General features: G+C 44.4%; 6 protein-coding genes across 10 annotated transcripts in view; 4 read left to right on the plus strand and 2 right to left on the minus strand.

The window, feature by feature from the left end:
* The window catches only part of LOC106589906 (phospholipid phosphatase-related protein type 5), a 54361-nt gene extending 48484 nt beyond the window's left edge, over positions 1–5877 (minus strand). The window contains exons 1-2 of the mRNA XM_045691097.2: positions 5275–5877; positions 982–1109 (exon numbers count right to left, since the gene is read on the minus strand). Coding sequence (XP_045547053.1) covers positions 982–1053 — 72 coding nt within the window. The 5' untranslated portion in view covers positions 1054–1109; positions 5275–5877. The remainder of the gene's footprint in view (positions 1–981; positions 1110–5274) is intronic.
* Positions 5878–9243: 3366 nt separating this feature from the next.
* On the plus strand, positions 9244–43591 carry palm3 (paralemmin 3). Its single transcript, XM_045691099.2, has 8 exons — positions 9244–9728; positions 29836–29887; positions 30602–30682; positions 35153–35268; positions 37171–37243; positions 38770–38800; positions 39110–39166; positions 39940–43591. Exons 2-8 carry the CDS (start codon positions 29843–29845, stop codon positions 41043–41045), a joined length of 1509 nt encoding a protein of 502 aa, XP_045547055.1. The 5' UTR covers positions 9244–9728; positions 29836–29842; the 3' UTR covers positions 41046–43591.
* Positions 43592–43762: 171 nt separating this feature from the next.
* Positions 43763–49126, plus strand: LOC106589901 (uncharacterized). Its single transcript, XM_014180326.3, has 3 exons — positions 43763–47119; positions 47648–47886; positions 48545–49126. Exons 1-3 carry the CDS (start codon positions 46931–46933, stop codon positions 48738–48740), a joined length of 624 nt encoding a protein of 207 aa, XP_014035801.2. The 5' UTR covers positions 43763–46930; the 3' UTR covers positions 48741–49126.
* A 150-nt stretch (positions 49127–49276) lies between these two features.
* Positions 49277–60006, plus strand: LOC106589858 (uncharacterized). 2 transcript variants are annotated; one of them, XM_082958759.1, is made up of 5 exons: positions 49277–49465; positions 50184–50282; positions 52758–55724; positions 56852–56925; positions 59069–60006. In XM_082958759.1, exon 3 carries the CDS (start codon positions 53562–53564, stop codon positions 55668–55670), a length of 2109 nt encoding a protein of 702 aa, XP_082814885.1. In that variant the 5' UTR covers positions 49277–49465; positions 50184–50282; positions 52758–53561; the 3' UTR covers positions 55671–55724; positions 56852–56925; positions 59069–60006. The 2 variants fall into 2 exon arrangements, with proteins under 2 accessions (XP_082814885.1, XP_082814886.1); XM_082958760.1 differs by lacking the exon at positions 50184–50282.
* Positions 60007–69651: 9645 nt separating this feature from the next.
* On the minus strand, positions 69652–86091 carry LOC106589852 (uncharacterized). Of its 3 annotated transcripts, XM_045691103.2 has the most exons (10): positions 85934–86091; positions 85219–85533; positions 81144–81536; positions 80696–80986; positions 80547–80579; positions 75800–75901; positions 75532–75562; positions 75302–75351; positions 75143–75177; positions 69652–71087 (listed from the first exon to the last, which is right to left on the minus strand). In XM_045691103.2, the coding sequence occupies exons 1-10, from the start codon at positions 86001–86003 to the stop codon at positions 70992–70994; spliced, it is 1416 nt and encodes a 471-aa protein (XP_045547059.1). In that variant the 5' UTR covers positions 86004–86091; the 3' UTR covers positions 69652–70991. The 3 variants fall into 3 exon arrangements, with proteins under 3 accessions (XP_045547059.1, XP_045547061.1, XP_045547060.1); XM_045691105.2 differs by lacking the exon at positions 85219–85533; XM_045691104.2 differs by lacking the exon at positions 75302–75351.
* A 13753-nt stretch (positions 86092–99844) lies between these two features.
* LOC106564529 (Kruppel-like factor 1) lies at positions 99845–103536 on the plus strand. Of its 2 annotated transcripts, XM_014130652.3 has the most exons (4): positions 99845–100252; positions 100660–101584; positions 102786–102980; positions 103191–103536. In XM_014130652.3, exons 1-3 carry the CDS (start codon positions 100175–100177, stop codon positions 102959–102961), a joined length of 1179 nt encoding a protein of 392 aa, XP_013986127.1. In that variant the 5' UTR covers positions 99845–100174; the 3' UTR covers positions 102962–102980; positions 103191–103536. The 2 variants fall into 2 exon arrangements, with proteins under 2 accessions (XP_013986127.1, XP_013986126.1); XM_014130651.3 differs by having other exon boundaries at positions 99846–100252; positions 102786–103536.
* The last annotated feature ends 40466 nt before the right edge of the window (positions 103537–144002 follow it).

Genomic DNA, 144002 nt, shown 5'->3' on the forward strand with positions numbered 1-144002 from the left:
CTCTTACCGTAAACTGTAGCTACTAATGCTAGCCCTGCTATTAAAAGCCCATGAAATATATAGTCTACTGTATAGCTAACAACTAAAATCAACTTCTAACCCTATGATAATGCTAAAACTCTAAAAACTTGCTACGCTAGCTTGCCCACAGGCTCCGCGTGCACAGTTGGTACACGGTCTCAGTAACGTGTTAGATATACTGTATAGCTAATGGCAGAAATCCCCCTCTTACCTCATGATAATGCTAAAACTGCGAACTCTGCTAACCCACTACGCTTGCCCTTGTTGCAGGCTCTATGGGCAGTGGGCACAGCATTAGCAATAGCGTAGAGTGCTAGCGGCTGAGCGGGCTAATTGTATTTCCTTGTGTTAATTAGGCCGATTAATTAGGAAATGCATGTGAGGGTTTATAGAATATAGAGGGACCTGAGAAGGAGAGGAGGTAGAGGAGGGAGGGGAGGCGAGGAGAAGAAGAAGGGAGAGGAGATGGGGATGAGAGGAGGGAGATGACCGGAGGAGAGGAGGAGAGGCGGGATGAGAGAAGAGGAGGGGGGGGGGGGTGCGAGTAGAGGAGGGAGAGAGGGATCAGAGGAGAGGAGAGGAAAGGAAAGGAGAGGAGAAGAAGGGAGAGGAGAGGGGGATGAGAGGAGCGGAGGAGAGGAGGGAGAGGGGTGGATGAGAGGAGAGGAGGGAGAGGGAGAGGAGCGGAGGAGAGGAAAGGAGAGGAAAAGAGACAAGAAGAGAGGAGAGGAGAGGGGGATGAGAGGAGGGCAGCGGAGGAGAGGAGGGAGAGGGGATGAGAGGAGAGGAGGAAGAGGGGAAGAGTAGAGGAGGAAGTACAGACAGAGCAATGAACAAAGAGGTCTCTGCACTGAGGCCATGTTCCAATATGTAGGATTGGATTTATTGTTTGTTGAAAGAGGACAAGGGAAAGGGTGATTGAAATATTGGAAATGATTGGTCAATATGCTGCCCACTCACCTCCACTAGCAGGAAGCAGGGTACGATGTAGGTGCTGGTCTTCTGTAGGTCTCTGTCTCCTATATTCCTCATTGTGCCTTCTTCCTGGTTTCTCTTCTGTTTCTCTTCTGTTAGCTGGACTGATGCACCTGTAGAATCATAACCTTTAGCAACAGCCACAGAAAAGTATTGCTGTGCCAAATTGCTCCATTTTAGTCAATGACGGAACCATTTTGAGTTATTTATTTAAAAAAAAAATGTTTTTATCGCACACAAGCACACGGACACGCACACGCATGCACACACACGCACGAATATGGTTCCATTTGGGACGCAGGCACAGTTTTCAGACACAGTCAGTCAGATACAGTTTTCAGACACAGTCAGTCAGACACAGTTTTCAGACACAGTCAGTCAGACAGTCAGTCAGTCAGACACAGTCAGTCAGACACAGTTTTCAGACACAGTCAGTCAGATACAGTTTTCAGACACAGTCAGTCAGATACAGTTTTCAGACACAGTCAGTCAGATACAGTTTTCAGACAGTCAGTCAAACACAGTCAGATACAGTTTTCAGACACAGTCAGTCAGATACAGTTTTCAGACAGTCAGTCAAACACAGTCAGATACAGTTTTCAGACAGTCAGTCAAACACAGTCAGATACAGTTTTCAGACACAGTCAGTCAGACACAGTCAGTTAGACACAGTCAGTCAGACACAGTTTTCAGACACGGTCAGTCAGACACAGTTTTCAGACACAGTCAGTCAGATGCAGTTTTCAGACACGGTCAGTCAGATACAGTTTTCAGACACAGTCAGTCAGACACAGTTTTCAGACACAGTCAGTCAGATACAGTTTTCAGACACAGTCAGTCAGATACAGTTTTCAGACACAGTCAGTCAGATACAGTTTTCAGACACGGTCAGTCAGACATGGTCATTCAGACATGGTCAGTCAGACATGGTCAGTCAGACACAGTCAGTCAGATACAGTCAGTCAGACACAGTCAGTCAGACACAGCATGGGAATAGGATAGACATAAGAGGGACAGGGAGAAACGGTTAAAAAACGATGAATGAAAGAGAGAGATTAAACATTGAACAACAATAATCCCAAATTGAAGTCAACCCAGGGATTCCCCCCACAGGATAGCTAAAGAAAAGAGAACATATGTTAAAGAAAGGCATTTGCCAAAGAAAGTGGCATAAGATAAGAAGGCTTCCTTCCACCTACCCACAAGCAGATACCCATGGGGAAAGAACTGTAGGCTCCAAGAACTATGGATACTATTCCATCAAAGTCAAAAGTACATTTCTCACCACGCAGTAGCAAAAAAGCCTGTCTGAGTTGATTTGCAGTTGAAGTGTTTGATTCACACAGTCAATATTATTCTGGGTAGTGCATAAACACCAAATATGAATTCCGATAGAGAGAGAGAATAATGCATTTTTTACTTGAAAAGCAGTTTCAAGGTTTGATTGACAGATGTTAGTCCCTTCTGTATACTCTTCTTAGAAAGCCTCCTTTGGGTCACCCTTTCCTCACCCATGTCCCAAATGGCACCCTATTCCCAACATAGTGCACTACTTAGGGAATAGGGTGCCATTTGGGATGCTGACCTGATCTCATGCCTTTCTGAACAGAATCCTGAATTGAGATACACTACCGTTCAAAAGTTTGGGGTCACTTAGAAATTAAAATAACATAAAATTGATCAGAAATACAGTGTAGACATTGTTAATGTTGTAAATGACTATTGTAGCTGGAAACAGCAGATGTTTTATGGAATATCTACATAGAAGGCTAATTGATCATTAGAAAACCCTCTAAAAAAGGCCAGTTTTATTGTTTCTTTAATGAGACAACAGTTTTCAGCTGTGCTAACATAATTTCAAAAGGGTTTTCTAATGATCAATTAGCCTTTTAAAATGATAAACTTGGATTAGCTAACACAACGTGCCATTGGAACACAGGAGTGATGGTTGCTGATAATGGGCCTCTGTACGCCTATGTAGATATTCCATAAAAAATCATCTGTTTCCAGCAACAATAGTCATTTACAACATTAACAATGTCTACACTGTATTTCTGATCAATTTGATGTTATTTTAATGGACAACAAATGTGCTTTTCTTTCAAAAACAAGGACATTTCTAAGTGACCCCAAACCTTTGAACGGTAGTGTAAGTGAGGTTGACTCCTGTTTAAACTTTGCATAATAAATCATTATTCAATCAATCAATCATTGATAGCAATGGAAAGACTTGCACACAGAAGTCACACTAATATTCTAATGGCTAGATGTCTAAGTGGACATTCATCAGTAGCCTAGTGTCTGAGAGCTTGTTCAGATATACATTATTACACACACATCAGAGTGGTTAAAGTCCTCTGTGTTTAACTACATGTATTATTGAGTTATGGCTCATATACTGAACTGGTCTTCACCCCGCTCAGTCAATTTATTTCTCTCTCTCTTCACCCCGCTCAGTCCATCTATTTCTCTCTCTCTTCACCCCGCTCAGTCCATCTCTCTTTCTCTCTCTCTTCACCCCGCTCAGTCCATCTCTCTTTCTCTCTCTCTTCATCCCGCTCAGTCCATCTCTCTTTCTCTCTCTCTTCACCCCGCTCAGTCCATCTCTCTTTCTCTCTCTCTTCACCCCGCTCAGTCCATCTCTCTTTCTCTCTCTCTTCATCCCGCTCAGTCCATCTCTCTTTCTCTCTCTCTTCACCCCGCTCAGTCCATCTCTCTTTCTCTCTCTCTTCACCCCGCTCAGTCCATCTCTCTTTCTCTCTCTCTTCACCCCGCTCAGTCCATCTCTCTTTCTCTCTCTCTTCACCCCGCTCAGTCCATCTCTCTTTCTCTCTCTCTTCACCCCGCTCAGTCCATCTCTCTTTCTCTCTCTCTTCACCCCGCTCAGTCCATCTCTCTTTCTCTCTCTCTTCACCCCGCTCAGTCCATCTCTCTTTCTCTCTCTCTTCACCCCGCTCAGTCCATCTCTCTTTCTCTCTCTCTTCACCCCGCTCAGTCCATCTCTCTTTCTCTCTCTCTTCACCCCGCTCAGTCCATCTCTCTTTCTCTCTCTCTTCACCCCGCTCAGTCCATCTCTCTTTCTCTCTCTCTTCACCCCGCTCAGTCCATCTCTCTTTCTCTCTCTCTTCACCCCGCTCAGTCCATCTCTCTTTCTCTCTCTCTTCACCCCGCTCAGTCCATCTCTCTTTCTCTCTCTCTTCACCCCGCTCAGTCCATCTCTCTTTCTCTCTCTCTTCACCCTGCTCAGTCCATCTCTCTTTCTCTCTCTCTTCACCCCGCTCAGTCCATCTCTCTTTCTCTCTCTCTTCACCCCGCTCAGTCCATCTCTCCTTCTCTCTCCTCACCCCTCAGTCATCCCTCCTTCTCTCTCTTCACTCTGCTCAGTCCATCCCTCTTTCTCTCTCTTCACCCCACTCACTTCATCCATCCTCTCTCTTCACCCAGCTCAGTCATCCCTCCTTTTTTCTCTTCATCTTTCTCTGTCTCTCTCTGTCTCAATACATCATCTCTCTGTGTCTCTGTCATCATCTGTGTTCCATCTCATACCACTGCAGTATTGTCATGACACCCCAAAACCCTGCCTCACACACCTCCTCTCTCACTACCCACATACAGCTACACACAGTCCCATATACAGCGACACACAGTCCCACACACTTACACACACTCACCCTCCCACACAACTGATACGCTACTCTTTCTCCCTGACAATCCAGCGGATGTGTGTGTGTGTGCGAGAGAGCGTGTGAATGTATTTGCTTTTATAATGTGTGTGTGTGACACTGTGTGTGTGTGTGTGTGTGTGTGTGTGTGTGTGTGTGTGTGTGTGTGTGTGTGTGTGTGTGTGTGTGTGTGTGTGTGTGTGTGTGTGTGTGTGTGTGTGTGTGTGGAGTGATATAGGCTGTGGCGCTAGGGCAGTAGGACATTAAGACAGCTCTGCATGCAGCACTACAGGTTCATCAATGTGGGTCAGGAGAGATGGAGACTGAGATGTCTCTGCTACTGCACTCATCATCCTATCTATGGCTTTCTCTCTCACGCACATGCGCGCACACATGCGCACGCACACACACACGCACATGCACACACACACATGCACACACACACACACACACACACACACACACACACACACACACACACACACACACACACACACACACACACACACACACACATTATAAGAACGTCTACAGTATAATGTGTGTGGCATACACACACTTCTAATACTGTCTTTTATCAAAGAAAAAGAATGCCATGAATAAAATCTGGTCTTACCACAGATTCCGTGCAGAGAAGTAGTGATGATGAAGTGTTGCTAGACCGTAGCCATAGCCTCTGCCTTTGACAGAGAAGAACTGGAGTATTTTACAACCCGCTGAAGGCTCCCATCCTGCTGTCTTCTGTCTGTGTTTGTTTTATCTGCTCCGAGTCTTCAGTCAAAGTAGACCGCCCGCACTTTCACTGCTGCTTTCTCTAGTAAGCCAGCGCTACAGTCACAGAGAGAGAATGAAAGAGAGAGAGAGAGAGAGAGAGGGAGAGGGAGATGGAGAGGGAAAGAGATAGTGTGTTTGTCTGCTAGAGTGTGTGTTAATGTGTGTGTGTGTGGGTATAGATTCGCAGTATAGCACAAGCAACACAGTCTATCTATATGCACTGGGCAACATGCAGTCGCTACGCTACTTTGCTAATCTTCCATGGACGGACGTAGCTAATTAATGAATCCGTACGGCTTGAGGGCTTCAATAGAGAGAGAAAGAACTAGAGAGGCTGGGAGAGAGAGAGAGTGGAGGATGCGAGGAGTGAGAGAGATAACTAGAGTGAACGAAGGCAAAAGAGTGGAGAAGAGAGAGGAGATGAGAGAGAGAGTGAAGGAGAGTGAGAGTGAAGGAGTCGGAAGACGAAGGAATGAGAGCATGAGACCGCGGGAGAAGAGAGAACGCAGGCAGCGGAGTAGAGAGGGAGAGGGAGAGAATGAGTGAGTGAGAGAGAGAGAGAGAGAGAAAGAAGAGAGAGAGAGAGAGCGAGAGAGAGAGAGAGAGAGAGAGAAGAGAGAGAGAGAGAGAGAGAGAGAGAGAGAGGAGAGAGAGAGAGAGAGGAGAGAGAGAGAGAGAGAGAGAGAGAGAGAGAGAGAGAGAGAGAGAGAGAGAGAGAGAGAGAGAGAGAGAGAGAGAGAGAGAGAGAGAGAGAGAGAGAGAGAGAGAGAGAGAGAGAGAGAGAGAGAGAGAGAGAGAGAGAGAGAGAGAGAGAGAGGAGAGAGAGAGAGGGAGAGGGAGAGAATGAGTGAGTGAGAGAGAGAGAGAGAGAGAAAGAAGAGAGAGAGAGAGAGAGAGAGAGAGAGGAGAGAGAGAGAGAGGGAGAGAGAGAGAGAGAGAGAGAGAGAGAGAGAGAGAGAGAGAGAGAGAGAGAGAGAGAGAGAGAGAGAGAGGAATAACTGCTGAATGATAGGCTAGTCTACACTCTTAGAGAAAAGGATTCCAAAAGGGTTCTTCAGATGTCCACATAGGAGAACCCTTTTTGGTTCTAGGTACAACCCTTTTGGGTTCCATGTAGAGCCCAAAGGGGTTCTTCTTGGAACCAAAAGGGTTTTTACCAGTGACCAAAAAGGGTTTTTCAAAGGGCTCACCAATGAGGACAGCCGAAGAACCCTTTCAGGTTGTAGATGGTTTGTAGTTGTTTTCTATGATTGTAGGCGCAGGCAGCATACCTTTAGAAAACTAAGCCCATGGCGTGTGTGTGTGTGTGTGTGTGTGTGTGTGTGTGTGTGTGTGTGTGTGTGTGTGTGTGTGTGTGTGTGTGTGTGTGTGTGCGTGCGTGCGTGCGTGCGTGCGTGCGTGCGTGCGTGTGTGTATAAACGCGTGGGCTCAGGTGATTGCCTCAGAATGACGGGATTAATGATGCATCACCAAGTGGAAAAGTGGGGCGTTTCAGACACACACACACACACACACACACACACACACACACACACACACACACACACACACACACACACACACACACACACACACACACACACACACACACACACACACACACACACACCTGTGCACCAGGCCCTATATGGGTCATGGGCCCTCACCAGCAGCCTCAGGCGGTGTGGTGTGTGTGTGTGTGTGTGTGTGTGTGTGTGTGTGTGTTTCCCACAAGAATAGTAAACTAACAAAAATTTGACCAACTGGGGATATTTTGTTGGTCCCCACAAGGTCAAATGCTATTTCTAGATGGCTTAGGGTTAAGGTTAGAATTAGTGTTAGGGTTAGAACTAGGTTAGGGTTAGGAGCTAGGGTTAGGTTTAGGGTTAAGTTTTTTTGTTAAGGTTAGGGTTAAGGTTAGGGTAAGAGTATGGGTTAGGGTGAATAGGATTTTGAACAGGACTGAATTTTGTGTCCCCACAAGGTTAGATGTACAAGACTGTGTGTGTGTGTGTGTGTGTGTGTGTGTGTGTGTGTGTAGTGTGTGTGTGTGTGTGTGTGTGTGTGTGTGTGTGTGTGTGTGTGTGTGTGTGTGTGTGTGTGTGTGTGTGTGTGTGTGTGTGTGTGTGTGTGTGGGCTGTGTATTCATGCATGTTCATTATCACCAGTGTGAGGACCTATAAGGCATCGTCCTGGGGGCATGCTGCACCAGCCTGGATGTGCCTGTTACTCCACAAACAGTTCTGTACATACTGTACTAGTTGACCATAATGAATAACTATTGAATATTCCACATAGCTACAGACGAGGGGTATGAAAAGCAAGGCCTTCAGGTCTGTGGTGGGGCTGGTTGTCTTTTCTCCCTGGTAGTTAATTGATTGGTAATGTCACTGATTGGTCCAAAGAGTCAATCAGCTGGTGTTCCTCGGGTCTGAATCAGTCCCTGATTGGAGGGGACGGATGACACCTTGAGTCCTGCATTTCAATAAGCCTATTGGAGAGGGTGGATAGGATATATATCATGTAAACATGCCTTCAATACAATATGTCCAGTGCATAGACCTGGCAAAGGGAGAGAGTTAGTTTCCTTCTGACTGATTGTTAAAAGCATCAAGATTTTTTTTTGTGTGTAGTTCCCATGGAAACACAGCATCCCATTCCCATGATAAGGAGTGACATTCATTCAGGCACACACACACATGTACACACGTACACCCACAAGCAGTATGGGGGAGAGGGACATTGGCTGGAACTGTATTGCATCAACCCCAGACATTTTAATGAGGTCTAAAGGAAGAGGTTTCAACAATACACCACCTGGCCAAGAGAGTAACAGTAGTTATTAATATCTTTACTGCAGTCTCTAACGGGGCCACTCAAAGGACAAATGGTATAAAGTACTTTCTCACTACTTTGCAGATATGCGTTTTCAATCATATGATGTCAAATATTATGAGGCATAATGTTTTACCTGTCTGAGCCATTATGATAATATGTGAGCTCAAGCGCAGATTCCAAGTCATGCATATTAACATAGTATTAATAAGAGTCAAAGTCAAAGGAGTAAAAGTGGAATACAAGGATAAATCGGGGACAGTAGCGAGCTCAATAGACAGGTACACTGTGGAGACTAAAGTAGAGCATGAGACAACGGCTAACATACACTCTCTGCCTTGTGCACGCACACGTGGGGGCATGTACGTGCGCACACACACACTGTTGGAAGGGACATGACTAATACAGTGTGCTTACAGTGTTTGGCTCTCAATGTGAAGAACTCCTACGGGTTCCTTTTTTATTCAAGAATCAAAACTAGGGCGATTCAGGGTACGTGTTATTGTGCACGTGTGTTTGTGAGAGTCCATTTTATGGATTACAGTCAAGGATATTATGTTTAAATTGCTTGGGAGTTAGTTTGGACATAATTATTCAGATCGGAATATGGAGCAATGAAATATATATGTAATCTGTAATTTACGGGGACGAGAATATTTCCCACATCTCCAGACGTTAAAATAGTAATGCTACTGTTGCTCTGGGTGCATTTAGCCTATATTCCAATATCACGCTTGTATAATGACAACATATGAGGAGGATACTGGGATGGATCAGGCTACTACTGCCCCCTTCTAGATGCGCTACTATTAAACTATTTACTCTTTGTTTGTCGATAACTTTTGTGTTGTTCACATAGCCCATTCTCCATTTCACCTCAGATAATAACATATTGTCAGTTGTGTTACCTGTTGCTCCCTGGTTTCAATGTCTATGGTTGCTCCTGTGTTATGGGAAGTCCACGTCTCACTACCTACATTTGGTACATACGAACAACACGCAACTATCCCTGTGCTACTTTCTAAAAAGAGGGTTGGCCACCCAGCACAGCACAGACCATGAGTCAGGTAACTGTAACAGAACGTTGCCTCTGAGCTCCCGTGAATTTTGGACACGCATCGACTCGGTTTGGGAGGCAGGGAGTGACAAACATATTTCTCTGAAAGGGATTTTGCTGTACTCCCATGTCTATTTTAAAAACCTTATAGACGTTTTAAGTTTCACGTTTTCGTGTGTCTGCTGCACTGATGTGACGAGTTTTGCGTTTCAAAAGCGGATAAAACGCTCAGGTGTTTGTTTTTCATAGGTGGATTTTCTGCCTTTTTTTATTATTCCTAAGTAGAGCAGCGACAGGGTTTCCCCTGCGGTATAGTTCTTTATTTCAATACTCTTGTTTACCACGTCAGTTTTTTCTTTCTTTCGTTTTTAAATATTTAATTTGCAACCACCGACAACGCCGAGTGGCCACGTTGGAACAAACAGGTACGTGTCTGCAATAATATTATTAGCCAACACCTTTCGATTTCAAAGTTTCTTTGCTTTTGTTTTCTACTGAATTTGAAAGTTAGAAAAGTTAGTAAACGTCCTTGGGTTGACACCTTTTGAACTCGTGCCAACTCGTGCTAAAAATGTGATCCTTGTGCGCAAGCAACGACAGGCCTGGCAAGCTGATGATTTGCAACGTGCTTGACCTCTGTAAACCATTAAGCCACAGATTCACCAAATCATTATATAATCATAGTTACATTTGGTCCCATCGTATTTGTTGATATATTCATTCATCAGCTTAGAAATTAACTTGACAGCGAGTGTGGAAAGTCACAAAGAGGCCTCAGAAGAAAAACAAACATTTGGAAGGCGAGGTTATATAATGTTGCCAAAAGGATGTTGCGCTTTTCATATCAATTCGAGTTATTTCACAGATCTCCCACATTTCTAGAAGGTACATTCAGAAATCATGATACACTTGAATGGAGTATTTAAATACAGAGAACATAATATACCTCAAAGGGACGGGTAAATGTAGCTCATTATAACCTAGTTAATTAATGCGTTCTGGGATGACGGAACAAATTGGGCCAGCTTTCAATCGCGGAGACTAATAGAGCATGGTAATAGTGCCTAGCTGCTGTTGCACCATCTATACACACTACCAATATTGTACACACAACAACATAGTTGACACGATAAACTATTACCCATCTAACAGAATCCCTTGGCTCACACTGATGATGTATACTGTTAAATGTAGGAACTGACTTGCATAATGTGTGAACACATACGGTATGTTCCTACTAATGTGCTGAGACACATGGACTGTGTGTTATTTCCATATCTTCTTGCCTATGTGATGTTCAATGCACAGAGTTGCTCATCTACTCTGCTGCATTGTAAACTGCTGAGGTGACGTCATTATGTAGACCAAGCCTGGTCTCATTCTGAGAGAGAAGCCAGGGGCTTTAACCTGAGTCATCTAAAACCAACGGCACATAGATCTGCTTAGCTAGCACACAGAGACATATGCATGTGGGGGGGGGGGGACCCCAGGTTACAGGGGAGACTCCCAACAGCTCTCCTGGGACATACTCTCTAAAGTCTTCCTTCGCTGAACCCCCTAGGCCCTAACTGTGTGTGTGCTAGCCCAAGGGTGTCAGCAACATAATTGAACCCCTGACTCATTTTGTTTCTAGGAAGTAGTATGGTGTTCAGTTCACTCTTTAAGTCCCTATAACCAGGGGCATATTCATTACTGCACATTGTAGCTTTCTGTTTTGCAACAGAAAATCGAAAAACAAATGTTTCTTATTAATGGACAAATTCAGGTAGTTACTCCCTGTTTCAGACGTTTTTCTTCCGTTTGGTATCTTCTTCCGTTTGGTATCCATCCTGGTCTCAGAGCATTTTGTATTATTCTGGACGTAAATTCGAAGCACTTCATTTAGTCAGATGTTTCGTATGGTGTGTATACGTTTGTGAATGTCATCATCCATATCGTATGGTTCCAGGTCATCTATAAGTCTCTGCTAGGTAAAGCCCCGCCTTATCTCAGCTCACTGGTCACCATAGCAACACCCACCCTTAGCACGCGCTCCAGCAGGTATATTTCCTTTGTCATCCCCAAAGCCAACACTTACTTTGGCCGCCTTTCCTTCCAGTTCTCTGCTGCCAATGACTGGAACGAATTGCAAAAATCACTGAAGCTGGAGTCTTATATCTCCCTCTCTAACTTTAAGCATCAGCTGTCAGAGCAGCTTACAGATCACTGTACCTGTACATAGCCAATCTGTAAATAGCCCACCCACCTACCTCATCCCCATATTGTTACTTATTCTCTTGCTCTTTTGCACCCCAGTATCTCTACTTCCACATCATCATCTGCACATCTACCACTCCAGTGTTAATGCTAAATTGTAATTATTTCGCCTCCATGGCCTATTTATTGCCTTACCTCCCTAATCTTCTACATTTGCACACACTGTACATAGATTTTTCTATTGTGTTATTGACTGTATGTTTGTTTATGTGTAACTCTGTGTTGTTGTTTTGTGGCACTGCTTTGCTTTATCTTGGCCAGGTCGCAGTTTTAAATGAGAACTTGTTCTCAACTGGCCTACCTGGTTAAATAAAGGTGAAATAAAAGAAATAAAATATGATACAAATTTCTATTTGTGCAATATGTTACGAATTTGCTAAACATATATGTTAAGAATTCCAATTTGTTGTGGCTAATGTTAGCTAACTGGCTAACGTTAGATAGGCTACGGGTTAGGGTTTAAAGCTAAAAAAGTAGTAAGTAGGCAGGTTCACGAAATTGTGCTAAGTACAATAAAAGGCCCCTCTGAATTGTGCAGTTGTCACACAACACAATGCCACACATGTCCCAAGTTTTGAGGAAGTGTACAATTGTCATGCTGACTGCAGAAATGTCCACCAGAGCTGTTGCCAAATAATTTCATGTTAATTTCTCTACCATAAACTGCCTCCAACGTTGTTTTAGAGAATTTGACAGTACGTCCAACCACAGTATGGCGTCATGTGGGCGCGCACAGATGCACTTTGTGCTGGGGTGCACCTGTGCCCACACAACGCCATACACGTGGTCTGCGGTTGTGAGGACGTACTGCCAAATTCTCTAAACAACGTTGGAGGCAGTTTATGGTAGAGAAATTAACAAATAATTCTCTGGCAACAGCTCGTGTGGACATTCCTGCAGTCAGCGTGACAATTGTACACTTCCTCAAAACTTGGGACATCTGTGGCATTGTGTTGTGTGACAACTGCACAATTTAGAGTGGCCTTTTATTGTTCCCAGCACAAGGTGCACCTGTGCTGTCCCCATGAGTACCCCATGTTGGCGGTGGGGTTATGGTATGGTCAGGCATAAGCTACGGAAAATGAACACAATTACATTTTATTGATGACAATTTGAATGCACTGCGATACCGTGATGAGATTAGAAAAATAGAGAGGGGGCAAATACTTTTTCACAGCACTTTGTGTGAAATATATTGGTGTATGTGTGAGAGATTGGTGGGGGAAAGGAGGGGCGCAAAATAAATATGAAACTGCAAAGTAAGTTTAACCACATCAGTTGGCTTTTTATCTCTGCTATCCTGCTGAAGAGAGCGAGTGTCACACTGACAAGACCGAGGGAGATAAAAATGGAGAGATAAATCATGGTGAAGGGAGAGATGGAGTGATGAGCTCTCTCTCCCCCCCTTCGGTGATGGATGACTAGTCTGCTGGAGGGAAATTCCTCACTGCCTCTAACACTGCCCTGCAGTGACTACGCTACCCCTCTTTCTCTCTGTTTCTCTCTCTCAAGCACAATGTTCCCCTCTATTTAAATGTCTTTCTCTCTTTCTGTTTCTATATATGTCTCTTTTTCTTTACCTCTTTTGTTTCCATTTTACTGTCTTTCTCTCTTTCAATTCCTCTATCGTTGTCTGTTTCTCTCTTTCATTCCTTCTCGCAGATTCAGTTCTGCTCACGTACAGAACATGACAGTTCATGTACATGACATTGACTAATTATTACCATTAGAAGTACTGTAGTAGAGATCCCATGCTCTCTACGCTATAGTACATATAACTCCAGTGATCTGTCTCATCAGTCTGTGATGTCAGTCTGCTTTGTCTTTCATACCTGATCTTAGAGGCTCCCCAGGCCCCAGGTGTTTGTGGTATGTGTAAGTGGGAATCTTTTTGTGTCTCCGTGTTCTTTTCACCACACAACCGTTGTCTGTCAGTGTCTTGACTTTGTCCGGGAAGGTAGTGTGAACTGGAGAAGGTACAGTTTACATTTCGTGTGTCTCCCACTGTCTGGAATCATCCGACAGTGACCCGACAAATAAAAGTAATCTTTTGAAAGGTTTACTTTCTCCTATACCCACAGTACCAACCCCTCCTCCACACCTGCTGGCAAGGCACCACTACAGACCACATAAAACACCAAGACAATTATTAGTTAATTAGTTAAGGAAGCTATTCCAGGCACCTAATTTATGACAGGAAGGAGAGGCCAATTTTAAGGCTGTCACAATGTTTATCTAACCTTAGCAAAGACCGTTATCTAACAATGATAGTAGCCGTTGAGACTGCTTTTTACTGCAGTGTGTGTGAGCAGTGTGCTTACTCAGTGTAAGGTAGAGGAGTCTGGTTTGTGAATGAGGTTTTTGATCAATGGGCATTTCAGCTGCCCGCAGGTTGTCATGACGCCAAGAGGTTGCCATGGTGTGAAAGGGCTGACTTGTCCTATGGGTGTGGACTAACCTAAGCCTCCTTTTTGGCTTTGAGTCAGTTTCGTTGTTATAGTCTCTTGTCTACAATAGAATCATTCACTACATTGTACATTAGCTGATAGTTTGCTCATCGTGATAAGGACTCTTATTTTGGAGTCTCCTTTGAATACTATTTGCATGATCACCTACTGTTTGTTAGATATGTGCTCCCGTGGCCGGGCACGCTTAATCTGTGCAAGCAGTGTGAAATACCAATGCAACTGCCATGTTTGGATGTCTGCAACCTGATGTCAGACATTGGCCTAATATATGGTATCTGTTTGCTTCAGGTTGCTTAGGCCACGCCCACCACCCTGAGATGTTGGCTTAGGCCACGCCCACCACCCCGAGGAGTTTGCTTAGGTCAGTTGGGTAGCCTACTTGACAGTTAATAACACGGCGACTCAGATTTAAACGGTTCCACTCAGACCAGATCAGATGGGGGATTTGACATAAGCTGAGGTCAAAGGTCACTCTTAGTTCCTCAGCACTGAGCTGGGTCACCAGTACACCAGGGTCAGGAGGTGACAGTGTGGGATACCATGGTATGTCTGCATACCAGAGACATCTCTTAGGCAATGTGTACTCCCCTTAGATTCCCAAGGTTTTGTCAACATGGCTACTCATAAAGACATGCTAGTGAATCACAACCTGCTGGTGAATCGCAGCCCCAGATGGCAAGCAGACGTTGGCCGAGAGTCGAAACCCGACGTTGGCCTTTGAAGGGATACCATGCTCTAAATCCCACTGTTTGTTTGATTTCCTTACATTAATCCAATCACCCATATTTTCTGATTAACAATCCCACACAAGAGGTGTGATGTATTGCCCCTCATTTCCTCCTCCAGTGGGTTGGAATGGGACTGTGTTTGTCCGGTTGGAATGGGACTGTGTTTGTCCGGTTGGAATGGGACTGTGTTTGTCCGGTTGGAATGGGACTGTGTTTGTCCGGTTGGAATGGGACTGTGTTTGTCCGGTTGGAATGGGACTGTGTTTGTCCGGTTGGAATGGGACTGTGTTTGTCCGGTTGGAATGGGACTGTGTTTGTCCGGTTGGAATGGGACTGTGTTTGTCCGGTTGGAATGGGACTGTGTTTGTCCGGTTGGAATGGGACTGTGTTTGTCCGGTTGGAATGGGACTGTGTTTGTCCGGTTGGAATGGGACTGTGTTTGTCCGGTTGGAATGGGACTGTGTTTGTCCGGTTGGAATGGGACTGTGTTTGTCCGGTTGGAATGGGACTGTGTTTGTCCGGTTGGAATGGGACTGTGTTTGTCCGGTTGGAATGGGACTGTGTTTGTCCGGTTGGAATGGGACTGTGTTTGTCCGGTTGGAATGGGACTGTGTTTGTCCGGTTGGAATGGGACTGTGTTTGTCCGGTTGGAATGGGACTGTGTTTGTCCGGTTGGAATGGGACTGTGTTTGTCCGGTTGGAATGGGACTGTGTTTGTCCGGTTGGAATGGGACTGTGTTTGTCCGGTTGGAATGGGACTGTGTTTGTCCGGTTGGAATGGGACTGTGTTTGTCCGGTTGGAATGGGACTGTGTTTGTCCGGTTGGAATGGGACTGTGTTTGTCCGGTTGGAATGGGACTGTGTTTGTCAGGTTGGAATGGGACTGTGTTTGTCAGGTTGGAATGGGACTGTGTTTGTCATGTTGGAATGGGACTGTGTTTGTCATGTTGGAATGGGACTGTGTTTGTCATGTTGGAATGGGACTGTGCTTGTCCGGTTGGAATGGGACTGTGTTTGTCATGTTGGAATGGGACTGTGCTTGTCCGGTTGGAATGGGACTGTGCTTGTCCGGTTGGAATGGGACTGTGCTTGTCCGGTTGGAATGGGACTGTGCTTGTCCGGTTGGAATGGGACTGTGCTTGTCCGGTTGGAATGGGACTGTGTTTGTCCGGTTGGAATGGGACTGTGTTTGTCCGGTTGGAATGGGACTGTGTTTGTCCGGTTGGAATGGGACTGTGTTTGTCCGGTTGGAATGGGACTGTGTTTGTCCGGTTGGAATGGGACTGTGTTTGTCCGGTTGGAATGGGACTGTGTTTGTCCGGTTGGAATGGGACTGTGTTTGTCCGGTTGGAATGGGACTGTGTTTGTCAGGTTGGAATGGGACTGTGTTTGTCAGGTTGGAATGGGACTGTGTTTGTCAGGTTGGAATGGGACTGTGTTTGTCAGGTTGGAATGGGACTGTGTTTGTCAGGTTGGAATGGGACTGTGTTTGTCAGGTTGGAATGGGACTGTGTTTGTCAGGTTGGAATGGGACTGTGTTTGTCCGGTTGGAATGGGACTGTGTTTGTCAGGTTGGAATGGGACTGTGTTTGTCAGGTTGGAATGGGACTGTGTTTGTCAGGTTGGAATGGGACTGTGTTTGTCAGGTTGGAATGGGACTGTGTTTGTCATGTTGGAATGGGACTGTGTTTGTCATGTTGGAATGGGACTGTGTTTGTCCGGTTGGAATGGGACTGTGTTTGTCCGGTTGGAATGGGACTGTGTTTGTCCGGTTGGAATGGGACTGTGTTTGTCCGGTTGGAATGGGACTGTGTTTGTCAGGTTGGAATGGGACTGTGTTTGTCAGGTTGGAATGGGACTGTGTTTGTCAGGTTGGAATGGGACTGTGTTTGTCAGGTTGGAATGGGACTGTGTTTGTCAGGTTGGAATGGGACTGTGTTTGTCAGGTTGGAATGGGACTGTGTTTGTCAGGTTGGAATGGGACTGTGTTTGTCAGGTTGGAATGGGACTGTGTTTGTCAGGTTGGAATGGGACTGTGTTTGTCAGGTTGGAATGGGACTGTGTTTGTCAGGTTGGAATGGGACTGTGTTTGTCAGGTTGGAATGGAACTGTGTTTGTCAGGTTGGAATGGGACTGTGTTTGTCAGGTTGGAATGGGACTGTGTTTGTCATGTTGGAATGGGACTGTGTTTGTCCGGTTGGAATGGGACTGTGTTTGTCCGGTTGGAATGGGACTGTTTGTCATGTTGGAATGGGACTGTGTTTGTCAGGTTGGAATGGGACTGTGCTTGTCCGGTTGGAATGGGACTGTGCTTGTCCGGTTGGAATGGGACTGTGCTTGTCCGGTTGGAATGGGACTGTGTTTGTCCGGTTGGAATGGGACTGTGTTTGTCCGGTTGGAATGGGACTGTGTTTGTCCGGTTGGAATGGGACTGTGTTTGTCCGGTTGGAATGGGACTGTGTTTGTCCGGTTGGAATGGGACTGTGTTTGTCCGGTTGGAATGGGACTGTGTTTGTCCGGTTGGAATGGGACTGTGTTTGTCCGGTTGGAATGGGACTGTGTTTGTCCGGTTGGAATGGGACTGTGTTTGTCCGGTTGGAATGGGACTGTGTTTGTCCGGTTGGAATGGGACTGTGTTTGTCATGTTGGAATGGGACTGTGTTTGTCATGTTGGAATGGGACTGTGTTTGTCATGTTGGAATGGGACTGTGTTTGTCATGTTGGAATGGGACTGTGTTTGTCATGTTGGAATGGGACTGTGTTTGTCATGTTGGAATGGGACTGTGTTTGTCATGTTGGAATGGGACTGTGTTTGTCATGTTGGAATGGGACTGTGTTTGTCATGTTGGAATGGGACTGTGTTTGTCATGTTGGAATGGGACTGTGTTTGTCATGTTGGAATGGGACTGTGTTTGTCTGGTTGGAATGGGACTGTGTTTGTCTGGTTGGAATGTCACTGTGTTTGTCTGGTTGGAATGTCACTGTGTTTGTCTGGTTGGAATGTCACTGTGTTTGTCTGGTTGGAATGTCACTGTGTTTGTCTGGTTGGAATGTCACTGTGTTTGTCTGGTTGGAATGTCACTGTGTTTGTCCGGTTGGAATGTCACTGTGTTTGTCATGTTGGAATGGGACTGTGTTTGTCTGGTTGGAATGGGACTGTGTTTGTCCTGGGTGATAATGAGGAATGTTGGTGTTAAACATTACAACGGTTGTCTGTCTGCAGATGGAGCACATCTATTCAAGGACTTTGTCTCTGTACCAGAAGTAGGGTAAGGAGTCACTGTGACCTGTCAAATGGGTCCTTCAGTTTAGATGAGCTTTCTCTGTTAGCTTAGCTTAGACATGTTAGCTTAGCTGCTAGGCCCCAAGGCAAACATTGCTCCTGGTCTTCACCCAATGATAACAGTGGAGATGAACTGAGACCAGATTATACCAGGCCTGGATACCTCTCTCCAAACCTGTTTCAGAGTTACACAGATATGCATGCATGCAGGCACACACACGCTACAGTCCTTCACACACACGCACACACACACACACAGACATAACAGGGGAAACCACTGAAGCAAGCCATTACATGTCACACCTCACAGAGCTGGGATGAGACTACTGCTACTGCTGCTGCTGCACCCAGACAATGTTAGGCGGAGGTGACTCAATATTCTCATTACAGAACAGCCCAAAATAGTTTGATCAAAACTAGGTCAAATGACAGAACCATACAATATCATATTCTGTTGTCTGTGTGAGCAGCTAGGTGTAGGTGTGTTAGGCTTGTTTCTATTAGGTTGTTTGTATTATGTGCGTGTGTGTGTGAGAATACACGTGGCCCTGTGTATAGTCAACGAGCTGGTTTGACATGTCATGTTGTGCTTTAACTGAGCTGATGAAGTCATTGATGACAAAGGGGATACTAAGTAGGGATGTCAGTTCTCAAAAACATCTGAACGTCTCTGGCGACAATTGGAAATGGTGTGTGTGTGTGTGTGTGTGACATGTTTGTGCTGTGAGGCAGCCCGAGGTGTCTAGTCAGAACAGGTGTCTCAATCTGGGCCCCTGTTGTAGTCTCTTGATCTTATTCTCTCTCGCGCTCTCTCTCGTTCGCTCGCTCACTCTGTTTCTCTCTGACACTTTCAATTAAATTCAAGGAACAAAGTTTATTGATATGGAAGGTGTAGCAACTTAAAGTCAAACGTTTTGCCAAAGCAAACGTGTAATGATATTTAAAGAATGTAATACTAATGTACCCAGCAGTTCTGTCTCTCTGACTCCTCCCCTATCCGACTCCTCCCCCTCCCCTGGTTATGTCAATCAACTGGTGATTCACCTCGTCTGTGTCTGTGTCTGTGTCTGTGTCTGTGTCCTGTCTGTGTCGTATCTGTGTCTGTCGTATCTGTGTCTGTCGTGTCTGTGTCTGTGTCGTGTATGTGTCGTGTATGTGTCCTGTCTGTGTCTGTGTCGTGTATGTGTCCTGTCTGTGTCTGTCGTGTGTCTGTCGTGTCTGTCTGTGTCGTGTCTGTCTGTGTCGTGTCTGTGTGTCGTGTCTGTGTCGTGTCTGTGTCGTGTCTGTCGTGTCTGTGTCATGTCTGTGTCGTGTCTGTGTCTGTCGTGTCTGTCGTCTGTGTCTGTCGTGTCTGTCGTCTGTGTCTGTCGTGTCTGTCTGTGTCGTGTCTGTCGTGTCTGTGTCGTGTGTCTGTCGTGTCTGTGTCTGTGTCGTGTCTGTGTCGTGTGTGTGTGTGTGTGGTGGGATTTGTGTTACCTGTCAGGTTGTGTTTAAACAGTGGTTCTAGATACGAAACCTACATACTGACCTTTCACCCCTCTCTCACCTCATATATACACACTCCCACATTTCCTGAAGATATAGAGCCTGACATGAGTGCTTATGATTAACTCAAATAAGCCACACACACACGTATCACAGACATATCAGTGTTTCAACAGCATGTCGTGTCCTGCTCTGTCTCAGTAGAATGTTGTTGTCCTCTCTCTCTCAGTAGAATGTTGTTGTCCTCTCTCTCTCTCTCTCTCTCTCTCGTGTCTTAGACAGTCAGCATGGCTTACTCTGCAACCACATAGAACCCTCAGCTCTCTGCCTGATCAATGGCAAAAGTTACACTTTGTTTTGGTCTGATACTTTATCCTTTTAACTCCCCTCAATTCACTGTATGCGTCCCAATGGCACCCTATTCCCTACGTAGTACACTACTTTTGACCCAGGCCCATAGTGCACTACTTTTGACCAGAGCTCTATGTAGGAAATGGGTTGCCATTGGGACGCAGCCAGTGTAGCTCAGATAGTTCAGCTGGTAATTCCCCTCAGAGATGTGTTCAGTAGACCAGGCTTAGAGAGCTGCCTCCAGGGTTGAGGGATCAGGTAGGCAGTGAGTGAAGGGATGGTGTGTGTGTGTTGTACCTTAGTGTTCCATAACTGCACCAGTGGAGGATATTGCAGAGAGCGCGGTGGAGGAGAAGCCCGGCCCCTGGACGAACAGAGAGACTATTGTGTGTGCGGTACTCAAAGGAGCACCTGACAGAGGGGGCATTGATGCACCCTGGGCTGAGACTCCTTACAGCCCAACACTATGTGAAGAGGAGGAAGGGGGAAACGGCCCATACAAATCTACATGTTATTTGTCATTGGAGATGATGTACTGTATAATGTACTGTGTACTCCAAGCACCGTTACAGATAGTGATGCAATACTGAGACAATCAAGTGGTGTGTGTAGGAAGTCATTGAATCCACTAGACATTGGTTGTGTGGGGTAACTTGATAAATGACTAAGAATAGTGATCTGTAGTTTACTTTGGTAATCCCTGCCACACTCCGTCTGTTCACTGTTGGCACTGAGCTGCTATTGCAGCATACACATGCATACAAACACCGCTCAATAGGAATGCAGTGTTTTCATTCCCCTGACCCAGCCTGTCACAAAGAAATGATAGTGGGCAGTGTGCTGTTGGATCTGGCCCAAGCAAACACCATGGATTCCTGTCATCTCACACACACACACAAATATATATACAGTGCCAGTCATAAGTTTGGACACACCTACTCATTCAAGGGTTTTTCTTTATTTTTACTATTTCATACTTTGTAGAATAATAGTGAAGACATCAACTGTGAAATAACACATGTAGTCACCAAAAAAGTGTTAAACAAATCAAAATGTATTTTAGTTTCTTCAAATTAGCCACCCTTTGCCTTGATGACAACTTTGCACACTTGGCATTCTCTCAACCAGCTTCACCTGGAATGCTTTTCCAACCATCTTGAAGGAGTTCCCACAAATGCTGAGCACTTGTTGGCTGATTTTTTTCTTCACTCTGCAGTCCAACTCATCCCAAACCGTCTCAATTGGGTTGAGGTTGGGTGATTGTGGAGACCAGGTCATATGATGCAGCACTCCATCACTCTCCTTCTTGGTCAAATAGCCCTTACACAGCCTGGAGGTGTGTTTTGGGTCATTGTCCTGTTGAAAAACAAATGACAGTCCAACTAAGCGCAAACTAGGTGGGATGGCGTATCTCTGCAGAATGCTGTGGTAGCCATGCTGGTTAAGTGTGCCTTGAATTCTAAATAAATCACTGACAGTGTCACCAGCAAAGCACCATTACACCTCCTCCTCCATGCATCACATGCAGAGATCCTCCGTTCACCTTCTCTGCGTCTCACAAAGACACGGCGGTTGGAACCAAAAATCTCAAATTTGGACTCATCAGACCAAAGGACAGATTACCACTGGTCTAATGTCCATTGTCCGTGTTTCTTGGCCCAAGCAAGTCTCTTCTTATTGGTGTCCTTTTAGTAGTGTTTCTTTGCAGTAATTCGACCATGAAGGCCTGATTTACGCAGTCTCCTCTGAACAGTTGATGTTATGCTGTGTCTGTTACTTGAGCTCTGAAGCATTTATTTGGGCTGCAATATCTGAGGCTGGTAACACCAATGAACTTATCCTCTGCAGCAGAGGTAACTCTGGGTCTTCCTTTCCTGTGGTGGTCCTCACGAGAGCCAGTTTCATCATAGCGCTTGATGGGTTTTTTCAAAGTTCTTGAAATGTTACGTATTGACTGACCATGTCTTAAAGTAATGACGGACTCTCGTTTCTTTGCTTATTTGAGCTGTTCTTCCCATAATATGGACTTGGTCTTTTACCAAATAGGGCTATCTTCTGTATACTACCACTACCTTGTCACATCACAACTGATTGGCAAATTAAATTAAGAAGGAAAGAAATTCCACAAAATAAAATGTAACATGGCACATCTGCTAATTGAAATGCATTCCAGGTGACAACCTCATGAAGCTGGTTGAGAGAGTGTGTAGAGCTGTCATTAAGGCAAAGGGTGGCTACTTTAAAGAATCTCATATGAAATATATTTGATGTAACTTTTTTTGCATACTACATGATTCTATATGTGTTATGTTATACTTTTGATGTCTTCACTATTATTCTACAATGTAGAAAATAGTAAAATTAAAGAAAAACCCTTGAATGAGTAGGTGTCCAAATTTGACTTGTACTGTATATCAGACACACTCGGTCACGTACACGCTCTTCTGATCTCTCTCACACACACTCGCAACACTATGATTGATTTATCTGTCTCCTCCTAGGTTGGTGTCTGTATCTAAACCAGCAGCACAACCATGACAAAGATGATTTCTCTACTAGACTGACCCTCTATGAGGAACTGAAAATCTATGGGTGATGAAAAAGCACTTTGCAACAAATCGCCCCTTCAAGCTATAGACTCTATGATTGAGTGTGTACACAGAGGAATTGCCTTTGATTATTTTCTCACACACATAAAGAATGAGGACTCTTTCCAGGAACTCTGTTATGATTGGTGGGGTCTATTTCAATCAACTCCTGACTGGCAGCCAATAACAACAGCAGGGGATGTGTGTGTGTGTGTGAGGTCTGGGTCTTTGTGATTGGATGGCTCGTCGCCGATCGTCTGGAGGACACTTACTGGTGTGTGCTCTTTCCCTCTTCCCAAACAGAGGGAGAGATGCGATGCCAGTTTCCAATGACCTTGGACTGTACCATTGTGTCTGACACGGATATAGCCTGAATATGATATTATTGATGTCAGACAGAGGAAGAAGCCTTGATTCTTTCATTTTTATTTGTTGGGCCCATGCTGCTGTTCGGCATCCTTTGAAAGGCTGTCTTGTTGTGTTGGGTGCTGAAGCCTGTGTATTCCATTGTCTTATCCCATGGCATGGCACCTTAGTAGTAGCTTACTAGTACAGATCAGAACCCTGGGGTACTAGTGGAATAGCCTGGATAGGATACCAGTCTGTTTATGCTTTAGCCACTACTGTTCAACTGTTGTCTGCACCCTGAAATCATCATACATGTGAATGAAGCCATCCTTGTACATTTACTTAACATTACTGCGCTAATTGAGGTAACGTTGACATGCTTCACTAACAAGTACTACCTATGCTTATGGACAAAGGGTGTGTGTGTGTGTGTGTGTGTGTGTGTTTCCTGTTTGAACCTCATAGGGTCAGCCAGGTCTCTGTCCCTCTCTAACTCCAAATGTCGGGAGGAAATGGAGCAGAAACAGTCATTGCTTTGAAGTGTGTCATGCTGCGTCAGTCGCCGATGGCAACACGGGGGTAATTGTGTCAGTGTGCATGGCTGAACTCTGTTTGATCGCCACGGTGATGTCACTGTATGGACTAATTTAGCCTTTTCCCAACCTGACTCTCATCAATTGATCTGAGACTTGACTAGAAACCCCTCACTGACCTATAACCTTATGTTACTGGGTCTGGGCTTGGACTAAACCTTCACTACTGTACTACTGTCTGTGTGCTCATGGCTGCATGCTTGTTTGACACAACCCCCAACACGTCCACCTCAATGTGTACTTGTGCATGACACGTCCATAACCTATTACTGCTGAGTAACCGTGTGTCTGTGAGAGACCGACATGGTGGCGGCACCTTAAGGGAAGAATGCTCTATATAAACCATATAACCCCCTGCTCAGTGACGTAGCTTCAGCCGGTGCGGTCGTACATGGGCGCGCGACGTACCTGGGCCCGGAGCTGCGGGCCCCCTATGTAATTTGAATACCGCCCCACCATGCCCAACTATTAATTGTTGACGCGGATCCATCACGTCTACTATTTAACGAGAAGATCTTTCTTTAATATACACTATATGATAAATGATCCCACTGATGGTTTCACCAACAAAATGTTTTTTTTTTTTTGCCACTACGTAAGTCAGCGTGATATTTTAGTGTATGATGACAATAAATCCATTTAACTTGCTAAATAAATCATATTATTCAATAGTTTCAATACCAAGTTAAGATAATGAAATGAATTCTGGGATTCATTGTGCAAATCCTCTCCAAAGCGTTGTTGTTTCTGTCATCGTTTTAAGCACCAGTTGAGCTAGCTATCAAGGGACAACGGCCTATAAATTAATAAAGAGAAAGTCGAGAATAAAAAAATACGGACTTAAAAGTGGAGCCCAAATGAGGAAGGCCAAAAATGAGAAAGCAAAGCAAGAATCAAAATTAGTTTCATTTTTCAAATGCAGCCATTGCTAGCGCAAGCAATGTAGCGGGACCAGAAGAGGATGTAGGTTTCTCATCGCCAGCAGTAGCTTTTAGCGGGTTAAGTGAGCCAAGGGCAAGCTGTTTCATCCTGCCAGAAGAAGCAACTTTGACAGAGGAGGATACAGGTTGTCAGGTATCGGCGGATACGACCCTGAGCACAAGCCAGGCCGGACAAGCTATCCCGGGCGGGGAGGAAGAGGAGCAGGGCGAGGCTAGAATCGTGGCGGCTGAGGAAACAGGTGGAAGTGGGACAGACGGCCTTTTTTACCTATCCAACTGACAGGGGGCATTATGCAACAAATGTGGATGCAAAAGTTAAACGGCACGTTATTGCATTAGGCTCGTGTAAGCCTACTGGCCATTTCCCAAGAGATGACGAAAGGCGGTGTTTTTCCGAGTCGTATTACACCACTACAACCAAGGCTGGCTATTTTATTCAGCCAAGCTAAATTGCGAGTATTGTGAGACTTGCTGGCTGATCGTAGTGCCCCTTTCTTCTCTGGTGAATGGGCCATCTAACATCCAAAATAGCATGTCATGAGACATCCCAGATTCACATGGGTGCCTGTTTTGGTATATGAGCAATGGAAGCTGAATGGCACCTTTGACGCAGAAATGGAGAAAGGTGTGCGTAACGCAGCAAATTTCGGGCAATAGGTGTTGGAGCTCATAGTTAATGTAACTTTCACACTTGCATCATGTAATTTGGCGTTGAGGGCACTGGGAAAAGCTGGGGCAGGCCAACAGTGGGAAATTCAACTGCTGTCATTTTACGACCCAGTTCTGAAATAACTTTTAGAATGCCCCTCAGGATCCGTTAACTATCTCAGTCCTCAAATCCAAAACGAGCTGATTTTATATCTTAGCCGAACGAGTAAAGTGTGACATTCATTTTTATTTTATATATATTTTTTTTTATATTATGGACGCCACACCTCGTGTATCCAAAGTAGACCAGTTAAGCCAAGTTTATCGCTATGTGAGAGTGATAAGGGATGTAAATAATGTCGCCACAGATCTGACCATCAGAGTTGTTTTGTGGATTTCTGGAGACTGCTGTCACATCAGCGGCTGAGCTTCAACATAAAATCCTGGGCAGCATAGAAGATAATGGGCTGGATATTTCAAAATGTAGGCAGGGGTATGATGGAGCTGCTAACATGAGCAGGGTCTATTCGGGGTGTGCCGGCCAGAATATCAGAAAAAGAGCCGCTTGCTCTTTGTGCATTGCGCAGCGCACAATCTTAACCTGGCTCTCAACGACTCTGTCAAGAATGTTCCAGAGATTAAACAGTTTTATGATACTGTTGAACTGTTATACACCTTCTTCAGGCATGGTTAGACTGTAAACTCTCCTTCCAAAATGAAATCTAGAATCGGCTTCCTATTTCGCAACAAGGCCTCCTTCACTCATGCTGCCAAACTTACCCTCGTAAAACTGACCATCCTACCGATCCTTGACTTCGGCGATGTCATTTACAAAATAGCCTCCAACACTCTACTCAGCAAATTGGATGCAGTCTATCACAGTGCCATCCGTTTTGTCACCAAAGCCCCATATACTACCCACCACTGTGACCTGTATGCTATTGTTGGCTGGCCCTCGGTCCATACTTGTCGCCAAACCCACTGGCTCCAGGTTATCTACAAGTCTGCTAGGTAAAGCCCCGACTTATCTCAGCTCACTGGTCACCATAGCAGCACCCACTCGTAGCACACGCTCCAGCAGGTATATCTCACTCGTCATCCCCAAAGCCAACACTTCCTTTGGCCGCCTCTCCTTCCAGTTCTCTGCTTCCAATGACTGGAACGAACTGCAAAAATCACTGAAGATGGAGACATTTATTATTATTTGACCCTGCTGGTCATTTATGAACATTTGAACATCTTGGCCATGTTCTGTTATAATCTCCACCCGGCACAGCCAGAAGAGGACTGGCCACCCCTCATAGTCTGGTTCCTCTCTAGGTTTCCTCCTAGGTTTTGGCCTTTCTAGGGAGTTTTTCCTAGCCACCGTGCTTCTACACCTGCATTGCTTGCTGTTTGGGGTTTTAGGCTGGGTTTCTGTACAGCACTTTGAGATATCAGCTGATGTAAGAAGGGCTATACAAATACATTTGATTTGATTACCTCCCTCCAATATCTTTAAGCACCAGCTGTCAGAGCAGCTCACAGATCCCTTCACCTGTACATGGCTCATCTGTAAATGGCCCATCCAATCTACCTCATCCCCATACTGTATTTATTTATCTTGCTCCTTTGCACCCCAGTATCTCTACTTGCACATTCATCTTCTGCACATTCTACCATTCCAGTGTTTAATTGCTATATTGTAATAACTTCACCACCATGGCCTATTTATTGCCTTACCTCTCTTATCCTACCTCGTTTGCACATGCTATGTATGTATGTATGTATGTATGTATGTATGTATGCATGTATGTATTTTCTACTATATTATTGATTGTATGTTTGTTTTATTCCATGTGTAACTCTGTGTTGTATGTGTCGAACTGCTTTGCTGTATCTTGGCCAGGTTGAGAACTTGTTCTCAACTGGCCTACCTGGTGAAATAAAATAAAAAAGCTTCCCTGGCCGATTACTCTCTTTCAGGGCCTGTTTTTAAGAAGGAAATAGCAAAGCACACTGCAGTGAGAGACCTGGTCAGGATGCTCACTGTGGATTACAATTCAGTCACATTTTGGGAAGTAGTTACAGCGACGCTCTTTTCATGACTCTGCCTGTAACGGTAGCCAGTGCCGAGCGCCCCTTTTCCAAACTGAAAATAATGAAATCATACCTGAGGAGCAGCATGGGACAGGAGAGACTGAGTGGGTTGGCCATTCTGTCCATTGAAAACACCAGGACCATGGATATGAATGCCCTAGTCAACGACTTCGCAGAGCGCAAGGCCCGTTGAATGCCAATCAATTGAGTGAGTAAGCGTATATTTTTACAGAGCAGGCTACCCAGACAGCCTATATAAATCAAGCTTTATTGAGATTAATTTACATTGCTTGTCAATCTACGACTATGCACCATCTGTCTTTGGAGACCATGTTCTGGTGCACGGCCACTGAGCCATTTCATTGTCATCATAGCCTATACGTTTAACTAGGCTATAAGAATAATAGTACGCACATACACATGATATACTGTTAAAAGGCATGCTGCCATTTAAGCAATCTGTTTGAATGCTCCACTTGATTGATTTGCTGGTGTTTTTGCTATAGGCCTCTATGGGAGGCAGATCATTTGAAATACCGGTATGTCAGTTTTTCCGCCGTGCATAACTTCAGCGAGTACTGGGTCATTAGCTATGTTTCGGTGTTTCTGTCGAGAGATTGATCTATATATTTATGTTTTATAATATAGGCTATTGCCTATTATTTGCAGGTAAAATAGGGTGATTTTTGACCAATTTTTTTTTAATTTATTTATTTGTGCTTTCGGTGGTGTTGATCGACTTATACGGGTTTATTTCTGACCGCTGTCCATGGTGCTGAATGTATTGGCTATATTGCGGCTTCTCTGGTAACAGCTTCAAATGTGCCCTTAGATTAGGTTCTGCTCTGCTGTTACAATGCTTAGTAATATTAACACACAGCCTTACCAACAAAATCATTTACATTTTAAGGGAAATATGGGTGGTGATATGGGCACCTGGGCCCGTCATGATTAAGATACACTACTGCCCCACTATTCAACCACCTGCTCCTGCAGAGAACGCTACGCTAGCAGAAACCATGTAGCCTCCCCACAGGGCAAATATACATCCTTTTACACACTGTGTGTTGCACACCAAGGCTCTGGGAGTGTTTGCACTGAAGCCATGCCAACTAAATAAACGTTAGCCACCGCTAGCTACTGTGGTTGGTCCAGAAGACGGGGTTTCTCACCTACTGTAGCGGATGTACACACACACACACACACACACACTGAACCAGTTCCTCCTCTAGACTTAACCATCCTGCCTGCGCCTCTTTTCTCTGTCAATCTCAACTAGTTGGTTGATGAACTGAACCGAGGGAACTGAACCGAGGGAACTGAACCGAGGGAACTGAACCGAGGGAACTGAACCGAGGGAACTGAACCGAGGGAACTTGGAACATACTTAGTAGTTAATGTCTTTGGGGGGTCTGAGAGCGTTGCCATAGTAACAGTTACTGGTACCTCGTGTGTGTGTGTGTGTGTGTATAAGTTATCGTTACTCATTGTGTATTTATTCCTCGCGTTATTACTTCTCTCTCTGCGTTGTTGGGAATGACCCGTATGTAAGCATTCCAATTTGATTTGTAAGTGTAATTGAAAGTGTAATTGAGTTAACGGTGTAGTGCGTAGGGACCTGGTCTGGGAGGAGTGTCTGTTACACACTGACCCTCATGTGGCGTAGAAGCATGTAGGAGATCTCCACAACTCAGTGAATACTGTTTAGACAATGGATTATGGTCTTGGACTAATACTGAGTCATTGTGTGCGAGTTTTTCTCCAGCTTTCTCTCCCTCTCTGCATCATCATATTGTATCTAATTATCAGACTCCGCCTGTAGGGAGCTCAACAATGCTCCTCATCAAAGACAGTTTGTTTATCTCCTCACTGCTATTCCTGGCTCCCCATGAGACCTGACGTAGTCCCTACGGAGGCTCATAAGCTGGTTATAAGCTGTCATAGCCCCAATGCCTCCAAACACCAGGGAGGTTGGGGTTTGAGGGAGCTATCAGGGTATTTTCTAAGGCTTGGAGCAGAGGATAGGAACTGTGTGGAGAAGGAGGAAGGGTAGGTGGTGATTGGTTGCTTTTTACACCAGATCGCAGGTATAAACTAGGGATTGCCATGTTTTTCTAGTGGATTTGGGTCCAGTCTCCAATATTCCCTTGAAGTAGGAAATATCACTGTTGTTTCTACCCAGTAGAAATATATCTCCTGGTCCTCTATAGATCAGTTGGTAGAGCATGGCGGTTGCAACGCCAAGATCGTGGGTTCAATTCCTGGGACTACCCATATGTAAAATGTATGCAGGCGTGACCAAGTCGCTTTGGATAAAAGCGTCTGCTAAATGGCATATAGGATCTGTTTCTACATAGTTGAAAACAAAGGCTCTATAATAAAGGTTGGCGGGTACATCACATCCTCCAGGCTGTGTTCATACGTACCAAGTCAGGCTAGTCATATTGTCCCGCTGTGTGTCAGCTGTGAGGATCCAAACATGTAGTTTGTCATTTGCCTTGTGATGCCTGAGGCCATGTCACAAGGGATACGTAATGTGAAACAACACAAGCTAGATAGAAAAGTCCAGATGAATTCCCAGAAAAACAACTAAGGCTTCCAGGTATCTCAGGGTCAGAGTGCTGATCTAGGATCAGGTCCCCACCTGTCCATATAACCGTATTAATTGTGCTCTAAAAGGCAAAACTGTTCCTAGAGCAGCACTTCAACTACTTCCTAAGGTAAATGTAACCTACAACCTTTAACCTCTTGTCTTGTCACACAGATTGAAGATGGACGAGGCAGAGAAGTACAAACAGAGACTGCAGGCGATCACTGTGAGTCAAGCACCTGACACACACACAACCACACATACAGGCCCATGGAAACTAAGCACTGCTCCTTGCGCTGTCTGTCCATAGCTACTGAATAATTTACCCATAGTGCAGTGTGTCGCACCAGGCCGCCTCCCTCAGCCCAGTAAAACAACGCCATTGTATTTCCATGGAGACACAGTGACTATTATAGGGTGGCCACCTCTCTAGGATAATGGTGCCTATGTGACAGGTTTGACCAGGTGTTTTTATCTTTATTACCTCTCCACCTCTTCTTTCTGTTTTCTCTTTATTCTCCCTCTGTTTCTATTTTTTTCCTCTTTATTTATCACTCCACCTCTCACTGTATCACGCCCCCCCTCGCCCCTCCTCTCTCTTGCTCTCTCTCCCCTCTCTCTTGCTCTCTCCCCCTCTCTCTTGCTCTCTCTCCCCCTCTCTCTTGCTCTCTTGCTCTCTCTTGCTCTCTCTCTCTTGCTCTCTCTCTTGCTCTGTCTCTCTCTTGCGCGCTCTCCCCCTCTCTTGCGCGCTCTCCCCCTCTCTTGCGCGCTCTCCCCCTCTCTTGCGCGCTCTCCCCCTCTCTTGCGCGCTCTCCCCCTCTCTCCCGTCCTCTCTCTTGCGCTCTCTCCCGTCCTCTCTCTTGCGCTCTCTCCCGTCCTCTCTCTTGCGCTCTCTCCTCTTCTCTCTCGCGCTCCCCTCTCTCTCTCTCCCCTCTCTCAGGAGAAGCGTCGTCTGCAGGAGGAACAGGAGAGGGCCAAGAGGGAGATGGAGGAGGAGAGGCTGAGGCTACAGCAGCTCAAGGTGACACACACACTCTCTGAAGGTCTGACCGTCACCCCTCTCACTGTCCCCGGCCCGTCACCCCTCTCACTGTCCCCGGCCCGTCACCCCTCACTATGTAGGACTATTTATTCTGAAGTGTAACGTCAAATGGCCAGAAAAGTGACCACATACACTCAGACACACACGCTCTCTCTGTGAATATGGTGGTGGATACTGGACAGAACCCCCACACTCATTCTCTCTCTGTGAATATGGTGGTGGATACTGGACAGAACCCCCACACTCATTCTCTCTCTGTGAATGTGGTGGTGGATACTGGACAGAACCCCCACACTCATTCTCTCTCTGTGAATATGGTGGTGGATACTGGACAGAACCCCCACACTCATTCTCTCTCTGTGAATATGGTGGTGGATACTGGACAGAACCCCCACACTCATTCTCTCTCTGTGAATGTGGTGGTGGATACTGGACAGAACCCCCACACTCATTCTCTCTCTGTGAATGTGGTGGTGGATACTGGACAGAACCCCCACACTCATTCTCTCTCTCTGTGAATATGGTGGTGGATACTGGACAGAACCCCCACACTCATTCTCTCTCTGTGAATATGGTGGTGGATACTGGACAGAACCCCCAAACTCATTCTCTCTCTGAATGTGGTGGTGGATACTGGACAGAACCCCCACACTCATTCTCTCTCTGTGAATGTGGTGGTGGATACTGGACAGAACCCCCACACTCATTCTCTCTCTCTGTGAATATGGTGGTGGATACTGGACAGAACCCCCACACTCATTCTCTCTCTCTGTGAATATGGTGGTGGATACTGGACAGAACCCCCACACTCATTCTCTCTCTGTGAATGTGGTGGTGGATACTGGACAGAACCCCCACACTCATTCTCTCTCTGTGAATGTGGTGGTGGATACTGGACAGAACCCCCACACTCATTCTCTCTCTGTGAATGTGGTGGTGGATACTGGACAGAACCCCCACACTCATTCTCTCTCTGTGAATGTGGTGGTGGATACTGGACAGAACCCCCACACTCATTCTCTCTCTCTGTGAATGTGGTGGTGGATACTGGACAGAACCCCCACACTCATTCTCTCTCTGTGAATGTGGTGGTGGATACTGGACAGAACCCCCACACTCATTCTCTCTCTGTGAATATGGTGGTGGATACTGGACAGAACCCCCACACTCATTCTCTCTCTGTGAATGTGGTGGTGGATACTGGACAGAACCCCCACACTCATTCTTCTTTCCCCACAAATGTAGAATGTAGCCATAATGTTGTTCCGCCAAAATCCTGTACGGACTCATTCCAGCTTGTTAGCAAGGGGCTTACTTCAGTTCCAAATTCCATTCCAAGCAACACACAACTCCTAGTCTACTTGAGAACACACACACCCTTCCTGAAACTGCCTGCCAGAGTTTGGAGGTTTGGCCTTCCTTCACTAGAATGGTGTGCGTGTGTTTACGTGCTCTGCTCTCTGCACTGGACGGCTCTATTATTTTCACACCACTTCCAGATTGGCGTTCCCACTGCCCTAGGGCGCATTCCTCAAATCCTTGCTTTGTGCTTGTGTACACCCAATGAGAAACTGGTTTCAGGTGACTGGTCTGCCTTAGTCTGCTACCTGGAGCCGCCTCCAAGAATGATTCCCCCAACCACCCTTATGAGGCTAAATTGTAACGAACTTTCATAAACCATAGTTTTTGGTTGGCTAACTTCTAACCTACAAGAACGCCTCTGTCTACAACTGTACTGTACCGACTACTGAAGGAGCAAACCCTTCTCTGTACTCCTCAGAGGTAAAGGTAGTATTGACCTCTCAATGGCTGTCACCAGCCGTGGTCTCTAGACTTCCTCAGAGGTTCATTACAGCCTGCTATCACCCCCCCCACCCCCCCCAGCTTTAAAAGGGCTATTAAAGTTGCCTAACGTCAATAATAAGAAGCCACCCAAAGTCCACTCAGTGAAATGCATTTACTTTGACCGTTTTAAAGAGGTCTTCTATTAAGGGAACACACTCATTGAAGCAGCATACTCTTGAAGGTTGTGTAAAAGTGGCCTGTAAAGTTGCTGCCTCGCAGTTCAACAGAGGTACTATAGCGTTCTAATTGTTCTCATCATGTAATGTCATCTCATGTTAGTCCTCTGGGGGAAGGAGGTGTACTGTTTGGTTTTCAGACACTCTCGGAGGACAATGGGTATTTCTTAATTATGCAAAAAGTTGTGAGGGTGTTTGCACATAAAGCTTACTGTATTTCAAAAATATATATTATAATTATTTTCCCTGCATCGGGGATAGCATGCACAGATGTTTTGGATTTGCAGCCTTCTTCAGTACCTACACACTGTAAAGCCTAAATGTCTGTGTACTCTATCCCAGATGCAGTGAAAATACATATTCTTTTATAATTAAATGTAGTAAGGTTTATGCGACATCTTTTTGAGTGCGGACCCATCACATCTTTTTACTTACCTGAATTTCTGGGTTTTACCCACCAATCAAACTTCTGGTCCTCTTGATTAGATCTTTCTCAGAACGAGAAAACAACCCCTTTAATTTAACTTCATGTTCGTCCTGTTGGGTTAGAGGGAGGTGTTCTGCAAACACACATTTTGGCACTCTGAGAGGACCTGTGCTGCTACAGAAACAGGAAGGAAGTGCTCTCTGCAGACTTCCTGTCGGTGCTCTGCTATACATTTCACCTTCAGCTGAGGTGGTGAGAGGGGGCCAGTGGAGGGGGAGAGGAGGCCAACAGGGGAGGGGAAGGGAGTGGTAGGATAGGAGAGACCCTGTGTCCCAATTCGTTACCTTGCTGCACTCCTTCACTCCCCCTCATACATTTAAAAGCATTGGATTGGTGTAAGCATGGGCTAGAAGTCTTTTAAATCTATAAGGTGAAGTGAGCAAGTGCACACTTGGGGCAGAAAGGAGTGTGTTCCTGTCCGAATGTATGGGATATGAGTTAAAGGGATGGGCACCTGTTGATGGCTTTATTGAAGTATTAAAGGGATGGGGCACCTGTTGAGCTGTTTATTGAAAAGAAGTGGAGTGGGGAATGAGGTCTGATAGAGAGATGTGCCCTAAGCTGATTGGATGGGTAGGTTTAAAGGTCACAGCCACCGGCTGACACCATAACAATAGTGTGTGAGAATGAAGACAAACCTGTCAGATTTAAAGACTTTGCCATGTTGCATTAAGCTCATGTTGTGTCTGAGTAGGAGTGCATGATTTGGATGATGCCTTTGACGTTGACAACGCTGACTGACATGCTTCTCTTGCTCTCTCTGTGTCCTCCCTCCCTCTCTCCCTGTGTCCTCCCTCCCTCTCTCCCTGTGTCCTCCCTCCCTCTCTCCCTGTGTCCTCCCTCCCTCTCTCCCTGTGTCCTCCCTCCCTCTCTCCCTGTGTCCTCCCTCCCTCTCTCCCTGTGTCCTCCCTCCCTCTCTCCCTGTGTCCTCCCTCCCTCTCTCCCTGTGTCCTCCCTCCCTCTCTCCCTGTGTCCTCCCTCCCTCTCTCCCTGTGTCCTCCCTCCCTCTCTCCCTGTGTCCTCCCTCCCTCTCTCCCTGTGTCCTCCCTCCCTCTCTCCCTGTGTCCTCCCTCCCTCTCTCCCTGTGTCCTCCCTCCCTCTCTCCCTGTGTCCTCCCTCCCTCTCTCCCTGTGTCCTCCCTCCCTCTCTCCTGTGTCCTCTCTCCCTCTCTCCCTGTGTCCTCTCTCCCTCTCTCCCTGTGTCCTCTCTCCCTGTGTCCTCCCTCCCTCTCTCCCTGTGTCCTCTCTCCCTCTCTCCCTGTGTCCTCTCTCCCTGTGTCCTCTCTCCCTCTCTCCCTGTGTCCTCTCTCCCTGTGTCCTCTCTCCCTGTGTCCTCTCTCCTGTGTCCTCTCTCCCTGTGTCCTCTCTCCCTGTGTCCTCTCTCCCTGTGTCCTCTCTCCCTGTGTCCTCTCTCCCTGTGTCCTCTCTCCCTGTGCCCTCTCTCCCTGTGCCCTCTCTCCCTGTCCCTCTCTCCCTGTGCCCTCTCTCCCTGTGCCTCTCTCCCTGTGCCCTCTCTCCCTGTGCCCTCTCTCCCTGTGTCCTCCCGTCCTCTCTCCCTGTGTCCTCCCGTCCTCTCTCCCTGTGTCCTCCCGTCCTCTCTCCCTGTGTCCTCCCGTCCTCTCTCCCTGTGTCCTCCCGTCCTCTCTCCCTGTGTCCTCTCTCCCTGTGTCCTCTCTCCCTGTGTCCTCTCTCCCTGTGTCCTCTCTCCCTGTGTCCTCTCTCCCTGTGTCCTCTCTCCCTGTGTCCTCTCTCCCTGTGTCCTCTCTCCCTGTGTCCTCTCTCCCTCTCTCCCTGTGTCCTCTCTCCCTCTCTCCCTGTGTCCGTGTCCTCTCTCCCTGTGTCCGTGTCCTCTCTCCCTGTGTCCATGTGTCCTCTCTCCCTGTGTCCTCCCTCCCTCTCTTCCTGTGTCCTCTCTCCCTGTGTCCTCTCTCTCTCCATCCAGAGGAAGTCTCTTAGAGACCAGTGGCTGATGGACGGCCCCTCTTCCCCCACATCCTCAGAGCCTCGTTCCCCGCTGTGGGGCTCCCAGGCCCAGGAGATGGAGCAACGCATAGACAAGTAGGAATCTCCTATTATACACCCCATACTCACCACGTTACCTGTATAGGGCTACCTGTGTACTCACCACGTTACCTGTATAGGGCTACCTGTGTACTCACCACGTTACCTGTATAGGGCTACCTGTGTACTCGCCACGTTACCTGTATAGGGCTACCTGTGTACTCGCCACGTTACCTGTATAGGGCTACCTGTGTACTCGCCACGTTACCTGTATAGGGCTACCTGTGTACTCGCCACGTTACCTGTATAGGGCTACCTGTGTACTCACCACGTTACCTGTATAGGGCTACCTGTGTACTCACCACGTTACCTGTATAGGGCTAGATGCTTGGTTCACACCATAGATACCATACTCACCACACTTTCTTTCTAAGGCTTTCTATACTCTCAACTCCTATCTGTGTTGTGCTGTACATGCAGTGTGTTTGTAGGAGGCCAGCCTCACCTCATAGTTTACACAGTAGCTGTAAGAAGACTCTTATTCTCTAAGATGTTCTATACTCTCCATGTTGTCTGTCTAGGGTTGTGGCTGTTTGTTAGACCCCAGATTCAGATTATACACTCACCTCTGACCTTAGTGGTTATAGTCTCTGCACCTCGTAGTGGTTATAGTCTCTACACCTCGTAGTGGTTATAGTCTCTGCACCTCGTAGTGGTTATAGTCTCTACACCTCGTAGTGGTTATAGTCTCTGCACCTCGTAGTGGTTATAGTCTCTGCACCTCGTAGTGATTATAGTCTCTGCACCTCGTAGTGGTTATAGTCTCTGCACCTCGTAGTGATTATAGTCTCTGCACCTCGTAGTGATTATAGTCTCTGCACCTCGTAGTGGTTATAGTCTCTGCACCTCGTAGTGGTTATAGTCTCTGCACCTCGTAGTGGTTATAGTCTCTGCACCTCGTAGTGGTTATAGTCTCTGCACCTCGTAGTGGTTATAGTCTCTGCACCTCGTAGTGGTTATAGTCTCTGCACCTCGTAGTGGTTATAGTCTCTGCACCTCGTAGTGGTTATAGTCTCTGCACCTCGTAGTGGTTATAGTCTCTGCACCTCGTAGTGGTTATAGTCTCTGCACCTCGTAGTGGTTATAGTCTCTGCACCTCGTAGTGGTTATAGTCTCTGCACCTCGTAGTGGTTATAGTCTCTACACCTCGTAGTGGTTATAGTCTCTGCACCTCGTAGTGGTTATAGTCTCTGCACCTCGTAGTGGTTATAGTCTCTGCACCTCGTAGTGGTTATAGTCTCTGCACCTCGTAGTGGTTATAGTCTCTGCACCTCGTAGTGGTTATAGTCTCTGCACCTCGTAGTGGTTATAGTCTCTGCACCTCGTAGTGGTTATAGTCTCTGCACCTCGTAGTGGTTATAGTCTCTACACCTCGTAGTGGTTATAGTCTCTACACCTCGTAGTGGTTATAGTCTCTACACCTCGTAGTGGTTATAGTCTCTGCACCTCGTAGTGGTTATAGTCTCTGCACCTCGTAGTGGTTATAGTCTCTACACCTCGTAGTGGTTATAGTCTCTACACCTCGTAGTGGTTATAGTCTCTGCACCTCGTAGTGGTTATAGTCTCTGCACCTCGTAGTGGTTATAGTCTCTGCACCTCGTAGTGGTTATAGTCTCTGCACCTCGTAGTGGTTATAGTCTCTGCACCTCGTAGTGGTTATAGTCTCTGCACCTCGTAGTGTATGTTCATGTATTGTAAGTGTCTGATAGCACTACCTTTTATCAATACGAGGTTAAAAGTGAATGGTTTGTTCTGGCTGAGATTGGAACCGAACACTAAGAGTGTGTGTCTGGTGTGTGTCTGGTGTGTGTCTGGTGTGTGTCTGGTGTGTGTCTGGTGTGTGTCTGGTGTGTGTGTGTGTGTGTGTGTGTGTGTGTGTGTCTGGTGTGTGTGTGTCAGGTTGCAGACAGAGAGTCAACGTTTAGCGGAGGAGGAGGAGAAACTGGAGCAGCCGATGGAAGATGGCCGAGCTGTGAGTGACACACACACCGTCTTATTATACTTGTGAGACCTTTTGGGGACCAACAATTGATTCACACTTTTCCCCTAAACTGTAATTCTAACCCCTAAACCTAAAATATACTTTTTACAAGTGAGGACTGGCAAAATGTCCTCACTTGGTTTACTATTCTTGTGAGGACTTCTGGCACTAAAATGTGTACACCGACACAGAGAGAGAATTAGGATGGCCATGCTGTGAGTAACGCACACAGAGAGAGAGAATTAGGATGGCCATGCTGTGAGTAACGCACACAGAGAGAGAGAATTAGGATGGCCATGCTGTGAGTAACGCACACAGAGAGAGAGAATTAGGATGGCCATGCTGTGAGTAACGCACACAGAGAGAGAGAATTAGGATGGCCATGCTGTGAGTAACGCACACAGAGAGAGAGAATTAGGATGGCCATGCTGTGAGTAACGCACACAGAGAGAGAGAATTAGGATGGCCATGCTGTGAGTAACGCACACAGAGAGAGAGAATTAGGATGGCCATGCTGTGAGTAACGCACACAGAGAGAGAGAATTAGGATGGCCATGCTGTGAGTAACGCACACAAACACTCACTGATACACAAGCACACAGACCAATTGAATGGGCCAGTAGAATACATGCTGAACAAGTAGCCCCAATCATTACGTACGATCTTCCCACCAGTCCTGACCGACGAGTCTCCTTTCAGAGAAATAATACACTTTTCCATAATAATACGTTAATGCAGCTTTGATGTAGCACCTCTCGTTCAGAAGCAGGAGCTTTAGAAAGACCAAGACCTCCTTGCATCAACAATGTACCACTTAAACGTGTGTAATCGCTCCACCTCAAGGCAACCGTGACTGTTTACCTCAAAATGACCTTTTTATTTTAGAACAAAGAACTCTCCTCTTCAAGTCTTTTGTTCTTTTGTTTGTATTTCTTCTCCTAACCTTGATTTTTCGAGGTTGTAGAGACGGGAATCACAAACCCTCAACACTGGGTTCTTGTTATAAAGGGGGGGGGGGGGGTGCTCCCACCCTCTTTAAAGGTCGACCGAGTGATCTGACGTAGAAGCAGAAAGTAAACGGCATAGTGGGTCAATTTCCGTAACGACTAAGAGCGTTGAAGCGCGAGGCTCAACTTCTCTGCTGTTTCGGTGCCCTGGCTACCAGGCTGTAACTAAGCGAACACCGTACACACGCGCAGATACTGTGTGAGAGGGAAGTCTTTGCAGCTCACTCATCTCAATATCTGCGGTGCTGCTTGTGGCAACGTCATTTGACTGAGTCTACCTTTTTAAAGTAGGCATATTTTAGTATTGAGTAGTCACTGGTGGATGGTGGGCCCTGAAGTCTAATTAGCTCCCTCTTGTGGGTTGAAAATGCATGAATGACATTGCTCGTCTAGCCTTTTATAATGGCGTCCCTCATCCAGGGTCACGGTTACAACTTGAGACTGAAACTAATAAAAGAATGGGATGTGGTTGGAGTGTCTAACCCCGCCCCTGTCTGTCTCCTCCAATAGAATGCAGCGGCGGTGGTGGAGGCTACAGCAGGTAGGTGTCACCTGTCTCTGAATGAATGATCGACTCTCTCGCTGTCACCACCTGTTACTGTTAGCAACCGCTGGTGGCTGTCGTCGTTCCACTAGCTTGATATTACTGGATCCAATCAGTTGAATTGTTGAAAGATAAAATAGTAGGTCTTTGTTTCTGTTTGAGTTGATAATGAATGTGATGTGTGGTGAAAAAGACGTCGTAAATAACCCAGTAGATTTAAACACAATCGAGACTGTTGAAGGGTGGCTTAATATACACTGATTAAAATACATTTAAAAAAAGGCTTATTTCCATCTATTCCCACAGAAGCAGTCCAAGCAGTTATCTTGGAGAATGGACAGGAAGAAGTAGAGGCTGAATCCGGTAAGGGGTTAACAATGTTACCATCATCTCTCCTTCACTCTGAATCAACTGAAATGGGTTCTAGTCCCAGAAGACACTACAGACTGTACTGGCCTTTGATGGTATTTGTATTACAAAGGCAATATGTTGTATTCATACGTCAGTGGAAGTTTGTACATGCATACAGTATCTATGCATTTGAATGAGATGGAATACATATAAATTGATGCTGATGAAGAATCTCATGTGTTAAGTGAAGTTATCAGGGGAAAAGCATAGAAATGGAATTTCTAGAATGTGAAAATTCCTTTAGCCCACTGCTGTTTGGCTGCACCATGATGGGTCTAGTAATTATATTTCTATGGGGCAAAGAGCACACAACACAAGCCAAGTCAGTGGAAATGTTCTGGTTGGTTGGATTCAGGGTCACAGGGACTGGCAACATGCCTCTGGCTTGGTGCTGAAATGTCACTCCTATCAATTTGACCTTCTGTCATGAGTCCAGAACAGAACAGCGTTGATTCTGGAAGCTGCTCTCCCTTCTTCTTTTGGATTTCTAATATCACTCGTCCCATTGGCCGGCCTCTATTCTTGTCTTTCTCCTTCACTCTTCATAACTTTCTACAAGTTTCTACAAATGTTCCACTCTCCTGCTTCTTCTGTGCTCACTATTCTAGCTGGACTTTCCAGAGCTTGGTAAGATTAATGTGCATCCTTGCCAAGGGTCTTGCTGATAGAAGACTGGGAAGATGATTGAAACATTTCCTAACTATGATCTGTCTGTCTTGTCACAGTTCTAGGAACAGTTGAGACAGCACTATTGGAAAGAGCTGAGATCCTCACCAATGGGAGAGGAGAGGGGGAGGGGCAAGCTGCTACCCACGATGCATCCGAGGAGGGCGGACTGCCCAATGGCACCAACGGTCCAGTGACGGTCGTCCCTGAAGATGGTGCCGTTACCATGACGTTCCTGGGGTTCACGGAGGCGGAGCCAGGCGAGGCTCCGGTAATCGAGGAAGGAGGAGTGATCATGATGCGAGCGGAGCGAGTGATTATCACGGACGAGGGAGACGAGCTTGCAAATGACCTTTCCTCTCCGGGTCAGGAACAGGAAGTAGACTCGGCCGCGTCCGAATCTCCTGAGGAAGGAGGAATTGAGGAGGTGAAACCAGAGACAACTCCTGAAGAGTCCTCAGAAGTAGCAAAAGAGACTGAGGCAGACACAGTAACCAGAGGTTTAGGAGAAGGACAGATGGACACAGTAACTGGAGGTTTAGGAGAAGGACAGATGGACACAGTAACTGGAGGTTTAGGAGAAGGACAGATGGACACAGTAACTGGAGGTTTAGGAGAAGGACAGATGGACACAGTAACAGGAGAATTAGGAGAAGGAGAGATGGACACAGTAACAGGAGAATTAGGAGAAGAACAGATGGAGGGTGTGGCAAATGGTGGTGGAGAGGAAGAGGCACAGCCAGTAGAGGAAGCTCCTGTGTCTGATCTGCAGGCCCCAGATGATGGCGTGGTGGCTGCCGTTCCCGTCTACTCTGAGACCTTACTCACCCCCAGGCCCGACGCAGAGGGAGAGGCTGCAGGCGAGTCGGCAGAGGGCGATGTGGAAGTGAAGACTGAAGTGGAAGTCAAGGGGGAAGAGGAGGCCTCGGTGTCCCCAGAATCAGCCATCCTCCCTGGGGGCCAATTCCTGGAGGTGTCCCTAGTGGAGCCCCAGACTGAGCCAGAGCAGGAGCCCCTGTTGTTCCCATCCAAGGCCCAGACCCTGGCCCTGGGGGTGCAGGCTCCAGCCGCCCCAGAGACACTGACCGCTACCAGGGGAGAGGCGGAGGGAGGGGTCGGTGTGGCTCCCAAACGCAAGACCTGCCAGTGCTGCTCCGTCATGTGATCAATCATTTCGTTCGCTCTCTATCTCTCTACCAAATTCTCCAATGCTTTCTCTGTGTAATACTACAAGAGGGACTTGACTCTGCCTCTAACACTGTGAATGATGGGGGGGTGGTAAGACGGTGTGTTATTACTGAAATGCCTTGTGGATCTCCTTCCCTAAGAGTATAGTTACCCATCCAGAGGAACCTGGGTTTTGTTCAGTAGGGCGAAGTGCTTTGAAATGAAAAATAAAACCCAGTATTTTTCTTGTTGGACCAGGTCCAGGTAGGCCCTCCCTGTTCGAGTCAGTTTTTTTTTCTCCTTTTGATTCTAATGAACACAACCCTGTCAGCCTTGGCTGTGTTACTGTTGGCTGGTACTGAGAATGAAAGACCAGTCTTGATCCATTAGGCTGTATCTGTGTATCCACCCTACTATTCACACAGAACCTGCTTTAAACTGAACTGGACTACATGTGCAGGGTGTGATGAGAGTTATTTTGGGGGGGGGGGGGGGGGGGTGTTTTAGTGAATTATTTTCCAAGGGAAATGCTTATCGAAGGTCCTTATCTTATTTTGTCCAAAGCAAGGCCTGATGATTGAATCATGACCAGTACAGTAGGGATGTATTAGAAAGGCCTGATGAGTGAATCATGACCAGTACAGTAGGGATGTATTAGAAAGGCCTGATGAGTGAATCATGACCAGTACAGTAGGGATGTATCAGAAAGGCCTGATGAGTGAATCATGACCAGTACAGTAGGGATGTATCAGAAAGGCCTGATGAGTGTATCATGACCAGTACAGTAGGGATGTATTAGAAAGGCCTGATGAGTGAATCATGACCAGTACAGTAGGGATGTATCAGAAAGGCCTGATGAGTGTATCATGACCAGTACAGTAGGGATGTATTAGAAAGGCCTGATGAGTGAATCATGACCAGTACAGTAGGGATGTATTAGAAAGGCCTGATGATTGAATCATGACCAGTACAGTAGGGATGTATTAGAAAGGCCTGATGAGTGAATCATGACCAGTACAGTAGGGATGTATTAGAAAGGCCTGATGAGTGAATCATGACCAGTACAGTAGGGATGTATTAGAAAGGCCTGATGAGTGTATCATGACCAGTACAGTAGGGATGTATTAGAAAGGCCTGATGAGTGAATCATGACCAGTACAATAGGGATGTATTAGAAAGGCCTGATGATTGAATCATGACCAGTACATTAGGCATGTATTAGAAAGGCCTGATGAGTGAATCATGACCAGTACAGTAGGGATGTATTAGAAAGGCCTGATGATTGAATCATGACCAGTACAGTAGGGATGTATTAGAAAGGCCTGATGAGTGAATCATGACCAGTACAGTAGGGATGTATTAGAAAGGCCTGATGATTGAATCATGACCAGTACAGTAGGGATGTATTAGAAAGGCCTGATGAGTGTATCATGACCAGTACAATAGGGATGTGTCACAAATGAAACCCTAGTCCTTATAAAGTGCTCTACTGTTGACCAGGGTCTATGGTCTCTGGTTGAAAGTAGGTCACTGAGTGTACAAAACATTAGGAACACCTGCTCTTTCCATGACAGACTGACCATGTGAAAGCTATGATCCCTTATTGATGTCACTTGTTAAATCCACTTGCACAATCCATGTGCATGTGTGCCATTGAGGGTCAATGGGCAATCAAAATATGGAAATGCCTTTGAACAGGGTTTGTTGCCAGGCGCACCGGTTTCAGTGTCAAGAACTGCAACGCTGTTATGTTTTTCACACACAACAGCTTTCTGTGTGGATTAAGAAAGGTCCACCACCCAAAGGACATCCAACCAACTTGACACAACTGTGGGAAGCACTGGAGTCAACATGGGCCAGCATCCATGTGGAATGCTTTCAACACCTTGTAGTCCATGCCTGGAAGGAATTGAGGCTTTTCTGAGGGCAGAAAGGGGGTGTAATTCAATATTAGGAAGGTGTTCCTCATGTTTTTTACACTGTGTATGTAAAGGGAATAGTGGGCCTTTTTGGGTGCACTTATGTCTCAACTTGATAGTCTACATACAGTTTGAGATCTTTATTTCATTGTCTTTCTATTTGTTGTATGTGTCAGCCTTCTGGCCTGCTTGAGTGTTATCAAGGTTTGTAACGTTCCATTAACTTTCAGAAAATTCCCAGGTTTTCCTGGTTGGAGGATTTTGGATCTCCTGCCTATTCCTTCCTGATTCAGGGAATCTTCCAACCAGGATTTCTGGAAAACCTCTGAATTTTTCGGGAAAGTGGCCAGGATTTTGCAACCTTACCGTCTTGAATCTTATTTTGGTCCATTATCAATTGTTAAAGGGAAAGTATGTTTTTATATCTAAATTCTATGCATTTTATTTTATCAGTGTATTTTCCATAGAATACACACAGCGCTCTGGCATGTGTAAATAGGTATTTAGCCACCATGAAACCAAGCGGGAGTGGGGTTTATCTATAGAATGTATCTTTTTTTCAACAGGATACTTTTCAACCAATCAGTAATGGTTTAATGATTAAACTGACATTTGTGAAATATTATTTGATGTCCTGTCTAACCATTTGTCAACACTGGACAATGAAAAACTACCATGTTGCTCCATTCTAAGATAAAACACACAGATTATTGAGTAACCTTTGACGTGAAGAGTCAAAACACACAACGGTGCGTCCCAAATGGCACCCCATTCCCTTCATAGTGCACTACCCTTGACCAGGGCCCTTGGGCACTACCATTTGACCAAGGCTCTTGGACACGAGGGTGCCTTTTGGGACCCTGGCACTAACTTTTTCACACACAGGCTTTTGCCACACCAGTGCTCTGAACATGGCAAAGGTCAATTGTATTTTATAAACTGGGTGGTTCGTGCCCTGGATGCTGATTGTCTGATAGCTGTGGTATATCAGACCGTATACAACGGGTATGACAAAACATTTATTTATTTCCTTGGTAACCAATTTATAATAGCAATAAGACACGTCCGGGGTTTGTGGCATATGGCCAATATAACATGGCTAAGGCCTGTATCCAGGCACTCTGTGTTGATTCGTGCATAAGAACAGACTTTAGCAGTGGTATATTGGCCAAATACCACACCCCTCTCGTGCCTTATTACTTAAGTATACTATACCAAAGCTATTAATATACTGTTTGTCTGTAGAAAAAACTCTTACTAAGAAATGTAGTATTAATTGGGATAATATAAAAATGGGGCAGCAGGTAGCCTAGTGGTTAAGAGCATTGGGGCAGTAACCAAAAGGTCACTGGTTCGAATGAGCACGCAACTGTACATGAGATGAGCATTAACAAAATGCTTTTTTTATTTTGCAATCCTGGAATTTGCCATAGAAAAGGGTCATTTTCCTGGCACTCTACAACTGCAACTTTCTGACATTTGAAGAACATTTTACCATAGCAGGACAGCAGAGCTATGACTGGACCCCTCTACCCCAGCACCAGTGATCTATACACACAGACACATCAAGGAAGTATAGACATACTGTTGATATAGATATATAAGATAAATATAGTGATACATATTGTAGATTTGATAGATATACTGTAGATAGACCCACAGTAGATAGATATGGGGAAACCTAGATACTGAAGCCATGTTCGCTCTATATGCCACAGCTCTCCTCTGCTTCCTGTCTTCGAGCCAATCAGCTCCTGCTGGTGCTCTAACCTGTGAGGACCTCCTTAAGCCCATGGATCCACCACGACTCAACCATGTTTGCTCTCAAGGTAGCACCCTATTCCCTACACGTCCCTGATTCCCTACCCTCTTAAGACCGGTAGAAGAAAAAGATCCATCAATGTGATAAAAGTATAGATTCTGAGAGAGTGGGGGCAGTGAAAGAGAGATGTAGAGACACTGCTGTTTTGTAATATAGCAGTTCTGTATGTACTGTTAGTCAATGTACTGTGATTGTACTGTACTGAATGATTTATCATATCATTCTGTCTTGGCTTCTTTAACAGATTTAATGACATTCATTGAGTTAATTAAAGTACAAAAGCTTCAGTTAATTCACAGAGACAGTGGAATCCAGCAGGAATGTTCACAGCAAATTCTCCAGCATTGAATCAACTCTGAGTGTTCAATTTAACACTTTTCCAGAGTCTATAGGGTCCACACTATTCAGAGCTAAATTAAGACTTTGTTAAGAGCTGATGCCATTACACTTTCTCAGTGTTAAGGAATTAGCACCTGCAGTTTTACAGTAACTCGTTTTGGGTGTTGACTGTTTGAATCAGGTGTGCCAGTTTAGGGTTAAAACAAAAATGTGAGATGTCTGGGGGGCGAGGAGAGGGTTGGGAAACCACGTAGTAGAGAACGCTGTCGGGCATCACTTTTAGCCAACTCATCAGATTCATCTGCTGTGGTGTTATAAACTTAAATAATACCCCCAAAAATATTTTCAATAGAATGTTGTCACGTTTTAAAAATATTTAGGTTTTTAAAAATATTTGTATATTTTGAAGTACAGTACCAGTCAAAAGTTTGGACACACCTACTCATTCAAGGGTTTTTCTTTATTTTTACTATTTTCTACATTGTAGAATAAAAGTGAAGACATCAAAACTATGAAATAACATATATGGAATCATGTAGTAACCAAAAATTGTTAAACAAATCAAAATATATTTTAGATTTTAGATTCTTTAAATGTAGCCACCCTTAGCCTTGATGACAGCTTTGCACACTCTTGGAGTTCTCTAAACCAGCTTCATGAAGTAGTCACCTGGAATGCATTTCAATTAACAGGTGTGCCTTGTTAATTTGTGAAATGTATTTTCTTCTTAATATGTTTGAGCCAATCAGTTGTGTTGTGCCAAGGTAGGGGTGGTATACAGAAGATAGCCCTATTTGGTAAAATACCAAGTCCATATTATGGCAAGAACAGATCAAATAAGCAAAGAGAAACGACAGTCCATAATTACTTTAAGACATGAAGGTTAGTCAATCTGGAAAATCGACCAACCTTAAACTATAGGGTTTTACAAGCCAAACTTTTCTTGTCAACAAAGGCATAATCTCTACGAACAATACAAAACCTGTTTTTATCCAGGGTGTTCCAATTTCCGGAATGGTTCTTTCCACAACTAGGTATTTGTATACAAAAAAGTAAAAGTTAGAATTGTTAAATAAATGCCTAGTTGCGGGACGACGCTAAGCCACACCAGTGTTCTGAACATACAAAAGGTAAATTGCACTGTGTACTGTACCAGAGCAATTATTATTATTATTTGTTTCACCTTTATTTAACCAGGTAGGCTAGTTGAGAACAAGTTCTCATTTACAACTGCGACCTGGCCAAGATAAAGCAAAACAGAGTTACACATGGGATAAACAAACGTACAGTCAATAACACAATTGATACACTGTATGTCTGCAGAAAAACTAGGAGAATCCCAGAAGAATTAGGAGAACACTAGATGTAAATGAGACTTATGGATTGTTTCATGTTTGACACTATGGAATAATGTCTCGGATAAAAGCACGCAACTTTTCACCGGATAAGCACAGAACATAGATTAACAAAAAGTGTAGTTTTTATTTCGCAACCTTGGAATTGCCTTGGAAAAGTGCCAGTTTACTGGTACTCTGCAACTGTGGAACTTTCTGACATTGAAGAACATTGTACCATAGCAGAGCTATAAGACTGGACCCCTCTATCCCAGCACCAGTGTTCCATACACACAGACACATCAATGACACATAGACATACAGTAGATAGATGCTGTAGATATAGTGATACATAGAAATATATAAGATAGATATAGTGATACATATTGTAGATACTATAGCTATAGATAGACCCACAGTAGATAGATATACTGGTGCATAGATATAGTGAGACCTAGACACTGAAGCCATGTTCGCTCTATGTGCCACGACTGTCCTGTACTTCCTGTCTTTTAGCCAATCAGCTCCTGCTGCAGCTCTAGCCTGTGAGGACCTCCTTAAGCCTATGGATCCACCACGACTAGACCAGCAGCTCTTGAGGAAATGGGCCCTCGTCGCAGGCAGCCTGAGCCACCCTGCATCCCTGGAGGCTCTCAAGGTAGCACCCTATCCACTGTGTGGCACCCTATTCCCTAGAGCACTATGCGGACCCTGGTCCAAAGTTAAAACAAGGGATAGGCCTGGAGAAATGTAACCACTCTCAAATTCATAGACAGAGCTATGGATGCAAGGACTGACCATCCAAGATATCACAATTGTAGTTTTAAGCATGTTTTGAGGAGTTTACAAAACATTGGAGTAAAACAAGCTCATATCTTGGGTTCTGTATGGGGTTTGACAGTTGAACTAAGCTCATGAGGCATTTCTAAGTTATATTCTTCAAGAATCAATGGGTGCATATCATAAATGTTTAAGTGCAAAAATGGATGTAACAACTGCAGATTGCCCCCTTTAAATTGCTTTTTAGCACACTTGTCAACTAGGCTACATTTCACCTACCTTTCCACATGCATTGTACCGGTAATTGTTCTGTGACAATTTTGTATGTTGTAATGATTGTTTCTATTGTTTCTATAGTGGTTTCTGTATGAAAACGAATAATAATCACATCTTATCTCTCTCACAGACCAGAGACGGCATCACCATGGAGTTTTCACCCTCTACCCCCAACACCACCCAGAACTCCAACACCACCACAACCGTCCACTACACCCAGACTAACCGTTTCGGCAGCCGATGCGAGTATCTAACCTACAATATCTCACTCCTCAACGACAACAGCACCTTCCGGTTCGACGTGGGGGGCCGATTCAACCTCACTGGGGTCTTCCTGGAGACCTCCTGCCCAGACTGTCTGGTGATGAAGTGGGTCATTTATAGAATTGTACATTCGAGCCATTTAGCAGACACTCTTATCCAGAACAACTTACTGTTAGGGGTTATTCCAGTGTTTTTCAACTCTGGTCCAGGTGTGCCCCCATTTCTGTTGTAGGTCCACACAAACACACCTGATTCTACTAGTCAACTAATCATCAAGGCCTTGACAAGTTGAATCAGGTGTGGTTGCCCAGGGTTACAACAAGAATGTGTACGTTTGGGGGTAGATTAGGACCGGAGTTGAGAAACACCGGTGTAGGCTATTCAACTAAGGTCAGGTAGTTAAAAACAACCACATACTGCATTACAATCATTACAAGTGAACCGTTCTTCAAAACACCCACTGGGCACAGAAGTCATTTCATTGAAATGACATGGAAACAACATTGATTCAACCAGTGTGTGTCCACTCTATCACCCTCAAACTCAACTCTGGACCTCTAATCAGGGACTGATTTAGACTTGGGGCACCAGGTGGGTGCAATTAATGATCAAGTAGAACAGAAGAACCAGCAGGCTCTGGATGTCGTTGGGTAAGAGTTGAATACGCCTGCTCTATCAGCTAAACCAGTGACAGGAAGAAAAACAAGTGCTGGTGTGAGTACAAGAAAGAAAAGTACAACAGTAAAGTCTAATTCATTTTTAGGTGGGAGGTGATGTCCAGGAGGAGGGAGTCCACGGACCTGTACCTGCTGAGGAAGGTGGAGGGCGGGAGAGAGGTGGAGGAAGAGGAGATGGAGGAGTTCAGGAAACAGGTGGAGTGTTTGGGGCTGCCTCCGCCAGTGGTGATGGAGCCGGGGAATGTCCTCTGTGGTTTCTATCAGCTCCTCTGGAAAGACTGAGGAGAAGGAGAAGAAGAAGCTCGATCAGTGTGATCAGAGAGTGGGGGCCGTGAGACAGATGTAGAGACCCGTTTTCTGTCATCTGTTTTGGAATCCAACAATTCTGTGTTTTACCGTTTGTCGAAGACCTGTAGAATTTTGAATAAAAGATGCACGGTTTGTCATGTTATTCTGTCTTCTTGGCTTCTTTAACAGATTTAATTACGTTCACAGAGAGATTTAATGTCCAAGAGCTTAAGCTAATTCACAGAGACGGTGGGATCCAGCAGGAATGTCGGGACGTCATTAGGACCGCTCCAAACTCTTCACAATGGGAAGGAAAAGTCTTTTATAATTGGATTACTTTTGTATAATTTGGCATAACCTCATTTGTCCATGCATTAAAGTGCTCATACTGTTAATTCTCAGATTAAACTGGATGGAACAGTGAACAATTTGTCATTTGTGAGTGAGAGAGAGTGTTTCTGCAGATGTGGGCGTGCACAAGCAAGGGGGGGGGGGGGGGGAATGTGGGTGTGAGTACGGACAGGGACACGGACAGGGAGAGAGTAACCTACTTTCAGAAACATTGTGTACTTGGTCTTACTTTAGGTTCTGATTAGACATGACGTACCTTTAGGATTGACGTCCCAAATTCCACAACAAGAAAAAGAAGGTCCCCTGTAGATCAGAAACGTTCCAGTCCGGTGGCGTCGTCACCGCCACAGACGATACCATACCAACAGGTAGGTGCCATAAACTTACTAGGTATTGAGGGTGATGTCACAGTGTGTTCCACTGTATGTAACCATTGTACTGGTACAGTGTAGTCCTCCTTGTTGTGGAGAAGGTTAGCTTTATCAGATTATAAATTCCTGTTACAAATCTCATTTGTACTATGCTGTTGGTTTAATGTCTTTATTCAATGTTTATTACATGGAAAACATATTTTACATACCACTAGTTGTCCATATAAAATAATTGCCACCCATAAAATAAAATATTAAGTTTATATGCAATACCCCCTGTGGGCAATGTATATTTAATGATGATCACATTTCCTGAAGCTCCTTTGATAAAGTTTAGCCTCGTTGCTAATGAGGAGAAATATTAGCCTATTATATGATATCCCACTAATCTGCATCTTTCCCAACTCCCTGTTACCCCACGGCACATGGGAACATCCTGGGACAGTCCCATTGGAGGTTAGCTTTGTGCTCCCTGTAAAATACACTATATATACACAAAAGTATGTGGACACCCCTTTGAATTAGTGAATTCGGCTATTTCAGTCACACCCGTTGCTGATAGTTGTGTAAAATTGAGCACATAGCCATGCAATCTCCATAGACAAACAATGACAGTAGAATGGCCTTACTGAAGAGCTCAGTGACATTAAAGATGGCACCGTCATAGGATTCCACCTTTCCAACAAGTCAGTTTGTCATATTTCTGCCCTGCTAGAGCTGCCCCACACGAAGAGTAAACAACTGGGAACAACCAACTGGGAACATTTTGTCAGTCCACAAGGAAAAAGGCTATTTCGAGCCTTTTAGGGTTAAGGTAAGAATTAGTGTTAGGGTTAAGGTTAGGTTTTGGGGTTAAAGTTAGGGTTAACATTTGAGTCAGGGTTTAGGGAAAATAGGATTTTGAATGGGAATGAATTGTGTGTCCCCACAAGGTTAGTTTAAACAAGACTGTCTGTCTGTGTGTGTGTTCCTAAATAGGGATTTAAAGAGCTTTCTTTCTCACAATAGTTAAATGTTTACTCCGCCCTACTGTGGCGAAACATCATTTTCATGTGTGTGTGTGTCCCTCCTCTTTCATAGCCCAAGGACCTGTTCTTTTCTCAAGTGGAGGAAAACCCAGTTACATATCCATTTGAAATGTATTCACTGTTGGAATCGAAGTCAGGCTGCGTCCCAATGTACACTACCTTTGTGGTTGACTTGCACATTTCCAATATTCATGTATGTTGTAGCAAGTATGATCTACTTTGAAAATAGAAATGTAATGGTTAGAGGGGACAGCCTTGTCTGTCACAATATCATTTATCTGTAAAAAGGTGCATGTCCAATCTTGATATTCTAGCTCTATCCACAACATTTTCCCACCAATGAATAGCCTGCAGGGCAGGCCCCTATGGCCAGTTATAAACCAATCACCCCATGTCCTATCCCATGTTCCTCCATTCATAGTGAAGGTGTCCAGGCTTGTCCGCTCTAACAGGGCATTGTTATGTGAATGTAATCATGTCCAGGTCAGGACATGGCATTGTTTTCTGAATGCAATGTGCAGTATGCCAGGCCAGGACCACTGCACACTGTCGTACTGTCCCAGATCTACTGTTCATCCCATCCGTTTATCCCCAGTCCTCTCTGTTCTGTCTCACATGCCTCTGCTAATGATTCCTTTCAGCGCGTGCCAAAACCCAGGGCTGTGTGTGTGTGTGTGTGTGTGTGTGTTAACCCACAGTACTGTGAATGGGTTTAGCAGGGAGGGGAAGCAGGGGGGATGGATGCAGAATCTTTTTTTCTGTCTGGTGCTAGAAACTGGGGACCTGAGTAACCAGGCAGAGAGAGAAGGGGGAGGCTAGAGATGGCTAGAGAGAACGTGTGACTGTGAGAGAGAAAGCTAGAGAGAACGTGTGACTGTGAGAGAGGAGGGGGATAAATGAGATGGCTAGAGAGAACGTGTGACTGTGAGAGAGGAGGGGGATAAATGAGAAGGCTAGAGAGAACGTGTGACTGTGAGAGAGGAGGGGGATAAATGAGAAGGCTAGAGAGAACGTGTGACTGTGAGAGAGGAGGGGGATAAATGAGATGGCGAGAGAGAACGTGTGACTGTGAGAGAGGAGGGGGATAAATGAGATAGCTAGAGAGAATGTGTGACTGTGAGAGAGGAGGGGGATAAATGAGATGGCTAGAGAGAACGTGTGACTGTGAGAGAGGAGGGGGATAAATGAGATGGCTAGAGAGAAAGTGTGACTGAGAGAAGGGGATAAATGAGAGAGAGAAAGTGTGACTGTGAGAGAGAAGGGGGATAAATGAGAAGGCTAGAGAGAACGTGTGACTGAGAGAGAAGGGGGATAAATGAGATAGCTAGAGAGAAAGTGTGACTGTGAGAGAAGGGGAATAAATGAGATGGCTAGAGAGAAAGTGTGACAGAGAGAAGGGGGATAAATGAGATTCTAGAGAGAAAGTGTGACAGAGAGAGAAAGGGGATAAATGAGATGGCTAGAGAGAAAGTGTGACTGTGAGAGAAGGGGAATACGATTCAATAGTGGTTTTGGGGCTTAAGTGATAAATTGGAAAGTGAGACTGTTTTGGAGTGTAAATGAACCTATTAAAGTTATTTGAAAGGGAGAGAGGTGCCATGGCAATAATGAGGACAAAGTACAGACCCATTGTTCTGCTCACTCAGCTGGTGTACAACACTCGCATGCATGTGTGTGAGAGAGAGAGAGCACTGCTGAGCCTCTTGCTCTGAGGTGGTTAAGCACATTAAAGATTGACCCACTCAGCAGAAAACTTTCCAAGTTGCACTGCAGGGGTTGCCTGGCTACCCAACCATATTGCTCCAACCAAACGTCACGCCCATGAACGTTTCTTCTCCTCACTGAAGTATGTAGCGAACTATAAAGCAGCGGAAGAATTCGGTTTGAGTCGTCAGCCTACTGCAGAGGAGGAGAATCGTGTGTGTAGTAGTAATTTTTTACCTCATTGCCAAAGACTAACACAATGCAATACAATACCATAACCATTCTGCAATGAATTAACAACAACAATTGGTTAGCATTATGACAGGTGTATAAACCATTTAGCTTTACAACACAGAGTGAATGGTGTGTCAAACAGTAAGGAGTATCGGAATACAGTATGAATGACATAATACAACAATATTTTACTTAATGCGTTTGTAGCCTAGAGGATAGAAAATGGATCTGAAAATTGGTCTGAAAATGGGTTTCCACGCCAGGTTTGTTTTTTGTTCAGCTCCCCTAATCGTTCCTTTTCCTCTCTGTCCTCTTTCTCCCAGACTGACCTGCTGAAGGCTGACTGTAACAAACTGTTCTAGTACAGACTGTTATTGCTTGTCAACAGAGCCAGCCAATTGGCAGTCTACCTGTCTCATCATGGCGACAATGGAGCCAGTGGCCAACCGACAGAGCTCAGCCGACTCATTGGACGAGTGGGCCAGCGAGGTTTGGGGGACGGAGGAGGGCGTAATGGACCCCATTCTGGCCCAGGACACTACCCCTCCTCCTCACCCGTTGGTCAAACAGGCACCCAGGGCAAAGTCAGAAGACCTGGGGTCGGAATCTCCAGATGTTCCAGAGCCTAAACCTCAAGTGTCTCCCTCAAGTGAGAACCTTATAGACTCAACAAACAAAATGGCAGAAGTGGTTCCTGAAATGGAGCAGGAGGCACTTTCTGGGGTAAATCAGGTGCCTAGTAGTAGAATCCAGGTGGGTGATAGTGAATTGGAACAAGACCTTAAAATGATAGATGACAATCACTGTGAGAAGGAGGAAGACGCCGTTGCTTTTCGGTTGCCTCTTCCCTGCACTGACCAAGCCTCACCTGCAGAGGGCGCTCCAGAGACCCAGCCATATCCATTGAAGGGAGGAAGAAGAAGAAGAAGAGGAGACCATTGACTGTATCAGTGATGGTAAGGTGGAGGTGATCTCTAACCCTGTAGAGGAGGAAATGTCATCATCTGACAGCCAGGGTAGCCAGGAGTGGCCCTCGAGATCTCACCTTGATGACGTTGTGGTAGGAAGACAAAGAAGAAGAAGATGGTGCCAAGGAAGACAAAGTAGAGGAGTCTCAGTCTGTTGAGATGATGGAAAATGGCGTTGTGCGGTTGGAGTTGAATACAGAGTGTCCAGCTAGTAGTGAACTTGAGCAGGGGCTGTCAGAGACGGTTTGTGCAACAGAGCAGGCTTCTGTAGAAGGGGGTCCTGTTGAAACTAGCAGTAGCACCCCATCAGTGCAGGTAGCTGACAAGCAAGAGGTTAGTGAGTGCCCAATCAGTAGTGACAGAGAGAAGGCTATGTCAGACAATAACAACCATGATACTATGAAGGCTGCTGAAACTAGCACTACCTCCCACTCTCCACTAAAAAGAGAGAGTTCCGATGACATATTCTCTGAGTCCCCAGAAAACCCTGAATCAGCTTTTGCCGGTGATGGAGAGGAGAGCCAGAGTGTTGACTCCAAGCCTTTAGACATCAGCTCAGCCCGGAGGCAGTGGGTTAGGCTGGACAGTACCAGAAGCAAACCCCCTCAGCCTGAGCAATCCACCTCCTCTAGATCCTCCTCTTGTAGCCACCTGGTAGGCCTGGCTCAGCCCCCTGGTGTAGTTACACCAGATAAACAGCAGGGGGAGCAGTTGTTACGAAATGTCACTGCTGCCCTGACGCATCATAGTAACCAGGAAGTGGCAGCACAACAGGTGTTCAAGGGAGCAACTCCGGCTCCGCCCCTGGCGACGGTCACCAAGGAGCCAGCTAATCAGGTCAAGGCAGATCTCCTTGGCTCTGGCTGTGTTGTAGTGAAAGAGCAAGCGGGTGGAGAGAGAGAGGAGGGAAAGAGGGAGGGAGACAACAGGCAAACAGGTGGAGAGAGAGGGCAGAGAGCGAGTGGACTTGGTGCAGCGGGCAAGGCAGACAGGAAGAAAAAAGTGAAACGGAGCGAAGAAAAGAGGACAAACCCTGGGTTGTTGATGTCGAGAGACAGTCACAGCAAAGCTTCCAAGATGAAGTTGGGAGGGGACTTGTTCGATGACAGCCAGAGTGACAGCGGCGTATCTGCTGACTTCTCCCCTGGTAGTACCGTGGAGCTCCAAACCACCACCTCCACCCTCACCTTGCCTCCGGCCGACGAGACCCCCATCGAGAGGGAGATCCGTCGGGCAGTGCAGCGTGAGCAGTCCCTCAGGAGATCCAGGGGCCTCTACAACAAGCCGCCCACCCAGGAATATGTGGACATCCCCCTAAGGAAGTCAGTCTTGACTGAGACCCTGGCTTCCAAATTGGACAAGAGCCAGGGGTCGAAGGACCGTCAATTTGCAGGAAAGAAGATGCAGAAGGAGATCAGTGTAGAGACCCAGAGGGAACAGGTCCTGGTTCAACTAGGGAAAGTTAGAGGTTCCTATGACAAGGGGACAGTACGCCAGCTCAAGGAAAGGAAGAAGTTATTCGAAGCTTTCCAGGAGCCTAAGGAGACATCCTCGATGAAATTGTCCCAGAGCAAGGCACCCTCCTGGGCTTCGGCGAGTGACCTCTCCACCCTGGAGATCCAGGGGAACGACTCTTCATCTGTGTCCTTTGTCGGAGGCTCGTTCGGGGAGAGAAGACGTAGTAGCCTGGAGCTGATGTCCCAGAACCAGAGCCCCTCTGGAACACCTAAAGGCATCACCTACACCCCTCATGGGGCCCCTGTCCCCCGGGGCCCCACTCTCTCCGAGAGCACCGGGGGCCAGATCATCATCCTGGATAACCACCATCACCTGGTTCTCCCCGCTCCGGCCCACGTTCACCACGTCTCCAAGCCCCTCAGGCACTCCCACAGTACGGGCACGCTCACCGAGACACAGGGCCTCACCGTGGTCGACTCCGCTTCTATATACTCCTCAACCAGTGCACTCAGCGGAGAAGAGAGAAGGGTTTTTTGGAGGGATGAGGATGGAGGGAGGATGGATCAGGAGGAGGAGGAGGAGGTTCCAAAGGAGAACCCCTTCTTCAAGCTGCGCTCCTCATCGGTGTCTCAGGACAAGGTGGAGCAGGATATCCGGGAAGCCAGGGAGAGAGAGAAGGAGCTACAGAGGCAGAGAAGCAGTCTGTACGGGGGGGAGGAGGAGGAGGAGGAGGAGGGGGGAGGCCAGCCAGTAGGGAGGTACAGAGTCCCACTTCTCCTCCACCTCTACTTTTACAGAACGGACTGGTGACCCCTGAACTATCTGTTACCCCCTCATCGCGGACAGCCTCTGCAACACCAACAGGTTAGTGTATAGTGTGTGTGTGTGTGTGTGTGTGTGTGTGTGTGTGTGTGTGTGTGTGTGTGTGTGTGTGTGTGTGTGTGTGTGTGTGTGTGTGTGTGTGTGTGTGTGTGTGTGTGTGTGTGTGTGTGTGTGTGTGTGTGTGTGTGTGTGTGTGTGTGTGTGTGTGTGTCAGGAGAGATGATGAAAAGACAATGTAATAGTCCAGTGAGGATATTATTTCATCTCCCATTGGGTCAGGTATTGCTACATCATCAAACATCTAATACAACATTCTCACTGTCATCAGTAGTTCTGCTCCAGAGATCACAGTCTTTGTGTGCATCCCAAATTGTACCCTATTCCCTAAATAGTGCACTACTGTTGACCAGGGCTCTGGTCAAAAGTAGTGCACTAAATAGGGAATAGGGTGCCAAAGTAGTGCACGGAATTGGGTGGGTGCCGTTTGGTAAGCAACCCTTGCCAACAGGCTGAATGATACGCTACTGGGTAACTGACGAAACTAAAGTTGGGATCTTCTGTACAATTAACTGCCGGATCAAAAGTGAGTGAAAATATATGAAAGTGAAAATCACTGACTCATGTCTTGACCCTTCATTGTGTCAGCAAAACACAAAGTGCTTTAGAAAATCTTTTCCAAGATGAATTGTAGAACCCAGCCTAGAATATATGCTTGTGAGGCAACTTTGGATTCTGGGAGTTAGTAGACACTAAGGGATGTTTAACATGAATGAATATGTAATGAACTAATACATTCTAATGGTTATACATGTCAGGGTGTAAATCACCCCTCGAAATCATTCAAAGTGCTTAGTGATGTGACCAGTATGAAAAATGCTTTTCAAATAAAGCTGTTATCACAGTAATAATTAGTACCAGTATTATTATGATGTACTATGCCAAGACAAGCTGGGCGTGTTGTGTATGTTATCAGTGGTAGGCCCACAGAAGCTGCCAGACAGACAGGGACAGGCCTGGCTCATCTGGGTGCAGTACTGAATAGTACTGAATAGAGGGACGTTAGGGTGTGCTAATACAACAAGTCCTCTGACTCCGTGTCTGAGAAATGATAGTTTTATTATAGATCATTATGTAACTATAATTTCCTCTCTTCCTCCCACTCTCTCCAGCGAGACAGTCTCTTGGGAAGCTGGGCATGTGGCCTCCACCACAGACAGATGAGTATCCGGATTGCCAATCAGAGGTATGTTATCTCCTTCCCTCACCAAACATAATCTATATAGGCCCAGGAGTTTTCCTGAGTAGGTAAAACGTCGGGGCTTAATCATACGCTTTGACGAGCGCTCTTAGTTTATATCATGTGCACCGGAAGAAACACTGGGGGCTCAAAGTTTATTTCCTGGTTAAGTCACAAGATCAGTAAAACCACCAGGCCCTAACAGACGGTCGTCACTAGTTATCACAGCCACAAAGTCGTAAACACTGCCTATTTCTTCTTAAAATTATATTTTAAACCTAACCCCAACCTTATCCCTAACTTTAACCACACTGCTAACCTTATCCCTAACTTTAACCACACTGGTAACCTTATCCCTAACTTTAACCACACTGCTAACCTTATCCCTAACTTTAACCACACTGCTAACCTTATCCCTAACTTTAACCACACTGCTAACCTTATCCCTAACTTTAACCACACTGCTAACCTTATCCCTAACTTTAACCACACTGCTAACCTTATCCCTAACTTTAACCACACTGCTAACCTTATCCCTAACTTTAACCACACTGCTAACCTTATCCCTAACTTTAAATTAAGAAAAAAGAAACATTTTATTTTCCAGATTTTTTTTTTACGATATTACCCAATTTTGACTTTGTGGCTGTGCTATCTACGATCTTAGAAAAGAGGGTTCCAAAAGAATTCTTCAGCTGTCCCCAAAGGAGAACCCTTTTGGGTTCCATGTAGAACCCTTTGTGAAACCAAAAAGCGTTCTACCTGGAACCAAAAAGGGTTCTTCAAAGGGTTCTCCTATGGGGACAGCTGAAGAACCCTTTTAGGGTCTAGATATCACCTTTTTTTCTAAGAGTGTAGTGGAAACCATAACATAGCCAAACAACCATGTCCTCTCCATACTTCATACACCAGGACACTATCTCTACATTAGACTCAACATTTAACCCAGTATGGTTCCATATATACTGTAGCACCAGATCACGTGTAGGTTTTCCATTTGGTGGCATTTTCTCAGTGAATTCAGCCCTCAGAGCTAATAACACCACATCTGATCGTAAGGAGCTTCCTTAATCAATTGAGATAAGAGAGAGAAGAGGAAGGAGAGGGAGAGCAGTGGATTAGAAATATGAATAAAGTTGAGAGAGAGAGAGAGAGAGAGAGAGAGAGAGAGAGAGAGAGAGAGAGAGAGAGAGAGAGAGAGAGAGAGAGAGAGAGAGAGAGAGAGAGAGAGAGAGAGAGAGAGAGCAGAGAGAGAGAGAGAGAGAGAGAGAGAGAGAGAGAGAGAGAGAGAGAGAGAGAGAGAGAGAGAGAGAGAGAGAGAGAGAGAGAGAGAGAGAGAGAGAGAGAGAGAGAACGAAAGTGGAGCGAAAGAGTGAGTCCCTCCTGAGTTCCTCCACGGTTGCTCTCTTGGGTTACACATCTCTCTGAAGCTGAAGTGACTACAAGATTAGCATCGGCTGACTGCAACTTTATAAATCTGACATAATTGTAAACCAGTCTGACAGCATGAAGCACTGTTCCCTAGCCTGAGCCCCATGCAGTCCCTTTAGCCTGGTCCTAGATCAGTTTATGCTGACAATGATCAAAGGGGTTCAATTGGCAAGAACGCACAAAGGGATCTGGGACCAGGCTACAGTCACTCTGCCTGCTACATTATCTACAGTGTATATCTACACAGACTACTGATAAGAAAGGTTCAATAATAACGGATGGAGGGAGAAGATAGCGATGGTTGTCAGCTTAGAGCAGAGCTCTGAAAACAGCATAACGTGGTTATGGATTACGGTCTAATACAGTGAGGGAAAAAAGTATTTGATCCCCTGCTGATTTTGTACGTTTGTCCACTGACAAAGAAATGATCAGTCTATAATTTTAATGGAAGGTTTATTTGAACAGTGAGAGACAGAATAACAACAAAAAATCCAGAAAAACGCATGTCAAAAATGTCTATTATAAATCTCCTATACTCTTTCTCTTTCTCGATGTCCCGTTGTTTTTTTTCTCTTTTTACTTTCTACTCTCTTTCGCTTTGTCTGCTTCTCTCATATTTCTCTCTTCTTATTGTCTCTTTTTACTCTCTCTCACACACACACTTGTCTCCCTCTCTCTCTTTCTACTCACTCTCTTTTTCGCCTTCTCTTCTTTCTAGGGCCTCCAGAGCCCGCGGACCCCCAGACAGAAGACTCCTCTCCTGCAGCGCTGGGAGTCCGGCCAGGTCATGAACGGCCATGGATGGGAGGAGGAGGACTAAGACAGGCCTTGTGTCAGTTTGTCCTTTTAGAGCATCATGAACACGATTACATAGACAGGGGGGGGGGACTGACCCTAGATCAGTACTCCTACTATGAGACGGTTTATGAAAACAGGCCCTGATCTACTGCTGAAAGCTCAGGGGAAGGACGGGAAGAAACCAGATCATTGGAATGAAGAATTAGAAACAGACAACCAGGGAAGTACAATATCTGAAAATGCACTGGAGAAACAGAGGTTTTGTGAGTTGGAACTCTGGACTGTTGGAACCATTTGAATGTCATATCAGAACTTTGGAACTGAACTGTAAATTGGAGCTTTGGAATGTAGTGGGAGAGATTGGAACCAATGGATGGTCATTAGAAGATGTTTTTACCAGAAGATACTGGCCGACTCTCTACAGTACGATTTTTGTGAGGGTTGAAGAAAGTTGAAATGGGTTACGTTGTATTGTTTCTGAAGCACATGACTCAGCATGGATTTATATGTATATGTATATAATGCGCATTTTGTGACAAATCTATTTTGGGAGAATATTTCCTTCCCCATAGTTTCTATTTACTATAGATAAGCCGTTTCTACAGTATGTAAGTTGACATTATGATATAATTATGTGTATTTAATAAGTGATTAACAAATGTAATCTACATTCAGTCAGCTACCACAAATCAAGTCAGTCAACATAGTAAATACTGCAAAATCTAATGTTTGATACCATTCTAACATAATCACTCATCAGAGATAGTGTTTTTATGCAAGATGATTTTTGACACATACAGTATCTCTCTGATTTCCATAAAGTAGTCAAGATGAACAAATACATACATCTAAACCCAATGTCTTTCTGCTTTCATGTTTGTGTCTGATTGCTAATAAAACACACCTTCAAGGAAGAATGATTAGGTGCACACACAGTAGTAGTGATGTGAGGAGCTGTTGAATCAGCAGGGTGGATCACCCATTGTCACAGGATAACTCGTGAGCCTTGCCCAGTTTTTACTGTCTTTGGGCTGGGCTGACACAGGCATAGGGTGTCCAAATGTCATACACTCAATCAATGAATGACAGCATAGTGACAATGACGTCAATAGTGTGACTTAGTAGAGTTTTGTTTCAAGTTAATACGCCTAACATGTACCTTGCCCTTTTTGGGTGGTTGTGTCAAACAATGATTGAGCAAACGCCCGCTGGAAGTTGCGACTGGCAAACTTGAAGGTTGGGAAAGTTCTGTGCAACATCCAGTGTGCATTTAATGGGAACACTGAGGCTGTACCTGCTTTAAATTACAGTTTTAATAGTGGCTAAGTAGGCTAATGTGGCTATTTGATCGTAATGTAGGCCTACCAGAGTGGCCTACCATCAAAAACAATGGAGAAAATCAAATGTTATTTGTCACATGCGCTGAATACAACAGGTACAGTGAAATTCACCATACTTACAAGCCCTTAACCAACAATGCTTTAAGAAGTTTTAAGAAAAATAAGTGCTAAGTAAAAAAATAGATAAGTACAAAATAGAAAATAAAAGTAACAAATAATTAAACAGCACCAGTAAAATAACAATAGCGAGGCTATATACAGGGTGTACCGGTACAGAGTCAATGTGCGGGGGCACCGGTTAGTCGAGGTAATATGTACATGTAGGTAGAGTTAATGTGACTATGCATAGATAATAAACAGAGAGTAGCAGCAGTGTAAAAGAGGGGTCTGGGTAGCCCTTTGATTAGCTGTTCAGGAGTCTTATGGCTTGGGGGTAGAAGCCTTTTGGAACTAGACTTGGCACTCCGGTACCACTTGCTGTGCAGTAGTAGAGAGAACAGTCTATGACTAGGGTGGCTGGAGACTTTGACAGTTTTTAGGGCCTTCCTCTGACACCGCCTGGTATAGAGGTCCTGGATGGCAGGAAGCTTGGCCCCAGTGATGTACTGGGCCGCACGCACTACCCTCTGCGGTCGGAGGCCAAGCGGTTGCCATACCAGGCAGTGATGCAACCAGTCAGAATGCTCTCGATGGTGCAGCTGTAGAACCTTTTGAAGATCTGAGGACCCATACCAAATCTTTTCAGTCTCCTGAGGTGGAATAGGCTTTGTCGTGCCCTCTTTACATGAATGGACCATGATAGTTTGTTGGTGATGTGGACACCAAGGAACTTGAAGCTCTCAACCTGCTCCACTACAGCCCCGTCGATGAGAATGGGGGCGTGCTCGGTCCTCCTTTTCCTGTAGTCCACAATAACCTCCTTTGTCTTGATCACATTGAGGCAGAGGTTGTTGTCCTGGCACCACACGGCCAGGTCTCTGACCTCCTCCCTACAGGCTGTCTCATTGTTGTTGGTGATCAGGCCTACCACTGCTGTGTCATCGGCAAACTTGATGATGGTGCATCCCATAACATTTTAACATGAAAATAGCTGTTCTATCATTCAGCCAAAGTGCAACACTGCCCCTTTAAGACAAAAAACCTCTTTACCTGACTTGCTTTTCAAAGACTTCTAGAAATGTACACATTTTGTGCTCTTGTACAAAGCAATCACTCCCCTAATTCTGTATAGAAATTTGATTTCATAACAAGTGCATCTACTCAGGACCACAGCTGTAAACACAGTCCAGTTCAAAGTAAATGGCACAGATCCATATATGGTAATGGTCTATTTGCATATAGGCCTACTGCAACTCCAATTGCTTATGCCGCACCGTTCTGCGTAGTGTATAGGCTGAGTCGTGCGTAATAGAATCCTACTCCAATGCGTTCTGCATAGTTTGTTTTGTTTCGGTATGTTGCATTGAAAGTGGCTAATATTGCATTGATTTGATCACAATTGCCACAGTAAAGAAAAACACTCATAGTGTTAACAAATAGGGAAAACTCTAGAAAGGGAAGTTCAGACCCCTTGACTTTTTCCTCATTTTGTTACGTTACAGGCTTATTCTAAAATAGATTGAATTTCACTTGTCCATCTACACACAATCCCCCATAATGAAAAAGCAAATACTCGTTTTTAGAAATGGCAGTGATTACAGCCTCGAGTCTTCTTGGATATGACGGTACAAGCTTGCACACCTGGATTTGGGGAGTTTCTCCCATTATTCTTTGCATATCCTCTCAAGCTCTGTCATGTTGGATGGGGAGCATCACTGCACAGCTATTTTTAGGTCTCTCCAGAGATGTTTGATCGGGTTCAAGTCCGGGCTCTGGCTGGGCCACTCAAGAACATTCAGAGACTTCTGCGTTCTCTTGGTTGTGTGCTTAGGGTTGTTGTCCTGTTGGAAGGTGAACCTTCGCCCCAGTCTGAGGTCCTGAGCTCTCTGGAGCAGGTTCATCAAGGATCTCTCTGTACTTTGCTCCGTTCATCTTTCCCTCGATCCTGACTAGTCTCCCATTTCCTGCCGTTGAAACACATCCCCACAGCCTGATGCTGCCACCACCATGCTTCACTGTAGGGATGGTGCCAGGTTTCCTCCAGACGTGATGCATGGCATTCAGGCCAAAGTTTTCAATCTTGGTTTCATCAGACCAGATAATCTTGTTTCTCATGGCCTGAGAGTCCTTTAGGTGCCATTTGGCAAACTCCAAGTGGGCTGTCATGTACGTTTTACTGAGGAGTGGCTTCCATCTGGCCACTCTACCATAAAGGCCTGATTGGTGGAGTGCTGCAGAGAGGGTTGTCTTTCTGGAAGGTTCTCCCATCTCCACAGAGGAACTTTGGAGCTCGGTCAGAGTGACCATCGGGTTCTTGGTCACCTCCCTGATCAAGGCCCTTCTCCCCCGATTGCTCAGTTTGGCCGGGCGGCCAGCTCTAGGAAGAGTCTTGGTGGTTCCAAACTTCTTCCATTTAAGAATAATGGAGGCCACTGTGTTCTTGTGGATCTTCAATGCTGCAGAAATGTTTTGGTACCCTTCCCCAGATCTGTGCCTCGACATAATCCTGTCTTGGAGCTCTGCGGACAATTCCTTTGACCTCATGGCTTGGTTTTTGCTCTGACATGAAATGTCAACTGTGGGACCTTGTATAGACAGGTGTGTGTCTTTCTAAATCATGTCCAATCAATTGAATTGACCACAGGTGGACTCCAATCAAGTTGTAGAAACATCTCAAGTGATAATCAATCAAAACAGGATGCACCTGAGTTCAATTTCGAGTCTCATAGCAAATGGTCTGAATACTTATGTAAACAAGGCATTTCTGATTTTTATTTGTAATACATTTGCAAACATTTCTAGAAATCTGTTTTCACTTTGTCATTATACGGTAGTGTGTGTAGATTGACGAGGATTTTTTATTTATTTAATCCATTTTAGAATAAGGCTGTAATGTAACAAAATGTGGAAAAAGAGAAGGGGTCTGAATACTTCCCGAATGCACTGTACTTCTTCTGTGCTCTGTGCCGTAGAGTTGTGCCTCAAGGATACATTTTAGGTCCCCTGTTGTTTGTCTGTAGTTCAACTAAATTGTGAGACATATTGAGACAGCTGATGTGCATTTTTATGCGGCTGACACTGTTCCTTATTGAAGTGACAGCAGTTTGACTTTAGCTTTTGAAAAAGCTCAAACCGTTTTTAACATCATTCAACAGAATCTGTTCGATTTGAAGCTTGTTCTGAATTCCTCTCAAACATGTATGGTATTTTCCAATAATAAACACTGAAAACCATGTAATTAATACCTTGGAACCATACACATATCTGGGAGTTTGGGTGGATGAGAATTTGAGCTTCACCACTCATGTAGAGAACCTTGTCAGGAAACTCAAGCTGCGTTTTGGGTTTTACTACCGACACAAAGCTTGTTTTTCCTTTGCTGCCAGAAAGGAGTTGATTCGTTGTACTTTTCTCTCTGTTTTGGACTATTTTGATACTATTTATGAGCAAGCTTCACACTCTACACTGAAGGCCCTTGACTCTGTGTCATGCAGCCCTTCGTTTTGTCACTAATCAGAGACGTCTAACTCACCATTGTGATCTCTAGTGTTCTTATTCAGAATACCATTTTCAGAAAACTGCCATTTTATCATCCTCTCTTCCAGCTCGAAATGAGAACACATACAAGCTCAGATCTCAATCTTCCGTTATGCTAAGAGTCCCGAAAATTAGAACCAAGCATGGAAAAAGGTTGTTTCATTACACTTCCCCCTGATCTTGGAATTCCCTCCAAGCTAATCTAAAACTACAGGACCTGGTGTCCCTGGAGGACTTCAAAGGACAAATAGATGAACAGGTTATTGAGACATGTAGCTGTTTCTAGCTGTCACTAGTTTGCGTTTCCTTATGTAAGGAAGAATGTTGTTTCACTTCACACACACACCCATCCACTGTTTATTTGCTGTTTTAGTTGTGCTGTTGCCAGTGTCTTCAGTCTGTTTTGTCTTACAGTGATTTTTTTTCTTTTTTTATCCCCCGTCCCCACAGGAGGCCTTTTACCTCCTCCCAGGCCATTATTGCAAAGAAGAATTGGTTCTTAATTGACTAGCATGGTTAAATGTAGGTTAAATAAAATCACTCACTCACTGAACCATACACTGAACCATACACTGAACCATACACTGAACCATACAAGTGAGATCATAAGACCTGAAGATCATGCTTTTAGTGACCTCCCCAATCTCTCCTTTTAATAATTCAACAGTTCCAGTCAGACAGGACGTAGCCCATTGGTGCTGGCAAAGATTATGGGCTGTCTGTCATTGGTGCTGCCATAGCGACGCTGGCTGGCAGTGCGCAAAATGAGTAAAATGACACGCACACGATTATCCAGCAAGATTATCTGTATAACAACTCATTCATAATACACACATTTTATCTGAGTAGTACTGTATGATGCCAAGTTCCATGGAGCGTCGACCAAACTTCAATATCAACAATAAATCAAACACACCTCACCACATACTTTAATGATGACACCTGGACAATACCACTATATGAAGTGATAAAGTCTAGAATTTAACATTTCTCTGAGTCTGTACTAAAAGTGCTCTATCTTTAAAAACCTGAACGCTGACAATGAAATGCACAATATTGGGGCCCAATGAATGGACTGATGGACAAAATACTACAAGATCTATCTGAACTATACCTTCAATAATCATTTCTGGAAACGCAAATCTCCAACCAAAGCAGCTTTATACAAGCCTGAATTTTATCTTGATAAATCATTCATCCTACACTGTGAATGCATGACTGTAGCATTGTAGTGTGAAGTCATTTAGCAGATGCTCTTATCCAGAGGTGTTGAGGTGTTGAGTGGATTAGTAGGCCTGATGTAATGGGTCTTTGTGGCAAGGACAGAATAATCAGGTGTGTGTGTGTGTGTTGTGTGTGTGTGTGTGTGCGTGCGTGCGTGCGTGCGTAACCCAACATGCCAGTAAACACAGTGTGCCTTCTTCACTGAGATGGGATAGGTGGGCAATAGTTCAGTTTTCATCTCCCATTAATTTACAAGGAGCCATGTAAAACCTTATTTCCCTATTGTATGCATGACCTCCTAGGACTGGGTGCGGCATTGTCATCATACAGTAGCCTACAATAGTCAGGTATGCTGACAAACACCATACAGATACCAGGTGTACGATGGCAGTAATAGTCCCTACTCACAGGCGTGTGTGTGTGTGTGTGTGTGTGTGTGTGTGTGTGTGTGTGTGTGTGTGTGTGTGTGTGTGTGTGTTCTAGATGAATGGGAGTTTTGCATGCCCTGTGTGGGTGTGTGCTCTGCTCTTTTGATACCTGGCAGAACAGTGAAATGAATGAAATACTTCAGTTAGTAAAACACGCAGAGCTACTGAATATCTTATGGTTGAAGAGGGAGGGTCGTACTCTTTAAGCTACTGAATACCTTATGGTTGATGAGGGAGGGTCGTACTCTTAGAGCTACTGAATATCTTATGGTTGAAGAGGGAGGGTCGTACTCTTAGAGCTACTGAATATCTTATGGTTGAAGAGGGAGGGTCGTACTCTTAGAGCTACTGAATATCTTATGGTTGAAGAGGGAGGGTCGTACTCTTAGAGCTACTGAATATCTTATGGTTGAAGAGGGAGGGTCGTACTCTTAGAGCTACTGAATATCTTATGGTTGAAGAGGGAGGGTCGTACTCTTAGAGCTACTGAACATCTTATGGTTGAAGAGGGAGGGTCGTACTCTTTAAGCTACTGAATATCTTATGGTTGAAGAGGGAGGGTCGTACTCTTAGAGCTACTGAACATCTTATGGTTGAAGAGGGAGGGTCGTACTCTTAGAGCTACTGAATATCTTATGGTTGAAGAGGGAGGGTCGTACTCTTAGAGCTACTGAATATCTTATGGTTGAAGAGGAAGGGTCGTACTCTTTAAGCTACTGAATATCTTATGGTTGATGAGGGAGGGTCGTACTCTTAGAGCTACTGAATATCTTATGGTTGAAGAGGAAGGGTCGTACTCTTTAAGCTACTGAATATCTTATGGTTGAAGAGGAAGGGTCGTACTCTTTAAGCTACTGAATATCTTATGGTTGAAGAGGGAGGGTCGTACTCTTAGAGCTACTGAATATCTTATGGTTGAAGAGGAAGGGTCGTACTCTTAGAGCTACTGAATATCTTATGGTTGAAGAGGGAGGGTCGTACTCTTAGAGCTACTGAACATCTTATGGTTGAAGAGGGAGGGTCGTACTCTTAGAGCTACTGAATATCTTATGGTTGAAGAGGGAGGGTCGTACTCTTAGAGCTACTGAATATCTTATGGTTGAAGAGGGAGGGTCGTACTCTTAGAGCTACTGAATATCTTATGGTTGAAGAGGGAGGGTCGTACTCTTAGAGCTACTGAATATCTTATGGTTGATGAGGTAGGGTCGTACTCTTAGAGCTACTGAATATCGTATGGTTGAAGAGGGAGGTTCGTACTCTTAGAGCTACTGAATATCTTATGGTTGATGAGGGAGGGTCGTACTCTTAGAGCTACTGAATATCTTATGGTTGAAGAGGGAGGGTCGTACTCTTAGAGCTACTGAACATCTTATGGTTGAAGAGGGAGGGTCGTACTCTTAGAGCTACTGAATATCTTATGGTTGAAGAGGGAGGGTCGTACTCTTAGAGCTACTGAATATCTTATGGTTGAAGAGGAAGGGTCGTACTCTTAGAGCTACTGAATATCTTATGGTTTAAGAGGAAGGGTCGTACTCTTAGAGCTACTGAATATCTTATGGTTGAAGAGGGAGGGTCGTACTCTTAGAGCTACTGAATATCTTATGGTTGAAAAGGGAGGGTCGTACTCTTAGAGCTACTGAATATCTTATGGTTGAAGAGGAAGGGTCGTACTCTTAGAGCTACTGAATATCTTATGGTTGAAGAGGGAGGGTCGTACTCTTAGAGCTACTGAACATCTTATGGTTGAAGAGGAAGGGTCGTACTCTTAGAGCTACTGAACATCTTATGGTTGAAGAGGGAGGGTCGTACTCTTAGAGCTACTGAATATCTTATGGTTGAAGAGGAAGGGTCGTACTCTTAGAGCTACTGAACATCTTATGGTTGAAGAGGGAGGGTCGTACTCTTAGAGCTACTGAATATCTTATGGTTGAAGAGGGAGGGTCGTACTCTTCGAGCTACTGAATACCTTATGGTTGATGAGGGAGGGTCATACTCTTAGAGCTACTGAATATCTTATGGTTGAAGAGGGAGGGTCGTACTCTTGGAGCTACTGAATATCTTATGGTTGAAGAGGTAGGGTCGTACTCTTAGAGCTACTGAACATCTTATGGTTGAAGAGGGAGGGTCGTACTCTTAGAGCTACTGAATACCTTATGGTTGATGAGGGAGGGTCGTACTCTTAGAGCTACTGAATATCTTATGGTTGAAGAGGGAGGGTCGTACTCTTAGAGCTACTGAATATCTTATGGTTGAAGAGGAAGGGTCGTACTCTTAGAGCTACTGAATATCTTATGGTTGAAGAGGGAGGGTCGTACTCTTAGAGCTACTGAATATCTTATGGTTGAAGAGGGAGGGTCGTACTATTTTCACACTACTGAGCCGAGCTGTATTGAGCTGGCCTGGTTATTCATCCACCATAGTGGCTGGACCTGTGCTATAAAGGACCATGTGAAAATCACGGTATTGACAGGGTTAGCACGATGTGTGAAAAAAGCATCGGTTTTGACCCTAAATAAATGCCATGTATCTTTCAGGAATGTGATGATCGATGCTCAGCAAGGGTGTAGTGGTTCTACTGTACAATCTCTATTTCCAGACACCTTTAAAACAATATTTCTGCTTCCTTCCTGGCAATAAGCCAATGGTTATTGCTGAAACAACATCCTTCATCCTGACCTGAGGGATTGTAGATTTGTGCTCAACAATCACATCACTTATTCAATCCATCATAGGTCGTTACATATTCATACAACAAAAATTCCTGGGATGTAATCCCAAGTGGCACCCTATTCCCTATATGTAGTGCACTACTTTTGACCAGGCCCCATAGGGTGACGTGTTGGTCACAGCCAGGTGTCACCATATAGTAGGTAATATACTTACAGTGAAGTATTACAGTGAAGTATTACAGTAAAGAAATAAGGTGCTCAGGTCATCCATTAACTCATATTCATGTGGAGTGTTTTGAATACAGAGCAACCTTTGGCTTAAACAGTGGCGCTGGATTAGTGGGTACCCTATTCCCTATACAGTGCACTACTTTTGACCAAAGCCCTATGGGCCCTGGTCAAAAGTAGTGCACTATGTCAAGAATAGGGTACCATTTGGGACACAATCATCATCAGCACCTCTTATCTCCTGAAGTCTTATCTCACGGCCACCTGTAACTCACAGGTCCGGCTAGCAGCGATCCCATGTAACCCTGTCCAACTTATACAACTAGGAGTCATACAGAGTATCCTTTCTGACCAATTTTCACCGGTACAATGATGCTACTATTACTTGTGTGATTTATAGTCTGTAATAGAAACTCATAAACAAGTATCAGTGATGTATCACCATAATACTTCTCTCCTCTCTCTACCTATAGTAACGCGTTGTGGTATCGCTCAGTATCGGGCTAGCAGTGTGTCTCGTTGACTTCCTCCACCTTTAGGACATCTAAGCAACAACCACACATCTGGTAATAATACATCACAATATGTGGTTTCCTCTCCTGTATTTATTGTGAACACATTGTTCCAGAGGTCTAGCGTTTGCTGTAACCTGGCCCTCTATAAGTTTTTCCACTGACAATAACTGTGGGTGAGACATTCAATTGGTGAGGTGGAGCTGAACTGATGCATGTTCAATCATTTCCAACTGACAAATTGTAAAAGAGAAGCTATCGCTGTAGAAGTACTACCTCTTCATGGAGAGTGCCCTCTAGTGTCTCTTTCAAGGAACTTCAATGTAAAAAGAAATTGTTGGGAAAATGAATACTCTTGATTAGAGGGAAAGTTCACACATTTTTACGTGGCCTTATTTTCACTCTTTTCTGAAAGTAAGTCTACATGCATCACACTCAAACACAAATGACCTATGAAGCAGCTAGATTAGAATTACCCCACAGCTTTTATTATAAAATAGATTTTATGTACATGAAACAACTTATGAAATTCAATAAGATTCAGTGAAAGTGACCTAATGCAAACTTGTGAAACGCGACACATGTTAGAGGAAATTTGGACTTCTCTGTTCCTGTAATCACGGCTAGGTTTTCGGCCAAAAATGTAAACAGAGAGAACATGTTTTCCATAGATAGAGAGAGAGTTGGGATGTATGATTAGACGTGTGGTTGTTGCTTAGATGTCCAAAAGGTGGAGGAAGAGCGGGATAGAGAGGGAAAGGGTTCAGGGAGAGAGAAGAGAAGGATAGAGATGGTAAGGGTTCAGGGAGAGAGAGAAGAGAAGGATAGAGAGGAAAAGGGTTCAGGGAGAGAGAAGAGAAGGATAGAGAGGGAAAGGGTTCAGGGAGAGAGAAGAGAAGGATAGAGAGGGAAAGGGTTCAGGGAGAGAGAAGAGAAGGATAGAGAGGGAAAGGGTTCAGGGAGAGAGAAGAGAAGGATAGAGAGGGAAAGGGTTCAGGGAGAGAGAGAAGAGAAGGATAGAGAGGGAAAGGGTTCAGGGAGAGAGAAGAGAAGGATAGAGAGGGAAAGGGTTCAGGGAGAGAGAGAAGAGAAGGATAGAGAGGGAAAGGGTTCAGGGAGAGAGAAGAGAAGGATAGAGATGGTAAGGGTTCAGGGAGAGAGAAGAGAAGGATAGAGAGGGAAAGGGTTCAGGGAGAGAGAAGAGAAGGATAGAGAGGGAAAGGGTTCAGGGAGAGAGAAGATAAGAGATGGAGAGAGAGGGAAAGGGTTCAGGGAGAGAGAAGAGAAGGATAGAGAGGGAAAGGGTTCAGGGAGAGAGAAGAGAAGGATAGAGAGGGTAAGGGTTCAGGGAGAGAGAAGAGAAGGATAGAGAGGGAAAGGGTTCAGGGAGAGAGAAGATAAGAGACGGATAGAGAGGGAAAGGGTTCAGGGAGAGAGAAGAGAAGGATAGAGAGGGAAAGGGTTCAGGGAGAAAGAGAAGAGAAGGATAGAGAGGGAAAGGGTTCAGGGAGAAAGAGAAGAGAAGGATAGAGAGGGAAAAGGTTCATGGAGAGAGAAAAGAAGGATGGAGAGGGAAAGAGAGAGAAGAGATGGATGGAGAGGGAAATAGAGAGAAGAAGGATAGAGAGGGAAAGAAAAGGTGACAGAGAGAACGAGAGATCAGAAAGAAGGACAGGGAGCATGAAGAGAAGTACTGTATAGAGATGAGAAAGGTCAGGGAGAGAGACATAAGAAGATGGACAGAAAAAGGAATAGAGAGAAAGAGAACGAGTGAGAATAGAGGGAACGAGGGAGGGGTGAAGGAGGTCAGGAGGATGGTGTGTTGCCAAACGTAGAGAGAGTTCTCCATGGAGGGGACCTGCTGAAGGCTGTCTCTGCTGCTCTGTCGTCGTTACCCCATTCCTGCACACACACACACACACATGCGGTTTCATTATTACAGCACATTTAAGGCACATTTTCAAACTTCCTTTTTCTTTTGAAGCAACACATGCAGAAACAAATGCGGTTTCATTACGTAAAATCTAAACACTTCCTTTTGAACTCTTTTAGGATCCAAAGACAGTTTCCCCTGATGGATTATAGCTTCACATGAAGTCATGACGACAGCATTGTGGTGACTCTGTCCACGGTAACCCATATACTAGCACCTTGTCTGGGTAGAGGGTTTAGCTTAATAAGTCCACCTCATCAAGCTAATTAAGGAGATGAGTACAGCTAACGAGAGGAGGAGGGCCCATGCAGGCCGGCCCAGGTCACAGAGGAGCAGTAATGAGAAGTTGACTCAAAGCGTGCTTGTGTTCAGTAGGGAGGCAGACAGAGACCACAGAGCCCCAGGACAGCAACACAATTAGACCCAACCAAAACATGAGAAAACAAAAAGATCATTACCCATTGGAAAGAATCAACAACAAAAACAGAGCAAACTAGGATACTATTTGGCCCTAAACAGAGAGTACACAGTGGCAGAATAGCTGACCACTGTGACTGACCCAAAATGAAGGAAAGCTTTGACTACATACAGACTCAGTGAGCATAGACTTGCTATTGAGAAAGGCCGTCGTAGGCAGACCTGGCTCTCAAGAGAAGACAGGCTAAGTGCACACTGCTATTGTGACAAGAAAAGGGTGGAGAACAAACACCATTCTGAAAACAAACATATTGATGTTTCATTATTTTCCCTTTTGTACTTTAACTATTTGCACATTGTTGCAACACTGTATATAGACATAGTATGACATTTGAAATGTCTTTATTCTTTTGGAACTTCTGTGAGTGTAATGTTTACTGTTAATTTTACTGTAGAAAATTAAAGAAAAAACAATTATGAAATCTTTTTATGTTGCATGTTGGAATTTACAAGGACAAGTCCTCTGCTTTTGGGCTAAAGAGCAGAAGGCCAGACTTCCTGAAGTAAATTGATGATGTTGATATTGTGGTTGTCCCCTAGGTTATAGGGAGATCATCCACCAAATGAAAAGGAATCACACAGGTGGAATGCTAATATGGTATATATATCTGAACTAAATCATTCAATCGAATTGATCAAAACAGGATCATTCTTTATCTGGTTAAAAATCAACAAGGAGGCCGTCTTGACAGATAAAAACGTCTTCCTCTGTGCCTCATACATTTCCCCCCTCAGAGTCACCCTACCTCAATGAAGAGAGTTTCTCCATTCTACAGGGGGAGATGAGTCACTTTCAGGCCCAAGACAACGTGCTGGTCTGTGGAGACCTGACTGCTAGAACAGCAGAAGAACTAGACACTATTACATTTGGCAGTTTGGAACATAAACTTTATATTTGACAAATGAGCCTTCTTGGCTAATCTAAAGAAACTTAAGAGCAAACCAAAAATAATAGATAGTAAAAATGGTTTGACAATGATTGCAAAAATCGAAGAAAGTCATTGAGAAATATATCTAATGCAAAACACAGAGAATCAGACAACAAAAATGCACGCCTTCAATATGGGGAAACACTGAAGCAATACAAACACACCCTAAGAACAAAAAAGGAACAGCACATTAGAAATCAGCTGGATGGAATTGTGGAATCCATAGAATCAAACCACTTCCGGGAGAATTTGAATAAATTAAACAAACCTCATGATGAGGAATTGGCTATCCAAAATGGGGATATGTGGAGAAATCACCTTTGCAAACCTCTACAGCAATATAACAAAGAGCCCTGAACAAAAAGATATACAAGAAAAATATCAAAATACTTGAATCAGCAGTCAAAGACTATCAGAATCCTGTGGATACCCCAACTACAGAAGAAGAATTATTGGAAAAACTATATAGTCTCCAACCCAAAAAGGCCTGTGGAGCTGATGGTATTTTAAATGACATGATCAAATTTACAGATCACAAATTCAAATTGGCTATACTCTTCAATATTATCCTCACTGCAGGCATTTCCCCCTATTTTTGGAACCAAGGATTGATCAGACCAATCTATAAAAATGGAGACAAATTTGACCCAAATAATTACAGAGGAATTTGCGTTAACAGCAACTTGGGGAAAATTCTCTGCAGTATCATAAATAGTAGACTACGTCATTTCCTTGATGAGCACAACATCCTGAGCAGAAGCCAGATTTAAAAAAAAAGAATGTACAACAGACCACATTTACACCCTCCACACTGTAATTCACCAACAAATAAACCAAAACAAAGGCGCAATCTACTCGTGTTTTGTCGACTTCAAGAAAGCATTTGATTCAATTTGGCACACAAGTATTTTTTTATTATAAACTAATAGAAAGTGGTATTGGAGGGAAAACAATGTTATTAAATCAATGTTCACTAAAAACAAATATGCGGTTTTCAACAGGGACATGGAGTGAAACAGGGCTGCTCAATATGTCCAACACTATTTAACATCTACATTAATGAATTGGAAAAAACATTAGAAGAATCTGCAGCAACTGGTTTCACCGTACACAACACCGAAATCAAGTGTCTACTGTACGCAAATGACCTGGTGCTGCTGTCTCCCACTAAGGAGGAGTTACACCAGCACCTGGATCATCTGCAAAGGTTCTGTCAGACCTGTGCTCTGACAGTTAACCTAAAAAACCTGAATATAATGATTCTATTTGGACACAGTTCTATTAGAACACACCAAAAACGACACGTATCTAGGACTAAATATCAGCAACACAGGTAGCTTTCACATGGCTGTGAACGAGCTGAGACAAAGCTAGAAGAGCATTCTATTCCATTAAAAGGAACATTAAAATCTAAATTCCAATTAGAATCTGGCTCAAAATGTTCCAATCAGTTATAGAACCAATTGCTCTATATGGCAGCAGAGAATGGGATCTGCTCTCTAATAATGAATTTACTAAATGCGACAAACATCTCATCGAAATACTGCATGCAGAGTTTTGCAAGACTGTATTGCAATTGCAAAGACAAACTCAGAATTGGGCCAATCCCCCCTCCTTATTCGAATAGAAAAAAGAGCCATCAAATTTTACAACCATCTAAAAACAAGTGACCCCAAAACATTCCATCACAAAGCCCTACAATGTCAAGACATGAAACAAGGGAAGAGTCCCCTCAGCCAGCTGGTTCTGAGGCTGAGTTCACTAACCCAAACCAACTCCATAGAGCCTCAGGACAGCACTCAGAAAATCTGGCCCAACCAAATCATCACAAAGCAAAAATAAAAATATATCACCTATTGGAAAGACATCACAAGAAAATCCAAGTAAACTTCAATACTATTTGGCTCTAAACAGACAGTACATGGTGTCAGACTATCTGACCACTGTGACTGATTAAAAACCAGAGGGAAACACTGACTAGGTACAGACTCAGGGAGCACACAACCTGAGGGTCAGCCAGTGAAAAGTGCAATGTAATGTCAATAATATTTTCCATTTTGTTTTGCCTTTCATACCATGCCATGTGGCTTCTCAGTCAGGTTGAGACTGGTCTACTAACATTTCTTGAATGTATTATTATTCTCATTAATATTGTTGTTGTAGTTGCTGTTAATGGTAGTCCCATTTCCACTACTAATATTGTTATTGCTGTTGGTCCCTCCATTTTTTACACATGTATATTTTGACAATGTAAGTAATTTAATTTTCCATGTCAATAACGTCAGAGAGAGAGGAGAGAGAGAGAGAGAGAGAGAGAGAGAGAGGAGAGAGAGAGAGAGAGAGAGAGAGAGAGAGAGAGAGAGAGAGAGAGAGAGAGAGAGAGAGAGGAGAGAGAGAGAGAGAGAGAGAGAGAGAGAGAGAGAGAGAGAGAGAGAGAGAGAGAGAGAGAGAGAGAGAGAGAGAGAGAGAGAGAGAGAGAGAGAGAGTTGTGATGTATTATTATCAGATGTGTGGTTGTTGCTTAGGTGTCCAAAAGGTGGAGGAAGTCAATGAGAGTAGGTTTACCTTTTAGATAAATAACAAAGTAAATTCAGTTGAATTGTAGAGAGAGACCTTACCTGAGAGGTAATGCTCACACGTTTGAGGGTAAGGTCTGGAAAACAATAACACACAAACAAATAGAATAATGTAAAAAAGGATGTCAGTGATGATGACTACATGAAAGCATTATGAGACATAAAATCACTGAATCACTCTATTTGCTTAAAAACACTCACCAAGAACATGGTCCCTGGAATTAAGCTTGGCCCATAGAAGAGCCCCCTCTCTAGACACAAGAGATGAATACTACTATAAATACTATTTTAAAGGGAGAAATACTAATATAAATACTATTTTAAAGGGAGAAATACTATTAGAAATACTATTCTAAAACATCTCATGCTCTATGACATTACTGTACTTCCCCGAAAGTTAGAGACTCATAGATAGAGGATCCAACACCCACCTTTTACGCTTTTCTTCCACTATTACCTTAACTGGACAATGAGAAGAGAAATGAGAGAAGAGAATTAGAAAGTGAAAAAGGTGTAATGAACAGAGTCAGTGATGTCATATTTTGAATGATAAAGGACATTTCTTTAAAGGTTTACTAGCCTGGTCCCAGATCAGTTTGTGCTGTCCTGCCAACTCCTATTAAGGTAAACCGCTCCCGGTTGACAAGAGAGCACAAACTGTTCTGGGAACAGAGTATAGGTTAACAGGTGTAACGTTACCTTTCCTCTGCACTGCCACACCCACGCCCACCAGTACAATGAAGAACAGAACCACAACAGAAAGACATCCCAACACCAGAGGCCAGTCCACACCAGTCAGCCCTACCAGAAAGCAAATATCACCTGTCAATCAACGAGCCCTCATATACATACATATCTTAGTTTGAGCCAGTTTGCTACAGCAGGAAAATAATCCTGCAGCAACAGGAAATGTTGTTGTAATTTCCAGATTATAATTATTTAACATTTTTGTAGAAGTTGAAAAACATTTCATAATGAAAAATCTGTGGAAATTACAAACTTCAGAAGCCTTTACCTCAAATGGATTACAAGTTTGAAATGTCCTGCAACAGGGTGATCAAATTAAGGTCCTACCTCTGTAGAGTAGCCTACATATAAAATGCCCAGCACCAGGCCCACTCTGTGTCTAACATCAATACCAAACATCAGGCCCACACTGTGTCTAATATCAATACCAAACATCAGGCACACACTGTGTCTAATATCAATACCAAACATCAGGCCCACACTGTCTAACATCAATACCAAACATCAGGCCCACACTGTGTCTAATATCAATACCAAACATCAGGCCCACACTGTGTCTAATATCAATACCAAACATCAGGCCCACACTGTCTAACATCAATACCAAACATCAGGCCCACACTGTGTCTAATATCAATACCAAACATCAGGCCCACACTGTGTCTAATATCAATACCAAACATCAGGCCCACACTGTCTAACATCAATACCAAACATCAGGCCCACACTGTCTAACATCAATACCAAACATCAGGCCCACACTGTGTCTAATATCAATACCAAACATCAGGCCCACACTGTGTCTAATATCAATACCAAACATCAGGCACACACTGTGTCTAATATCAATACCAAACATCAGGCCCACACTGTCTAACATCAATACCAAACATCAGGCCCACACTGTGTCTAATATCAATACCAAACATCAGGCCCACACTGTGTCTAATATCAATACCAAACATCAGGCCCATACTGTGTCTAACATCAATACCAAACATCAGGCCCACACTGTCTAACATCAATACCAAACATCAGGCCCACACTGTGTCTAATATCAATACCAAACATCAGGCCCACACTGTCTAACATCAATACCAAACATCAGGCCCACACTGTCTAACATCAATACCAAACATCAGGCCCACACTGTGTCTAATATCAATACCAAACATCAGGCCCACACTGTGTCTAATATCAATACCAAACATCAGGCCCACACTGTGTCTAACATCAATACCAAACATCAGGCCCACACTGTCTAACATCAATACCAAACATCAGGCCCACACTGTCTAACATCAATACCAAACATCAGGCCCACACTGTCTAACATCAATACCAAACATCAGGCCCACACTGTGTCTAATATCAATACCAAACATCAGGCCCATACTGTGTCTAACATCAATACCAAACATCAGGCCCACACTGTCTAACATCAATACCAAACATCAGGCCCACACTGTGTCTAATATCAATACCAAACATCAGGCCCACACTGTCTAACATCAATACCAAACATCAGGCCCACACTGTGTCTAATATCAATACCAAACATCAGGCCCACACTGTGTCTAATATCAATACCAAACATCAGGCACACACTGTGTCTAATATCAATACCAAACATCAGGCCCACACTGTCTAACATCAATACCAAACATCAGGCCCACACTGTGTCTAATATCAATACCAAACATCAGGCCCACACTGTGTCTAATATCAATTCCAAACATCAGGCCCACACTGTGTCTAACATCAATACCAAACATCAGGCCCACACTGTGTCTAACATCAATACCAAACATCAGGCCCACACTGTCTAACATCAATACCAAACATCAGGCCCACACTGTGTCTAACATCAATACCAAACATCAGGCCCACACTGTGTCTAATATCAATACCAAACATCAGGCACACACTGTGTCTAACATCAATACCAAACATCAGGCCCACACTGTGTCTAACATCAATACCAAACATCAGGCCCACACTGTGTTTAATATCAATACCAAACATCAGGCCCACACTGTCTAACATCAATACCAAACATCAGGCCCACACTGTCTAACATCAATACCAAACATCAGGCCCACACTGTCTAATATCAATACCAAACATCAGGCCCACACTGTGTCTAATATCAATACCAAACATCAGGCCCACACTGTGTCTAATATCAATACCAAACATCAGGCCCACACTGTGTCTAATATCAATACCAAACATCAGGCCCACTCTGTGTCTAATATCAATACCAAACATCAGGCCCACATTGTGTCTAATATCAATACCAAACATCAGGCCCACACTGTCTAATATCAATACCAAACATCAGGCCCACACTGTGTCTAACATCAATACCAAACATCAGGCCCACACTGTCTAACATCAATACCAAACATCAGGCCCACACTGTCTAACATCAATACCAAACATCAGGCCCACACTGTGTTTAATATCAATACCAAACATCAGGCCCACATTGTGTCTAATATCAATACCAAACATCAGGCCCACACTGTCTAATATCAATACCAAACATCAGGCCCACACTGTGTCTAATATCAATACCAAACATCAGGCCCACACTGTCTAACATCAATACCAAACATCAGGCCCACACTGTCTAACATCAATACCAAACATCAGGCCCACACTGTGTCTAATATCAATACCAAACATCAGGCCCAAACTGTGTCTAATATCAATTCCAAACATCAGGCCCACACTGTCTAACATCAATACCAAACATCAGGCCCACACTGTGTCTAATATCAATACCAAACATCAGGCCCACACTGTGTCTAATATCAATACCAAACATCAGGCCCACACTGTCTAATATCAATACCAAACATCAGGCCCACACTGTCTAACATCAATACCAAACATCAGGCCCATACTGTGTCTAATATCAATACCAAACATCAGGCCCACACTGTCTAACATCAATACCAAACATCAGGCCCACACTGTGTCTAACATCAATACCAAACATCAGGCCCACACTTTCTAACATCAATACCAAACATCAGGCCCACACTGTGTCTAATATCAATACCAAACATCAGGCCCACACTGTGTCTAATATCAATACCAAACATCAGGCCCACACTGTCTAACATCAATACCAAACATCAGGCCCACACTGTCTAACATCAATACCAAACATCAGGCCCACACTGTGTCTAATATCAATACCAAACATCAGGCCCACTCTGTGTCTAACATCAATACCAAACATCAGGCCCACTCTGTGTCTAACATCAATACCAAACATCAGGCCCACACTGTGTCTAACATCAATACCAAACATCAGGCCCACACTGTCTAACATCAATACCAAACATCAGGCCCACACTGTGTCTAACATCAATACCAAACATCAGGCCCACTCTGTGTCTAACATCAATACCAAACATCAGGCCCACTCTGTGTCTAACATCAATACCAAACATCAGGCCCACACTGTCTAACATCAATACCAAACATCAGGCCCACACTGTGTTTAACATCAATACCAAACATCAGGCCCACACTGTCTAACATCAATACCAAACATCAGGCCCACACTGTCTAACATCAATACCAAACATCAGGCCCACACTGTGTCTAATATCAATACCAAACATCAGGCCCACACTGTGTCTAACATCAATACCAAACATCAGGCCCACACTGTCTAACATCAATACCAAACATCAGGCCCACACTGTGTCTAATATCAATACCAAACATCAGGCCCACTTTGTGTCTAACATCAATTCCAAACATCAGGCCCACACTGTGTCTAATATCAATACCAAACATCAGGCCCACACTGTGTCTAATATCAATACCAAACATCAGGCCCACACTGTCTAACATCAATACCAAACATCAGGCCCACACTGTCTAACATCAATACCAAACATCAGGCCCATACTGTGTCTAACATCAATACCAAACATCAGGCCCACACTGTCTAACATCAATACCAAACATCAGGCCCACACTGTCTAACATCAATACCAAACATCAGGCCCACACTGTCTAACATCAATACCAAACATCAGGCCCACACTGTCTAACATCAATACCAAACATCAGGCCCACACTGTCTAACATCAATACCAAACATCAGGCACACACTGTCTAACATCAATACCAAACATCAGGCCCACACTGTCTAACATCAATACCAAACATCAGGCCCACACTGCCTAACATCAATACCAAACATCAGGCCCACACTGTGTTTAATATCAATACCAAACATCAGGCCCACTCTATGTCTAATATCAATACCAAACATCAGGCCCATACTGTGTCTAATATCAATACCAAACATCAGGCCCACACTGTGTCTAATATCAATACCAAACATCAGGCCCACACTGTGTCTAATATCAATACCAAACATCAGGCCCACACTGTGTCTAATATCAATACCAAACATCAGGCCCACACTGTGTCTAATATCAATACCAAACATCAGGCCCACACTGTCTAACATCAATACCAAACATCAGGCCCACACTGTGTCTAATATCAATACCAAACATCAGGCCCACACTGTGTCTAACATCAATACCAAACATCAGGCCCACTCTGTGTCTAATATCAATACCAAACATCAGGCCCACACTGTGTTTAACATCAGTACCCAGTCAGAGGGTGATTTGTTGACTGTAGTGGTTCAGTGAGTTACCTGGTGAGGAGGGAGGGGAGATGGTGGTATTTTCTGGAAGAGAATGACAGACATTATTATAGGTGAAAAATAATTCAAGGCTGCCTCTTGAGTGGTATGAGTTGACGCACACAGGCTCAGACAGACACAGACATCAGAGAGATGCAGACCTATGACTCTAGGCACAGCCAGCAGTGGACTTCTCTCTGAGTGGCTCCACTCTGCTCCCAGCAGGGAACTGTATTGGCACTGGTACTGGTCCGACAACGGGCCGTCCTGGGATGAGAGAACAAAAAGGGCACGATGTCGGGTAGCGGGGGCACTACGGGTGGCATCAGGGAAGGTACTTCCCAGGCGGTATAGAGAGAAGCGGGCACCAGGGAAGGCAGGTGAGCCAGTACACACCAAGGCCCACTCCCCAGCCTGGCTCTGGAGAGAGAGAGTGGGCACCGGCAACAGCTCTGGGATGGCAGGCCCACCAGAGAAAAGATGGAGAGAGAGTATGGGTATCATATTTTTCTCACACACAATTCTAACCTTAACCATTGGGAATACAATACATAACTGACATTAGATCAGTGTCTAGCTGAAATTTCACCCCTCAACCAGATTTCTCACCTGTGACCGTGACAAGAACTGGATGACTGGCGGTTGAATTAGCCGGTCCCTGACGAGGCACTGTAACCTGGTAGAGGCAGGTGTAGGACCCCCCCTCGCCTCCCCTCACGGGCCCCAGGTGGAAGGCCCCGGTCTGGGCTGTGGAGTGGGACACCAGGGAGGCCTGGGGGTGGACCATGGAGCTCCCCATGGAGTGCCCAGTCGCTTTAGCTGTCCTCAGCAGTAGGAAGGCCTCTGGTTTCGGGCTCTGCTGGGAGTGAGGAGGAGGGGGGGAGCAGTGGAAGGATAACGTCTGGCCGCGCTTCACCTGACCATCTGGGGGATCAACTGAGAGGAGGGGTGGGAGGAGAGAGGGGGGAGGAGGAGGAGGAGGAGCTCTAGGAGAGGCTACACCTGAGAGAGAGAGAGAGAGAGAGAGAGAGAGAGAGAGAGAGAGAGAGCGAGACGGAGAGAGAGAAAGATTTATGCTGCATTAGTTTATGTGTCGGGGGGCTAGGGTCAGTCTGTTATATCTGGAGTATTTCTCCTGTCTTATCCGGTGTCCTGTGTGAATTTAAGTATGCTCTCTCTAATTCTCTTTTTCTCTCTCTCTCTCTCTCTCCTCTCTCTCTCTCTCTCTCTCTTTCTCGGGGGACCTGAGCCCTAGGACCATGCCTCAGGACTACCTGGCCTGATGACTCCTTGCTGTACCCAGTCCACCTGGTTGTGCTGCTGCTCTAGTTCCAACTGTTCTGCCTGCGGCTATGGAACCCTGACCTGTTCACCGGACATGTTACCTTGTCCCAGACTTGCTGTTTTCAACTCTCTAGAGACAGCAGGAGCAGTAGAGATACTCTGAATGATCAGCTATGAAAAGCCAACTGACATTTACTCCTGAGGTGCTGACCTGTTGCCCCCTCTACAACCACTATGATTATTATTATTTGACCCTGCTGGTCATCTATGAACATTTGAACATCTTGGCCATATTCTGTTATAATCTCCACCCGGCACAGCCAGAAGAGGACTGGCCACCCCTCATAGCCTGGTTCCTCTCTAGGTTTCATCCTAGGTTCTGGCCTTTCTCGGGAGTTTTTCCTAACCACTATGCCTCTACATCTGCATCGCATGCTGTTTGGGTTTTAGGCTGGGTTTCTGTAGAGCACTTTGTGACATCAGCTGATGTAAATACATTTGATTTGATTTGAAATTTGATTTGCTATAAAGGGGTTGTAATGGTGAAGTCTTCCTACTATAAGAAAAGTAAAGAAGGGAGCTTCCTTTCAACTCCAAGGAGATGAATTCAAGAGCTTGTTACTTTCATAATAAACTTTATCAAACCAAATGCATAGTAGTCTATAGGCATTATGTACTGAAACTATACATTTAGACGTTGGATATTTAGCAGAAGCTGTAAATCCGGTCTCTGAGGAAATGTGAGAACTGCCATTTAAGTTTACCCTCTGTTGTCATTCACACTTCCTGCCTTAACTGTCAAGCTTGATTTTTGTGGTTTCTATATAACCCGCAGGGTGTAACAGTATGATACACACATTCAAGCACACACAATCGTAACCACTGAGCACACCTATGGCAGTTTTGCCAGTGGTGGTGGAGAAGCGGATAGGAGTGTTCATTGACTTCCACCACAAGTGGCTTTAAACCTAGCGTAAACCTCAGAACTGTTTCTCACTTTGAAATAGCATTTCCATTTACTGTTACTGTCACGCCCTGACCTTAGAGAGATGTTTTATTTTCCTCTAGTTTGGTTAGGTCAGGGTGTGACATGGGGTGGGAATTCTATGTTTTCTATTTCTTTGTGTTTTGGCCGAGTATGGTTCCTAATCAGAGGCAGCTGTCTATCGTTGTCTCTTGTTGGGCATCATACTTAGGCAGCCTTTTCCCCACCTGTGTTTGTGGGTAATTATTATTTCTGTGAGTGTTTTGTGTGTGCCACAGTTGTGTCACGTTTCTTTCTGTTTACCTGTTTATTGTTTTGTTCGGTTTTCTTCAAATAAAAATGTGGAATTACCGGCACGCTGCGCCTTGGCTTATCTATGACAGGGAGTTTGAGGACAGTGAACGTGACAGAATTACCCACCACAAGAAGGCCAAGCAGCATGCGCTTACTGGGAAGACGAGCTGGACCGGGGAGAATCAACAATGACGGAAACACGAGAGGCAGCCCCCCCAAAAACATTTTTTGGGGGCACACGGGGAGATTGGCTAAGTCAGGGTGGAGACCTGAGCCAACTCCCTGTGCTTACCGTGGGGAGCGAGTGACTGAGCAAGCACCGTGTTATGCGGTGATGCGCACTGTGTCGCCAGTGCGCATTCACAGCCCGGTGCGCTCTGTGCCAGCGCCCCGCATTTGCCAGGCTAGAGTTAGCATTCAGCCAGGAAGGGTGGTGCCAGCTCAGTGCTCCTGGTCTACAGTGCACCTCCTCGGTCCAGGATATCCTGTGCCAGCTTTACGCACTGTGTCACCAGCGCGCCTTCACAGACCAGTTTGTCCTGTGCCAGCGCCCCGCACTTGCCAGGCTAAAGTAAGCATCCAGCCAGGACGGGTTGTGCCAGCCCTAAGCTCCAGACCTCCAGTGCGCCTCCACGGCCCAGTATACCCTGTGCCTGCTCTGCGCACCCGGTCTCCAGTGCGTCTCCCCAGTCCGGTGAGACCGATTCCAGCTCCACGTAAGAAGCCTCCAGTGATGATCCATGGTCCGAAGCCTCCAGTGATGATCCATGGTCCGAAGCCTCCAGTGATGATCCATGGCACGAAGCCTCCAGTGATGATCCATGGCTGGAGCCTGTAGTGATGATCCATGGCACGAAGCCTCCAGTGATAATCCATGGCCCGGAGCCTCCAGTGATAATCCATGGCACGAAGCCTCCAGTGATGATCCATGGCCCGGAGCCTGTAGGGATGATCCATGGCACGAAGCCTCCAGTGATAATCCATGGCCCGGAGCCTCCAGTGATAATCCATGGCCCGGAGCCTCCAGTGATAATCCATGGCACTAAGCCTCCAGTGATGATCCATGGCCCGGAGCCTGTAGGGATGATCCATGGCACGAAGCCTCCAGTGATAATCCATGGCCCGGAGCCTCCAGTGATAATCCATGGCCCGGAGCCTCCAGTGATGATCCATGGCAAGAAACCTCCAGTGATGATCCATGGCGCGGAACCTGTAGTGATGATCTATGGCACGGAGCCTACAACGACGTCCCCCGGTCCGGAGCCTCTAGCGACGGTTCCCAGTCCGGAGCCTCCAGCGACGGTCCCCAGTCCGGAGCCTCCAGCGACGGTCCCCAGTCCGGAGCCTCCAGCGACGGTCCCCAGTCCGGAGCCTCCAGCGACGGTCCCCAGTCCGGAGCCTCCAGCGACGGTCCCCAGTCCGGAGTCTTCAGCGACGGTCCGCAGTCCGGAGTCTTCAGCGACGGTCCGCAGTCCGGAGTCTTCAGCGGCGGTCTGGAGTCTTCAGCGGCGGTCTGCAGTCCAGAGTCTCCGGGTAGATGCCCGCCCAGACCCTCCCCTATAGGTTCAGGTTTGCGGGGGGGGGGGGGTTGGTACTGTCATGCCCTGACCTTACAGAGACGTTTTATTTTCCTCTAGTTTGGTTAGGTCAGGGTGTGACATGGGGTGGGCATTCTATGTTTTCTATTTCTTTGTGTTTTGGCCGAGTATGGTTCCTAATCAGAGGCAGCTGTCTATCGTTGTCTCTGATTGGGAATCATACTTAGGCAGCCTTTTCCCCACCTGTTTTTGTGGGTAATTATTATTTCTGTGAGTGTTTTGTGTGTGCCACAGTTGCGTCACGTTTATTGTTTTGTTCGGTTTTCTTCAAATAAAGAATGTGGAATTACCGGCACGCTGCGCCTTGGCTTATCTATGACAGGGAGTTTGAGGACAGTGAACGTGACAGTTACAATAAATGGCAGAAAAAGATTTCTGTGACTTTGATTATCATCATTATTTGTAGTGATCATGGTGCTTGCCGTAGTTTCTGTCCCAGATCCACGGCTCCACCGTACTCAACTACCTGATCCAAAATCATCAATCATAAATATAAAACTCACTATAAAACTATAAAACTCACCTTGTTGTTTCAGAGTCAGATAGTGGCTGTATGGGCTATAAATCCCCTGGCTGTTCTGATACAGGCAGCAGTATAGACCCTCCCGGGGTGAATCCTCCCTCACTCTAACTGTGAACTGGGCCTCCTGTCTCTCACTGGGGAAAGTCATGGTGTCCACCAGCTTTTTAACCCGGTGGAGTCTGAACAGGATCCCTCCAGGGCCCTCAGGGGCCCGACAGACCAGGACCACAGCCCCCAGGACGGTGTTGCCTACAGGGGCCTGGGTAAGGGAGGGTGTTGGGGGGGGGACCGAGAGGAGGTCTGAGGATACTGTATCTGGGGAGGAGCAGTCAAGTGTGAGACCCACTAATAGTAAACACTGTATTCCACTAAACAGATATAGGACACAGGAGGCTGCTGAGGGGAGAACGGCTCATAATAAATGGAATGGCATCAAACACCTGGAAACCATGTATTTGATGTATTTGATACCATTCGACTAATTCCGCTGCGATCATTACCCTGAGCCCGTCCTCCCCAATTAAGGTGCCACCAACCTCCTGTGATCTAGGATCACAATACCCCATCCAAATAGACTACTTAAATTGTCAGGAAATAAAGATGACAGAACTGATGCCAAACATCATTGAAATATCTCTGTAACTGACATGGCTCAACTACTTTACACTGAAATCTACAACATAAGTATGAGTAAATTCATATTCAAAGTACTTACCCCAAAGTTGTAGGTAACAGATAAGCAGAACAAATATCCAAAGTGAGAGATGGTATCGACAGACAAGCATCTTTGAAGGAGCAAGCAGTCTCTCTTCTGTGTGGATGTGGAAGCATCTGCTCTAGGTGGAGGCAAACAGGATCTGCTGTATGTGTGTGTGTCTGTGTGTGTGTGTGTGTGTGTGTGTGTGTGTGTGTGTGTGTGTGTGTGTGTGTGTGTGTGTGTGTGTGTGTGTGTGTGTGTGTGTGTGTGTGCGTGCGTGTGCGTGTGTGTGCACGCGTGCGTGTGTGTGTGAAAAGTATGACGATGTCTTAAAATAGGACTGAGGGGAAGTACAACATACAAGCACACTTCCTTTTAAGGGGTTTGTTAATGGGATGTGAGGTCATATAATAATAAACCAAGACCACAGAATGTCCCTGGTGTGTGGTACCATGCATATTGTACACAGAGCATGAGACATACACTGAGTGTACAAAACATTAAGAACACCTGCTCTTTCTGTGTATGTGACCAACTGGCCAGGTGAATCCAGGTGAAAGCTATGATCCCTTATTGATGTCAATTGTTAAATCCACTTCAATCAGTGTAAATGAAGAGGAGGAGACGGGTTAAAGAGGATTTTTAAGCCTTGAGACGATTGAGACTTTGATTGTGTATGTGTGCCATTCAGAGGGTGAATGGGCAAGACAAAAGATTTATGGGCCTTTGAACAGGGTATGGTAGTAAATGCCAGGCACACCAGTTTGTGTCAAGAACTGCAACGCTGCTGGGTTTTTCACATTCAACAGTTTCCCGTGTGTATCAAGAATGGTCCACCACCCAAAGGACATCCAGCCAACGTGACAAAACTGTGGGAAGCATTGGAGTAAACATGGGCCAGCATCCCTGTGGAACGCTTTCGACACCTTGTGGAGTTCATGTCCCGACGAATTGAGGCTGTTCTCTTCATGTAGTCTTCACAAATTCATTAATCATATGGGTAAATAGGCTACATGCAGAGCAGACACAATAAAGTAGTGTAATCAATCTGGAGACGCCTTGCAGTACAACACTGACATCTAGTGGATGAGAAGTTGCACTGCCGTCCTGCCATAGATCATATAGAACTTTTATGGACAAGAACAGGGACAGTTCTGAAGCATAATAAAACCAAACTTGAACGTTATTTAAAGTCGAATCAATTGTGCTTTTAACATCATATTTCAATGGAATTCATTTATTTAGTGATATTTAATGTATTGTTTTGACATTTATTAAACAAAGGTATATATCTATTAGTTCTGGTCCATGGCAAGAGTGTGGGTTCCTCTACTAATCTCTACTAGTGAAGGACTGCGCCCTGGACCAGAGCTAGATATTGACTTCAAAGTGGTGATTGTGCGTTTGCTGTGTAAACACATGCAATAATAGAGGTGTCCACAGTGGAGATGTCATAATACCCATAAAACCTAGCGGTCAAACAGGGAAATGGTTCCAATCAGTTTTCCACCCTTCATTTATCTCGATAGGGGATTTTAGAAACACTTAAAATAAGTGGAGGACTCCAAATATGCAGAACAAATCGAGGAGTCCAAATATGCAGAACAAATCGAGGACTCCAAATATGAGGAACACGTATTGATGCACTACTCGCTAATGTCCAGTCCCTAGTTAACCTCTTACATCTAGACGTTCCGCTAGCGGAACACCTGCTCCAATATCCAATGATAGGCGTGGCGCGAATTACAAATTCCTCAAAAATACAAAAACTTCCATTTTTCAAACATATGACTATTTCACAGCATTTTAAAGACAAGACTCTCCTTTATCTAACCACACTGTCCGATTTCAAAAAGGCTTTACAGCGAAAGCAAAACATTAGATTATGTCAGCAGAGTACCAAGCCAGAAATAATCAGACACCCATTTTTCAAGCTAGCATATAATGTCACAAAAAACAAAACCACAGCTAAATGCAGCACTAACCTTTGATGATCTTCATCAGATGACAACCCTAGGACATTATGTTATACAATGCATGCATGTTTTGTTCAATCAAGTTCATTTTTATATCAAAAACCAGCTTTTTACATTAGCATGTGACGTTCAGAACTAGCATACCCCCAGCAAACATCCGGTGAATTTACTAAATTACTCACGATAAACATTCACAAAAAACATAACAATTATTTTAAGAATTATAGATACAGAACTCCTCTATGCACTCGATATGTCCGATTTTAAAATAGCTTTTCGGTGAAAGCACATTTTGCAATATTCTCAGTAGATAGCCCAGCCATCACGGCTAGCCATTTAGACACCGACCAAGTTTAGCCCTGATCAAACTCCGATTTACTATTACAAAAGTTTCATTACCTTTGTTGTCTTCGTCAGAATGCACTCCCAGGACTGCTACTTCAATAACAAATGTTGGTTTGGTCCAAAATAATCCATCGTTATATCCGAATAGCGGCGTTTTGTTCGTGCGTTCAAGACACTATCTGAAATGGTAAAGAAGGGTCGCGCGCATGGCGCAATTCGTGACAAAAAAATTCTAAATATTCCATTACCGTACTTCGAAGCATGTCAACCGCTGTTTAAAATCAATTTTTATGCCATTTTTCTCGTAGAAAAGCGATAATATTCCGACCGGGAATCTCCTTTTCGGCAAACAGAGGAAAAAATCACAAAGACGGGGGCGGTCAGTTCACGCGCCTAAGCCCAGAGTCCCTTGATCGGCCACTTGAGAAAGGCGATAATGTGTTTCAGCCTGGGGCTGGGATGACGACATTCAGGTTTTTCCCGGGCTCTGAGCGCCTATGGACGACGTAGGAAGTGTCACGTTAGAGCAGAGATCCTTAGTAAAAGATAGAGATGGCAAAGAAGTTCCAGAAATGGTCAGACAGGCCACTTCCTGTAAAGGAATCTCTCAGGTTTTGACCTGCCATTTGAGTTCTGTTATACTCACAGACACCATTCAAACAGTTTTAGAAACTTTAGGGTGTTTTCTATCAATATATAATAAGTATATGCATATTCTAGTTACTGGGTAGGATTAGTAACCACATTAAATCGGGTACGTTTTTTATCCAGCCGTGAAAATACTGCCCCCTAGCCATAAGAGGTTAACAAAGTCGACGAAATCAGGGCAAAAGTTGCTTTCCAAAGAGATATCCGGGATTGTAACATACTCTGTTTCACGGAAACATGGCTAGCTTGGGACATGCTGTCGGAGTCAGTACAGCCAACGGGATTTTCAGTGCATCGCGCTGACAGGAATAAACATCTCTCTGGTAAGAAGAAGGGATGGGTGCATGTTTCATGATTAATGACTCATGGTGTAATTGTAACAACATACAGGAACTCAAGTCCTTTTTTTCACCTGAGCTAGAATTACTCACAATCAAATGCCGACCGTATTATCTCCCAAGAGAACTCCCCTCGGTTATTGTCACAGCCGTGTATATCCCATCGCAAGCAGATACCAAGATGGCCATTAAGGAACTTCACTGGACTTTATGCAAACTGGAAACCATATATCCTGAGGCTGCATTTATTGTAGCTGGGGATTTTAACAAAGCTGATTTGAGAACAAGGCTACCTAAATTCTATCAGCATATCGATTGCAGTACACGAGCGAGGAACATGCTCGACCATTGCTACTCTAACTTCTGCGATGCATACAAGGCCCTCCACCGCCCTCCTTTTGGCAAATCTGACCATGACTCTATCTTGTTGCTCCCCTCCTATATGCAGAATCTAAAACAGGAAGCGTCGTGCTTAGGTCTATCCAATGCTGGTCTGACCAATTGGATTCCACGCTTCAAGATTACTTCGATCACGTAGACTGGGACATGTTCTGCGTAGCCTCAGAGAACAACACTGACGTATACGCTGACTCGGTGAACGAGTTTATAAGGAACTGTATAGGAGATGTTGTACCCACTGTGACTAATAAAACCTTCCCTAACCAGAAACTGTGGATTGATGGCAGCATTCGAGCACAACTGAAAGCACGTACCACCACATTTAACCATGGCAAGGTGGCTGGGAATATGGTTGTATACGAACAGTGTAGTTATTCCCTCCATAAGCCAATCAAACAGGCAAAACGTCTGTACAGAGATAAAGTGGAGTTGTGATTCAACGTCTCAGACACGAGACGTATGTAGCAGGGTCTACTGACATTCACGGATTACAAAAAGAAAACCAGCCCCGTTGCGGACATTGATGTCTTGCTTCCAGACAAATTAAACAATTTCTTTGTGCGCTTTGAGGACAATACAGTGTCACCGACGCGGCCCGCTACCAAAGACTGTGGCCTCTCCTTCTCCATGGCCAACGTGAGTAAACCATTTAAACATGTTAACCCTCGCAAGGCTGCCGGACCAGACGGCATCCCTGGCTGCGTCCTCAGAGCATGCGCAGACCAGCTGGCTGGTGTGTTTACAGACATATTCAATCAATCCCTATCCCAGTCTGCTGTCCCCACATGCTTCAAGTTGGCCACCATAGTTCCTGTTCCCAAGAAAGCCAAGGTAACTGAACTAAATTACTATCACCCCATAGCACTCACTTCTGTCATCATGAAGTGCTTTGAGAAACTAGTCAAGGATCATATCACCTCCACCCTACATGTCACCCTAGACCCACTTCAATTTGCTTACAGCCCCAATAGGTCCACAGACGATTCAATCGCCGTCACACTGCACACTGCCCTATCCCATCTGGACAAGAGGAATACCTATGTAAGAATGCTGTTCATTGACTACAGCTCATCATTCAACACCATAGTACCCTCCAAACTCATCATTAAGCTTTAGTCCCTGGGTCTTGACCCCGCCCTGTGCAACTGGGTCCTGGCGGGCTGCCCCCAGGTGGTGAAGGTAGGAAACAACATCTCCACTCCGCTGATCCTCAACACTGGGGCCAGCGCCTCTTCAACCACAGGAGGCTGAAAAAAATTGGCTTGTCACCGAAAACCTTCACTAACTTTTACAGTTGCACAATCAAGAGCATTCTGTTGGGCTGTATCACCGCCAACTGCAACTGCACCACCCACAACCGCAGGGCTCTCCACGGTCTGCACAACACATCAAGGGGCTAAACGACCTGCCCTCCAGGACACCTACAGCACCCGATGTCACAGGAAGGCCAAAAAGATCATCAAGGACAATAACCACCCGAGCCACTGCCTGTTCACCCCGCTTCCATCCAGAAGACGAGGTCAGTACAGGTGCATCAAAGCTGGGACAGAGAGATTGAAAACCAGCTTCTATCTCATGGCCATTGTATTGTTAAACACCCATCACTAGCACAGAGAGGCGGCTGCCTACCTACAGACTTGAAATCATTGGCCACTTTAATAAATGGAACACTAGTCACTTTAAGAATGTTTATATATCTCGCATTACTTATCTCATATGTATATACTGTGTACTGTATCCTACACTATCTATACTATGCTATATATTTCATCTTAGCCGCTCTGTCAATGCTCATCCATATATTTTATATTTATATCTTTTTATCCCATTCCTTTACTAGATTGTTGTGTATTATGTTTTGTTGTGGAATTGTTAGATATTACCTGTTAGATACTGCTGCACTGTCGGATCTAGAAGCATAAGCATTTCGCTACACTCGCAAAAACATCTGCTAACCATGTGTATGTGACCAATACAATTTGATTTGATTTGATTTGAAACACAGCCCTTATATTAAGTGTTTCTAAAATCTCCTATGGGAAAAATGAATGGTGGAAAAACAATTTCCTTGTTGAGCGCTAGGTTTTATGGGTATTATGACTCATACTGTGGTACTCTATGCCAATACTTATTGATTTTGAAAAAAGATTGTTGAATCTAACAGTATGGATTTTACCATCTTATCGATAACCTAAAGCTTGCTCTTGCTTGCCGCTTTCTTGATAATTTGCACAACACAAAATTATTGAAATCACAGTATTTTTCCTGGCATTTGTGTATGCTCTTCTCATCTAAATAATTTGCTACATTTTGTTAATTTAATAATTTGTTGCTCTCCTGCGATGTAATATTTATCATCCAAATGGATGATAAAGTCATCACGGAAACCTTTCCTTCCGTAAAGGACTCCAAATATAATATCAGACACTATTTCATTAGGGGGGGAAAAATATTGACCGATCTTTATTGACTTGGTCACTAATTGGCAACATTGTCTTGCAGAAAAAGCTCTTTAGGGAGTTCATGCGTCTCCAGGAGCTGGGTGGAATGCCTCCTCACATCACCATCAGACACATTAAAGACTGGATGATGGAAAAGTCCAGGACAGTCTTCCTGGAAGAGGGAGTCAGACTTGCAGTGTAATCTGATAGAGCTAAATGGTATGTGTATGTGTTAACTTGTCAGAATGGGTGTCAACATTGATGAGTTTAGAAACTGTTTGGTGACAGTGAAGAGAACAAATTTAAGTTTTAAAGTTCATTTATAACAACTTTCCTGCAATTCTACACATTTTGCCATGGGGGGAGTCAAATGTTTGCCGTTTTTAATGTGATAACTGATGATCAATGGGTCGGTAATTTGACCATGCTTACTACAAGTTTAGATAGCTGGCCGCTAGACTAACTTACCAATCTAAAACAAAAAAATCTGACATCGAGTGACTGCTGTCATAACTCTCCTGTGATGATCTGAAGGATCAGGTTACAGTGGGTCCGCTCTACAGTGTGCTCTGTCTCGTAGAGGGGGAGAGCGGGAAGTCGGCTGTTTTATGGTGGTCGTAAAATACGCTGCCTCTATGCTCTGTAGTGTTCGAGTTTGGAATGTAAACTATGGAACACAGATAATTATTGGGTGGGTATTTAAAGAACAATCCTGTCAAAGTTGTTTTATTTTGTGACATCAGAAAGCAGTAGGACAAGATAACGGTATCTCTGGAAGTGTACATTCCTCAGTTATTCGTTTTCAATCTGAATGTTGTATAAAATGAATGAGTAAATATGAAACTATTTGTGAAAAGATGTAATGTGATGTTAGCCTTCTAAATGAGAAAATTGTTCTTCATTTAAATGTTTTAACCAAGTCAGTGGCCACGCCCACGTGACCAGACATCACATTAGGAGTCCTGGAACCACCCCTTCTTCCACAGAGTATAAAACCCACCTCCGACTGTCACGCCCTGACCATAGAGAGCCCTTTTATTTCTCTATTTTGGTTAGGTCAGGGTGTGATTTGGGTGGGCATTCTAGATTTTGTAGTTCTAGTTCTATTTCTTTGTTGTTTGGCGAGTATGGTTCCTAATCAGAGGCAGCTGTCTATCGTTGTCTCTGATTGGGAATCATACTTAGGCAGCCCTTTTTCCCACTTTCAGTTGTGGGATCTTGTTTTTTTGCACAGCTCAGTTAGCCTGCAGAACGTGACGTTTGTTTTCTGTTGTTTATTGTTTTGTTTTAGTGTTCTGAGTTAAATAAAGATAATCATGAGCACTTACCACGCTGCACCTTGGTCTACTCCTCACTACGATGAGCGTCACAGAAGATCCCACCACAATAAGACCAAGCAGCGTGGAATGGACCAGTGGACTTGGAGGAGATACTGGACGGGAAAGGACCTTGGAGGCAGGCTGGGGTGTATCGCCGTCCTAAAGAGGAGATTGAGGCAGCAAAAGCGGAGTGGCGATATTACGAGGCACTATACCAACCACGAGGCAAGTGCGAGAGGCAGCCCCCCCAAAAATGGGGGGGGGCACATGGGGAGATTGGCAGAGTCAGGGTGGAGACCTGAGCCAACTCCCCGTGCTTACCGTGGGGAGAGTAGGACTGGTCAGGCATCGGGTTATGCGGTAATGTGCACGGTGTCTCCAGTGCGCAGCCACAGCCTGGTGCGCTCTGTGCAAGCTCCCCGCAGTGGCCGTGCTAGAGTTGGCATTCAGCCAGGATGGATTGTGCCGGCTCAGCGTTCCTGGTCTCCGGTGCGTCTCCTTGGCCCAGGTTATCCTGCGCCAGCTCTACGCACAGTAACCCCAGTTCGCCAGCACAAACCAGTGAGGCCTGTTCCAACGCCCCGTGCTTGCCGGGCTACGGGGAAGATCCAGCCAGGACGGGTTGTGCCAGCCATATGCTCCAGACATCCAGTGCGCCTCCACGGCCCAGTATATCCTGCGCCAGTTCTACGCACTGTGTCGCCAGTGCGCCTGCACAGCCCAGTTCGTCCTGTGCCAGCGCCCTGCCCTTGCCGGACTAAAGTAAGCATCCAGCCAGGACGGGTTGTGCCAGCCCCACGCATCAGGACTCCAGTGCGCCTCCCCAGTCCGGAGCCTCCAGCGACGTTCCCCAGTCCGGAGCCTCCAGCGACGTCCGGTGAGAAGTGTTCCGGCTCCACGTAAGAAGCCTCCAGTGATGATCCATGGTCCGAAGCCTCCAGTGATGATCCATGGTCCGAAGCCTCCAGTGATGATCCATGGCACGAAGCCTCCAGTGATGATCCATGGCCTGGAGCCTGTAGTGATGATCCATGGCACGAAGCCTCCAGTGATAATCCATGGCCCGGAGCTTCTCGTGATAATCCATGGCAAGAAGCCTGTAGGGATGATCCATGGCCCGGAGCCTGTAGGGATGATCCATGGCACGAAGCCTCCAGTGGTAATCCATGGCCCGGAGCCTCCAGTGATGATCCATGGCACAAAGCCTGCAGCGATGATCCATGGCACGGAGCCTGCAGCGACGGTCACCAGTCCGGAACCTCCTGAGACGGTCCCCAGTCCGGAACCTCCTGAGACGGCCCGCAGTCAGGAACCTCCTGAGACGGCCCGCAGTCAGGAACCTCCAGCGACTGTCCGCAGTCAGGAACCTCCAGCGACGATCTGCAGTCCAGAGTCTTCAGCGGCGGTCTGCAGTCCAGAGTCTTCAGCTGCGGTCTGCAGTCCAGAGTCTTCAGCGGCGGTCTGCAGTCCAGAGCCTCCAGCGGCGGTCTGCAGCCAAGAGCCTCCAGCGGCGGTCTGCAGCCCAGAATCTCCAGCGGCAGTCTGTAGCCCAGAGCCTCCAGCGGCGGTCTGTAGCCCAGAGCCTCCAGCGGCGGTCTGCAGCCCAGAGCCTCCAGCGGCGGCCTGCAGCACAGAGCCTCCGGCGATGATCCACGGTCCGGTGGTACAAAAGCAGATGGATCAGCCGGCGGAGCGGGGACTACGCCCCGAACCGGAGCCGCCACCATGGGTAGATGCCTACCCGGACCCTCCCCTATAGGTTCAGGTTTGCGGCCGGGAGTCCGCACCTTTGGGGGGGGGGGGGGGGGTACTGTCACACCCTGACCATAGAGAGCCCTTTTATTTCTATATTTTGGTTAGGTCAGGGTGTGATTTGGGTGCATTCTAGATTTTGTAGTTCTATGTTCCATTCTATGTTTTCTATTTCTTTGTTGTTTGACGAGTATGGTTCCTAATCAGGCAGCTGTCTATCGTTGTCTCTGATTGGGAATCATACTTAGGCAGCCCTTTTTCCCACTTTCAGTTGTGGGATCTTGTTTTTTTGTACAGCTCAGTTAGCCTGCAGAACGTGACGTTCGTTTTCCGTTGTTTATTGTTTTGTTTTAGTGTTCTGAGTTAAATTAAAATAACCATGAGCACTTACCACGCTGCACCTTGGTCTACTCCTCATTACGACGAGCGTCACACCGACAAAATTTACATTAGATCAGAAAACATGAAGTGGTGGCTACATGTTGAAATGGTTGGCAACTGTGCCAAAGGACAAGACCAGAGAACGTGGAGATCATTCCCACGTTGAAATGGTGAAGAAATCTACAAACGAAAGAACAATTATTCAGACTACAGCTGTTTAAATACTTTAGTCAGGGAAAATTCTAACAACATACGACTTTGATCTCCATGACTATCCAGCAGACAGACCGGCAATCGCAGAGAGGGACAACAAAGGCAGACACTTGTAAATATGTAAATTGACATTTATTTTTGAATGAGCAGTTGTTCATGTTCAAAGTATTAGCAATTTCTATGAGTGTAGTAATCCTCCATGAGTTTCCCACTTTTGAGCGGTCCCCACCCCCTTTCCTTTGTCTACCAAGCCGTCATATCGGTTTCGTCCGCTAGGGACTTTTTCTTTGTATCATGTTGAAACCAATGTGTGACTATTTGTGTGTGTGTTTATGTAATTCTGTGATTTATTTTAAGTTAGTTAGTAAATAAATAATTGATCCAATTTGTATGTCGCCGATTCATGATTCTATGCTGGGGTTCGTGCAGATATCCAAGGGTTTGCGACGTTCAATAATGATACTAATGAGGTAAAATTCATTAATAAACGACTGTTTTGATAAGATATGAAAATATCTGAAGAGTTATATTCAGGAAATTGAAACTCTATAAAAAACATGTTCCCGTGGTGCCTCAACTTCCTAGTTAATTAAAGTTACATGATTAGTTTAATCGTGTAATTAAATTACACATAGAGAATTGATTTGATATTATACAGTCTTCACATTTAATGATAGTCAACGACACGACACTGCTGATGCACAACCAAATTTTGAAATTGCACCTTATGCACCTATTATTCTAACTCTCAACAGTAAGTTGAGACCCTGACTGTATATAAATATATACAGTACCAATCAAAGGTTTGGACACACCTACTCATTCAAGGGTTTTTCTTTATTTTTACTATTTTCTACATTGTAGAATTTTAGTGAAGACATCAAAACTATGAAATAACACATATGGAATCATGTAGTAACCAAAAAAGTGATTCTTCAAAGTAGCCAACATTTGTCTTGATGACAGCTTTGCACAGTCTTGGCATTCTCTCAACCAGCTTCATGAAGTAGTCACCTGGAATGCTGAAACTGGCTCTCATGAGGACCGCCACAGGAAAGGAAGACCCAGAGTTACCTCTGCTGCAAAGGATAAATTTCATTTGAGTTAACTGCACCTCAGATTGCAGCCCAAATAAATGCTTCACTGAGTTCAAGTAACATACACTGAGTTCAAGTAACATACACATCTCAACATCAACTGTTCATAGGAGACTATTGTGAATCAGGCTTTCATGGTCGATTTGCTGCAAAGAAACCACCACTAAAGGACACCAATAATTAGAAGAGACTTGCTTGGGCCAAGAAACACGAGCAATGGACATTAGACCGGTGGAAATCTGTCCTTTGGTCTGATGAGTCCAAATTTGAGATTTTTGGTTCCAACCGCCATGTATTTGTGAGATGCTGAGTAGGTGAACGGATGATCTACGCATCTGTGGTTCCCACCATGAAGCATGGAGGAGGAGGTGTGATGGTTTGGGGGTGCTTTGCTGGTGACACTGTCAGTGATTTATTTAGGCACACAACCAGCATGGATACCACAGCATTCTGCAGCGATACGCCATCCCATTGGGTTTACACTTAGTGAGACTATCATTTGTTTTTCAACAGGACAATGACCCAAAACACACCTCACAGGCTGTGTAAGGGCTATTTGACCAAGAAGGAGAGTGATGGAGTGCTGCATCAGATGACCTGGCCTCCACAATCACCCGACCTCAACCCAATTGAGATGGTTTGGGATGAGTTGGACCAAAGAGTAACGGAAAAGCAGCCAACAAGTGCTCAGTATATGTAGGAACTCCTTCAAGACTGTTGGAAAAGCACTCCTCGTGAAGCTGGTTGAGATAATGCCAAGAGTGTGCAAAGCTGTAATCAAGGGAAAGGACAACTACTTTGAAGAATGTAAAATATTAAAGGTATTTTGATTTGTTTAACACTTTCTTGGTTACAACATGATTCCATATGTGTTATTTCATAGTTTTGATGTCTTCACTACTATTCTACAATGTAGAAAATAGTAAAAATAAAGAAAAACTTTTGAATGTGTACTGTAAGTTTGTCCAAACTTTTGACGTGTACTGTATATGTTTTTATTTTGTTACCCGTAAAACCTGATCAGAACCCGGACAATGTCGCCATGGAGAAAGAGCTGTTCTCTGAGCCCCTGCCAGAGTCATTGACCACAGCCTATTGTCTGCAGTTCGGCCCCAGTGTAAAATTCATGAGGATCTACAAGAGGGCGTTTGGCCAAAACCAGCAAGTGGCCAAGCACAAGCTCCATTGGAGGTCAACAAAGCTCTTTGTGGACTTTGATGCCACCTATAACATTGAAAACATGAATGCCCTCAACGGCTGCATGGAGGTATATTTGAACCTCTACCCGGAGGTGAAGCCTTTGGAGGAGGAAGATCTTCAAGAGGTGGAGCCTCTGGGGAAGGAGTCTCTATAGGTGAAGGCTCTGGAGGTGGAGAAGGAGGTGGTGGAGTAGGTAGTTGAGGGGGAGGTAGAGAAGGAGGTGGTGGAGAAGGTAGTTGATGTGGAGGAGGTTGAGATGTAGGTGGAGAAGGAGGTGGAGGTGAAAAAGGGTGTGGAGGAGGTTGAGAAGTAGGTGGAGAAGGAGGTGGTGGAGAAGGTAGTTGATGTGGAGGAGGTTGAGATGTAGGTGGAGAAGGACGTGGAGGTGGAGAAGGAGGTGAAGAAGGATGTGGAGGAGATTGAGAAGTAGGTGGAGGTGGAGAAGGATGTGGAGGAGTTTGAGAAGTAGGTGGAGAAGGAGGTGGAGGTGGAAAAGGATGTGGAGGAGGTTGAGAAGTAGGTGGAGAAGGAGGTGGTGGAGAAGGTAGTTGATGTGGAGGAGGTTGAGATGTAGGTGGAGAAGGACGTGGAGGTGGAGAAGGAGGTGAAGAAGGATGTGGAGGAGATTGAGAAGTAGGTGGAGAAGGATGTGGAGGAGGTTGAGAAGTAGGTGGAGAAGGAGGTGGAGGTGGAAAAGGATGTGGAGGAGGTTGAGAAGTAGGTGGAGAAGGAGGTGGAGGTGGAAAAGGATGTGGAGGAGGTTGAGAAGTAGGTGGAGAAGGAGGTGGAGGTTGAGATCAGGTCTTTCAGGGGAGTTTGGACATTTCAGACCAGCTCTTCCAACCTTCCCAAGGATGACTGAGCCCCACCTGAGCTGCCTGCATCTCACACACACACACACAGCAAAACATTAGATATATTTGCATAAAGCAATACTTGCAATGAAAAAAAATTGAATTGCTTGGAAAATATGAACATTGTGTCCTTGAGTTTTTTTACATTAATATAATCTGATTATTATTACAATTAATGTGTACCAATACAGTACATTGAACTTTATTACACCAATGATAGCACCAATTCATGATAATGATGATGCCATAATATAAACAGTATTTGTAAAAGGTGGCCATAGGGCATTCATAACAAACTGAAGTGTAGCTCCTTTCTAACACAAGGTTTTTCCCAAGTAACACTCCTCTGTAGACGGAAAGTGAAAGATTGTAAAAAAAAAGAGTGAGAGAGTCTTTATCTGTGTATGGAGCAGTCAGCAGGGACAGGCAGTAGTCAGCAGCACCATTATCTGTTGTCAAACAGGGGCCTCTCTTGGCCCCCATGCACACTGATAAACACAGCCTAGCACATAATCACCTACTAGACACACAGGTCTTCTCAGAACCACATGTCCCAGAGGTGTGTGTACTGCTCAATGTGTGTGTAGCAGTTTTAGTAGTGGGGGAGGGGAGTTTGAGTTGGTTCATGAAGCTGAATGAAGAGGCGAATGCCAGTATGGTATTCTGCTTGCACTGTACGCCATAACATGTCAGAGAAACAACAATTCTAATACACTTGAAATTACATTTTCAGTTGTTTCGTGCAAAACAAAGTGCATAACATTCATTAGCTAGAATTACATCTGTTTATTGTTCTTTTTCAATTCTCTTTCTTTTTGGAATTGTTTTGCTGGCCATAGATTTCTGCTCAGGATCCAAAAACAGGGAGGGGTAGCGAGGGGGGAGATAGCTTAACTGTTCATTCACTCTTTCTCCTGGTTAAGAGGAGAGGACTGGAGTAAGAAAAGGAGTAGGCATAGAACACACACACACACACACTTACGTCCCACCCCCCAACAGTCATCAGAAGATACATGAACAGAGAAGATTTGAAGTCACGTTCACAACTGAGAGAGAAAGAGGGGGGGATACGGTAGACGGGTAGAATGGAGAGACGACAACTGTAAAAAGAAAGTAGGTTACTTGGCATGTGAAATTGGATAAGAGACAGGTGTAACTGTTTTCAGGATGACTGGTTACTTACAATTTGCAATAGTCTAACCATTGTGAGATGGTCATGTAAAAGAAAATACAAACCTCACATTACTGTCACCACTGTAACCTGTGTAAAGTTGACATCTAACTCGAACTGATCAGATGGCTGGGACACAAGCTGCTGTGCTACCATCCTTCAGCTCCTTCTCAAACTTTGTTCACTCTAATGACAATATGAAGGTACGTATTCCACTTGTTACTTTTATTTGGTTTCTACATTTTGCTGAAACAATAAAAAGGGTTGTCACTTGTATAACTTTGTTTTAAGCGGGTGAGTCTTGGGGCTAATAGCAGAGTGTCTAAATGCCATCAACTTTTCTTTGAACAAAATGTTTTGACTCGCAATGAAGAGGCCCTGTGAGCACAGCCTCATATCCCCAACACATTTAATACAATACGTTTATTTTGATTTAAGATCTGTTCAAATATCAAATGGATTTTATTTTAAAAGTTATTACAAAACTAGGATTTAATTATAAAATTGTTATTTTAATTTGTTAGTGGGTGTTGTTTGGTTATTTCCATATTTATGTGAAGCTAGTAAGAGAGACTCGATATGAACTGATGTTTTTGTATTGTCACACAAGGTGTGGAAATTTGAGGATGGCGCTCTCAGTCTGGACTCTCAAACCAAGAGGACGTCACCTGGCAACACCAGTGACCAGCAGCCAGTTCTTCCTCACCTGGACGATGAAAGTGAAACCTCATGGGACATGGAGTTCTTGTTGTCTGACTGGAGCAGCCCATCACCTGAGCTGAACCCCTCTCTGGACTACAACACTCAGCGTCTTCCTCAACCGGACCAAACTGGACTCTACCATGATGGAGGAGGGGTGTTGACGGACCAAATAAGTCCAGACAGGCTTCATATGGGCAGCAGTAGCCTGATGGTTGAGCTGCTCACCCCCTTGGAGACCATTGGTTCAGGCATACCAGAACTTCACAACCAACAGGTTTGGTCATCATCATCATTATCATCATTCCCCATTCAACCAAACGTGGACCAGTATGGTTTCAACCCCGGAAGCAACCAGGAGAGACATGGCAGAGATAGAGCCACTGCTGTCCTCACTAAGGCCAAATCATGGGACTTTGGAATGGGACACTACTACCCCCAACAACACACTTCCATGGTGACGTTTCAAGATGGCAGATTCCTCCAAGCCCCTGTCTCCATGACAACCTCTATGACCTCTGAATCTCGAACCCACCACTACAGCTTCCTCCAAAACTACCCCCACCACCTGGGTCTGTACCTCAACCAGAGAGACTACAACCTCCACAGCCACCACCACCAACAAGCCTCCTCCAACCACTTCCCCTACTCCCAGCACCAGCAGTCCCACCTAGCTATCACCTCCTCAAGGGTTCCCCCTGGAGGCTTGGAGGGGAAGAACGGCCGCAGGACTGTGGTGAAGAAGAGAGCTGCTACACACAGCTGTGAATACTCAGGTTGTAGTAAGAGCTATACCAAGAGCTCCCACCTCAAGGCTCACCTCCGCACGCACACAGGTAAGAATACATAAATTAGAATACATTACACAGGTAAGAATATATAAATGTATATAAATATAAATAAATATATATAGAAATATATTACACAGGTGAGATTAGGACACATTACACAGGTAAGAATACAGAGATTACATTACACAGGTAATAATACAGATATTAGAATACATTACACAGGTAATAATACAGAGATTAGAAAACATTACACAGGTAAAAATACAGAGATTAGAATACATTACACAGGTAATAATACAGAGATTAGAAAACATTACACATGTAAAAATACAGAGAGTAGAATACATTACACAGGTAAGAATACAGAGATTAGAATACATTACACAGGTAAGAATACAGAGATTACATTACACAGGTAATAATACAGATATTAGAATACATTACACAGGTAATAATACAGATATTTGAATACATTACACAGATAAGAATACAGAGATTAGAATACATTACACAGGTAAGAATACAGAGATTAGAATACATTACACAGATAAGAATACAGAGATTAGAATACATTACACAGGTAAGAATACAGAGATTACATTACACAGATAAGAATACAGAGATTAGAATACATTACACAGGTAAGAATACAGAGATTAGAATACATTACACAGATAAGAATACAGAGATTAGAATACATTACACAGATAAGAATACAGAGATTAGAATACATTACACAGGTAAAAATACAGAGACTAGAATACATTACACAGATATTGAGGCATTAATGCATATTCTAGGGATTGGAATACATTACGGCTAATAGGCAGAACTGCATGATGGACAACTTCATATGGATGAATAATGATTCATGGCTTTTAGTAGTAATGGCTATTGAATAGAAAAAGTCAACACGATCCTTGGGACGTCCCAACTCTGACGTCAACCCATTGAAGTTGTTAAAACAGTTAAGGAAAGGGTTAGGGTTAGGTAAGGGTTAAGGTTGGGTTAGGGTTAGGTTAAGGATAGGGGTTAGGGGTTAGTGTAGGGGTTAGGGTATGGACGTCCCAAGGATCTTTGATTGCATTAACCCTATTGAATAGGATACAACTTACACTATGAATTCTCAACACATTTTATCAACAAATGCAGAGGGACTACAATTGCTACGGAGTGTTTAAAACAAGTCACTTCTGAGCCAACTGATTTTGACACTGGTTGCTTTTGTGTGCTATTAATTCCATAGGGGAGAAACCATACCACTGTACGTGGGAGGGCTGTGGGTGGAAGTTTGCCCGTTCGGACGAGTTGACCCGTCACTACCGTAAACACACGGGTCAGAAACCCTACGCGTGTCTGCAGTGTCAGAGAGCCTTCTCCCGCTCAGACCACCTGGCCCTGCACATGAAGAGACACACATGATGAGAGGAGTGGAGGATGGGTATGACTGGGGCTGTGTGAGATCATACACACTAATATGTGTGTACCTGTATACACACACTCTCCACTGTCATTCTGGTTCTCATTCTCTCTCTCTTTTTTTCTCTCCCTCTCTCTCCCTCTCTCTCTCTCTCTCTCTCATTGTCTCCTATCTCTCGCACACTAATCTAATCAACACACGCGGTGCACACGCAACTACTGGGCAGAGTAGTGTTATCATGGATGAAGAGGAGACGTGACTACTCAAAGATATACAGTGGACACACACACGTTGTCCACACACTATAAACAGCTAAAGTAACGAAGAACCTTACAGTTACAGACTGACTTAACACTAAAAATAAACATTTACATTTTAGTCATTTAGGAGACGCTCTTATCCAGAGCAACTTCCAGGTAGAGTTAGGTGGGACAACCACATATCACAGGCATAGAAACTACTCTTCTCCTCAATAAAGTAGTTATCAGCAAAGTCAGAGCTAGAAAGGTGGGGGTGGAGTCAGGAGCAAGTGTTGGTTCAGGACTTTTAGATTTTTTTAATGTTTCTTTGGGGGGGGGGGGGGGGGGCTCGAGGTGAGGAGGGGGATTATTTAAAATACTCGTTGAAGAGGTAGGGTTTCAGATGTTTTCTGAAGATGTGCAGGACTCTGCTGTCCTAGCTTCAGGGGGAAGATGGTTCCACCATTGGGGTGTTAGGACAGAGAAGAGCTTTGACTGGGCTGAGCGGGAGCTGCCCTCCCGTAGGGGTGGGAGAGCCAAGACACCAGAGGTGGCAGAACGAAGTGCTCGTGTTGGGGTGTAGGGTTTGAGCATAGCCTGAAGGTAGGGAGGGGCAGTTCCTCTTGCTGCTCTTGTAGTGGAGACGTCCAGTGGAATGCATTCTGGAAAGTAGGTTAGATAGAACATTAGCACCCAAAATGTATACAAAGTTCAAAGGTCAATACAGGCTGTGTCACTGGGGAGTGTCATTCTGGCTGAAACATTGTACAAGGAACTTCATACAAATATGGGTTGTTTCCAATATCCAACACTATATTTATGGATCTTAATATTTCCTGTAAATTATCTAAAGATGTTTTTTTTTAATTAAGGCTAAGATGTTTCTTGAATTAAGGTTGAGATTTGGTTAAGATATCAACTTTTCATGTGGTAAAAGTTGCTAATGTCTTAATTTCACGGAGACAGATCACCTCAACTGAACCACATTGAACATACACCAAGCAGATCAATTTTGTATCATTTCCAATTGAATAAATGTATTTCTTTGCAAGGCTTTTCATATTAATATAATTCATAACTTCATACTTTTTATATCACTTTGGTAATTGAGTGCTTTAAACTTTTCTCAAAAGTTTTATTTGTATAATTTGCAAATTGTAATACATTTATTTGACTCTGCATGATTGAGTTTGTTTCTAACTTCTAAGTTATCTGCATTAAAATGTAAGTTAATTTAATAAATGTGTACACTTATGAGTGAAGCGCAAATGTATAATTTAACCACTAGGTGTCTCTGTTCTATAGGGATATTATGAAGTGATCATTTTTTAAAACTTTTTAGTCATTTAACGGACACTCTTATCCAGAGCAACTTAGTTCATGCGTTCATCTTAAGGTAGGTAAGACAACCACATATCACAGTCATAGTAAGTCAAACTGTTCCACAATATCAGCAAAGTCAGTGATAGTAACAAAAGATAAGTGTAAGTGTTAGCGAAAGAACGTATACACTGAGTGGACAAAACATTAGGAACAGCCTCAATTCGTCGGGGCATGCACTCTACAGGGCGTTGAAAACGTTTCACAGTAAGCCTGGCCCAAGTTGACTCCGATGCTTCCCACAGTTGTGTCCAGTTGGCTGGATGCCCTTTGTGTGTTGGATCATTCTTAACACACACATCAAATAAAATTGTATTTTTTTTTATTATTTCGTATTTTTTTTACGAGCCCTTAACCAACAATGCAGTTCAAGAAATAGAGTTAAGAAAATATTTACTAAATAAACTAAAGTAAAAAATGTAATAAAAGTAACACAATAAAATAACAGGTTAGTCATGGTAATTTGTACATGTAGGTAGGGGTAAAGTGATTATGCATAGATAATAAACAGCCAGTAGCAGCAGTGTAAAAACAAAGGAGGGGGGGGGGCAATGTAAATAGTCCAGGTGGCCATTTGATCAATTGTTCAGCAGTCTCATGGCTTGGGGGTAGAAGCTGTTTAGGAGCCTTTTGGACCTAGTCTTGGCGCTCCGGTACCGTGGGGTAGCAGAGAGAGCAGTTCATGACTTTAGTGACTGGAGTCTTTCACCATTTTTGGGGCCTTCCTCTGACACTGTTTAGTAATAGGTCCTGGATGGCAGGAAGCTTGGCCCCAGTGATGTACTGGGCCGTACGCACTACCCTCTGTAGCGCCTTACGGTCGGATGCCGAGCAGTTGCCATACCAGGCGGTGATGCAACCGGTCAGGATGCTCTCGACGTTGCAGCTGTAGAACTTTTTGAGGATCTGGGGACCCATACCAAATCTTTTCAGTCTCCTGAGGGGGAAAAGGTGTTGTCGTGCCCTCTTCACGACTGTCTTGGTGTGTTTGGACTGTTCATTTCTAAATATCAGAGTAAGAACTCGACGTACACTATGAAAGCTTAAACCAAGTTTATTCACCCCAAAGGATCGAACACCTGGACAGACAAAAGACATATTCACACAAGCACTGATATTTAACTCTTTCTCCTATTTTGAGTCTCCTCCTACACATCTGAACAGCCAATGCATCTCTGTTGCTAGGCAAAACCTTAGTAATATCTGTTCTTCCTCACTTCATCTGACCTGATCTCTGCCCCAAAATGCTCACTGCTTCCCAACTCACGGCTGTCATGTTGACTCATAACAGACTGTGTCTCTTTTCCTCCCATAGGCTGACATAATTTAAATTGTATACATTACCCTCTCTCCCTCAGTGACATGAATAAGTATATTTCATATTCTCAGAACCCAACAGGACCATGATTGTTTGTTGGTGATGTGGACACCAAGGAACGTGAAACTCTCGACTAGCTCCACTACAGCCCCATCGATGTGAATGGGGCGTGTTCGGCCCTCCTTTTCTTGTACAAACGCGTGCGGTAGCAGAGAGAACAGTCGCACTACGCTTCGCTCCACAGGTAATATTACACTTCATTACATTACAACGGTTTGATTTGTTTGATCTGAGCAATTTTTCTTAGGTAGCTACATAGCCGTCTTTGTATCAAAGATAATCGTGTAGTTTAGAGTAATTAGAGTAATTATCGAGGTTAGCTATCTTCGTCCTCCTAACGTAGTCATCACTGCTAGCTAGCTAGTCAACACTGCTAGCTAGCCAACCAGCTAACTTCTACCGACTAGCAGCACTGTAGAAACTATTACATTACAACGGAACGACTTGATTAGTGTAGTGTTAGTGTTAGTTAGCCAGCTACATAGTTATCTTTGCTGTCTTTGCATCTAAGATAATTGTGTAGTTAGAGTAATTATCGAGGCTAGCTAGCCAGCCGCGACGTGACGCCAGACTTAGTCAACACACCTAGTCATCATTAACCCACTGCTAGCTAGCCAACCTCCTCCCAGAGTGCTAAGAACCTTGGAGTGACCCTGGACAACACCCTGTCGTTCTCCACTAACATCAAGGCGGTGACCCGATCCTGTAGGTTCATGCTCTACAACATTCGCAGAGTACGACCCTGCCTCACACAGGAAGCGGCGCAGGTCCTAATCCAGGCACTTGTCATCTCCTGCCTGGATTACTGCAACTCGCTGTTGGCTGGGCTCCCTGCTTGTGCCATTAAACCCCTACAACTCATCCAGAACGCCGCAGCCCGTCTGGTGTTCAACCTTCCCAAGTTCTCTCACGTCACCCCGCTCCTCCGCTCTCTCCACTGGCTTCCAGTTGAAGCTCGCATCCGCTACAAGACCATGGTGCTTGCCTACGGAGCTGTGAAGGGAACGGCACCTCCGTACCTTCAGGCTCTGATCAGGCCCTACACCCAAACAAGGGCACTGCGTTCATCCACCTCTGGCCTGCTCGCCTCCCTACCTCTGAGGAAGCACAGTTCCCACTCAGCCCAGTCAAAACTGTTCGCTGCTCTGGCACCCCAATGGTGGAACAAGCTCCCTCACGACGCCAGGACAGCGGAGTCAATCACCACCTTCCGGAGACACCTGAAACCCCACCTCTTCAAGGAATACCTGGGATAGGATAAAGTTATCCTTCTAACCCCCCCCCCCCCCTTAAAAGATTTAGATGCACTATTGTAAATGGTTGTTCCACTGGATATTATAAGGTGAATGCACCAATTTGTAAGTCGCTCTGGATAAGAGCGTCTGCTAAATGACTTAAATGTAAATGTTAAATGTTGTAGTCCACGATCAGCTCCTTTGTCTTGCTCACATTGAGGGAGAGGTTGTTGTCCTGGCACCACACTACCAGGTCTCTGACCAGGTCTCTCCCTATAGGCTGTCTCATCATTGTCGGTGATGAGGCCTACCACTGTTGTGTGGTCAGAAAACTTAATGATGGTGTTGGAGTTGTGCTTGGCCACGCAGTCGTGAGTGAACTGGGTGTAAAGGAGGGGACTAAGCACGCACCCCTGAGGGGCCCCCATGTTGAGGATCAGCGTGGCAGATATACTGTTGCCTACCCTTACCACCTGGGGACGGCCCGTCAGGAAGTCCAGGATCCAGTTGCAGAGGGAGGTGTTTAGTCCCAGGGTCCTTAACTTAGTGATGAGCTTTGTGGGCATTATGGTGTTGAACACTGAGCTGTAGTCAATGAACAGCATTCTAACATACCGTTGAAGTCTGAAGTTTACATACACCTAAGCCAAATACATTTAAACTCAGTTTTTCACAATTCCTGACATTTAATCCAAGTAAAAATTCCCTGTCTTAGGTCAGTTAGGATAACTACTTTATTTTAAGAATGTGAAATGTCAGAATAATAGTAGAAAGAATGATTTACTTCCGCTTTTATTTATTTCATCACATTCCCAGTGGGTAAGAAGTTTACATACACTCAATTACTATTTGGTAGCATTGCCTTTAAATTGTTTAACTTGGGTCAAACGTTTCAGGTAGCTTTCCACAAGCTTCCCATAATAAGTTGGGGGAATTTTGACACATTCCTCTTGACAGAGCTGGTGTAACTGAGTCAGGTTTGTAGGCCTCCTTGTTCGCACACGCTTTTTCAGTTCTGCCCACAAATGTTCTATAGGATTGAGGTCAGAGCTTTGTGATGGCCACTCCAATACCTTGACTTTGTTGTCCTTAAGCCATTTTGGCACAACTTTGGAAGTGTGCTTGGGGTAATTTTTCATTTGGAAGACCCATTTGCAACCAAGCTTTAACTTCCTGACTGATGTCTTGAGATGTTGCTTCAATATATCCACATAATTTTTGTTCCTCATGATGCCATATATTTTGTGAAGTGCACCAGACCCTCCTGCAGCAAAGAACCCCCACAACATGATGCTGCCACCCTGTGCTTCACGGTTGGTATGATGTTCTTCGGCTTGCAAGCCTCCCCCTTTTTCCTCCAAACATAACAATGGTCTTCATGGCCTAACAGTTCTATTTTTGTTTCATCAGACCAGAGGACATTTCTCCAAAAACTATGATCTTTGTCCCCATGTGCAGTTGCAAACCGTAGTCTGGCTTTTTTATGGTAGTTTTGGAGCAGTGGCTTCTTCCTTGCTGAGTGGCCTTTCAGGTTATGTTGATATAGGACTCGTTTTACGGTGGATATAGATACTTTGTACCTGTTTCCTCCAGCATCTTCACAAGGTCCTTTGCTGTTGTTCTGGGATTGATTTGCACTTTTCGCACCAAAGTACGTTCATCTCTAGGAGACAGAACGTGTCTCCTTCCTGAGTGGTATGACGGCTGCGTGGTCCCATGGTGTTTATACTTGCGTACTATTGTTTGTACAGATGAATGTGGTACCTTCAGGCATTTGGAAATTGCTCCCAAGGATGAACCAGACTTGTGGAGGTCTACCATTTTTTTCTGAGGTCTTGGCTGATATCTTTTGATTTTCCCATGATGTCACGCAAAGACGCACTAAGTTTGAAGGTAGGCCTTGAAATACATCCACAGGTACACCTCCAATTGACTCAAATTCTGTCAATTACCCTATCAGAAGCTTCTGAAGCCATGACATCATTTTCAGGAATTTTCCAAGCTGTTTAAAGGCACAGTCAACTTAGTGTATGTAAACTTCTGACCCACTGGAATTGTGATACAGTGAATTATAAGAGAAATAATCTGTCTCTAAACAATTTTTGGGAAAACTTCTTGTGTCATGCACAAAGTAGATGTCCTAACCGATTTGCCAAAATTATAGTTTGTTAACAAGAAATTTGTGGAGTGGTTGAAAAACAAGTTTAATTGACTCCAACCTAAGTGTATGTATACTTACAACTTCAACTGTAGGTGTTCCTTTTGTCCAGTTGGGAAAGGGCAGTGTGGAGTGTGTGGATCTGTGGATCTATTGGGGTGGTATGCAAATTGGAGTGGGTCTAGGGTTTCCAGGATGATAGTGTTGATGTAAGCCATGACCAACCTTTCGGAGCACTTCATGGCTATCGAAATGAGGGCTACGGGGCGGTAGTCATTTTTTATTTTATTTTTTATTTAACTAGGCAAGTCAGTTAAGAACAAATTCTTATTTACAATGACGGCCTACACCGGCAAAACCCTTACGATGCTGGGCTGATTGTGCGCCGCCCTATGGGACTCCCAATCACGGCCGGTGGTGATACAGCCTGGATTTAGGCAGGTTACTTTCGCTTTCTTGGGCACAGGGACTATCGTGGTCTGCCTGAAACATATAGGTTTTTAAGACTCGGTCAGGTAGAGGTTGAAAATGTCAGTGAAGACACTTGCCAGTTGGTTTGCGCATGCTCTGAGTACACATCTTGGTAATCTGTCTGGCCACGCAGCCTTGTGAATGTTGACCTGTATAAAGGTCTTGCTCACATCAGCTACAGAGAACGGGATCACACAGTCGTCCGGAACAGCTGGTGCTCTCATGCATGCTTCAGTGTTGCGTGCCTCCCTTTGTAGTCCGTAATAGTTTGCAAGCCCTACCACATCCGATGAGCTTCAGAGCTGGTATAGTAGGATTCAATCTTAGTTCTGTATTGACGCTTTCCCTGTTTGATGGTTTGTCTGAGGTCATAGCTGGATTTCTTATAAGTGTCCAGAAACAGGAAACAGTTGAACGTGAAAAACCCAGCAGCGTTGCAGTTCTTGACAGAAACCGGTGCGCCTGGCACCTACTACCATACCCTGTTCAAAGGCACTTCAATCTTTTGTCTTGCCCATTCATCCTCTGAATGGCACACATACACAATCCATGTCTCAATTGTCTCATGGCTTAAAAATGTGTCTTTAACCTGTCTCCTCCCCTTCATCTACACTGATTGAAGTGGATTTAACAAGTGACATCACTTGGTCAGTCTATGTCATGGAAAGAGCAAGTGTTCCTAATGCTTTGTACACTCAGTGTACATACCATGTACATATCAACAGGGACGGAGCCAGAGGGGTGTCTGGGGTGGCACTGGACACCCCTGACATCTGATTGGCCACCCTGGGTACCACCCCAAAATGTAATTTGTTACTGGCAGTTTGATGCTGATTGACATCTCATTTCACCTCTTGTTGAAAGAAGCATTTATTTTGACGTTTGGCGACGCATTTTTCAAGTTGAGGACGAGGAATAGAAAATATTAACATTGGTTGCGAGATACAGAAGAATAATAAGAAGAAGAACATACAGAAGAAGAAGAGAGAATATTTCCACAGCTCCACAAACTCTTTTCACGATTGGCGAAAGCATTGTATTTGAAGTAAGTTTTAAGGTTTAGCATCGGGTTTAGGTTTCCTGAACAACTTTTATGAAAGTTGAGTCGCTGTGTAAGTTAACGTTAGACCTTTGGCTCCATTAACAGACAGTTAATCAGATAATAGAGATCGGTTCCCAATTTAGCCTAACATTATGTTTACGTCTGTGCTAGTAATACACGCATGTACAGAGTGCAGTGTCGTAAGTTACAGTATACAATTGTTTAGCTAATGTGGGGTAACTAGGACTAGGATTGGACTAAAATGTGGGTAATTGGATGCTTAGATGTAACCATAGACTGTCTGATTTTTGCATAGGGTCAATTACGTAAACATGAAAAGAAAGGGAGAGATATCAGACTTCTGTTCCAAAAGGACCCAATGGTAGGCCAGGCCTATACTTTAAACTACACATTTTAGTCAGCAGCTGTTAGTATATAATCTTGTGGATCCCTTACTTATACATTTCCATAGAGATATGACACATTATTTAATATGTATTTCAGACATTTCAAGATCCAGAGAAGAGGGTCCTGTACAGCCGTGTTTGAAAACATTACCCAGAACTCAGCATGGCACTAGGAAAAGGGCTTTCAACAGCTCCTGGTATAAGGAAAATTCATGGCTTGAATATTCTGTAATATTCTGACTTATTGTTTCGCACATACGCCTTTTTCTCTGCCCAATACACCTGAATCTGCCTTCACATCACAGTCAGGTTTTTGTAACTGGAAAAAGGCGCTGTTTAAAGATTCTGGGTTTAAGCTCCATTTGAAGGCAGAGCATCATATCAACGCTATGTTGTATGCTTGGAATCAGCATCAAAGGGCTATTGACAGCAACTCATCCATGTTAGATGTCATAAATGAGGGCCGGAAAAGAAAGTGGAAGAAAACTGTACTTACATTAAAATAATTGCAGATGTGCTCCTATTAACTGCCACTCAAAATATAGCGCAGAGAGGCCATCGAGAGTCTGATGACTCTCACAACCAGGGTCATTTGTTGACAATCTTAGAAGAAATAGCAAAGCATAGAGAAAAGAGAAAAGGATGAAGAGAAAAGGATGAACGCATGTGGCAATGCTAAGTACACAAGCCACCAAATCCAGAACTAAGTTCTTGAGGGCTGAGCTGAGATGGTGCAAAGTGAAATAATAAGAGAAGTAAAATAAAGGGACATTTTTTGGGTAATTGCAGATGAAACCAAAGAGTTAAAGAAAAAATAACAAATGTCTTTAGTTGTGAGGTACTATTACAACGAGGCCATCCACAAAAGCTTTTTACACTTTCAGTCAGCTGAAAGCTTAGATGCAGCAGGTCTCACAGAAATGATAATTGATTGCCTTGAAAAACATGGTCTGGACTACAGAAATAATCTTGTGGGGCAAGGCTATGACGGTGCATCTGTCATGAGTGGAAAGCATTCTGGTGTGTCTGTACGGATTAAAAACAGTAGAAGATTTTCATTGTATGTGCACTGTAATGTACATTGTTTGAATTTGGTTCTTGTCGATGCTGTAAAATCAGTGCCTGAGGCAGTTAATTTCTTTGCTCTCCTGCAAAAACTTTATAACTTTGTATCTGGCTCGTACGTTCATCTCAAGTGGCTTGCCGTTCAGAAAGAGCTTTATCCACAGCAGCAGCCCAGGGAACTACAGAGACTTACGGATTTAAGGTGGGCATGCAGATACATGGCATGCCGTAATCTAAGGGACAGGCTTCCAGCAGTTCTGAGAGTGCTACAGGATATCACACTTGAAAATAGTGGTGATAGATCAGTGGAGGCAAGGGGCCTTTTTTCTCAGACACATTTACATTTCAAAGGGCTTTTGGTTACCTTTGTAAAGTGCTTGGTGATGCCAAATGACTTTCTGACATGCTCCAATCAAGCTCTCTTGACCTAGCAAGGTCTGTGGATCTAGTAGGTGCCCTTACAGACACATTACAGGACTACAGAAGGGAGGGTTACTTTGGAGAGCTATGGAAAGAGGTTGAAGAGATTGCAGAGCATTGCAAAATAAGTGTACAAACAGTGTGTAAAAGACAGCCTAAAACAAACTTTAAGATTTCACGACTCATTGATGATGAGCACTGTAGGACAGAAAAATAGTGACCAAAGTGATGGTGAGAGCTTCCAAGGAGCTATCTTTTATCAGGTGCTTGACAGTCTCACAGCTGAGCTGCAGGGGCATTTTTCAAAGAAGAATTGCGAGATAATGCAAGGGGTCCAGTCTCAACCCAAAGAATACAACATTCTTGAATGAGAAGCCTCTGTTTGCCTTTGCTCAGACCTTTGAGTCAGATTTAGAGGTCCTCAAACATGAGATTTATCAAACCAAGCAGCTTCTTGATAGGAGAGAGAAAAGTGGAAGGGACAGACGTCTACTCTCCTTGACTCTGTTGTGCTTCTAGAACCTTATAAAGAGGTCTTCCATGAGCTATTTTGACATTGTAAAATTTCTGTTGTTACACTAGTCAGCAGTGCTTCTTGCGAGAGAAGCTTCTCAGCTTTAAAACGGATTAAAACCCACCTTAGGACAACAATGGTTGATGACAGGTTGTCACCTCAGAATTCTCAGTGTTGAGTCAAGGAGGGCACGCTCCCTCAACATGGATGAGTTTGTGAAACATTTTGCCAGTTCTCACCAGAACCGCAGAATTATGCTGTTTTAAATCTACCTAGGATAATTTGGCACATAGGTGGTCCCTCTGGTCATGATTAACACCTGCACTGTGTACTAGCTAGTACACTGACATTGTAAAATGATATATCCAAAGGGTATCATGTCACACAGATTTAATTTGGTCTTGATTAGGCCAATTCCAAAACTCTTCTTTGCTATTAGTTAACATAATATATATGAGGATAAATATGATACTGTACGTTTGTAATACTGATGGGCACCAAAATTACTTTTATTTTTCAACACACAAACGCTATCTTATCTCCTTGGTGCTTGAGCTTTATTTTCTGAAAATGTTTTGGATGTTCAACACTTATAGACCCAGATTATATATTCATGAAAACAGACTGACCCAAGTCTCTTCAGAATATGAATACAGTGTGTGTGTGTGTGTGTGTGTGTGTGTGTGTGTGTGTGTGTGTGTGTGTGTGTGTGTGTGTGTGTGTGTGTGTGTGTGTGTGTGTGTGTGTGTGTGTGTGTGTGTGTGTGTGTGTGTGTGTGTGTGTGTGTGTGAAATAAATAAATTGAGCTGCAGTTCCAAAGTAGAGACACTAACTATTCATGTTAAATAATTCTAGTGAAGTAACCCTTTTGGACCACACACTCCAGGTTAAGTGAATTATCACTTCAACCTCTAATCAGCAATCATAGGATTCATTCATGCTCCTTAGATGCCAGGTTAGGGTTACACACACATTTTCTGTCATGGTCTATGGACCCCCTGAAGTGGCCTTGGCCACCCCCTGGCCACCCTATGTATAAAACTGTAGTTCCACCACTGCATATCAAGTTCATCACTTCTTAGTTGGTTTGATTGTTTACCACTTAGATACTTGAAGTACAACCAGAGGTGTAATGGTATGAAGCACAAAGACATGGCGGTAATGAACGTGGTGTAGCCTCCACTTCCTCTAGTGGAGAAGTTGGTGCTCTTGGCCTAGCCGCGCCAGCCCACCACGACGGTCACCAGCACCGCCAGGTTCCTCTCTAGCCAGCCCACCATCTCCTTGCCGTATACTCGGTGGTCATCACAGCCACCGTATCAGCCGTACCTTCATGTGCCATTAGGACAGTGGCCTCCTTGGAGCTGTTGTTGTGGACAAGCACGATAGGGGCGTTGAAGGCCAAGGCGTTGAATATCTTTTTCTTGAAGGTGCAGTTGCCGCGCTGCAGCAGGGCCACCCAGTGTCCTGTCCGGGGGGAACCAGTAAGCGTGTGTGGGGGTCACAGCCCTGGCGTTCCACCACTCCATAATTCGGTGCAGGTGCAATCGCGATTCCTTTCGCCTCCACTTTTGGTGAATTGTAGCCATACAAGCCATCGTCCTTGGTTACAGTTTGAGTTGGATTGCCTTCGGAGTCAAGTACGGTGGCATTGACCGTAGCCCTAACATAGTCTCCCTTGCTGATGGGCAGAACTAGCACCAACAAGAGAATGGGGAGATAGCTGCATTGCATTGCTGCGGTCCACATCTTGGGCATCTTCTGAATGTGATGGTGCCCATGGACTTGACTGTGTTTGCTGTTGGTCAGATGGTGTTATTCACAGAGCTGTTGTGTTCTGTTCTACTGGCAGGCAGGAGGGATGAGAGAGAGAGAGAGAGAGAGAGAGAACCCAGCCGCACTGTGGTGATTCACCCACATTATGTCAGATGCAGCTCATCACTATGTTTGTTTATCTCTCTGTCTCTCTCGCTCTGTCTCTTTGTCTCTCTGACTCTCTTTCTCTCTCTCTGACTTTCTTTTTCTCTCTCTCTCTCGCTCAATCTCTTTTTCTCTCTTTCCCCCATCAATCGTTCTTTCTCTCACACGCCCACTCTCATTCGTACACGCTATGTTGTCTCTCACCGTCTTAACAGACCACATTTTATTCCAAATCCACATGATAATGTGATCTAAAACTCCCATCTGTCTGTTTGCTTCACATACCGGGCTTCGACAAAACGCCACACAAACACATCTCATCATATTCAGATCACAGTTTGAACACAAGCATGGATTTAAATGTATTATAAATAGTGTTTTTTTATTTAAAAGGGTCAGTGAACTGACATCCAAGCTTTATCATATTGATGATTTCTACTCATAATGGGCACAGTGTAATATTGACAGAACGTCAAGGGATGAGAAGGCTGACGTCTGTATTTGTAGGAGAGATGCGGACCGGAGCGTGTAGACCTTAGTTTGAAGCAGGGTCAGGGGTGAAGCAAGGTCAAAGTTGAAGCCGGGTCAGGCTATCTATTTCCATAGATTTATAGGTAGGCCTAAGTGGACTGGTGTCAAAGCCAGATATCTACTCTGTGCTACATTGGAAAAGCACACATACAGTAGGCTTAATACAAACATTTGCTCACTAAAAAAAGTCCCCCACTCATGATAATGCATGATCAATGATTACAATGGACGCACTGTCTCAAGGACACAAACTATTGGTATTTGCCAAATGGTGCAATATTGACATAGCACCCAGGGATGAGAAGGCTGACCTCAGTACGTGTACCTGTTGCTTACTGTAAGAGCCAGGGTTGGAGTCAATTCAAATTGAAGTCACTCAATTCAGGAAATTATTTGAATTTAAACTTCATAAATTAAACAACTTTTTTAATAAATAGCTTATCCTTTTCAGTTTTTTTTGACAAATCATTGAAATGAAATGTACTTTTTTCCATTATTGAATTTGATATTCAGTTTACTTCCTGAATGTGCTCAACCCTGGTAAGACTTATGCTAAACTAAGAGAGTGGGCCAGGGGGTGAGGCAGGGTAAGAGTTGAGTTAGGGTGAGGCACAGACACAGACACCCTGGCATCAGAACTGATGAAAGAGTTCCAAGTGTTCTGTTGGAACCCAAACATTCCAAATGTTCTGAGGGTTCTGTTGGAACCCAACCCCCTACAGATGTGTTGAGCTGGGCAGAGAATAAATAATTCATCATTGTATTATCTCATGTTACGGCCCTGTCATTGATAGTCATGTAGTGTAAGGCTCTCTGAGGATAAAACCGAGGGAAGCAGGGATGGAAGGAGAGGGAAGGAGAGAGGAGGAATGGAGGGAGGAAGAGAGGGACTTAGGAGGTAGTTTGAGAACAGAGGCTGTGTCATGGCCCACAATGCCACCTTTTCCCTACACCCTCCCTTCTTTCTTTTTCTCTTTTTCTCTCGTTCTCTCTCTCTCAAACAAAAAAAACAAACAGAAAAAAGAGAAGAAAATCACACATGTACACACACGCACGTGCACACACACACAAACCAACACACGCCATGAGGGGTGATGTAAGGGAAGATTTGGAACTCAGTGTCCCAACAGACTCTATGCATACTGCCCCTCAAATGAATGAATACATGTATTCAACTATCTTTCTCTGTCTTTCTCTCTCACTCTGCACAAAGAATCTGCAGAAAGGGGAAAACAAGAGACAATTCTCCCTGGTGTTCTTCGATGATCATCCTACCCTAACCCTAGTCTCAGCCCTAACCCTAACCCTAGTCTCAGCCCTAACCCTAACCCTAACCCTAACCCTAGTCTCAGCCCTAACCCTAACCCTAGTCTCAGCCCTAACCCTAACCCTAACCCTAACCCTAGTCTCAGCCCTAACCCTAACCCTAGTCTCAGCCCTAACCCTAACCCTAGCTTCATGTTCACACCTCGGTTCAACCCTAACCCTAGTCTCAGCCCTAACCCTAACCCTAGTCTCAGCCCTAACCCTAACCCTAACCCTAACCCTAACCCTAGTCTCAGCCCTAACCCTAACCCTAGTCTCAGCCCTAACCCTAACCCTAGCTTCATGTTCACACCTCGGTTCAACCCTAACCCTAGTCTCAGCCCTAACCCTAACCCTAGTCTCAGCCCTAACCCTAACCCTAGTCTCAGCCCTAACCCTAACCCTAACCCTAGTCTCAGCCCTAACCCTAGTCTCAGCCCTAACCCTAACCCTAACCCTAGTCTCAGCCCTAACCCTAACCCTAGCTTCATGTTCACACCTCGGTTCAACCCTAACCCTAGTCTCAGCCCTAACCCTAACGCTAGTCTCAGCCCTAACCCTAACCCTAGTCTCAGCCCTAACCCTAACCCTAGTCTCAGCCCTAACCCTAACCCTAACCCTAGTCTCAGCCCTAACCCTAACCCTAGTCTCAGCCCTAACCCTAACCCTAACCCTAGTCTCAGCCCTAACCCTAACCCTAGTCTCAGCCCTAACCCTAACCCTAACCCTAGTCTCAGCCCTAACCCTAACCCTAGCTTCATGTTCACACCTCGGTTCAACCCTAACCCCAGCCATTTCCCTAACCCTAATCCTAGTCTCAGCCCTAACCCTAACCCTAGTCTCAGCCCTAACCCTAACCCTAGTCTCAGCCCTAACCCTAACCCTAGTCTCAGCCCTAACCCTAACCCTAACCCTAGTCTCAGCCCTAACCCTAACCCTAGTCTCAGCCCTAACCCTAACCCTAACCCTAGTCTCAGCCCTAACCCTAACCCTAGCTTCATGTTCACACCTCGGTTCAACCCTAACCCCAGCCATTTCCCTAACCCTAACCCTAGTCTCAGCCCTAACCCTAACCCTAGTCTCAGCCCTAACCCTAACCCTAACCCTAGTCTCAGCCCTAACCCTAACCCTAGTCTCAGCCCTAACCCTAACCCTAACCCTAGTCTCAGCCCTAACCCTAACCCTAACCCTAGTCTCAGCCCTAACCCTAACCCTAGTCTCAGCCCTAACCCTAACCCTAGCTTCATGTTCACACCTCGGTTCAACCCTAACCCCAGCCATTTCCCTAACCCTAACCCTAGTCTCAGCCCTAACCCTAACCCTAGTCTCAGCCCTAACCCTAACCCTAACCCTAGTCTCAGCCCTAACCCTAACCCTAGTCTCAGCCCTAACCCTAACCCTAACCCTAGTCTCAGCCCTAACCCTAACCCTAACCCTAGTCTCAGCCCTAACCCTAACCCTAGTCTCAGCCCTAACCCTAACCCTAACCCTAGTCTCAACCCTTACCCTAACTAACCCTAACCCTAGCTTCATGTTCACACCTCGGTTCAACCCTAACCCTAGTCTCAGCCCTAACCCTAACTAACCCTCAACCCTTACCCTAACCCTTCCTGTCAAACGTATTCCTTTTTCTGTTTTCCTTCCTCAAACAGAATACAGTACAATAACACTAGTTAAGTAACTAAATGAATAAAACATGTTTTCAAATCAAATGTTATTTGTCACATATACAAATTTAGCAGATGTTATTGCGGGTGAAGTGAAATGCTTGTCACAGCAAAATGCTTTCCTTTACCCATTGGAACACGATGTACCATGATGCTCATCTCACATACAGTACATAGCCTACTGCTACACTTCCTGGGAATGCTACACTTCCTGGGAATGCTACACTTCCCTCTCTAAGCACTCTAGTTAGAGACACACAAAACCCTTTTTTTTTAACTTAATATCAAATCATTTCTGGGTGACAATTAAGTACCTTACTGTGATTGTTTTTAATAAAACATTATGAAGAAGAAACAAAAATAGCTTCTTAGCAAAAAGCAATTTCTAAAGCAAGAATTTAGCTTGGACTGTCTGAGTGAGGGGCCTAATTGGAGGAGCCTAGTGTTAGTGGATATGTAACCTGACAGTAGCTGTTATTGGCAGAGAGGAGGGCAAACTTTCTTTGTTATTGGTCTATTAACTTACACCGCCTGGTGATGTCACCAAAACCCCACCCATGCAAAACAAGCTGACTTTTCAAACAGCTAGCTCTTATACAAAATGGGCAATATCATTACTTTCACAATTTCACAGTATTATACCAACCTCATAGTGGGGAAATATTTATAAAACACAGGCATCCAAACAGCACCAACAATGGGAGACTGAGTTGACTAAAAGCTCACTTATCAAATATGTATCCTTCCTCTATATTTTTTACTCTGGGTTCTAATTACTTCCAAAGCCGTGTATCAAGGGGCATTAGAAGAGCATCTATGGTACTACTTTCTCTCAAGTGTCCACTGTCCTGGCCTACAGAGGCTAATTGCCAGGCAACCCCAGTCTGTAAGAGGATCAGTACTAGGAAGTGAGGGGAAGTTGTTTACTAGTTGTCCTAGTGTGACCTGACCCACATCATAGGAGAGTTCCTGGATGGGTACGGCAGAGCTTAAAAACAATAACAACAACTGTTTGTATGCAGGATAAGGGACAGGCATAGCTTTCTCTTTGGGGTTTTAGTCTGGGCATCTGTATACTGCTGACGTAAAAACTGCTGAAGTAAAAAGGGCTTTACAAAATAGATTTCTTTGATTGATTGAAAGGAAAATATATGTTTTGGTAAAAAAAAAATTACGCGAGATCCTATCATCAAATACAGATATACTGTGTGTGCATCAAATCATATTTTATGTTTTGTGAAATATCACTCCTTCAATACTAGTAGTTCCTGTACTGCACCAGTCAGTCTACTGTAGCAATGCAAAGTTACCATGTTATGTTACCCCTGTTATGTTACCCCTCCATATGTTATGTCACATCATGGTCATGTTATGAAGACAACAGACCTCTGATGTCATGTTATGATGACATCACAGACACTACAGAACCAGCAGCCCAGCCCGAGGAAGGTTCTATGGACTCCTGAGAATGTCCTGAGTATGCACGCACGCACGCACACACACACACACACACACACACACACACACACACACACACACACACACACACACACACACACACACACACACACACACACACACACACACTCCATCCAGAGGAATGTTCTAGATTTCTGACAATGCCATAAGTATGCATTGTACCCTGCATACACTCTCTCTGCCGCTCTCCCGTCCCTCCTAAAACTAGGCCATCTATATCCATTGGACCGTTGACTTCTCTCTTCACAGACGTACACGCTTACATAAGTACTCAGGCAGGGTGGATTACGCAACATATACCCCCCACCCCTTCTACCCCCTTCCTCACACACAGACACATGTCCCCCTTGCGCATATATACACAAACACTCCTTAATATTTCAACAACCCTCCGTCACTGAACATCTATAAAAAGATGTGTACTCTGCATTATTAAATGGAGCCAATTCAGAAATGCAAACATGTAGTGTATTCAAGTTTTAAAAAGGTTTATAAAGTTTGTAACCCCACTTTAACATTTCAGACTTGATTTACCCCAACCAAAAATGTATCAACCCCTAATCCTCGTAATAATTCGCATTTCCTGTTGAGCGTGACTACACTGAGTGTACAAAACATTAGGAACACCTACTCTTTCCATGACATAGACTGACCAGGTGAATCCAGGTGAAAGCTATGATCCCTTATTGATGTCACTTATCCACTTCAATCAGTGTAGATGAAGGGGAGGAGACAGGTTAAAGACACATTTTTAAGCCTTGAGACAATTGAGACATGGATTGGTGTGACATTCAGAGGATGAATGGGCAAGACAAAAGATTGAAGTGCCTTTGAACAGGGTATGGTAGTAGGTGTCAGGTGCACTGGTTTGTGTTAAGAACTGCAACGCTGCTGTTTTTTTTATACTCAACAGTTTCCTGTGCGTATTAAGAATGGTCTTCCAACCAAAGGACATCCAGCCAACTTGACACAACTGTGGGAAGCACTGGAGTCAACATGGGCCAGCATCCCTGTGGAATGCTATCAACACCTTGTAGTCCATGCCCCGACGAATTGAGGCTGTTGTGAGGGCAAAAGGGGGTGTAATTCAATATTAGGAAGGTGTTCCGAATGTTTTGGACACCCCAGCACTGAGAATACAACTCATTCATGGAGAACTTATTCTCTGCTGATTTTTGGTTTTTCCTTTCAATTAAGACCTAGACAAACAGGTGAGGGGAGTTCCTGACTAATCAGTGACTTTAAGTGATCGATGAAGTCTAAGGGAGGAGCGAAAACCCGCAAACACTAGGCCCTCCGTGGAATGAGTTAGACTCAGTGTATTTTCCTGCTGTAAGAAACTGGTCAAACTAAGATGGCAGATCTGTATAGCATGGATGGTTTCCTTGGCAATACTAAAATATCCATGGACTTGGATTCAGTCTTTTTTTAAAATTATTATGTTGTTTGACAGATTGTTGTTTTTGCAGAAGGAAGACAATAGCGTGTATGTCAGGGATAATTGAGGATATAGAGGGTGTTCGTAGGAAACTATGAATGGGGGGGGGGGGGGGGGGGGGGGAAGAGGGGGGGGGGAAGAGGGGGGGGGGGAGAGATGTTTTGTTGACCTCTTTTGTTCAGGGCATGCCACACAACTCATTTAGACAGAGTACAGCCTTAGTGTGATCCTGGCACAATGCTGATTACATCCATTGTAATCCAATCTGGCTACCGTCCAGAGAACATTAGATAAACATTCCAGAACAGTGCAGAGAACGTTTGATGAAACTTCCAGAATGGATGGGGGCGAGCAGGATAAGGGGGTACATAAGCAACAATGAAAAGGCTTTACATTTCGATACTGTAGGATTATGGTATTTTACAATCACTTTTCTATGGTACACAACCCATAGACGGTGAATGGCGGTCAATAATAAGGCCATACTTCAGGCTCTTTAGACCAAGTTCTGCTCTATTTTGCATACGTCTTGTTGAATCCTCCTATTGTCTGTGTTCAATGGCCTTTTATAAGCTGGGTGGTTCCAGCCCTGAATGCTGATTGGCTGATAGCCATGGTATATGAGACATTATAAACTGTGTGGTTCGAGCCCTGAATGCTGATTGGCTGATAGCCATGGTATATGAGACAGTATAATCTACTTCTATGGTGGGTATGATCTTTCTCAGAAGAGCTTTGGACAAAAGAGGTTCTAGACAGTTTGGGTTAGTTTGGACAATGTTACTCTATTCTTGGAGGACATCTCATGACAATTTTCCATCCCAGTTCCTGTTATAATTAGAATAGGATATCTCTCTCTCTCTGTACTCAATATGTGGACAGTCACCTTAGTGTGAGGACAAAGGCAATATTGTTTCCTGAGCTTGTTATTCAGCAGAAAATCTGTTTATCCTGCAATGATCTTTTTCACACAAACATCATTTCAATCAGACTTTGTTCCAGTTGTTAGATGGTGGTTAGCTGGTAAGACCATTTGGCTAGTGGTGTGACTGCTACAGGCCTGTTGGTGGGTGTGAAAAACAATCAAGTTTGTATGTTACCTCTGCATTTGCGGTTTGTATCCTATCCTAACTCCCGTACCTAAAGTCAGTGTATCGCGTGTGGTGGATAGATTACTCAGATACTAATATAGGCACACACACTCCCCCCACACACACACACACACACACACACACACACACACACACACACACACACACACACACACACACACACACACACACACACACACACACACACACACACACACCTCTCTCTCTCTCTACTCCCCACAGTGGGTAAGCCAGAGTAAATGTTGGTATAGTTTTTTCAGTTATTACACAAACTCTCATAATGTGAACTTTGGCTCCCTGTCCATCTCCAGGATAAGGATTAGTATAAAGAGCTCTACTGCAGGTGAGTAGAGTGTTGTAGGGAGGGAGGGCCAGAGTCAGGTTAGGAGAAACTGACAGAGGGAGAGGGGGTGAGGGATGAGGGGAACAACAGAGAGGGATAGCGGGATGCAGGGAGAGAGGAAGGGAGAAGGGGTGATGAAAGGGGTAAGGGAAGAGAGGGATGGAGGGAGAGTCAAGTTATATTTGTCACATGCGCCGAATACAACAGATGTGGACTTTACCATGAAATGCTTACTTACAAGCCCTTTCCCAGTGAGTATTTTTACAGTGAGTATTAGGGTCAGGAGAAACAGAGAGCGAAAGAGAGAGATGGAAGGAGAGAAATAGGGGGTGAGGGGATGAAGGAAAATAGATGGTGTGATAGTTCAGGTTAGGAGAAACAGAGAGAGAGAGAGGGATGGATCCGGAGAGAACAAGAGAGGGATGAAGAGAGAGAGAGGGAGGGGTGAGACGCTTACTAGCCTCCTCTGTGAACTGCTAACCACGTACTGAGTCATACAAGACTTTCCAACTCCCCTCAAAGCTAATGTACACTTTGAATAGCTGTACGACGGGGGGGGGGGTGTGTGTGTGTGTGTGTGTGTGTGTGTGTGTGTGTGTGTGTGTGTGTGTGTGTGTGTGTGTGTGTGTGTGTGTGTGTGTCTGATACTGTCCCCTTGGTTTGAGGTTAGTCAACGCGTGACCTTATTGTGCAAACATGCTTCAGTACACATCCCCCGCCCCCCAGCACACGCACTCACTGTAGTTGTATCGACCTGTGATTACATACCACTATCGCAACCATACCTAACTTAACCTCACTGTTAACGAACACACGTGCTGTACTTTGAACGGATGGCTTTATAGGCAGTAGGGTACAAAGTGAAGTGCATAGTACACACTGTGGACTATCCTTCATCTCAGTTCGTTCTATCATAGCATTAAGAATGTATCCACAATGAACACTTATGTGTGTTTAAATTGCACCCTATTCCCTATATAGTGTACAGGACTCTAGTCAAAAGGTGTGCACTATATAGGGAATAGGGTGCAATTTCAGATGCAACCATTGTCCATACACTTTAAATAGCATTGAGTGCTCTATTATTCCCAATCAGACCATTGAGATACAATTTTAGAATTTTATTAGGATTCCCATTAGCTGTTGCAAAAGCAGCAGCTACTCTTCCTGGAGTTTATACAAAATATTACATAATACAGGATATTAATGGACAAGAACGTCACAAGGACAGAGCTACATACATTTTAAATACATGTATAGAGGATACAGGATATACTGATTTATTGTCCAGTGGGATCAACAGTGTACTATTTTCACACTAAGCCGGTAATACCAGGAAGACCCTTATCAACACATCAACACTCGATGTGGTTAGGAAACCACTGACAGATAAGATAACAGGAATTACTCATTGAATTTGCTGTGTGTAGTATATCAGTTGTGGTTTGTTGTTGTTGCTGCTGCTGCTGCTGCTGTTGTTGCTGCTGCTACTGTTGTTGTTGTTGCTGCTAACTCATGTGGCCAAAGTAGTTGACCCTGAGGGGTAAATAACGTTTTTGAAATTGTCATTGGACTAAACTACAATACATTTTTTTTTATTGTTATTATTTCATTTTTTTTAGGGAGTAGATCAGCTTTAATATTGCAGATAGATTGTGGCTTCCATCAATGTAATTGTCTGCATCATGTGTGTGTGTGTGTGTCATGAAGCTGGTTGAGAGAATGCCAAGAGAATGCCAAGAGTACTTTGAAGAATCTAAAATCTAAAATATATTTTGATTTGTTAAAAAAACAACAGAAAAAACAATAGCCTAAAAAATTAACAACTCTCACAAATAAAGTACAAAGACAACTTTTGATTGTCTTTAAGACAGCCAACCCGAGCCGCCTACACGCCAGACCCCCACCAGTCTAGTCAATAACTTAACTCTTTCCCCAACACAACTTCCTTCCCATCTTTTTTTTATTTCTCAAGGGAAAGGTTTGGAAAACAAGAGTTGAATGAAAACACACATACACCTACACATTAACACACAGAAACAGTACACCCTCCATATAATTCATATAATAGGCCTAAAAGTACTGTAGAGCTCTTTTCACTTGCACACAATATAGCTGGGTCACCCCGTCCCTAGGGGTCCTCGGCCCTGTAACGCCCCAAACCAACACACCCCACTCAGCTTTCAGGTGTGTTAGGCCAAGGCCGGAGTGACAACAGTACAGCAGACCCCCAGGGCCAGAACTGAGCAGCCCAGCAGCTAGGGATTGCCTAAATAGGTATCTCCCCTGACATAGGCATGTTTTCAATACAGACTCCTTTTGTCGTACAGTATTCCATATAAGGCATCCAGACCTTATGAAAATTGCACAGTATACCCTTAATCTTAAAACAAATCTAGTGATACTGTACATAACTTGACATTTCTTCCATACATTGTGGGAGGATAACCGACCTTCCAATTAATGGCAATGCATGTATTAGCCACTATAAATGCTGGGTTACAAAGTTTCTTCTGATAACAGTCTCCAGTATCAACATTTCAAAGCAAACAAAAACAGGGAAAAGGGAGAATCTGTAGACATGCTGAGATAAAAGAACATACTCTTTGCCAGAATTCAGCCAGCCTTCACAAGACCACAACATATGCAAATATGTCCCATTTTGTGTTTTACGCTTCCAGCAGAATAATATAATTTCTGAGTGCATGATATTCAGATTCACTGGCATATAGTACATTCTATGGATGGTCTTAAACTGCAGTAATTTATGTCTGAGATTATATGAACACGACTGGGCATTCTAACATATCTGTATCCATTCATCATCATCAATAGTGTTTCCCAGGTCTTCCTCACATTTTTGCTTTACATGTTTTGTGTCATCGGGAAAAGCCTCTATCAACCCTTGATACAGTTTAGAAATCATCTTTGGAGGTTTGTCAGACTGCCTTAAAATAGCATCTGGCTTGTCCAGTGTTTGCTGGGCAGAGAGAATAAAGTGTTGTATCTGTAAAAATTCACCTCACGTCTGTCACAGACTGGTCTTTCCTGGCTGCCTGACCCTGCTGAGACCCCCATCACCAACTGATCCTCCTAAAATGACCTTGGTGTACATTTGTATATTATACACTGCTCAAAAAAATAAAGGGAACACTTAAACAACACAATGTAACTCCAAGTCAATCACACTTCTGTGAAATCAAACTGTACACTTAGGAAGCAACACTGATTAAAAATAAATGTCACATGCTGTTGTGCAAATGGAATAGACAACAGGTGGAAATTATAGGCAATTAGCAAGACACCCCCAATAAAGGAGTGGTTCTGCAGGTGGACACCACAGACCACTTCTCAGTTCCTATGCTTCCTGGCTGATGTTTTGGTCACTTTTGAATGCTGGCGGTGCTTTCACTCTAGTGGTAGCATGAGACGGAGTCTACAACCCACACAAGTGGCTCAGGTAGTGCAGCTCATCCAGGATGGCACATCAATGCGAGCTGTGGCAAGAAGGTTTGCTGTGTCTGCCAGCGTAGTGGCCAGAGCATGGAGGCGCTACCAGGAGACAGGCCAGTACATCAGGAGACGTGGAGGAGGCCGTAGGAGGGCAACAACCCAGCAGCAGGACCGCTACCTCCACTTTTGTGCAAGGAGGAGCAGGAGGAGCACTGCCAGAGCCCTGCAAAATGACCTCCAGCAGGCCACAAATGTGCATGTGTCTGCTCAAACGGTCAGAAACAGACTCCATGAGGGTGGTATGAGGGCCCGACGTCCACAGGTGGGGGTTGTGCTTACAGCCCAACACCATGCAGGACATTTGGCATTTGCCAGAGAACACCAAGATTGGCAAATTCGCCACTGGCGCCCTGTGCTCTTCACAGATGAAAGCAGGTTCATACTGAGCACATGACAGACATAACAGAGTCTGGAGACGCCGTGGAGAACGTTCTGCTGCCTGCAACATCCTCCAGCATGACCGGTTTGGCGGTGGGTCAGTCATGGTGTGGGGTGGCATTTCTTTGGGGGGCCGCACAGCCCTCCATGTGCTCGCCAAAGGTAGCCTGACTGCCATTAGGTACCGAGATGAGATCCTCAGACCCCTTGTGAGACCATATGCTGGTGCGGTTGGCCCTGGGTTCCTCCTAATGCAAGACAATGCTAGACCTCATGTGGCTGGAGTGTGTCAGCAGTTCCTGCAAGAGGAAGGCATTGATGCTATGGACTGGCCCGCCCGTTCCCCAGACCTGAATCCAATTGAGCACATCTGGGACATCATGTCTCGCTCCATCCACCAACGTGGCGTTGCACCACAGACTGTCCAGGAGTTGGCGGATGCTTTAGTCCAGGTCTGGGAGGAGATCCCTCAGGAGACCATCCGCCACCTCATCAGGAGCATGCCCAGGCGTTGTAGGGAGGTCATACAGGCATGTGGAGGCCACACACACTACTGAGCCTCATTTTGACTTGTTTTAAGGACATTACATCAAAGTTGGATCAGCCTGTAGTGTGGTTTTCCACTTTAATTTTGAGTGTGACTCCAAATCCAGACCTCCATGGGTTGAAAAATTGGAGTTCCATTGATTATTTTTGTGTGATTTTGTTGTCAGCACATTCAACTATGTAAAGAAAAAAGTATTTAATAAGAATATTTCATTCATTCAGATCTAGGATGTGTTATTTTAGTGTTCCCTTTATTTTTTTGAGCAGTATATTATCCAAGAATAGAATCAATGGTTCAATAATTGAAATGACCATTATTCCCAGATCCCAGACTGTAGCTTTAAGCTTAACCTGCTGTCCTAAGACATGATGAGCACTGTGTTGTGTACTGACTGCACTAGAGGGCTGCATTCCCGCGGGATGCCCGTGGATCCCGACAGAGATCATTGCGGCGCATCTGCATTATTCATGCTGCAGGCGGCATCGGCGGTCAGACAGACAACTTTGGGATTCAAATATTTCTGTTGTCCCATAGATTATTTTGAAACAGTCCTCTTTCTGCTTTGTATGCGTTAGCCTACCTGTTGTATTAAAGCACATGTTTTTCTCATTATTCACACGCTCAGAATTCACTGCTTCATCTTCAGTAGCCTACCTCCTAGCTGGGCGTATGGTTTCATTGAAATAAAGTAGGCTGCCTACTTGGCCAGAGAATCACCTTTCAGTTCACTTGAATATGAAATGAACTTAAATATGATTAGACTGTGGTTTACTACAGTGTCTGTAAATAAATATTGATCATGAAAAGAAGTGGAGGGAGCTCAATCACAGTGAGTCGAAGTGCAATCAAAAAATGTAATCATGATTGAAAAGGAAAAGGCACATAGGTTAGGCTACTATGGTGAGCGAGTATTGAGCCTTTTCATTTTCAGTAAGTATGGATTACCCATTTATTTGTCTGCCTGCAAATTGTCCTCCTGAAAGTTAGGTTATATCCCATAGGACTATGCAAAACGTCGCTCTCATCATTATTGCTGCTTCCAGATTTTTATTTGTTATTTTTTATTTCACCTTAATTTAACCAGGTAGGCCAGGAGAACAAGTTCTCATTTACAACTGCGACCTGGTCAAGATAAAGTTGTTCAGTAGCCATACCTGCGAGATCATCTGCACGTGGGGTCTCAATTAGAGTAGGCTATAGCCTATGTATACATAGGCGGAGAAGCATGGGGCAGTTATCATTCCAAGGAAATGTGCTTCCTAAATAGGCCTATGATTAGGCTATAGTTTGCCTAGAAATAGGTCTAAATATTGATCACCCATATTTCTCAGTCTGAAAATCTTCCCACTCCTAAAAGGTAGGCTATACAAATAGCTCAAGCGAAAGTGCAAGTCTCTCCAACTCTGCTCTCTTCAAACTACATCTAGCATATCGGCTGATATAATTTAACCTATTTCTTAAGTTATTTTTGCGTATTTGATATTGCCTATATGGCGCCAAATTGCTGGGACCATGACTAGCACGTGAGCTGCATCACATACGCTTGAAATAACATTGTGGGACTGTGGTTGGGTTTGGGACCAGTTCTTGAGGTAGCGGGTGGGAATTGGACAGAAAGCAAGCGGTGTGGGCGGGAGCGGGATGAAAAAAATTGTTCAGCGCAGACCTCTACTGTACACCATGACAGTGAAGCCTGTAATGTTATAGCTGTTTATTACTGTGTCAGTGTGAAAAGTAAGGAATTAGCTGGGGAAACTGACAGATTAATATATTTTTTTATTTCTCCTTTATTTAGCCAGGTAGGCAAGTTGAGAACAAGTTCTCATTTACAACTGCAACCTGGCCAAGAATAAAGCAAAGAAGTTCGACACATACAACAACACAGAGTTACACATGGAATAAACAAAACATACAGTCAATAATACAGTTGAAGAAAATCTATATACAGTGTGTGCAAATTAGGTAAGAAAAGGGAGGTAAGGCAATAAATAGGCCATGGTGGCGAAGTAATTACAATATACCAATTAGACACTAGGGTGATTGATGTGCAGAAGATGAATGTGTAAGTAGAGATACAGGGGTGCAAAGGAGCAAGATAAATTAATTAATTCACTATGGGGATGAGGTAGTTGGATGGGCTATTTACAGATGGGCTATGTACAGGTGCAGTGATCTGTGAGCTGCTCAGACAGCTGGTGCTTAAAGCTAGTGAGGGAGGTAAGAGTCTCCAGCTTCAGTGATTTTCAATAACGTTACATTGACATACTGACTAATAAAACTCACATTGCACTGAAAAACGTCATAATATCAATCTTCAATCATTTGGCAGATGGTTTCATTGTTTGATCCAGGTCTAGTTTGAGTGAGGCAAAAATAATAGCTAATGTTAGCCAACTTTTGGCCAGCTCTCTCTCTAACGGTACATCAACTGGCGAAAGCTTGCCAAGTTCATTTACTTCTGAAATGTGGCAAAACAAAGGCTACAAAACATTCCCAAACAAACAACTGCTGTTAGATAGTAATAATAGCCACCTACAAACAGCCTACCCGACCGCTCGGAGGCGTCCACATGGTCCTAAAGTACACCGTTGCCATGTTTTGTATCACATTCCAATGATCAAACTGGGACAAAAATGCTATTTTAGAATGTGGGAGGGACATATCCCACCTACCCCCATTGAAAGTTGCGCCCCTGCTGTAGAGTATCATTCATCATGTTATGTTTGCTGTTCTTACCTTGGCAAAACCTCAAAAACGTCCGACATGACTGATTGCCCATAAAGTTCTTCTATTTGCTTCTGAGGGATTCCTAACATGCTCTGAAAGGTACTAAAGAAGGGGAAATAGATCTTGACTGTGTTGGTGAAAAGATGCTATTCCTTCCATCCGATACACACACGCGCACAGACGCACAGACATAGACACACACACACACACACACACACACACACACACACACACACACACACACACACACACACACACACACACACACACACACACACACACACACACACACACACACACACACAGACTGAAGGAATGACTAACAGTATAGGACCAGCCATACACACTGAGGACAGCCAGGTATAATCTCCTTATTCTGAATAACTAACCTCACTCTCCATTTCTCTCTCCCTTCCCTCTCTCTCGCCCTCTCCCTTCTCTCTCTTCCCTCAACGCTCTTTCTCTCTCTCCCTTCCCTCTCTCTTTCTATCTCTCTCTCCCTTTCTTCCCTCGCTCTCTCGCTCACTCCCCATTCCTCCTTATTTCCGAGTAGCTAACCTCTCCTGACCAGAACCTCTCTCTCTCTCTTTCCCTGCCTCTCTCCCCCTCTCTCCCCATTTCTCCTTATTCTAATTAGCTAACCTGAGTCAACCTGGAACCTTCAGTTTACACACTAGTCCTCATATGGTCTGTAGAGGCCTTACATAATAGCACCAGCCCCCCTCCCATTGCTTTCCCACTCTCCTTTCTTTTCTCCATCGCTCTTTCTTAATCTGACTGCCCTCTTTTTCTCTGCTTTTCGCTTCATGTATAATGTATATTGACATGGCCCAGCATGAACCTTTGGGTGAATTAGTCACTTGCCGGGGGGGGTGTGTGTGTGTGTGTGTGTGTGTGTGTGTGTGTGTGTGTGTGTGTGTGTGTGTGTGTGTGTGTGTGTGTGTGTGTGTGTGTGTGTGTGTGTGTGTGTGTGTGTGTGTGGTGTGTGTTTACCTCATATTGCCTCTTGTTTGATGCCTTACAGCATGAAGAAATGTATCATTACATGGATAGCCATGTAATGATACATTTTTTCATGCTGTTTCTCAGACGTCCTAGTACAAAGAAGTCCATTGTTTTGTTCTAGTCTGGTATAACCTCTAGTTAGGTGTGCTTGCTGAATGGAAAGCACAGCTTTAGAACCTGTTCATAAATCAAATAAAATCAAAGTTTATTTGTCACGTGCGCCGAATACAACAGGTGTAGACCTTACAGTGAAATGCTTACTTACAGGCTCTAACCAATAGTGCAAAAAAGGTATTAGGTGAGCAATAGGTAAGTCAAGAAATATAACAACAGTAAAAAGACAGGCTATATACAGTAGCGAGGCTATAAAAGTAGCGAGGCTACATACAGACACCGGTTAGTCAGGCTGATTGAGGTAGTATGTACATGTAGATATGGTTAAAGTGACTATGTATATATGATGAACAGAGAGTAGCCGTAGCGTAAAAGAGGGGTTGGTGGGTGCTGGGTGGCGGGACACAATGCAGATAGCAGATATCAAGGCAGATATCAAGGCAGTTAACCCACTGTTCCTAGGCCGTCATTGAAAATAAGAATTTGTTCTTAACTGACTTGCCTAGTTAAATAAAGGTAAAAATAAAAAATAAAACAATAGCCCGGTTAGCCAATGTGCGGGAGCACTGGTTGGTCGGCCCAATTGAGTTAGTATGTACATGAATGTATAGTTAAAGTGACTATGCATATATGATAAACAGAGAGTAGCAACTGTCTTGGTGTGTTTGGACTATTCTAGTTTGTTGCTGATGTGGACACCAAGGAACTTGAAGCTCTCAACCTGCTCCACTACAGCCCTGTCGATGAGAATGGGGGCGTGCTCGGTCCTCCTTTTCCTGTAGTCCACAATCATCTCCTTAGTCTTGGTTACGTTGAGGGATAGGTTGTTATTCTGGCACCACCCGGCCAGGTCTCTGACCTCCTCCCTATTGGCTGTCTCGTCCTTGTCGGTGGTCAGGCCTACCACTGTTGTGTTGTCTGCAAACTTAATGATGGTGTTGGGTGAACAGGGAGTACAGGAGGGGACTGAGCATGCACCCTTGGGGAGCTCCAGTGTTGAGGATCAGCGTGGCAGATGTGTTGCTACCTACTACTTATTATTATTCCGCTGGAACCTCTAGTGCCAAAACCGTAGAAGCTACCAACACCAGAACAACTTAAAAACGTCCAGACTACCATGGGTCAGTATGCTAAAAATACTGTTTTGATACTACTTATACTTTTCACACTAACACCATATTTGCATTAATCACAATGCATTTAATTGGTCTTAGGTTAACATGGTAAAAGTTTGAAGCGTAACTTATCGTCAACCATCAACGCCATTCAAACTACACCCAGTGGCCAGTTTATAAGTTACACCCATCAAGTACCGGGTTGGACCCCCCTTTGCCTCCACAACAGCCTTAATTCATTTCTCAATTGGTATGAAAGGACCTAACATCTGCCAGGATAACATTCCCCACACCATCGCCACTAGCCTGTACCGTTGACACCAGGCAGGATGTGGCCATGGAACCAGGATTCATCAGACCAGGCAATGTTTTTTTGTCCAGTGTTGGTGATCACATGCCCACTTCTTCTTGTTTTTAGCTGATAGGAGGGGAACCCAGTGTGGTCATCTGCAGCAATAGCTCATCTGTGACAAGGACAGACAAGTTGTGCATTCCAAGAAGGCATTCTGCACACCACTGTTGTACTGCACCGTTATTTGTGGCTCACCTGTTTGATTGCACAATTCCTTTTTTTTAACCTTTTTATTTAACCTTTATTTAACTAGGCAAGTCAGTTATGAACAAATTCTTATTTTCAATGACAGCCTAGGAACAGTGGGTTAACTGCCTTGTTCAGGGGCAGAAAGACAGATTTTTACCTTGTCAGCTCAGGGATTCGATCTAGCAACCTTTCAGTTACTGGCCCAATGCTCTAACCACTAGGCTACCTGCTGCCTCATGAGCTGTTTTCGCCCACAGGACTGCCACTGATTGGATGTTTTTTGTTTGTCACACCATTCTCAGTAAACCCTAGACGTGTGTGAAAAGCCCAGGAGGCCGGCCGTTGCTGAGATACTGGAACCGTTGTGCCTGGCACCGACGATCATACCACGCTCAAAGTTGCTAAGGTCACTATTTTTGCCCATTGTAACGTTCAGTCGAACTTTAACTTAATGCCTCGGTGTCTGTCTGCCTGCTTTATATGGCAAGTCACGGCCACGTGACTCACTGTCTATAAGAGCGAACCATTTTGGTGAACCAGGTGGTGTACCTATAGCCTACTATACTAGCCCACTATAAGAAGTTCACACCTACAAACCACCTCAAAATAGGTCACTATAACTAACACATAGCCTATGAAAACCCTATTACTACCATTTATACTACTACTACTACTACTACTACCGCTACCACTACTACTACTACTACCACTACCACTACTGCCGCTACTACTACTACTACTACTACTACCACTACTACTGCTACTAATACTACTACTACTACTACTACTGCTACTACTATTTCACAACCATAAATACTTCAAGACTAGCAAGCACACCACATGTACTTCAGTAAATGTCCTTTTCTAGTTGGAATAACATGATATTGATGCGGTTATAGGAATTATAGTATAAATAATAACAGCTAAATAACGTATTGACTGATACAGTAAGAATGATAAGACCATCATGTGCATAATCAAGGGGAATTCAAGGTAGGTCTGTCTGGCAGGCACATGTTTTCAATGTAACCAGGGACCTCTCTCTCACCCTTTGCCTGTGTTTGGACACCTGTAGTTTGAGGTCATCTCCAAACAGTGTATATAAGGACAGTGACCCAGGTTGCCATACCTTGGGGCGGCAGGGTAGACTAGTGGTTAGAGCATTGGGCTAGTAACCGAAAGGTTGGAAGTTCAAATCCCCAAGCTACAAATCTGTCATTCTGCCCCTGGTGAACCACTGTCATTGAAAATAAGAATTTGTTCTTAATTGACTTACCTAGTTAAATGAATAAACTGTAGTCCAACACAGGTAGGCTAAACATAGTTAACCAGGGGACATATTCTTTACACCGATTCTGTTGTGAAACGTTTCTTAAGAACTGCAGACCCCATGGTGAACCACTGTGGTGAATGGGATACAGGATTATGCATTATATCTAATCTAGTTATCCTTAGATGCCCGCATCCAATTTTGGTTATCAAATCACTTTCTGAGAAGTCAGTTTGTTAAGTTCAATGGAAGACTAAAAGAAGCACTTAATATGCAACCATCACATTATTATGTTGACTGCCTACAGCAAGGTTAGGGACAAATCATTTATTGGAAATTCAATTACTGACTATGAACAGATTGGAAAACTAACCTATTCTTGACTGGTGATTCAATGCAATGCATTATTGAATTGAATGAGATGAGATTGTATAGAACCCTGACTCCGTTTTTTACCATAGTTTCGCAACTGGGATCGTATAAATAGCATTCCAATCCACATCTGAGTGTAATCGTATGCTTGCACCAGACGTTTTTCTTGGCTATGAGAACTCATCTCATTTGAGAACAGTGCAAGAAGGAAATATGTAAAAAGATAACAGACATGTACTGTACTCTAAATGGTCTAGAAGAGTGTAGCCTACACGGGATAAACAAGATTGGATCAGATCAAGGGTGGAAATTGTCTAGGACACATCATTCATTATTCTGTATGTAAATATGCTGTCCGTAGACATAACATCATATACAGATCATACTGTACATATTGTGTACATTGCTCATAGCTAATTAATCTACTGACACACACTATACAATACACGTAGATAGCCTTGATGATAATAACATAAAGTATGTTGGCTTGCTTCTTTTTGTGTCCTTCCAGCTCCAATAGATCCTGTTACTGTAAACATTCGGGAGCATTAGTGTATTTCCTCAGGGAGGGCAGACATTGGACAGAGAAGGGGGGGGGGGGGGGGGGGGGGGGGGGAGAGAGGCATAGAGAGAGGGGTGACTGGCTGTATGGTGTGTTTTCGTGCTTCTGACCACGTAGGACTACCAAAACCTTTTTTGCTCCCATTTTCTCTATCTGTGCATTCCTTCATACCATTACATGTTTTCATGTAACATACATAACATATAATATGTAAATAAAGTGCATTCCTTCATACCGTTACATGTTTTTGTGTAACATACTGTATATAACATATAATATGTAAATAAAGTGCAGTCCTTCTGTAGTTGTAGACTACATACAGTACCATTACATGTTTTACATGTAACATATACTGTACATACAAGTATAGTAAATTAATAACAAATAGCAGGTTTGCTTTCTGTAAATGTTGTCCTCTGAGTCATTCAGATGTTCATTGGCAGACTTCAGACGGGCCTGTATATGTATTCTTGAGCAGGGGGACCCTGCGGGCGCTGCAGGATTTCAGTCCTTCACGGCGTAGTGTGTTACCAATTGTTTTCTTGGTGACTATGGTCCCAGCTGCCTTGAGATCATTGACAAGATCCTCCCGTGTAGTTCTGGGCTGATTCCTCACCGTTCTCATGATCATTACAACTCCACGAGGTGATATATTGCATGGAGACCCAGGCCGAGGGAGATTGACAGTTCTTTTGTGTTTCTTCCATTTGCGAATAATCGCACCAAATGTTGTCACCTTCTCACCAAGTTGCTTGGCGATGGTCTTGTAGTCCATTCCAGCCTTGTGTAGGTCTACAATCTTGTCCCTGACATCCTTGGAGAGCTCTTTGGTCTTGGCCATGGTGGAGAGTTTGGAATCTGATTGATTGATTGCTTCTGTGGACAGGTGTCTTTTTTACAGGTAACAAGCTGCGGTTAGGAGCACTCCCTTTAAGATTGTGCTCCTAATCTCAGCTCGTTACCTGTATAAAATACACCTGGGAGCCAGAAATCTTTGTGATTGAGAGGGGGCCAAATACTTATTTCCCTCAATTTATAACATTTTTGACATGCGTTTTTCTGGACATTTTTGTTGTTATTCTGTCTCTCACTGTTCAAATAAACCTACCATTAAAATTATAGACTGATCCTTTCTTTGTCAGTGGGCAAACGTACAAAATCAGCAGGGGATCAAATACTTTTTCCCCCACTGTATGTATTATACATGCTTGTGTACTTTTTATGAAAGTGAATTCCATGAAAGTGAATTCATGGAAGGAAGGATTATAGGCTGCTTATCAACACAAAGTAGCTTAGTTGTGAAAGTTCAGCTAAGTTCAGCAATTTCTTTGGGAAATATTTTCTGATTTTATTGTACAGATAGAGAGAGGATGACACTGGGGAAAGATGGAAAGAGGTTGTGTCAAAGGACAGTAAGCTGGATTCAAACCTATAGCGACACCATAGACATAGTAAATGTACATTTGTTCCCCTCCAATTCATATGTACTACACATGTACTAAATGCTTATGTACTATACATGTCAGCCTGGCCTCTCAGAATAGACGTAACATAGTAAATGTACATTTGTGTCATGCTGGTGTAAAGGATTTGGAAACAGGCACAGGAATACATCATCTGGGTTTTTAATACACCCAAAACACTGGGATGTACCAAACAAAAGAGCGAGGGTAAACCTTTAAGAACGACACGGGACGAGACCCATAATACACAAAACACGCAGCACAGGCTGAGACAATGCATAGGTACTCACACGACCAACGGACATGGGAACAATAATCAACAGCCCAATGAGGAAACAAAGGGCACATTTATGCAAACACAATCAGTGAGGAATTGGAACCAGGTGTGCGTAATGACACAGTTCAGTGCAGCCTAGAAGGCCGGTGGCATCAACCTCCATCACTGGTGAACAGAATGAGCAGCAGTACCGGGGGGATCCATGACAATTTGTTCCATTCCAAATAGTATGATGTGTTATGTTTGGTATGGTTACATAAGAAAGAAGGTTATTTAAAGGGATAGTTTACCCAAATTACAAAATGACATGTTGGTTTCCTTATCCTGTAAGCAGTCTAGACAGGGAATGACAGAATCCATGCTTTGGTTTTATTTCCCTGGCACCATTTTCCAAATGCTAATGTTTTAGCATTAGTGGCATTTTTTCATTCTGCATTTTTCATGCATCATGTCTAAATCATCTGAATGTATTTCAAATGTATTGTGCTCAACAAAGTCACTTATAGATGATTTGAACATGATGGAAAAAAAGTACTAATATCGGTACCATGACTTGTATGGGATTCGTGCCACAAATGCTAATCAAATGTATGTTTACTATGGTACGTCAACCCCTGAGTCCATTATGTAAATGTAGCCTATACATACTATGAAAGTGATTTCCCTGGAGGTTTGATAAACTGGATAACTACCTGAGGTAGCTCTATTGAATGTTAGTCTGAGGACCATTCAATGGCTCCATCTGTGCAATCTTTCAGTATACATATTGTTCACATTTTAATTGAAAGACAATCGCAAAGTGTACATGCCATAATTACATGTTTACATGGAACATATAAGATAACAACACAGTATAGTAAATTAATAACAAATGGCAATTGCATTTTTGTTTTCTGTAAATGTATTACATATATGTACAGTACCAGTCAAAAGTTTGGACACACCTACTCATTCAAGGATTTTTCTTTATTTTTACTATTTTCTACATTGTAGAATAATAGTGAAGACATCAAAACTATGAAATAACATATGTGGAATCATGTAGTAACCCAAAAAGTGTATTTAAGATTTTAGATTCTTCAACGTGTCATGGTTCCACCTGTCACCAGAGAGCGGCAGAGACCGTCCTAGAGACATTAACGACACTCAGGTGTGTCCTATTTACTCATTATGATTTGCCTGTTAAACGAGGTGTGTTTTATGTTGTCCTGTGTTGAAGTTTGAATTGTGTGCCGCGTGCGTTTGTCTCCTGAGTGAGTTTTTGAGAGTGTTTGTGGTTTTCCAAGTGTTACTGTGATCCTTCCGTTACCATTTCTCAGTAAAGTATTATGTTTATCCTGAACCACTGATTCCTTGTCTGGTCTATTCTCTGCACTTGAGTCCAACCTCACCATGTGACAGCAAGATTCAGCCTACAACATGGACCCAGCAGAGAGCACCCAGATCAAGAATGTTGTAACCCACCAAAGAGCACTGCTGAGGCGGCAGCAAGAACAACTCTTCCAGATATCAGAAACCCTCCGGCCACTTACCGACTCCCTCCAACCACAGTCCAACCCCAACCCAGGAAGGGCCAATTCCCAAGTCTCATCACCCAGTGCTACAGGCGTCGCCGTAGTGTCTCCAGGGATCCTGCACTGAGAACACAAGATCCCAGCCCCCGAGCGGTATGACGGCCACCCGGGAGGATGCAAGGGGCTCCTCACCCAGTGCTCTCTGGTGTTCGAGCAACAGTCCTCCTCGTTCCACACCGATCGGGCCATGATCGCCTACATAATCTCTCAACTCTTGGGCAAGGCCCTGGCATGGGCAACGGCAGTGTGGAAACAGCAGCCACCATCCTGCAGCTCCATATTGGCCTTCACTGCCGAGCTGCGATGAGTCTTCGACCACCCAGTTGGCGGATGCGAAGCGTCCAGCCGACTGTTTAACATCCACCAAGGGGCCAGACCAGTGGCTGACTTCGCCATTGAGTTACGCACTCTCGCCGCGGAGAGTGGGTGGAATACAGAGGCACTAGTCACTGCTTTCCACCAGGGGTTGTCTAACTCGGTCAAGGATGAACTGGCCTCTCGGGAACTGGGAGAGGACCTTGAGTCCCTGATAACGCTGGCAAACAGGATCGACAACCAACTCCAAGAACGCGTGAGACAACGCTTTTTTGACACCAACCCAGTATCCCGGTTGCCTGAGCACCCCAAGCCCCCCAAACCCAGCATTGAGGAGCCTATGCAGCTGGGACACACACGTCTGAGCCCACAGGAGCGTGACAGGCTCATGCGTGAAGACTGCGGAGGTATCGGCCTTCTCCGTGCTACCTGCCTAGAGCTGACGGGCAACACCAGGACAGGGGGAGTCCGTGACGAGCTTTCAGTTACCTCCCGGTTACCCAGTCACCGTCTGATGCTACCCGCAACCCTCCACTGGGACAACCGCCAGCACCAGATTCAAGCCTTTGTGGACCCCGAGGCCGCCAATAATTTCATTGTTCAAGACTTCGCCAGAGAATTACAGATCCCCTGCATGAAATATCCCATCCCTCTGCAGATTCAAGCCCTCACTGGACGCCCCATTTTCTCCAGTCAGGTGGAATATCAGACCAAGCCCATTCTACTGCAGGTTGGGGTGAACCACTCTGAGACTCTTAGTTTTCTGTTGATCGCTGCTTCCGAGAAACCCCTTCTCCTAGGGTAGCCCTGGCTAGCGCTACATAACACACTAGTTTCCTTATCCACGGGACACCTGCTAGACTGGGGTAAAGACTGCCAGACAAAACGTTTAAGACCCCCACCAAGAGCCTCGCCGTGTCCTCCTGCATCCCTTGAAGACCAAGACTTTTCCGCTCTCCCTCCCGAATAATTCGATCTCCGGCCGCCACCCTTCCCCCTCATAGTCCTTACGGCTGTGCCATAGAACTTCTACCCATCGCCACACCTCCCCGGGGTTGTTTGTACTCCCCCTCAACCACTGAATCAGCAGTCATGAACAATTACATCCGGGAGTTGCTGGAGGCAGGTTTCATTCGCCCCTCTACATCCCCTGCTGGTGCAGGCTTCTTCTTTGTGGGTAAGAAGAATGGAGGCCTGCGTCCCTGCATTGATTACAGAGGGCTGAACCAGATTACGGTCAAGAATTGTTACCCCCAGCCCCTGATGTCCTCTGCATTGGGGTTGGTCCAAGGGGCCAAATTCTTCACCAAACTGGACCTCCGCAATGCTTACAATCTGGTGAGAATCAGGGAGATGATTGGAAAACTGCCTTAAACACCCCTAGTGGCCACTGAGTATTTAGTCACGCCCGTCGGATTATTGAACTCACTGGCAGACTTTCAAGCATTGGTGAATGACACCCTGAGGGATATGTTGAATTGGTTTGTCTTTGTTTACCTCGATGACATATTGATCTCCTCCAAAACCCTTCCGAAAGACATACTGCATGTCCGCCAAGTCCTGAGATGCTTCCTGCAGAATCAACTTTATGTCAAGATAGAGAAGTGTGAGTTCCACATATCCCCGGTTTCCTTCCTGGGTCACATTATGTCTACCGCAGGCATCCAAATGGACCCAGTAATGATTGAGGCGGTCGCCAACTGACCCCGTTTTTGCTGGACCCCCGAGGCTGACAGGGCATACATGGAGTTCAAGGGATGTTTCACCTCTAGATCCATCCTCGTTCATCCTGATCCGACTCGTCCCTTTGTGGTGGAGGTGGACACCTCGGACCCCAGAGCAGGCGCAGTCCTTTCACAGCGGCACGAGGAGGACAAGAAACCATTTCTTCGCCTTACCCAAGTTGCCCTCAGCAAAAAAGACCCCTGATATCATGTTTATCCATACACGTACTTCCCCAGGACATTGTCTCAGATCATGGGCCCCAGTTCGTCGTACGTAAATCAGGCCTTCATAGTCAAATTGCTGCAAATAATCCACTACTAAAGGACACCAATAAGAAGAGACTTGCTTGGACCAAGAAACACGAGCAATGGACATTAGACTGGTGGAAATCTGTCCTTTGGTCTGATGAGTCCAAATTTGAGATTTTTGGTTCCAACTGCCATGTCTTTGTGAGAGAAAAGGACTCGGTAAACACATGACCTCCGCAGGTCTGATGGTGTGGGGGTGCTTTGCTGGTGACACTGTGATTCATTTAGAATTCAAGGCACAATTAACCAGCCTGGCTACCACCGCAATCTGCAGCGATACGCCATCCCATCTGGTTTTCGCTTAGTGGAACTATCATTTGTTTTTCAACAGGACAATGACCCAACACACCTCTAGGCTGTGTAAGGGCAATTTGACCATGCAGGAGAGTGATGGAGTGCTGCATCAGATGACCTGGCCCCCACAATCACCTGACCTCAACCCAGTTGAGATGGTTTGGGATGAGTTGGACCACAGAGTGAAGGAAAAGCAGCCAACAGGTGCTCAGCATATTTGGGAACTCCTTGAAGACTGTTGGAAAAGAATTCCATGTGAAGCTGGTTGAGAGAATGCCAAGAGTGTGCAAAGCTGTCTCTAAGCAAAGGGTGGCTACTTTGAAGAAAATAAAATATGTTTTGATTTAATTAACACTTTTTTGGTTACTACATTATTCCATGTGTGATTTCATAGTTTGTAGAAACAATATAGAAAGTAGTAAAAATAAAGAAAAACCCTTGAATGAGGTGGTGTGTCCAAACTTTTTACGTGTACTGTATGTATTATACATGCCTGTGTACTTTTTATGAAAGTGAATTCATGGAAGGAAGGATTATAGGCTGCTTAACAACACAAAGTAGCTTAGTTGTGAAAGTTCAGCTAAGTTCAGCAATTTCTTTGGGAAATATTTTCTGATTTTATTGTACAGATAGAGAGAGGATGACACTGGGGAAAGATGGAAAGAGGTTGTGTCAAAGGACAGTAAGCTGGATTCAAACCTATAGCGACACCATAGACATAGTAAATGTACATTTGTTCCCCTCCAATTCATATGTACTACAAATGTACTAAATGCTTATGTACTATACATGTCAGCCTGGCCTCTCAGAATAGACGTAACATAGTAAATGTACATTTGTGTCATGCTGGTGTAAAGGATTTGGAAACAGGCACTGGAATACATCATCTGGGTTTTTAATACACCCAAAACACTGGGATGTGCCCAAACAAAAGAGCGAGGGTAAACCTTTAAGAACGACACGGGACGAGACCCATAATACACAAAACACGCAGCACAGGCTGAGACAATGCATAGGTACTCACACGACCAACGGACATGGGAACAATAATCAACAGCCCAATGAGGAAACAAAGGGCACATTTATACAAACACAATCAGTGAGGAATTGGGACCAGGTGTGCGTAATGACACAGTTCAGTGCAGCCTGCTTTGGTTTTATTTCCCTGGCACCATTTTCCAAATGCTAATGTTTTAGCATCAGTGGCACAAATTCCATTCATGTCATGGTACCGATATCATTTTTTTGTGCATAATGTCTAAATCATCTGAATGTATTTCAAAGTCACTTATAGATGATTTGAACATGATGGGCAAAAAATGATAATATCGGTACTATGTACTAAATGCTTATGTACTATAAATGTCAGCCTGAACTCTCAGAATAGACGTAATTAGTATGATATGTTGTGTTTGGTATGGCTGCCTACGTCAGCGGGCCTCCTAAGTAGGTAGGCTTGCTTCTTCGGGATCGGTGTCCCTTCCACGGGACAGTTGAGCTAATGTAGGCTAATGCAATTAGCATGAGGTTGTAAGTAACAAGAACATTTCCCAGGACATCGACATATCTGATATTGGCAGAAAGCTTAAGTTCTTGTTAATCTAACTGCACTGTACCATTTACAGTAGCTATTACAGTGAACGAATACCATGCTATTGTTTGAGGAGATTGCACAATTTTGAACATGAAAAGTTATTAATAAACAAATTAGGCACATTTGGGCAGTCTTGATACAAAATTCTGAACAGAAATGCAATGGTTCACTGGATCAGTCTAAAACTTTGCACATACACTACTGCCATCTAGTGGCCAAACTCTAAATTGCACCTGGACTAGAATAGTTCGTTATGGCCTTTCTCTTGCATTTCAAAGATGATGGTACAAAAAAATACAAAATAACGGTTGTTTTTTTTCTTCGTATTATCTTTTACCAGATCTATTGTGTTATATTCTCCTACATTCCTTTCACATTTCCACAAACTTCAAAGTATTCCCTTTTAAATGGTACCAAGAATATGCATGTCCTTGCTTCAGGGCATGAGCTACAGGCAGTTAGATTTGGGTATGTCATTTTAGGCGAAAATGTAAAAAAAGGGGCGGATCCTTACTAGCCTGTGTTGCCTTTGGTCCAATTCAAAAATCACCTTTCAGACTAGCCAGCCTAATGGGAATGGTGATCCCAAGACATGAAGGTTATAGACCGCATTGGAAATCTGTTATAACCCCAATTGAACCCATTTTACATACTCTGTTATTATTATTAATATTAATATTAAGTGTTGTTCGGTGTTTACTGTATCTGTATTGTGTGTGTACTGTATATAGACTATGTGTAAATTCCTCTGTCTACATTCTGTCTGTATATTCTGTCTGTATATTTGCTCGCCCTAATATTAAAATGCCCGTCCTAATATTTATATATTTCTTAATTCAATCATTTTACTTTTAGATTTGTGTGTATGGTTGTGAATTGTTAGATACTACTGCACTGTTGGAGCTAGGAACACAAGCATTTCGCTACACCCGCAATAACATCTGCTAAATATGTGTATGTGACCAATAACATTTGATTTAACTTGATTTCAATTCTGGCAACAGGTCAAATTCCTGGTACATGTAAAAGTAAACTCCAATCATAACATAAACTGTACAAATATATAACAAATAGTAATTTAACTTTTGCTTTAATCATATCTGTACATATTTTGGTCATGTATCATGTATCCAGATATACTCACAGTCAGTGCATTCAACTAAGGTTGCAAGTAAACTTTCCTCAATAAAGCAGCTATCATTCAAATCAGTGCTAGTAAGATATGCTCCGTGTATTACACATGGA

Source organism: Salmo salar, chromosome 12, assembly GCF_965601325.2.
Source record: "Salmo salar chromosome 12, fSalSal1, whole genome shotgun sequence".
In the NCBI taxonomy this organism is placed as follows: domain Eukaryota; kingdom Metazoa; phylum Chordata; class Actinopteri; order Salmoniformes; family Salmonidae; genus Salmo; species Salmo salar.

What these genes read in the sequence shown, in the direction of transcription:
- LOC106589852 (XM_045691103.2), bottom strand. Translation starts at nt 86,003, where the DNA reads ATGCTTGTCTGTCGATACCATCTCTCACTTTGGATATTTGTTCTGCTT. An exon ending in TCTGACTCTGAAACAACAAG is followed by an intron (nt 81,537 to 85,218) that starts GTGAGTTTTATA and finishes TCTCTCTCTCAG; the next exon opens with GTGTAGCCTCTCCTAGAGCT. An exon ending in TGTGGCAGTGCAGAGGAAAG is followed by an intron (nt 75,563 to 75,799) that starts GTAACGTTACAC and finishes CTCATTGTCCAG; the next exon opens with TTAAGGTAATAGTGGAAGAA.
- palm3 (XM_045691099.2), top strand. Translation starts at nt 29,843, where the DNA reads ATGGACGAGGCAGAGAAGTACAAACAGAGACTGCAGGCGATCACT. An exon ending in ATGGAGCAACGCATAGACAA is followed by an intron (nt 35,269 to 37,170) that starts GTAGGAATCTCC and finishes TGTGTGTGTCAG; the next exon opens with GTTGCAGACAGAGAGTCAAC. An exon ending in GGTGGTGGAGGCTACAGCAG is followed by an intron (nt 38,801 to 39,109) that starts GTAGGTGTCACC and finishes CTATTCCCACAG; the next exon opens with AAGCAGTCCAAGCAGTTATC.
- LOC106564529 (XM_014130652.3), top strand. Translation starts at nt 100,175, where the DNA reads ATGGCTGGGACACAAGCTGCTGTGCTACCATCCTTCAGCTCCTTCTCA. An exon ending in ACTCTAATGACAATATGAAG is followed by an intron (nt 100,253 to 100,659) that starts GTACGTATTCCA and finishes TTGTCACACAAG; the next exon opens with GTGTGGAAATTTGAGGATGG. An exon ending in TCACCTCCGCACGCACACAG is followed by an intron (nt 101,585 to 102,785) that starts GTAAGAATACAT and finishes TTAATTCCATAG; the next exon opens with GGGAGAAACCATACCACTGT.
- LOC106589858 (XM_082958759.1), top strand. Translation starts at nt 53,562, where the DNA reads ATGATGGAAAATGGCGTTGTGCGGTTGGAGTTGAATACAGAGTGTCCA.
- LOC106589901 (XM_014180326.3), top strand. Translation starts at nt 46,931, where the DNA reads ATGTTCGCTCTATGTGCCACGACTGTCCTGTACTTCCTGTCTTTTAGC. An exon ending in CATCCCTGGAGGCTCTCAAG is followed by an intron (nt 47,120 to 47,647) that starts GTAGCACCCTAT and finishes TCTCTCTCACAG; the next exon opens with ACCAGAGACGGCATCACCAT. An exon ending in CCAGACTGTCTGGTGATGAA is followed by an intron (nt 47,887 to 48,544) that starts GTGGGTCATTTA and finishes ATTCATTTTTAG; the next exon opens with GTGGGAGGTGATGTCCAGGA.